The following is a 141676-nucleotide window of genomic DNA, read 5'->3' on the forward strand; positions in this document are numbered from 1 at the left end:
TTTAAAGGTTTATTTATTTTATTCAAAAGGCAGAGTGACAGAGGAGAGAGATCTTCCATCTGCTGGTTTAATCCCGAGATGGCCGCAATGGCCAGGGCCAGGCCAGGCTAAAGCCAGGAGCCTGGAACTCCTTCCTGGCCTCCTATGTGGATCACCTCCCACTGCTTTCCCAGGAGCATTAATGGGGAGTTGGATCAGAAGTAGAGCAGCTGGGACTCGAATCTGTGCTCTGATTTGGGATGCCAGCATCATCAGCAGCGGTTTAACCCAGTGTCCCACAACACGTGTCCCTCAACTATATAGTCCTCAAAAATACTGAATACCGGGGTTGATGCTGTACAATAGCAGGTAAAGCCACAGCCTGCAGTGCCAACATCCCACATGGGTGCCAGTTCGAGTCCTGGCTTCTCTACTTCCAATCCAGCTCTCTGTTACAGCCTGGGAAAGCAGTGAAAGGTGGCCCAAGTCCTTGGGCCCCTGCACCTGCATGGGAGACCCGGAAGAGGCTTCTCTCTCCTGGCTTCAGATCAACACAGCTCTGGCCATTGCGGCCAATTAGAGAGTGAATCAGCGGATGGAAAACCCCTCTCTCTCTGCCTCTCCTCTCTCTGTGTAACTCTTTCAAATAAATAAAAATAAATGTTTAAAAAAATACTGAATACCTATGCACAATTTGAAATAAATGTTGTATTTAAAATATGTAGTTTTTTAAATGTATCTGTAAAGACTGTAAAATCTCTTACTGGGTGATAACATTAAAAGCATAAATTCAAGCCGGCGCCGTGGCTCAATAGGCTAATCCTCCACCTTGCGGCGCCGGCACACCGGGTTCTAGTCCCGGTTGGGGCGCCGGATTCTGTCCCGGTTGCCCCTCTTCCAGGCCAGCTCTCTGCTATGGCCAGGGAGTGCAGTGGAGGATGGCCCAGGTGCTTGGGCCCTGCACCCCATGGGAGACCAGGAAAAGCACCTGGCTCCTGGCTCCTGCCAGGATCAGCGCGGTGCGCCGGCTGCAGCGGCGGCCATTGGAGGGTGAACCAGCGGCAAAGGAAGACCTTTCTCTCTCTGTCTCTCTCTCTCACTGTCCACTCTGCCTGTCAAAAAAAAAAAAAAAAAAAAAAAAAAAATAAAAAAAATAAAACTTACAATCTAAAAAAAAAAAAAAAAAAAAAAAAAAAAAAAAAAAAAAAAAGCATAAATTCATTTTATAATTATGCGATATTCAAAAAAATCATGAAGCACCCCCTAAAAAGGTTTCCATAGTCAAAAAACCTTGGGAAACATTGCATCCTGCCGCACCTCTTGAACACTGGCAGTGTGCACTGGCATATCAAGGTGCCTAGAAGCCCTACAAAGTAGAAGCCTGTTTAATTTTACTTATCATTTCTCAAAAGGAGTAAGTCACTGCATAAGCTTCTGCAAGTATAAAGAAAAGTGGGTCAGACCACATTGCAGGAAGTGTTGCCGTGCATGGACCAGACTCCAGCTCCTTCCTCCTTTCTCGGTCTCTTCAGCCTGCAAGTCACAGCTCCCCAACCTCTTTCCCAAGCTCCTCCATGCCCCCACTGTGGCTTAACTCCAAAACACCACCCAGAAGCTGGCAACGACTGGACCTGTCTTTGGGCTTTGCCATCCGGTGCTGCACATCAGCTCTGAGCGGGAGAGGAGTCCCTGTGTAGCTGGGAGGGAGAACCGCTTTCATTCCAGTGAGTCTTCCACCTGCGTCCCCAGGACATTAGCCTAAGGTGCTGTCCCCTACTGAGATCTCTCTGTATTTTTTTTTTAAGTGGACTCTGAACCAATTAATTTTGCATAAGCTGCCACTGCACCGTTCGATGCTAATCTGGCCCTTCAGAATCACAGGGCATTGTGCTGGGGTCACGTATGTAACTTGTGCTTCCAGCCCTGTGGATTTATTTAGCTCAGCTCCAGTTCCTGCAGCTGTGTCCTTTCAATGACTGCTTTACGGTGGCCAAGAGGGCTGTGGTCGGGTGCCAAGACTCTGGGATCTGGAGGAACACATGGACACATTATTCTTCCACTCTGAAGCTATCCAATTCCTGTTCTGGTTCGATGGGGAGATAGTGAGTAGCACTTACTGGTCATGCTGTTAACTCTCGGCTGCCGAGATGGGCGAGAGCAGGATCCATCCACTCCCAGTGTGGTCCTCCCTAAGCAGTTACCAGTGAAAGTGTAACGCAGAATCCAATCAGGGCTGTAGCTCCTGGCTTTCCTTATGACTATACCTTGGATCCAGCCTGCTTCCAAGGAGAGACGCACCGCAAACACTAGGCTAATTATTAGGCTCATTTCATATTAATAGGATTTTGCTTTTTGTTACAATTTATTTGCCACTTTTTTTTTTTTGGTATTCTAGTAGAGGGAGCATAAAACTACAAATGTATCCAGATTCTAACTTAGCCTGAGTAGCAGGAGGCAAACATCTTGCCACTTTTTCTTTTGTACTTGTAACATTTGCAAAGTGTTCTATTCAGCGCTCTGGAAAAAGCAAAATATCATCAGCGTTATTACTGGCCTTTGTCCCCAGTGGATTTCATCCAAACTCTAACCAGTAATTCTCTAACAATCTGAGTCACTGAGCTTCAGATGTTTCTGTATTTCAACACAATTCCCAGGCTAAAGATTTATTTATTTATCTGTATGTACTTCTTTTCCTGTTTCAGGACTCGGAATCAACTGCCCAACCTAGTGCCCGGGAAAACACGGGTCAAGAGATTAAATTGCCCCTTCAAAGCACGTATGTTGTTGGCTGAAGTCAAAGAATTACCAACACGTCAAAAGATTCGTATGCATTTCCAGGATAAAGGTCTCCATCCAGCCTGGGGGAGAATTTGTTCATGAAAAAATATTTGTGTTTTTCACCATAGAAGTGACGCGAGACATTTTCAAAATTTAAATTTCAGAGAACTTACAACTAAAATAGGGTAAAGCTGAGGGCAGAAAAAAACGCAGTGCCTTTACTATCACTAACTTTGCAAAGATGTGCATCTGTCCTTACAGCTCTGTCAGAGAAAGAATGTCTTCAGAAAATGGACAGTCTGAACTAAAATATCCCTTTTCTGGAAAATTCTACCATTATAACTTTTCTCATTTTTCTCTATCTGTTCTCAACCCGATGCCCCAGATTGTCCGTACACACAACTGTCCTTCACTGGTCACTTTGTCAGTATTAAAATGGGAGTCCCCTGGGGCTGGCCTTGTGGTGCAGTGACCTAAGCTGTAGTGCTGGCTTCCAGGGACAGAAGGCGGGTTCCAGGCCAGGCTGCTCAGCTTCCAATCCAGCTCCCTGCTAATGCGCCAGGAAAGGCAGCAGAGGATGGCCCAAGTGCTTGGGCCCCTGCACCCTCGTGGGAGACCTGGATGGAGGTCTTTGTTGCTGGCTTCTGTCTGGCCCAGCCCCAGCCGATGCAGCCATGTGGGGAGTGAACAAGCAGATGGAAGCTCTCTGTCCTCTCCTTTCTCATTCTGCATTTCAAATACATAAAAATAAATCTTAAAAAAGGAGGAGAGGCCCTGTAATTTCCACATGGAATAATTTACAAACATTTGCTCCCACATTTTCACAGCAAATCAGATGAATAATCCATTACAGCTTTATAGCACTTTTTTCAAAGGAGTATCTTGCATATTGTTTCATGCGAATCACAACATATGCAGGGAAGAAAACGGTTAAAATCCTCTGAATTAAAAAAAAAAAAACTTGGTATAATAATCCAAACCCATCCCACTAGATATGTAACACAAATCTGAGATTCAAAAAGCATTTGGCTTCTAAATCCTCATCCTGCAAGATGAAAAATCAAAGCTGGATTTTAAAAAGAAAAATGCATTGCTGTTCTTGGGTACCAGTCTTTGCAAATACTTTTTGTGATTAAAAAGTGCGACTTTATGTAGTCAGATTGCACAAAATAATTACTGACACATACAAAGAAAATGAACAAAATGAACCTGACTTACACACACACACACACACACACACACACACAACCCTGTCTGTTCCTTGGTCCGGCCTTCATAGAATGTATCTTAATTGTGTTCCAAGGATGCAACATTTGTTTCATCGCGAGCCTGGTGGGGTTTACGCCTCAATGGGCCGCAGACCCGCTCCTTAGCATTTCCAGTCCAGCTCCCCCAGGTGCATGGGCCCAGCGCACAGCCACGTTTTTGAGCCTCCCCGGGGCGGCTGCGGGCCACCGGGGAGCGCCGCGCCCCGCCGTCCAGCCCGTGACCGCCCGGGCGTCTCGCAGACCCAAGACGGCCACGCGGGAGCCCCCACCCCGCGCAGAGGCGAGCGCGGCTCTCTCGGCTTCGAGCGCGCATCCTGCACACCTGGGAGCCGGGGACGCCGCCCGGCGTGATCCCGCCCCGTCCGTGCGCGCCGAGTCCCGCGGGACGCGCCCGGGGGCCCGCGCTCAGGTGCGGCGCGCCGGCTCCGCAGCTGCTCCCGGCCGGCTGGAGCGGCGCCAGCGCCGGCTTTCCCCGCGCCGGAGGGCTCGGGGCGGGGCGGCTGCATCCCCGCCCCCCGACCCTTCCTTCCCGCTCTGCCCGCGAGGAACATGGCCGGGAGCGGCGAGGAGGCGCCAGGCGGCGGGCGCGGCGTCGTGGTAAATGCCGAGTCCCCGCGGCGGGCCGAGCCGGGCGCGCCCCCCGGGGAGCCCTCCGTGGCGCGGCGGGGTGGGTGGAGGAGCGCGGCTCCGCTTTGTTCCTCGCCGCAGCTGGGCTCTCGCTCCCGTGCGCACTCAGCTGCCTGGCGCGGTCTGCAAGGCGCGTTTCTACCGCGGATACCGTGGGGACGTGGGGCGCTGTGCGCCGCCTGTGCCCGTGCTGGGGGTCCCCAGAGCCCAGCCTGCGTAGCCCTGCCCGCCAGCCCTCGACCGTGTCCGCCAGACGCCCCCCACCCCCTGGGTGTCTGGGATCAGGCGCTGGGGTCCAGCTGGAGACCGCCCCCCCCCCCCCGCTGTGCGGCCTCCCCAGGAGCGGTTTAAGCTGGGCTGGCGGCTGTGAGTGGGGGTGAGGGTGGTCGAGGAGGGGCGAGGCCTCGCTGTGACGCACAGCCCATCTGCCCGTGAGCACAAATGGGCAGCGTGGATATTGCTACAGTTCGTGCGGCCGCGCTGAGGTTGGAAATCACCCACGGGTAAGCGGTCTGGTCCCAGGAGAGCTTGGGATCCTTAGATCGCCCTAAGACAGACAAAAGCAGGCAGATGGAGTTCGGAGGGAGTGCACAGTGCCGGTGGGCAGAAGGGCCTGGCAGCCAGGGTCCGGAAGGAGAGAGAACTGGACGCGGTGAATTGTCCGGGAAGACAGCCCTCCAGGATGGGATGCAAAGACCAAATGGGGGATGCAAAGACCAAATGGAAGTTTTGGTACCAGTGAGGAAAGGGGGCAGGTGTTGGTCGCATGCATTTATTGAGTGTTTACTGTGCTTTCGCCGGGTCGTTACTGTCGTCCTCACGAATCTGTAGGTGGGTCGGTTATGCTTTCCAGTTTCCACAGGAGTAAACCGAGACACAGAATAGCAAATACCAGCAAGTGGTAGAGGCAGGATTGAGCCAGCTTCCGGCTCCTCTGCTGCCCAGGAGGCTGGAATCCCTGGAGAGAATTTCAGAGATGGCACCCTTGGGAAGGACCACTGTAGCTGTCCTTGCTGGTGTGAAGCTGCCAATTTGGTCTAGCAGTGGACACACCTGCATCCCCATATTGTGGTATGTGGGTTCAATTGATGGCTCCAGCTCCCAATTCCAGCCTCCCGCAATGAAGAGCCTTCGATGCACCAGGTGATGGCTCCATTGGTTGAGTCCCTGCTTGTAGTCAGGTGGGAGAACCTAGACTAAGTTGCTGGCTCCTGGTTTCGCTTGCAGTCAGGTGGTTGTGGTCGCTGGGGAAGTGAAGCAGCCTATAAGAGCTTTCTCAGTCTAGGTGTCTGTCTCTGTAATACATAAGGAATAGTTTGAGGAGAGGCAGGTGCAGGAGCAACAGGATAGAGTAGTTGGAAGGATCAGCGTAGGTATTGGATAAATTACCCAAGGACGTGTCCAGAAGAAAGTGAGTTGGCAGAGACGTGGTGAAGAAGATGGCTAGGGGAACCGGGCCAAAGGGTGGAGGCAGAGACGAGAGCGTAGATTGTCAGGAGGCAGCGGGAATGAGAGATTCAGGAGACCCCTTGCCTGCAGGTGGCTGCAACTGAGCTGAGGGGACAGCGCCTTAGCACTCATGAACAAGTGGTAGCAGATCCACGTCCCTACCTAGAGTACGTGCTCCAGATGCTGAGAGCAGAGTCGGCCTGTCACTTGATCTGGGGCTGGTGTAGTCACTTCTTAGAGGTGAAGATCTCTGTCCACCTGGCTTTTGGGAGTCATGTTATTGGTTATTTGGTTGGTTTGGTTTTTACCAAAGCATTCTCAAAAGAGCCCTAGTAAGTCCCTGCACGAGCGAGTCTGATTGGAATGAGAAGAATTGGAAACCATGGTTGTGCTTCTGTGAGAGTTGGCTCCCTGCTGCTGTCTCCAGCCCCAGGAAGCTGTGTCAGGTGTAGGTAATCTGCCCAAACCCAGCTTCAACAGGTTGCTGAAAGTATTGCCTCGGTGTGTGTTCAACGCCCCAGCAGAGCAAAACCTTCAAGATGGCAGGTGGTACCTGTGGGTGCACCTCGCTCCTGTGGGTGCAGAACCTAAGGGTCTTCTCTCAGCAAACTGCATAGACCCGGCTGTTCAAACGCGTGTTTCTGAAGCAGCCGCCCACCAGTGTGCACCCTGCTCCCTGGCTCTGGGGCTGGGCTAGTAGTCGTGAACCTGATCCCCAGCAGCCCTGCCTGCAGGAGGAGAGCTGGGCTAAGCTGCCTCTCTGTCTTTCCGAGTGGGGAAAATCTGGAAAAACAATGCAACAGGTATTCTCAGCAAAAAAAAATTTATTTTGAATGACTCAGAAAGGTTTGCAGTAGATCTCGAAATGAGAGAGCTCTGGGATCTGGATGTTGTATAAAATGCCTTGGCGATGTGTTTGTCACTCTCCCAGCTTGGCGTTGCGTTGCTGTTTTGAACAGAGCAAGCATTGTGCGGAATAAACTTAGGACGCATTATCTGTGAAACTGGAACTGTTTAAGGATGTCTTGTTTGGATTTTTTAAAAGCAAGTGAATAACGTAATCATCTAGTTTGTGGCCAGCTCTGTTCCTCCAGGTTTAGCCTAATCCTCAACACGATTTGCCCACATTGGTAAGGATGGCAGAGTGTAAGCCGGAAGATCCTTCCTCGCAACAATAGAAATGCTTTTTTTTTTTTTAAATTTAATTGGAAATAATGGCCAATCTGAATTGCAGAACAGCTTCAGAGCACCACAGCCTTCATTAGGGCGGGAAGGCTGGCAGTGAGTTTGATGCACCTGTTGAAGTGAATAAAGACATGTGCTTTGTAATTCAGTGATCTTGTGCTAACCCATCAAAGCATGAGCATTTATGGCATAATTGCTGTAGACCAGACACAGATATGCATCTGATATCCTTTATCTCCGTTAATCTGCAGAGTGGCCACGGGACTTCGTCTTATTGCTGAGTGCGCTGAGACTTGGAAATAGTCTTGTGCCAGAACCTGGCCCAGGCGTGTCGGGCTCCCGTGTCCCTACCATCCACTGTGGCTCTGTGTGGCCTCTGGGCTGTGGGAGACTGCTGGGGCTTTTATGCTGAGGCCTGTGTTATTTCTTATCTTTGTGCCCTCCAGGCACTCATTTTTGGCATTCTTGTCATCTTTTTTTTGGCATCGTTTGTTAAGTGCTTCTTATATACCAGGTACTAGGTGCTCTAAGTGCACTGTTTAGTCTCCTTGCATTCTCCACCCATAGGTTTCATTTGGGTCTTGTTTAAAAGAAGAAACCGAGTCTCAGATGGGGAAGTAGTGTTGGAGCCAGGCTCTTGAACTTGGGGTGGAGTGGTCGCAGAGATCCGACCAGAGCAGGGGCAGTAAGGACTTGCATGGTGGGAGGAGGGGGCTCAGAGGACCACTAGTTAATGCACCCCCTACCTGCCCCAAGGAGGGGGTCTAGGAAGAGAATGAGGTGTGTGTGTGTGTCTGTGTGTGTGTGTGTGTGTGTGTGAAAACACTGTGACCTTGGAGACGCTCCCTGTAACCCGGTACCTGGTCAGCGTTCTTGGATAGGCTTTGCTGTGAACTGATCATACACAGCTGATAGGCAAGGCTCTGACCAACCCCTGTGGTGCTGGAGGGTGTGGCAAACCTGAGGAATTCTCAGGGTGAGGGCCAGAGCTGCTCTGTGCAAAGTCAAATCTCCCACTCCCCAGTCTGCTGGCTTAGGAGGCAGTAATGGGATCCTTGTCGAGTAGGCTGCTGACATCAGCCCGTTTGGCCATCAGCCTGCCCTTGGGTGTGGTAGATATAGGTATGTCCAGAGGTTTCTACAGTGGTGAGCTTTATCACACGGAGACAAGCCGAGGCTTGAGGCTCGAGATCAGGTAGTTGGGTAGCCTGTGGATGGAGGCTGTGCTATTAATTCGGTGAAGTTTGAGTACGTGTTCTGGGCACTGGGCATTCAACAATGAGTAAGGTAAGGTCTTTGCAGAAAGGCACGGGCAGTGGGAGGAGGCGTGGCGAGGTGTGCATGTACACGCACACACACACATGCAGTGGGAATACATGCTGAGCAGGACAGTCTAGCTGGAGAGAGCCATGCAGAGGTGAGTGGGGAGAGGGGCATTGTTCGGATGTAGCCGGGGAAGGTCTCAGCATAGTGAAGTCTGGGGAGAAGTGAGCCAGCCATGAGGACATTAGGGCAAGAGGATTGTAGGCTCAAAGAAATGGCAGGTGCCAGGCTTGGGAGGCAGGAATAAGGCTGGCAGAATACAGAACCAGCAGGGAGAATGGTGCTGGAGCTGGGAGGGAGAGGGTGCCTGGGCACCAGGTGGGGGAGGTAGACTCTTGTGGGGCCTGGTGATGACCCCCGAGTTTGCTCAGAGTGAAAATGAGAGAGCCTTAAAGTCGGAGGCTGTGCGGATATGGGGTGCGTTTTTACAGAAGCCCTCTGGCCACACCGTGGAAGGGCTGTGAGAGCGGAAGCCAGCATACAAGCCAGCAGCTATGGTGCTCGCCCAGGGAGAATGATGCTGGCATGCACCCGGGTGGGGTGAAGGGGCTGAGAGGTGCGCCTGGTTAAAATATTTTTGGTTATTTATTTATTTAGTGAGAGAGATCATCTATCTGTTGGTTCACTCACCAACTGTCCACAATAACCAGGGCCAAGCTACATCCAGGAGCCAGGAACTCCATCCAGGTCTCCTATGTGGGTGTCAGGGATGTGCATTAGCAGGAAGCAGGAATCGGAAACAGACATGAACTTGAAGCTAGGCACTTGGATATGGGATGCAGGCATCTTTTTTTTTTTTTTTTTTTAATTTACTTGAAAGTCAGAGTTACACAGAGTAAGAGAGGCAGAGAGAGAGAGAGAGAGAGATCTTCCATCTGCTGGTTTACTCCCCATTTGGCCACAGTGGCTGGAGCTGTACTGATCCGAAGCCAGGAGCCTCCTCCAGGTCTCCCACGTGGGTGCAGGGGCCCAAGGACTTGGGCCATCTTCTACTGCCTTCTCGGGCCATATAGAGAGCTGGATCAGAAGTGGAGCAGCCGGGACTCGAACTGGCACCCATATGGGATGCTGACAGTGCAGGCGGCGGCTTTACCCACTATGCCCCAACGCTGGCCCCAGTGCAGGCATCTTAACTACTTTTCTGAACACCCCATACCTCCCACCCCCAACCCCAGGCATAGTGAAATTTTGAAGGAACTGTGGATAGAATCAGCTGATGTATTGCATGAGGGGGTGGAGAGGAGTCCATGGCATCTCCCAGGTTTTGGTTTGAGCAGCTGGATGGATGAGCTGCCCCTCACCGGGAGGGCACAAGTAACACGAGTCAGCATTGGTGGGCATTCCAGCGTCCCCTCGCTGGGAGTGGGTGAGGGCTGGCCCAGGAGCTCCCCTTCCAAAACTCCAGTGAGGGGAACTGAGTCCTGTGTGAGGAGGAGTGTGTGGTGAGCAGGGAGGTGTCCAGCACTCCGTGGAGCAGGGAGCGAGCTCTCGAAGCACAGCAGCAGACAGGGCGGAGAGCGAGAGGCTGCGGAGGTGGGGAGGGGTGGCGTCTTCTCAGGGAGCCTCAACTGTGTTCTCCCCTAGAACAGAGCTGCAAGGACAACCAGGCATATAGGAAACAGGGTTGGGGGGTAGGGTTTGGAGTACAGAGGTGGAGGGAGTGAGGGCAGGGGTGGGGTTAGGATTACAGAGGTGGAGGGAGTGAGTGAGTGCAGGGGTGGGGTAGGGTTAGGATTACAGAGGTGGAGGGAGTGAGTGCAGGAGTGAGGGGTAGGGTTTGGATTAGAGGTGGAGGGAGTGAGTGCAGGGGTGGGGTAGGGTTTGGATTAGAGGTGGAGGGAGCGAGTGCAGGGGTGAAGTAGGGTTTGGATTACAGAGGTGGAGGGAGTGAGTGCAGGGGTGGGGTAGGGTTTGGATTAGAGGTGGAGGGAGTGAGTGCAGGGGTGAAGTAGGGTTTGGATTAGAGGTGGAGGGAGTGAGTGCAGGGGTGGGGTAGGGTTTGGATTAGAGGTGGAGGGAGTGAGTGCAGGGGTGAAGTAGGGTTTGAATTAGAGGTGGAGGGAGTGAGCGCAGGGGTGGGGTAGGGTTTGGATTACAGAGGTGGAGGGAGCGAGGTCAGCGCACCAGACGGAGCAGTGAAGGAAACCCGGATAGCTCCATAGCTCAGAAGGGCCCTGTCCTGTTGTGAGAAAGCACCTGCTGCAGAGGGGATGGTGTGGGGAGTTGTGCTGGAAGGAGCGTGGTCTGCATTAGGAAAGGCCTGGACAACTCAGGGCTGGACAGTCGGGCGCAGGTGTGCAGAGACCTTGAAGAAAGCCAGTTGAGAATATAGCTGGGGTGTGGCTTGCCCTGAGCGTGTGGCCCTTCCGTTGCTCTCTGTGTTCCGTGACCACCCGGCTTCCTTTTCTGCCCTCCTGCTGCCTGTTCTAAGCCTAACCTCACGCCTGGAGTGCCGGGGCAGCGGCTGCCCCCGGTCCGTGCTACAAACAGGTCCGTTTTCTAGGCTAGGCCAGCGCTTCCCCAGTAGCCCTGGCTCAAGTGCCCACATGAACACGCCTTTCAATACCTTCGCTTTAATTACTGGGCCATTCCAGTCTCATTAAGTTATTTTTTTTAAATCAAGTTATTTATTTGAATGGCAGAGAGACAGAGCTCCCATGTGCTGGTTCACTCCCCAGTGCCTACTACAGCTGGGCCTGGGCCAGGCTGAAGCCGGCATCTAGGCGCTCAATCCAGGTCTCCCACAAGCATGGCCGGGGCCCAGCTACTCGAGTCCTCGGCTGCAGCCTCCAAGTGTGCGTTAGCAGAAAGCTGGAATGGAATGCTGGCATCGCAGGTGGCTGCTTAACCCACTGCCACAGTGCTGGCCCTGATAATGCACTTTTGTTTAAAAAAATATTTATTTAATTGAAAGGCAGAGAGAGAGAAAAAAGTCTTCATCCACTGGTTCACTCCCCAGATGGCCGCAACAGCCAGACCTGCGCCGATCCTAAGCCAGGAACCAAGAGCTTCTTCTGGGTCTTCCCACACTGATGCAGGGGCCCAAGGACTTGGGCCATCGTCTACTGCTTTCCCAGGCCACAGCAGAGAGCTGGATCAGAAGTGGAGCATCTGGGACTCGAACCGGTGCCCATATAGGGTGCTGGCACTGCAGATAGGAGCTCTACCCACTATACCACAGCGCTGCCCCAATGATGCACTTTTAATTGATAATCTTTTTCAGGCAGATGAGTTACTTAGAGCCAGCAGAAATGTAATAGCCTATATAAAAATGCATATATTAATGTAACATGATGATCTGCTACATAGTATATAGTTACTCTTTATGGTGGTATATTTGTGACAATTTTATATATAAATCCCATGTTTACTTATATAAATAGTCCTGGCAGGTTTGCCATGAGACTCTGAGTTTATATTCTTAACTACACTGTCAAGACTCAGGAGTGAAGTGCTGTCTTTCCTTCAATGCCAAGTCCTGTATTAGGTCATTGTAAGTATCTGTTGTCATAAACAAATATCAGGCTGTAGCAGACAAGCAGCCTGGCCCCAGGGAGCCCTTCCTTGGGGGAGAGAGAGGGTCTAATTCCCTGTGTTCAGTTGTCTGTGTTCCAAATGATATCCTTTCCGTTGTTTGATTCGAGATGAATTCCCAGTGCAGAACACCCTCACTGAAATGATTCGCTTCTTGCAGATTAAGGACGATTGGCCTGGCTACGACTTGAACTTGTTCACGTACCCGCAGCACTATTCCGGCGACCTGGAGTATGTGCTCATACCGCATGGCATCATCGTGGACAGGTGAGTGAGTGAGCTGGGCTGGCCCGCCCACGTGCGTGAATCGTGTGAGACGCCCGAGTCCCTTTTCACGGTGGCAGAGAGAAGTGGTGTCGGACAGCAAATTGGGGACGGACTGAGTCTGGGCGTGTGCCGAGTGGTTTACCTGCGTGTGTGTTCAGGCGGGATGTTCAAAGGCTATGTGTGTGTGTGTGTCGCTGTTCTGTCACAGTCTGGAGACTACAGGGTCCCCTACAGATGATCATGCCAGGAAAGCGTGGGTTTGTGTCCCAGTTAACCAGGGAGGAACAGGAGGAAATCTTCACTTCCTAGGGTACCCCCTGAACCCCTGGATTTTTCTGCAATGCTGATCTCTCTTGCGCCAAACCATGCATCCCAGGTGGGCTGGTGTGCGGAGAGCGGCGTTTTCTAACCACTGGTGGGAATAGTAGTATTTGCAGCTTAAAATATATACTGAGAACGAGTTCTAGAACAGAATCTTTTTTTTTTCCTGATGTGTCTACATCCCTACCCTCTGGCTTCTTCCTTGCTGATGGCCTGTCCTGAAACCAACATTTTCTCTCCTGTGCTGTGTCACCCCCACTTAGCTCCTCCTGTTCAGTCCTACCACACCAATGATTAATAGGTCAGATCCTTAACAAGCCTGCATCAGCACCAAGAACTTGAGTTGCTTTCTGTGGGCCTCAGATTTCTGGTGCGAAGGTCAAGTACAGAGTCCTGCAGGTTTCTTTATTTCTGAAAGATTTATATAGAGAGGGAGAGATGGAGAAAGAGGTGTTCTGTCCACTGGTTCACTCACCAAATGGCCATAAGAGCCTGAGCTGAGCCAGGCCAAAGCCAGGAGCCCAGAGCTTCATCTGGGTCTCCCACATGGGTGCAGGGGCCCAAGCACTTGGGCCATCTTCTACTGCTTTCCCAGGAGCATTAGCAGGGAGCTGAATTGAAAGTGGAGCAGACGGGACTCGAACCAGCGCCTGTGCTAGCACTGCAGGTGGCAGCTTAACCTGGGAGGCCACGTGCTGGCCGTGACCTGCACATGTCAGTGGTGAACAAGCATCCTGCTTTTCAGGGGAAACTCTCTGGAACCCTGCGGATTCTTCGGGGGACCAGAATTTGGGGTGAAGTCAGCAATAGGGAGAAGTTTGACTTCTCACTGCAACCCTTTGCTTACACCATAGTATCTCTGCTTTTATATATTTTTGATCTGTTAAAAAAATAAAAAAGCTTTCTGAATTCAGCTCTAACTTTAATAAATAGCTCCTCAAAGCCAAAGAAAAGTTAAAAAGCATTCAACGGTCATGGTTCCTAGGATAGGAGGGAGCTTCAGAAAGTTCATGGAAGAGTGGAAGTTGAAAGATTAAATTTATTTTGGTGCAAAAGAATTTTGAATTTCTTGCATAGTTTTTTGTTTACTTGTTGTACTCGAGAGGCAGAAAGACAAAAGGAGAGACAGAGAGGTCTTCCATTCACTGGTTCACTCCCCAAATGGCTGCAGCAGCCAGGGCTGGGCCAGACCGAAGCCAGAGGCCTGGGACTCCATCTGTGTGTGGCAGGGGCCCAAGTGCTTGAGCTCCAGCTGTGCTTCCCGGGGTGCACTTGGCAGGAAGCTGGAATCGGGAGTAGAGCCTGGACTTGAACTCGGGCACTGTGATACATGGGATATGGACATCACGAGTGGGGTCCTAACCACTACACCCAGCGGCCGCCCTGCATAGTTTGTCCGTGTACTTGTGTGTGTGTGTGTGTGTGTGTGTGTGTTTGACAGGCAGAGTGGACAGTGAGAGAGACAGAGAGAAAGGTCTTCCTTCGTCGTTGGTTCACCCTCCAATGGCCGCCGCGCTGATCTGATGGCAGGAGCCAGGTACTTCTCCTGGTCTCCCATGGGGTGCAGGGCCCAAGCACTTGGGCCATCCTCCACTGCACTCCCTGGCCACAGCAGAGAGCTGGCCTGGAAGAGGGGCAACCGGGACAGAATCCGGCACCCCGACCGGGACTAGAACCTGGTGTGCCGGTGCCGCAAGGCGGAGGATTAGCCTAGTGAGCCGCGGCGCTGGCCCGTGTACTTGTGTTAATACCATCCTATCAGTCTGTCGGGAAGCCAAGAGGAATTTCATTCCCCCAAATTCTGAGATTTGCCATTGGATGGAACTTCCACAGGCGTGATGTTTCCTCTCCTGACTTACAGTATAATACACGATAAGCTGTGGTTTGGGGTTTTTCTTGGCCTAGGGTGGTTTCCCATAGATTGCTAAAGCAGGTCTGATCCTCAGAGGGAGAAAAGGTCCCTGACCAAATAAACCTGAGAAACTGTACATTTCCCAAGCTGCCAACTCTCCCCATTGTCAAAACACATGTGAGTGTATCAGAGATACAGAAATTTTGGCAAAAATACGAAACAGAGACACCTGCTTATCTTTGACAATTAAACCAACTTTTTTTTTTTTAAAAAAGTTATTTATTTGAAAGGGAGGGAGGGAGGGACAGGGAGAGAGGTCTTCCATCCGCTGGTCCACTCTCCAAATGGCTCAACAACTGGAGCTGGGCCAATCCAAAGCTAAGAGCTTAGAGCTTCTTCCGGGTCTCGCATGTGGATGCAGGGGCCCAAGCTCTTGGGCCATCTTGCATTGTTTCACTAGGTGCATCAGCAAAGAGCTGGATCAGTAGTAGAGCAGCAGGGACTCAAACCGGTGCCGATATGGAATACAGATGGTGGCTTAACCCACTATGCCACAACGCTGGCCCCTAAACCAATGTTTTGTGTGTGTGGAGGGAGACACATGCAGTTCCCCTCTTCCTAACTCTCAAAAGAGATTCCCCCTAACATTGGTTTGGGAAGCCCCTCATTTAAATAGATCCCTGCCTTTTTAAACATAGATTTTATGACAAATTAATTGCATCTTTTTTTAAAAAAGACTTATTTATTTGAAAGAGTTACATAGAGAAGGAGAGGCAGAGAGAGAGAGACAGAGAGCGAGAGAGAGAGAGGTCTTCCATCCGCTGGTTCACTCCCCAATTGGCCACAACAGCCAGAGCTGCACTGATCTGAAGCCAGGAGCCAGGAGCTTCTTCCAGATCTCCCACACGGGTGCAGGGGTCCAAGGACTTGGGCCATCTTATACTGCCTTCCCAGGCCATAGCAGAGAGCTGGATCAGAAGTGCAGCAGCCAGGACTTGAACTGGCACCCATATGGGATGCTGGCATTGTAGGCAGCGGCTTTACCTACTTCGTCACAGTGCTAGCCCCCAGTTAATTGCATCTTAATCTAGAACGTGATCGGGTCCTGGTAAGTTGACCCAGAGCCTTTTTCCTGCATAGGATTGGACTTAGTCAAATGCATATTTGTGAACTTTATATCTAGAAATTCTTAACAGCATTCGGGGGTGGGACTGAGGAATGCCTGTTAACACCCTTCAAATAAATGTGTTGAGATATAATTTATGGTCTACAGAAACCCACCCATTGTCAGCAAACAATGCAAGGATTTTATTAAATGTTTATGGTTGGGCAACCCTCGCTGGGATTCAAGCCTGTAGCATCTCCATCATCCCAAACAGAAAGTCTGCTTCCAGCTCCGCCCTCAGCCTCAGCGTCGGCCAATCCCTACCCTGCTTGCTCTCTGTCCTTTCTGGACACTTTACGGAAACAAAGACATGAGATCAATAATTACTGAGTCGCCTGTTGGTGGACATTTGGCTTCTGAATCTTGGTTACCGTGAGTCACGCTTCTATGGACACAGACGTGTAAGCCTCTGTGTGCCCTCCTCATCTCTCCTGGATGGATTCCTCCGAGTGGAATTCTGGGTTTTCTGCTAAGATCACGGATGTTTATTTCCTGTCAGCAGTGTATGAGGGTTATGGCTTCTCCACCCACTTGGTGTTGTCTGTCCTTGGGTGAGGGCCCTCCTAGTGGGTAGATAATCATCTCCCTGTGGTTTTACTTTGCACTTTTGACAACAACGCTTGCTATGCTCATTCACTCTGCCCGTGACTTCGTGGGTGAGTGTTTCTCCAAGTCTTTTGCCAGTTGTTTGATTCGGCTGGATTCTTATTGAGTCGTAAGAGTTCTTTAGCTGTTCTGCACACAAGTCCTCTGTCAGGTGTCTGGTTTACAAGGGTTCTCTCCCAGGCTGGGACTTGTCTTCCTGCTGGGGTCTTTGGAGAAGAACCCGTGTTCTGTTGTTGCCTGAGGCATGTAAGTACATGTCAGCTAGGTCCTGCTGGGTGGTGGTATCGCCCTGTGCATCTAGATCCTCACTGAGTCTCTCTGGCTGGGTTTATCAACTACTGACCCAAGGAGGGGGTGTTGGCATCTCCAGATGCCCTGGTGTTAGTTCTGTGATACTGTGTTGTTTGGAGCATACACGTTAGAGTTTGGAGAACTGACCCTTGATTTCTGATGACTTAGCAGACTCTAAGTCTGCTCTATCCAAGCCAACATTGCTGTTCCTTCTTTCTTTTGATTAGTGCTATCCTGGCCATCCCTGTACTTTTAATCTGTGTTTTTAATCTTGTTTATATTTTTATGTTTCTTGTGGAAACAGATAATTGGATCTCTGTAGATTTTTTTAAAGATTTATTTGAAAGGCAGATTGACACAGAGGCCTTTCATCTGCTTGTTCACTTTTATTAAAAAAAAAAACTTTATTGATATATAAACCATATACTGCACCATGACCCCACGTGTACATTGAGCAATTTGGCATATTCATTTACTCAATCATAACAATCTCATTTTTTCCCCAGAAACCTTTTATTTAGGGAATACAAACATTTCATAATTGCAACTTTAGGAACATGGTGATTCTTCCCACCATACCCGTCCTCCCATCCACTCTCCCACCCCTCTTCCTCCTGCCTCTCCTATTCTCATTCTTTTATTTTTTTAACCAAGATCGATTTTCAGTTAATGTTATACACATACGATTAACTCTAGGTTAAGTAAAGAATTCAACAAATAGTATAAAAAAAGAAAAAAAACATTCCTCAACAATCAAAACAAGGGCTGTTCGAAGTCATTGCTTCTCAAAGTGTCAATTTCACTTCTATAGATTACCTTTTAGGTACTCTGTTAATAGTTATCACAGGTCAGAGGGAACATGTGGTATTTGTCCCTTTGGGACTGGCTTATTTCACTAACTGTGGTGTTTTACAGTTTCATTCATTTTGTTGCAACTGACCAGATTTTGTTTTTGTTCTATTTTTTCCACTGTGTAGTATTCTGTGGTGTACATATACCATAATTTCCTTCTTTCTTTCTTTCTTTCTTTCTTTCTTTCTTTCTTTCTTTCTTTCTTTCTTTCTTTCTTTCTTTCTTTTTCTTTCTTTTTCTTTCTTTTTCTTTCTTTTTCTTTCTTTTTCTTTCTTTTTCTTTCTTTTTTATTTTTATTTTTTAACAGGCAGAGTGGACAGTGAGAGAGAAAGACAGAGAGAAAGGTCTTCCTTTGCCATTGGTTCACCCTCCAATGGTCACTGCGGCTGGTGCACCACACTGATCCGAAGGCAGGAGCCAGGTACTTCTGGTCTCCCATGGGGTGCAGGGCCCAAGCACTTGGGCCATCCTCCACTGCCCTCCCGGGCCACAGCAGAGAGCTGGCCTGGAAGAGGGGCAACCAGGACAGAATCTGGTGCCCTGACCAGGACTAGAACCTGGTGTGCCGGCGCCACAAGGTGGAGGATTAGCCTATTGAGCCGCTGCGCTGGCCCACCATAATTTCTTTATCCAGTCTTCAGCTGATGGGCATTTGGGTTGATTCCATGTCTTAGCTATTGTGAGTTGAGCTGCAATAAACATGGGGGTGCAGATAACTCTTTCATATGCTGATTTCATTTCCCTTGGGTACATTCCCAGGAGTGGGATGGCTGGGTCATATATTAGGTCTATATTCAGATTTCTGAGGTATTTCCATACTGTGTTTCATAGTGGCTTTACCAGTTTGCATTCCCACCAACAGTGCGTTAGTGTGCCTTTTCCCTCACATCCTTGCCAGCATCTGTTGTTTGTTGGTTTCTGTATGAAAGTCATTCTAACTGGAGTGAGGTGAAACCTCATTGTGGTTTTCACTTGCATTTCCCTGTGGGCTAGTGATCCTGAGGGTTTTTTCATGTGTCTCTTGGCCATTTGAATTTCCTCTTTTGAAAAATGTCTGTTTAAGTCCTTTGTGCATTGCTTTTTTTTTTTTTTTTTTTAAGATTTATTCATTTATTTCAAAGAGTTACTCGAGGGGTCAGCGCTATGGTGCAATGGGTTAAAGCCCTGGCCTGAAGTGCCAGCATCCCATATGGGCACCGGTTCTAGTCCTGGCTGTTCCTCTTCCGATCTAGCTCTCTGCTATGGCCTGGGAAAGCAGTGAAAGGTGGCCCAAGTCCTTGGGCCCCTGCACCTGTGTGGGAGACCCGGAAGAAACTCCTGGCTCTGGGAGTGAACCAGTGGATGGAAGACCTCTCTCTCTGTCTCTACCTCTCTGTAACTCTGTCTTTGAAATAAATAAAGTAAATCTTAAAGAGTTACACAGAGAGAGTAGGAGAAGCCGAGAGAGAGAGAGAGGGAGAGAGGGAGAGAGGAGAGGCAGAGAGAGATCTTGCATCTGCTGGTTTACTCCCCAGATAGCTGCAATGACTGGAGCTGTGCTGATCCAGAGCCAGGAGCCAGGAGCCTCCTCTGGGTCTCCCATGTAGGTGCAGGGGCCCAAGGACTTGAACCATCCTTCACTGCTTTCCCAGGCCATAGCAGAGAGCTGGATTGGAAGTGGAGCAGCTGGGACCTGAACTGGTACCCACATGGGATGCTGGCACTGCAAGTGATGGCCTTACCCACTACACCACAGCACTGGCCCCTGTGCCCGTTTCTTAGCTGGGTTGTTTGCTTTTCTGTTGTTGAGTTTCTTGATGTTGTTATATGTTCTGGTTATTGATCCTTTCTCTGTTGCATAGTTTGCAAGTAATTTCTCCCATTCTGTCGGTTGCCTCTCCACTTCGCCGAGTGCTTCCTCTGCAGTGCAGAAGCTTCTCAGCTTCTTGATGTAATCCCATTTGTCAATTTTTGGCTTTGACTTCCTGTGCCTCTGGGGTCTTTCCCAAGGAGTCCTTGCCTACGCCAGTGTCTTGCAGACTTTCCCTAATGTTCTCTAATAATTTGATGGCATTGGGCCATAGATTTAGGTCTTTAATCCATGTTGAGTGGGTTTCTGTGTAAGGCGTAGGGTAGGGGTCTTGCTTCATACTTCTGCATGTGGAGTTTCAGTTTTCCCAGGACTATTTGTTGAAGAGACTGTCCCTGCTCCAGGAATTGATTTTAGCTCCTTTGTCAAAGATAAGTTGGTTGTAGATAAATGTGTGGATTGATTTCTGGCATTTCTGTTCTGTTTCATCAGTCTATCCACATGTTTTTGTACCATAACCAGGCTTTTTTGATTATAACTGCCCTGTAGTATGTCTTAAAATCTGGTATTATGATACCTCTGGCTTTGTTTTTGTTATATAAAATTGCATTAGCTATTGGGGTCTCCTGTGTTTCCATCTGAATTTCAGCATCATTTTTTCTAAATCTGAGAAGAATGTTGTTGGTATTTTGATTAGTATCACATTGAATCTGCAAATTGCTTTTGGAAGAATGGACATTTTGATGATATTGATTCTTCCAATTCATGAACATGGAAGGCTTTTTTCAATTTTTTGTATCTTCTTCTATTTCTTTCTTTAATGTTTTGTGTAATTCTCATCATAGAGATCTTTGACATCCTTGGTTAAATTTATTCCAAGGTATTTGATTTTTTTTTTGTAGCTATTGTGAATGGGATTGATCTTAGAAGTTCTTTCTCAGTCGTGGCATTGCCTGTGTATACAGAGGTTGTTGATTTTTGTGTGTTGACTTTATATCCCTCCACTTTACCAAACTGTTATGAGTTCCAGGAGTCTCTCAGTGGAGTCTTTTGGATCCCCTATATATTGAATCATGTTGTCTGGAAAGAGGGATAATTTGACTTCTTCTTCCTGATTTGTATCCCTTTGATTTCTTTTTCTTGCCTAATGGCTCTGGCTAAAAATTCCAGGACTATATTGAATAGCAATGGTGAGAATGGGCATCCTAGTCTGGTTCCAGATCTCAATGGGAATGCTTCCCCATTCAATAGGATGGTGGTTGTGGTTTTGTCATAAATTGCCTTGATTGTGTTCAGGAATGTTCCTTCTGTACCCAATTTGCTTAGAGTTTCCTCATGAAATTGCATTGAATTTTATCAAATGCTTTCTCTGCATCTATTGAGATAATAATATGGTTTTTGTTCTTCGATTTGTTAATGTGGTGTATCACATTGATGTACGAATATTGAACCATCCCTGCATACCAGGGATAAATCCCACTTTGTCTGGGTGAATGATCTTTCTGGTGTGTAGTTGGATTCAATTGGCCGGAATTTTGTTGAGGATTTTTGCATCTATGTTCATCAGGGAAGTTGGTCTGTAGTTTTCTTTCTCTGTTGCATCTTTTCTGGGTTTAGGAATTAAGGTGATGTTGGCATCATAGAAAAAATTTGGGAGGATTCCCTCTCGAGAGGAATTGGAGTTAGTTCTTCTTTAAATGTATGGTAGAATTCCATGGTGAAGCTGTCCAGTCTTGGGTTTTTCTTTGTTGTGAGGGCCTTTATTACTGATTCAATTTCTGACTTGGTTATGGGGCTGTTTAGGTTTTTTTGTGTCTTCATGGCTCAATTTAGGTAGATTGTATGTGTCCAGGAATTTATCCATTTCTACTAGATTTCCCAGTTTGTTGACACACAAGTCTTTGTAGTAATTTCTGATGATTCTTATTACTTTGGTGCCTGTAGTTACATTTTCTTTTTCATCTCTAATTTTATTGATTTTTGGTCTTCTCCCTGCTGTTTTTGGTTAGTTGGGCTAATAGTGTGTCAGTTTATTTATTTTTTCAACATACCAGCTCTTTGTTTTGCTGATCTTTTGTATTTTTTATTTCAATTTGTTTATTCTCTAATTTTAATTATTTCTTTTCTCCTACTGGTTTTGGGTTTGGTTTGCTGTTGGTTTTCTAGATCCTTAAGATGCGTTGATGGCTGATTTATTTGATGCCTTTCAATTTCTTGAGGTAGGCGCCAATTGCTATAAACTTTCCTCTTAATATCACTGCTTTTGCTATATCCCATAGGGTTTGATATTTTGTATTGTCATCTTCACTTGTTCCCAGAAAGTTTTTGATTTCTCTTTTGATTTCTTCTGTGACCCACTGTTCAGTTAACATCATGTTGTTCAGTCTCCATGTGTTTGCATGTGTTCTAGAGATTCCTGAGTTGCTGATTTCTCGCTTTTTTCCATTGTGGTCCATTAAGATGCATGGTTTGTTTCAGTTTTCTTGAATTTTCTGAGACTTGCTTTATGGCCTAGCGTGTGGTCTATCCTATAGAAAGTTCCATGCACTGGTGAGAAGAATTTGTTTTCTACTATAGGATGGAAAGTTCCGTACATATGCATTAGGTCCTCTTGGTCTATAGTGTGATTAAATCTGTTTCCTTGCTGATTTTCTGTCTGGTTGATCTGTCCATTGCTGAAGTGGGGTATTGATGTCCCCCATTATGATTGTATTGGAGTCTGTGTGTCCCTTTAGATTTATTAACATTGCTTTTAAATAGCCAAATGTCCTGTAATTAGGTACATATCCATTTATAATAGTTATATCTTCCTGTTGAATTGATCCCTTAATCATTACATAGTGCACTCCTTTGTCTCTTTTAACAGTTTTTTTTTTTGTTGTTGTTGTTGTTGTTAAAGTCTATTCTGGGGGCTGGCACTGTGGCATAGCAGGAGCCCTGGCCTGAAGCGCTGGCATCCCATATGGGCACTGGTTCTAGTCCTAGCTGCTCCTCTTCCAATCCAGCTCTCTGCTGTAGCCTGGGAAAGCAGTAGAAGATGGCCCAAGTCCTGGGGCCATTGCACCCACATGGGAGACCTGGAAGAAGCTCCTGGCTCCTGATTGGCACAGCTCCAGCCATTGCGGCCCTCTGGGGAGTGAACCAGTGGATGGAAGAACTCTCTCTCTTTGTCTCTGCCTCTCTTTGTAACTCTGTCTTTCAAATAAGTAAAAATAAATCTTTAAAAAAATGAACAAATAAAGTCTATTCTGTCTGATGTTAGGATGGCTATACCAGATCTTTTTTGGTTTCTGTTACATGGAACATCTTTTTTCATTCTTTCACTTTCAGTCTGCATGCATCTTTGTGGAGGTGATGTGTTTCTTGTAGGCAGCAAATAGATGGATTTTGTTTTTTAATCCATTCAGCCAGTCTGCTTTTAACTGGAGAGGTGAGGCCATTTACATTCAAGGTGACTATTGATAAGTAATGACTTTGCCCTGTCATTTTCCCATAAATATTCCTGTTGTTTATTTTGGATTTCATTTGTACTTTTTACTGGGAGATTTTCTTCCTTTAGCTTCTTTTGTAGTGATGACCATGTTTCTGTGTGTAGCACATCCTTATGCATCTTTGGTAAGGCTAGACAGGTGGTGACAACTTTCTTCAATTTGTTTGTTATGGAAGGTTTTTTTTTTTCATCTTCATTAATAAATGAGAGCTTTGCACAGTACAGTATTCTGGGTTGACAGTTTTTTTGTCTTTAGACTTGGACTGTTTCTTGCCATTCTCTCCTAGCCTGTAGGGTTTCTGATGAGAAATCCACTGTGAGTCTAACTGAATATTCTCTTAAAGTAATCTGGCATTTCTCTCATGCACATTTTAGAATAATTTCTTTGTTTCACTGTGGAGAGTTTGATTACAATGTGTTGTGGTGAAGATCTGTTCTGGTCATGTCTATATGAGTTCTAGATACTTCCTGTACTTGGAAGTCCCTTTCTCCAAATTATGGATGTTTTCTATAATTATTTCAATAAAAAGGCCTTCTAATCAATTCTTTTTTCCATGCTTACAGGAACTCATATGACCTGTATGTTGGGTTGTTTGATAGTATCCCATATATTTCCAAAACTGGTTTTCAGTTTTCTAATTTCTTTTTTTGTAACCTGAATGTAAAATTTCCAGTGATTTGTCTTCTAACTTGGATATTCTTTCTTTCACTTTACCGATTCTATTGTTAAGAATTCCCACTGCATTTTTATTTATTGACTTCTTCATTTCCAGGATTTTATTTTAAGATCTCAATTTCGTGGGAGAAATTTTCTTTCATGTCATGTACAGATTTCATCTGTTTGTGGATTTGCTTCTGATTACTTCTAAGTAATTAGCCATCAATTTTTTGAATTGCATGTCTTCAGTCTCTTCATCTTCACATTCTAGTGTTGAGGTGTTGTGTTCTTTGGGGGCATCATGTTGTCTTCCTTATTCTTCTTTCTTGAATTGCTGTGTTTATTATTCAGCATTTGTGGAGATACTGGTTGGTTTCTTTTTTGTTTTGTTTCTTCCCTGTGAGGCTTTTCTCTTCGGAGTATGCCTCTGTGGCTTAGTGGAGTGTCAGCTCTTGCAGTGAATACCTAGAGGCATGTAGTGGGTGTGGCCAGGGAGCTCTGTTCAGTGCTCCAGGGTGAGGGGAGTGTCCAAGCTGACACCCAGGATGGGCGTGGTAAATCTCTCTCTGTTGGGGTAGTCTTTGCCCACTGCCTCTCCACAAAGGAGACCAGTGCCTGGGCAGTAGAGCCAGTGGGTATAATACGTGTCAGTGCTGCCACAAGAACCACACAAAGGATCCATGCTGTCCTCAATCAATCCCGCAGCAATGACCCTCACCAGGGAACTGGGGATCCCCAAGCACGTGGAGCTGCCCACACTGACTGCCCAAAGTCCCAGCCACACCCTGTTACCCTTCCACGCAGCCACAGTGCTTTTACAGAGAGGCTCTCAAGCCTCCCACAGTCAGTTCTCCCAGCCAGACTCGGGTTTCTCCACTTGGCTGGTTGCCTGCCATGCGGACATGAGCTGGCGCAGTTGTTATGTATATCCAAAATGGCACCTGCCCTCTCGCGGCAGGTTACAGGGTGTTGGCACTGGGTAGTGGGGCAGAGACAAATGTGCCCCCCTTTTTTTTTTCTCCTCTAGTTTGGCAGGTACACTGTCCTCCCTTAGGGCCCCAAGCCGGACTCAGGCCAGGCTCCTCCTGCAGCTTTATGGCCAGTGCGTGGGCTGCTGCAGTCTGGTCTCGCCTCTCTCCACAGCTGGTGCTGAGACTCTCGGCTGCTGGAGTCCTGAGTTATGTGCGTCCATACCCTCCACATAGGTCCACAGTGTCCCTCTAATTCATGTGGAGTTTCTTCTGCCATTTTCTCTCTAATTCTTCCTTGAGACTGCACTCTGTGCACTTTTTTTCAACTTTCCCTAGACTCCCTCCCTATCCCACCATCTTCAACATTCTGACTTTTTATTACTATTTGAGAGGCAGTGAGGGAGACAGACATACAGAGATACACAGCTCTTCCATCCACTGGTTCATTCCTCAAATACCTGCAACAGCTGGGGCTGGGTCAGGCCAAAGCCAGGAGCCAGGAACTCAATTCAACTCTCTCACAATGGTAAAAAAAGGACCCTGGTGCCTGGGCTGTCACGTGCCACCGCCTAAGGTGTGCATTGGCAGGAAGCTGGAGCCAGGAGTGGAGCCAGGCCTCACACCCAGTTACTACCGTAAGGCACTGAAGCATCCTATGCGGTGTTTTAACCAGGCCAAATGCCTGGCGTCTCTAGTCCCCGGTGAGGTGGTACGTGGGCTGAATCACTCCCGCTTCCTTTTTCCGTGCCATGAAGTGAGTGCGTGTGAGATCACAGAATACCATCTTTTAGGTCAGTCAAGGTGTCCTTGGATGTGTCAAGCTTGACCTTGACCCTGACCTTTGTGAGTCCCACCTTAATGATTTCTGTGACACAGGAGCGAGGATATACGGTGGGTGACGCGGCCGTCAACATTCTCTGCATGCCCAGCCTTCACTGTGGTTTTCCACCTGTAGGTTTCTCTCTCCCAGGTGTTTCTGCAGCGTCCCCTGAGTAGCCTCGTGTGCAACACACCGCGTGCGCATTCTCACTGAACAGAGGTTGTGCTATAATGTCTCTCCTGCACCTGCTTCTTTCAGAATTGAGAGGCTGGCCAAGGACATTATGAAGGACATAGGCTACTGTGACCTCATGGTCCTGTGTGTGCTGAAAGGGGGCTACAAATTCTGCGCTGACCTGGTCGAGCACCTGAAGAACATCAGCCGGAACTCGGATCAGTTCGTCTCCATGAAGGTCGACTTCATCCGGCTGAAAAGTTACAGGGTGAGTGAGGACGCCTTCCAACCGCCTTGGGCGATCCTCGGAGCTACTGGCGTGGGGTAAAAGAACCCACAGAGGGTCACGGAAAAAACCAACAGCACGGTGTTTAAATATTTAAACGAACACAAAGGGTGTTCATTTCCTGCTTGGGCCAACTCGGAGCAGGTGGTTACCGCCACTGTGCGCATACCCTCAGAAAAGCCACTGTGCCATGACCCACGCGGTCTCTTACGGTGATGACCCGGAGTGGTGATTCCTGGGTGCTCAGCCTCACCCCTGGGCGTGGCAAGAGTTGAGAGACACAGAGCATAGAATGTGTTCCTGCCCTGGGTGTCGCCGTCGGGCCTGGAGCCCTGTGCGAGGGTGTCCAGCCCAGGGAGGAGACGGCTTCCTTGGTTGGCTGCAGCCCTGGCCTGGAGGGGGAGGAGGGATGCCTTGGAGCAGCACAGTGTCCAGGAAGTCTCCAGCACAGGGCCCCGCCCCCACTGGACAGCGTCCTCCTCTCCCTAGGTTCCCTGGCATATTATAAGTCAGTGGAACTGACTTATTACTGGGTGAGGAACTCATGGGATCCGATCTGTAAAATGTTCTCAAGCAGCAGGCCTAGCGGTTTACACCTGCCACCCACATCGGAGTGCCTGGGTTCGATTCCTGGCGCAGCTCCTGCCAGTTCAGATCCTGGGAGGCAGCAGGTGATGACCGGAGTGTCTGGGTCCCTGCCACCCACGTGGGGACCTGCTCCAGCTACTGCTGTCATTAGAGGACCGAACGAGCACCTGGGAGCTTGTTCAATCTGTTTTTTCTTGTCAAATAAATAAAATTTTTAAAATTTTCTCATTGACTAAATTAGCTTGACACATTTTAATGCATTAATCATTCTTTGCATTGGCTGTCTACAGCTGTGTTCCAAAATCGCCACCAACTCAGTGGTTTAAATCAACATATGTTTGTTATGTTACAGTTTATTATTGGTTCAAAGGTTTATTTTGTTTATTTGAAAGGCAGAGTGAGGGAGAGAAGAGAGGAGAGAAAAGAGAGCTTCCATCTGCTGCTTCACTCCCCAAATGGCCTCAGCAGCCCGGGCTGGGCCAGGCTGGAGCCCTGAGGCAGGAGCTCCATCCGGGTCTCCCGTGTGGGGGCAGGAGCTGTACCACACTCTTAAGTGAATCTTTCACGGCCTTTCATTCTGGCAAATTAGTTCTTCATTTATTTGAAAGGCACAGAGGGGGCTGGTGCTGTGACTTAGTGGGTAAAGCTGCCACCTGCAGTGCCGGCATCCCAGATGGGCACCAGTTCGAGTCCTGGCTGCTCCATTTCCAATCCACCTCTCTGCTGTGGCCTGGGAAAGCAGTAGAAGATGGCCGGGGGCCAGGTCTGTGGTGCAGTGGGTTAACGCCCTGGCCTGAAGTGCTGGTATTCCTTATGGGTGCCGGTTCTAGTCCTGGCTGCTCCACTTCTGATCCATCTCTCTGCTCTGGCCTGGGAAAAGCAGTAGAAGATGGCCCAAGTGCTGCACCCATGTGGGAGACCTGGAAGAAGCTCCTGGCTTCCGATTGGTGTAACTCCAACTGTTGCGGCCATCTGGGGAGTGAACCAGTGGATAGAAGACCTCTCTGTCTCTCTCTGCATCTCTGTAACTCTGCCTTTCAAATAAATCTTGGAAAAAAAAAAAAAAAAAGGGAGAGGGGAGGTCTTCCAGGTACTGGAGACCTGTGGGAGGGCATCCAGCCCAGAGAGGAGACTTAGTCCCTACCCAGCTGTAGTCCACAGTGGGCAGGGCTGGGCCAGGCTGAAGCTGGGCGCCCAGAACTCAAACCCGGTCTCCCCCGTGAGTGGCAGGGGCCCCAGGACTTGAGCCAGCCCTGCTTCCTCTAGGTGTGCATCCGCAGGGAGCTGTCCAAGCTGAAGCCAGGAGCCTGGAGCTCCATCCAGGTTTCCCACAGAGGTGACAGGGCCCCAGGCACTCAGACCATGTTCCACTGCTTTCCTGGGCTCATCAGCTGGGGAGCTGGCCGGGAAGTGGAGCCGCGGGAACGCAAGGTGGGGCTCAAGTGGGATGCCAGCGTCCAGCCTGCGGCTCACCCAGCACCACAACAACGGCCCTGCTGTGTGAGTCTTTAAGACTTTTTTATTTATTGGAGAGCGAGCGAGAGCGAGCTTGTATCTGCTGATTCACTCCCCAGATGCCCACAGAGGCTGGGGCTGGGCCAGGTGAGAGCTGGGAACTCAACCCAGGTCTCCCCCGTGGCTCTACCTAACTGGAACATCAGTGCCCCCGAAGTCTCTCCCCAGGACGCTGGCGTCAGCGGTGGAGCTGGGAGGTGAATCCAGGCACTGTGTCTGGGAGGTGGGCTTCCCAGCTGGCAGCTTAAACACCAGGCCAAATGCCAGCCCCATTGCTTTTTTTAAAAAGTTATTTATTTATTTGAAAGAGTTGCACACAGAGAGAAGGAGAGGCAGAGTGAGAGAGAGGTCTTCCATCTGCTGGTTCCCTCCCCAGTTGGCCGCAATAGCCTGAACTGCACCGATCTGAACCCAGGAGCCAGGAGCTTCCTCCAGGTCTCCCACATGGGTGCAGGGCCCCAAGGACTTGGACTATCTTCTCCTGCTCTCCCAGGCCATAGCAGAGAGCCAGATTGGAAGTGGAGGAACCAGGACTTGAACCGGCACCCATATGGGATGCTGGCACTACACCACAGCACCGGCCCCCCCATTGCTTTTTAAATGCAGTGTAAAACATGAGTCAAGATTCTTTTTCTTTGTCTTGTGTGTGTGAAAGTCCGATTATTCCAGATTCTTCACTCTGAGGTTATCTTTTTTCTAGGGTGTTGCCTTTGATTTTTCATTGACCATTTTTTAATTAATTAATTAATTAATTTTGACAGGCAGAGTGGGCAGTGAGAGAGAGAGACAGAGAGAAAGATCTTCCTTTTGCCATTGGTTCACCCTCCAATGGCCACTGCGGCCGGCACGCTGCTGCCAGCGCACCGCGCTGATCCGAAGGCAGAAGCCAGGTACTTCTCCTGGTCTCCCATGGGGTGCAGGTCCCAAGGACTTGGGCCATCCTCCACTGCACTCCCGGGCCACAGCAGAGAGCTGGAAGAGGGGCAACCGGGACAGAATCCGGTGCCCGACCAGGACTAGAACCCAGTGTGTTGGCACCACAGGCGGAGGATTAGCCTAGTGAGCCATGGCGCCGGCCTCATTGACCATTAATGGTGTGTGTGTGTGTGTGTGTGTGTGTGTGTATGAGAGTGAGAGTGAGAGTGAAAGAGAGAGAGAGAGAGAGAGGGAGACAGAGACAGAGACAGACACTGTTTCCAGATACTCCATCAAGTCTATCTGGCTTGTCAACTCCATCATACTTTTTATTTCGGTAGCTTTATAGTAAGCCTGGAAATTAAGTGGTATGTATTGTCCAACTTTGTTTTTGTAACTGCTCTAGCTATTTTTTGCTTTTCCATATAAATTTTATTTATTTAAAGATTTATGTATGTATTTGAAAGGCAGAGTAACAGAGAGAGAGAGATCTTTCATCCATCTTCTGGTTTACTACCAAAATGACTGTGATGGCCAGGCCAAAGCCAGCAGCCAGGAACTCCACATGGGTGCAGGGGCCCAAGCACCTGGGCCATCCTCTGCTGCCTTCCCAGGCGCATTAGCAGGGAACTGGATCAGAGTAGCGCAGCCGGGACCAGAACTGGAGCTCCTACATGAGATGCCAGTGTGGCAGGTGGCGGCCTGGCTTCCTGAGTCACAAATGACATCAGGTCCCTGCATGTAAATCCTAAAAGCCTGTTGATTTCTACAACATGACTTCATAGAATTTTTATTGGAATTGATTTGAATCTACAGATGGATTTGAACGGAATTAACAACTCCATTTAGACTTCCATTCTGTGAACAGGTATCTCTCCCGATTTATGGAGACGGTGTATAATTGCACACTTTTTTTTTTTTTTTGACAGGCAGAGTGGACAGTGAGAGAGAGAGACAGAGAGAAAGGTCTTCCTTTGCCGTTGGTTCACCCTCCAATGGCCGCCGCGGCTGGTGCACCGCGCTGATCCGATGGCAGGAGCCAGGTGCTTTTCCTGGTCTCCCATGGGGTGCAGGGCCCTAGCACCTGGGCCATCCTCCACTGCACTCCCTGGCCACAGCAGAGGGCTGGCTTGGAAGAGGGGCAACTGGGACAGAATCCGGCACCCCAACCGGGACTAGAACCCGGTGTGCCGGCGCCGCTAGGCGGAGGATTAGCCTAGTGAGCCGCGGCGCCAGCCAATTGCACACTTTCTAGTTGTGGAGAGTCAGCTCTTGGGGCTGGTGCAACACTGTGGGTTAAGCTGCCAGCTGTGGCCCCAGCATCCCATGTGGGTGCTGCTGTGAGTCCCGGCTGCTTCACTTCCAGTCCATCTCCCTGCTAATGCACCTGGGAAAGCAGCAGAAGATGGCCCCTGCACCCATGTGGGAGACCCAGATGGAGCTCCTGGCTCCTGGCTTTGGTCTGGCCCAGCACTGGCTGTTGTGGCCATTTTGGGGAGTGAGCCAGTGGATGGACGATCTCTCTCTCTCTCTCTCTCTCTCTCTTTTCCCTTCTCTCTAACTCTGCCTTTTAAATAAATAAATAACTTTTTAAGAGTTAGCTTTTAGTCATATTTGGTTATATTTCTATTTAAATATCTAATGTGTTTTGGTTTTATTGTACACAGTAAATTTTTCTTCAGATTTCAAATCTCAGGTATTTGTGGGTAATATATAGAGAAACACTACTGATTTTGGTGTGTTCTCTGACTTTTTGAAATTTGCTCATTACTTGCAGTAGCTTTTCCGTAGGTGCTTTGGGGTGTTCTAGGAAGACGGTCGTTTTATCTGGGATAGGTAGGGTTTTGCATCTTCCTTTCTGAATTTACCCCTCTGAATGGCCCTGGCCCGAGCCTCCGCACGGTACCGAGTAGGAGGAGCGGCAGAAAACACGCTGGCTTTTTTTTCTCCAACCATGCGATTTGGCTGCATTTTTGAAGATGTTCTTATCAGGTTAAGCAAAGTCCTTCTATTTCTGGTTTCGTAAGAGGATTTTTTCCCTATTTTTTAAAAAAAATCCCGAATGAGTGTTGTGAAACACGTTTTCCAGATGTATTGATATGGTAAATCACGTTGGAGGTTTTTTCTGGTGTGGAATCATCTTTCTGCTTGGTGCCTTGCTGGATTCAGTTTACCGATATTTTCTGAGGATTTTTGCGTTTACATTTATGAAGGCTATCAGACTGTTACTCCATCTTGCAATGAATGTCTTTTTCTGGCTCTGGTGTCAGGCTTCTGTCGGCTTCATGAGATGAATTGGGAAGTATTTCCTCCTCGTGTCTTTGCCAGGAGAGTTTGATGGGACAGGCGCTTGGAGTTCCCAACTCCAGCGACAGTGTCACTCTTGCTGCATCTAAACAGATGTTTGCTAATCAGCAGTTTTCATGGGGTTAGCGATGTGCCTGGGGTTCCTATGCAATGTTCTTTGTTACTGTTGTTCATTTGAAAGGCAGAGAGTACGAGAGAGAGAATGAGTGAGAGAGCGAGCGCTCCCATCCACTGGTTCACTCCCCCAAATTCCCACAACAGTCAGAAGCCAGGGACTGGGTCCCAGTTTCCTGCATGGGTGGCAGGGACCTAAGTACTTGAGCCGTCTCTTGCTGTGCATTAGCAAAAAGCCTGAATTAGGAGTGGAACCAGCCAGACACCCTGAGAAGCGATGCCGAGGTCCTAAGCTGGACCTTCACTGCTACCCCAGACGCCAGATGCCATCCCCCTCCCCGGGCTCTGATGGAGGAGGAAGGCACCAGTCAGTACTAAGTCTTCACCACCTTCGTCCAGTTTCGCACGCTCCTGTCGCAGCTGTTACCCACACCATAAGTCCTTTGGGATCAAATGGCCCTGCTGTCTCCTCTCTCCCTTCTTCCAGAATGTTCTTCCTCTTGTCTCCTCCCTGGAGGACGCTGCACGCAGCAGCCTGCCCGCTCAGCCCAGGGCCAGCCATGCCCCTCCCCTCGTTAAACATCCTCGTAAATGGACGGGAGCCCACAATCTGTCTGGAGCCCGCGCGAGCAGCTCTGTCCCCAGCCCAGAGACAGATCCAGCGCTGTGGCCCGCCAGGCTGGGGCTGACCATCCTCTCACAAACATGAGTCCTCGCCGCATTCCTGAGGGCAGAGACCAATAAAAGAAGCCAGACGTCATAAACACGGCCCAGCCAGGGGAGCAGGCCGGCCTGCTTCCCTCCGAGGGCTTTGGGCTTGCTCATTTCAGGAACATCTCCGTACCAGCAGTGGCCGCTCCCCGGCCCCGGCGGTGCCTTGGCAAGGGGGATGGCAGCCCTGCAGGCTCGGTGCTGGGCGGGAGCACTGGGCAGCTGTGTTCTTTCCTGTCCTGTTGCCTGGTAACGCCTGGAAAATTTCTTTTCGAGGGGAGAAAAGATGACACAAGTTCTATTGCAAGATGACTCATGTCATCTACATCTCATGGCAACCTAGCCAGGCGATTGCTCTCTTTCTTCTACTGATAAGAAACAGAGGTCCAGACAGGTTAATTCTTTACCCCAGCGTCCCCGGACAACAAATAGAAGTGCAATCAGAGCTGTCTCTCAAATCCGCTGGGTCACTCTTCCATTAGTACTGTGGCTGGGCTGAGCCAGACTGAAGCCAGCAGCCCAGAGCTCTACGGGGGCGGGACAACCCCACTACTCGGGCCATCTTCCTCCCTTCCCAGACAGCTGGATCAGAAGTGAAGTGGCCAGGACTTGAACCAGCGCTCCCATGGGATGCCGGTGTCGCCAGTGGTGGCTCACCCTCTGCGCCACAACACTGACCCCAGCAATCAACATTTCTAAGAATGTCGCAGGATTTCCTAGGATTTTCCACAAAGCTTTACAGTTCCATAAGCTACTGATGATTGCTAACATTTATAAAGGAGTCGATGACATTTTCCTCCTAAAATACATGTAGGAGAAATACTAAGTACATACAGATAATTGTTCTCCTTATGCAATACTTTTGCATTAAGGAATGATGACCTTACCTAAGAAAACATGGAAGTTGCGTGGAAGAGAACTTCCCACGTGAACCACAGCCCATCTGTGCACCAGCGGCTATCCTTACAGATGTATAACATCTGAGAGATCTGTGAAGCTATTCAGTGTTTATTTAACAGAATCAAAACTGGTGATTTGTCCTAGGAGTTTGCTCCCCTGAGGGGCTTAGCTTCTGCGCAGCTGTCAGCCACAGATACACTATAAGTCTTGAGCACCTGCTCCCTTACACGTGCAAAGAATATTTTCTCTTCCAGAAACTCCTTGCTAGCACGGTTGAACCCATACAGAGAGAATTTGATTGTGGCGATTTGATGGCATAGTCAACGCCAAAGCCTCCTGCTACAAACATCTGAAAACGTTGGAAATGGGGAGGGGGTCTGAGCCTGGGCCTCCCGAAGCAGGAGTGGAGGGGTGGATATGAGTCTGCATTCTGGCTGTAACCCTCGTGCAAAGACTGATGGCCAGCCCTTCGCCTGAGTTCCCAAAGCAACATTACAAGGCATGCTTGGCAGCCTCCACCCAGGCGAGATAGGTGTGTGACCCATCTGAAAGGCATCAAACAGTGGAGCCTCATGTAGCTAAATTCTTACATGGCGGGATTCTGGCGCATGTGTCTGAGACAGACAAGTAGAAAGAGAAAGCTTCGTGTGTGGATGAAGCTCTTGGCTTTGGCCTGGCCAGGTGCCGTTGTGGCCACCTGGGGAGCGAACCAGTGGATGGGAGATCTCTGTCTCTTAAATCTTTAAAAAAAAAAAAAAAAAAAAAAAAGCAGGAAGGAAGGAAGGAAGTTCTCTCCAGGGGAGGGGGGCCTCGTGGGTGTCTGTCCGTGGGCGGGCACCTTCCTGCTGTCCTGCTCACATACTGTATGTGGTCTGCGAAACCATTTGTCCTGCCCCCGCCAAGGTGGGGCTCGAAACTCCATAAATGGACAGCAGGCTAATTGTTAAGTTGGTCATTTCATATGGCCCGCAAATGATGTCACAAATATGCAAAGGGCCCTTAGCAGAACAGAGGTTCCCCAGGGCTCACAGGGGAGAAACTAGAGGCTTTGAGGGAAGGTGGAGGAGAGCGCCAAGCGACATGACAGCCAGCCCTTTTGTAAGGGGTGGGGGGGGGTGGTGGTGTCTTGTTTGCCGAGGTTTCCCCTTTCTTTATTTCTAAATGTTGATGTATAAGTTCACTGATTCATGTCCAACATGCGGATGAAGGCCAGGTCAGGGGGCCTTATGCTGATTTCATAGTTTCCTACCCATCTGGTCACCTAACCTGGACACGGCGAAGGTCTCTGTTAGTTGAGGGATTTCATTTCCAGCAGGTGGCAGGTGCCGTAGGTGGTCCCCCGTGGCGTAGGAGTCCATACTGCTGTGTATTGAGTAGTAATTCCAGTGTGGGTCAGCGTGGGCCGTCCACGTGTGACCACAGCAGGACACGAGGGATGCGGGCCCCTGGGGAGGCTGGCGCCCGTGTTGCAGAAGTGACAGAGCGCTGAGGGCTGGCTGTGGCCCAGCTGTGCAAGGGGAGGGAGGTGCTAGGAGAGCATGGTTTGCTCTTTCGTTCCGGAATTCAGAACAAAGGGCTAATCAGGCCTTGATTGTTGATGCTAGTGAGAACGGGGACAGGATGCAGCAAGCCAGAGTCAGCATTCTTAGTTTAAAATTTTTTACAAAATCTATTTATTTGAAAGGCAGAGTTGTAGAGAGAGGGGGAGACAGACAGATTAGGTAAGGGGGTGGGATTGTCTGTCTTCTGCTGGCTCACTCCCCAAACGGCTGCAACAGAAGCCGGGGGCCTGGAACTCCATCTGGGTCTCCCGCGTGGGTGGCAAGGGCCGGTCTTCTGCTATCTTTCCTGGGCCATTAGCAAGGAGCTGGATTGGGAGTGGTGCATCCAGGACTCAAACCGGCACCCATACGGGATGCTGGTGTTGCAGGCATTCTATTGAATGCCTCCTTTTTTTTTTTCTTCTTCCTTGGAGACAGGAACTCCTTCCTCAGCACCTTGGCCTTGGTGAGAGCAGAAAAAGAGACTCCAATTTCTCTATTAGTCAAGAAGAGCGCTCTCCAGTTCTAAGAGGGCACTAGATGAGGTCCAAGCTTCTTCCTCCTCATTCCTCAAAGACGTGTACCTCCCAGGTATTGAAATCTGTGACCCTCAAGGCCCTCGTCTAAAATGGCAGTCAGTCAGGGGCTGCATTGTGGTGCAGTAGGTGAAGCCAAGCTTGCAACACTGGAATCCCATACAGAGTGTGGGTTCGAGTCCCGGTTGCTCCACTTCCCATGCAGCTCCCTGCTAACGGGCCTGGGAAGGCAGCAAAAATGGCCCAGGTGCTTGGGTCCCTGCCACCCGTGTCAGGGATTGGGATGGAACGCCTCACTCCTGGCTTTGGCCCGGCTGTTATGGCTGTTTGGGGAGTGAACCAGCGGATGGAAGATCTTTGTCTCTCTGTCTCCCTCTCTGTCAGTTACCCTGCCTTTCAAAATAAAATACTTGGAGGGGGAAAAGCCATAGTGTTTGCATATTACATAGATACTCTGCATATGTTAAATCATCCTTAAGTTACTTGCAGTGCCCGATACAATGTAAATGCTGTTCTACTATCTTGCTTAGGGAAGGACGAGGAAAAGGGTCTGTGCGTCTTCGGTATTGAAGAAAGCGTTGTTACTGATCTCTCCGTCTGAGGTTGGCTGAGCCTTAGGATGTGGAGCCTGCACGTACAGAGCTCCCTGTGTTTTAAGTGAGAACAGAGAGAAAAGCTAAAGGAATTAGAAGGGAAGAAGAATAGGAAGGGGAGATGAGAGACAAGAGAAATTGTAAACCCACATTTCATTAAACTTAAGATGATAAAGTACACAGTTACTGTATATGGAAGGAAACTTGCTTAAAATTAAGCCATGGTGTGACTTGAGTTCTTTTTTTTTTTTTTTTTTTTAATTTATTTGAAAGGCAGAGTTTCAGAGAGGCAGAGAGAGAGAGAGAGATATCTTCCATCCAATGGTTCACTCCCCAGATGGCCACAATGGCCAGAGATGTCCTGATCCAAAGCCAGGAGCTTCTTCCCGGGCTCCCACATGGGTGCAGGTCCCAAGGACTTGGGCCATCTTCTACTGCTTTCCCAGGCCACAGCAGAAAGCTGGATCGGACGTGGAGCTGCTGGGACTCACACCAGTGCCCAAATGAGATGCTGGCACTGCAGGCAGCAGCTTACCCACTACGCCACAGCACTGGCCCCAGTGACTTGAGTTCTAAGATTCATCCTGATCATTTGAGACAGGAAAAAATGTACAACTTAGTACTGGAATATTTTAGCAACATCATTGGCGAGAGGTTTTTTTTTTTTTAATTTTTTTTTTTATTTTTAAACTTGATATATTTGTGAGGGAGGAAGGAAGACAGGGAACTCCTATCTGCTGGTTCTCTCCCCAAAGCCCCCAAATCTGAGGCTGTGCCAGGCCAAACCCGGAAGCCAGGAACTCCGTCCAGGGCTCTGGTGGGGATGGCAGGGACTCAGGGATTTGAGCCGGCACCTGCTGCCTGCCAGGGAGCTCACTGACAAGGAGCTGGAATCAGGACTGGAGCCAGGACCCGCGCTCTGCTAATTCTAACACAGAATGTGTGCGTCCCAGCATGAACCTCCAGACCAGGAATTTGAATAGCTGAAATAGAACAGAGCACGCTCTCTCTTTACCCTTTGGTCTTAAATCTTGTCCTGTAACATCTGGCGGGCCAGGGGGTGGGAGTGGGAGGAAGACACAGTCCAGAGGCTGTAGGTGTTTTTCACCTTAGTATCTAAAATACTTGTAACATCCTCAGAACATTGTTTTCTGCAGACTCCCAAGGGAGAGTTATTTACTAAAGAATACATCGGGGATAGGCAGGGGCGGCTTGAATCAATCCACATAATCCCTGAAAACAATCAGGAGCGTTTATGAAAACTGTCAGGTCATTTCTCTGGACAGACACTTGAAACCTCCCTTGTACTCGATGCGTAGGGAAACAGTGGGTGTTGACACTGCTTTTGGTTCTTAAGATCTGTGACTGCTGGCTTCCCCTTGATTGCAAGAGGCAACCTCACTGGCAGCAAACGACACCTCATCTAGTGCTGCTCTCAAGTTACCTTGGGGATTTCGAATTCCTTCAAGTAAAACTTTTGGTTGCATAATAATGTTAGTATCAACATCTATCATTATCGCTCCTTATTTATATTCAAATTTCATTTGGATAGGGATATTTGTTAGGATTTGTCTTCCCTTAGGAAAAGCAAACACCTGCAGAGCAGATAAGAGAATCCTGCAAAGGTATTGAGGAGCCCAGAGAGACCCCTGAGGGTGGGGTGGGGGTGGGGGGTTGGGAGAGCAGCAGCTGGCCAGTGAGCTGTGCTGACTTAGCACACTGCAGCAGCCTGAGCCTGAACCCAGGACAGGGAACAAAACCCCGTCGTGGGATGGGGCGTGTTAGGGAATGGGCTCACTGGGCTGTGGCAGGTGTGGCAGGTAGCTGACAGACAGACAAAGCCCCGAGCCCCCGGAGCTGCGGGCACTAGGCAGCCAGATGTGTGAGCTGGTTCGGCTGCTCCTGCTGACGTTTAGTCTGGGGACGGCCTCACCCCAGGCCCTCCTCGGGTACCGATTCCTTTGATCCTCATGAGACCCCTCTCTGGTTGGTGCTCCTTAGAGCTCCTTCTCTCAGGTGAGGACTTTGGCCAGGCCAATACCAGGGGTGTGTCCCCAGGGGCACCTGGCCGGCCAGGTTGTGGAGGTTGGTCTAGGGCTTCGAATCAACACCAGAGCTGCCCCTTGGAGCTGAGAGGGAGGAAAAGGACCACAGCCCCCTGGAGGTGGCCACAGGGAGGAGGAGGCTCCCCAGGGCTTTGGGGGTGCGGGGTCGCCTCCCAGGAAGGGACCTGGGCACAGGAAACAGCGCGAGGCCCAAACACAGAGCACGGCATGTCCTGGGCACTGGATCTGAGAACAAGGCAGATGGGGCCACCGCCCACGTGGAAGGCTCCAGACCCAGCATGGGGCTTCCTGCCCAGCCAGCGGTACCCCAGAGCACCCGTCCATCTCAGGTCTGGTGCAGCCCGTGAGGTCCCAGTAGGTGAGGCGGATGGACGTGGGGCTTTGTTGTTCGGAGAGAAGGCTGTGGAGCCTAGGTGCAGGGCCTGACTCGTTGGTGTGGACGTAGGCTGTGCCAGATGACCGAGGGTACCCCCGGGGCATTTTGTGTATCTGCACTGCCTCCGTGTCATCGTCGGAAAGCACCCTGCTCCCATGGAGACTTCAGCCTGCCAGATGAGGGATCTTCAGAAAGTACATGGAAAACGCAGAGTGGAAAACGACACGGGTGATGGGCGTTTGGCACAGTGGCGAGCACGCCCCTTGGAACCCTTGGCTCTGCCTTCCGGCTCACCTTGGGAGGGAGGCAGGGGCGATAGCTCAAGGACGTGGGCTCCTCCCACCCACAAGGGAGACCTTGGTTGAGTACTTGGCTCCTGCTTCAGCCTGGCACAGTCCTCGGCTGTTACAGGCATTTGGGGAGTGATCCAGCAAGGAGAAAATCTTCTCTTGTAGATAAAATACAAATAAAAAAATTAAAAAGAAAACCGATATTATTAGAGCCAGCTTTGTGGCCTATCAGGTAAAGCTGCCACCTGCAATGCCAGCATCCCTTATGGGCACAAGATCAAGTCCCAGCTGCTCCACTTCTGATCAGCACTCTCTATGGCCTGGGAAAGCAAAGAAGATGGCCCAAGTCCTTGGGCCCCTGCACCCACATGGGAGACCCAGAAGAAGCTCCTGGCTTCAGCTTGTCCCAATTCTGGCCGTTGTGGCCAGCTGGGGAGTGAACCAGCAAACAGACAATCTCTTTCTGTCTTTCCCTTTCCCTCTGTAACTTTGACTTTCAAATAAGTAAATCTTAAAAGAATATATAAATCTTAAACACACACAATGTTATTATTAATAGGTAATTTCGGCATATATTAAAAGGCTTGGGATCTGTAGCATTTGAGGATAAGAACGACTTAATTTTCCATTGACCACTTTGGTATTTAGTTGGAGGATAGGTTTGGGAAACCATGTCCCCCCTAGGGAATAGGAATGGTATTGAAACAGACATTGGCAGATTAGACACCAGTGCCGTAGAAGCAGGATGACTGCCCTGAGCACAAGGGCGGAGCAGTGTGTCCAGGACCCAGACCCCAGTGGCAGGGCGGGCCTGCGGTCACACAGGCTGGGTCGCTGTGACTCAGCAAGGCCTTGGCTGACGGTGTTGCAGGTGGGGGAAGTGTGGGTGGCCGTGCGACCCCAGAGTCCAGAGCTGCCCCTTTCTCCCTTCCTCTCTGTGGCCCGGGGGTCCCTGCAGGAACCGCAGGATGCCTGCTGGTGCCCCCCACACCTGCGTGTGTGCGGTGTGGCGAGCCCCCTCCGGGTAGTGGCAGGCAGCGGGAAGGGAGACCCAAGACCAGCCACACCTCCCAAGTCAGAGCACTAAGAAATGAAAACGTGGGGCTGGCGCCGTGGTTCACTAGGCTAGTCCTCTGCCTGCGGCACCGGCACACCTGGTTCTAGTCCCGGTTGGGGCGCCGGATTCTGTCCCAGTTGCCCCTCTTCCAGGCCAGCTCTCTGCTGTGGCCTGGGAGTGCAGTGGAGGATGGCGCAGGTACTTGGGCCCTGCACCTGCATGGGAGACCAGGAGAAGCACCTGGCTCCTGGCTTCGAATCAGCATGGTGCACTGGCCATTGGAGGGTGAACCAACGGAAAAGGAAGACCTTTCTCTCTGTCTCTCTCTCTCACTGTCCACTCTGTCAAAAAAAAAAAAAAAAAAAAATGTGGGATGCATCCCCTCTTCCTCCAGCTAAGGTGAAAACAGGTTTATTTATTTTTTCAAATTTACTTGAAAGGCAGAGTTGTAGAGACCTAGGTTTTCCATTTGCTGGTTCACTCCTCGAAAGCCTGCAACAGCTGGGGCTGGGCCAAGCTGAAGCCAGGAGCCAGAAACTCCATCCAGGTCTCCCATGTGGGTGGCAGGGGCCCAAGCACGTGGGCCATCACCTGCTGCTTTCCCAGATCATTAGCAGGGCGCTGGAACAGAAGTGGAGCAGCCGGGACTTGATCCCGTGCGCATATGGGATGCTGGCTTTGCAGCATCAACCCCGGAAAACAGATTCTAAACACAGCCAGTTCCCAGCCCAGATCACTCAGACGGAATTAATTTCGCCTTTATTGTTGTAATTCTTTGAGTCACTTGTAACTGATGTGTTGCAGGCAGGAAAGATCATGACCTAGTTTTATTTCTGTATTTAAAGCAAAATTTACTTAGTGTGTATCAGTTTGGCCCTGTTTAAAAAAACCAGAATAACATTCTAGATGCTTTTTAGGGAGTGTTCTTCTAAGAATTAAAATTTAGTAATGGTAGAAGGTTGGTGAATGTATTTTATCTTAGAAAACTATTACATAATTTAATATTTGTCTCTCTTATTGGATAAATGTAAACATACATCATATGGATGGATGGATTCATGTGGACTTTGCCAGGGACAGTCATTTTTCTCTGTGATAGTGTTGCACTACGCTTTATATGCAGAATTTGTCTACCAGGACACGTTATACTTAAGACTGCTTCAGCTGTCTTTCCAGAATAAGAGCAGCAGGCACAGGTCTTTTAAAGCTGGGTTTGGGGCTGGCGCCGTGGCTCAACAGGCTAATCCTCTGCCTTGCGGCACCGGCACACCCGGTTCTAGTCCCGGTTGGGGTGCCGGATTCTGTCCCAGTTGCCCCTCTTCCAGGCCAGCTCTCTGCTGTGGCCTGGGAGTGCAGTGGAGGATGGCCCAAGTGCTTGGGCCCTGCACCCCATGGGAGACCAGGAGAAGTACCTGGCTCCTGCCTTCGGATCAGCGTGGTGCGCTGGCTGTGGCGGCCATTGGAGGGTGAACCAACGGCAAAGAAAGACCTTTCTCTCTGTCTCTCTCTCTCTCACTGTCCACTCTGCCTGTTAAAAAAAAAAAAAAAAAAAAAAAAAGCTGGGTTTCGGGTGGGTGTTTGGCACTCCTGCACCCCGTATCAGAGTTCCTGGTTCAAATCCTGCCCCAGCCTCTGACTCCAGCTTCCTACTGCTGCACTCCCTGCAAGACAGCAGGTGATGGGTGCCTGCCACGCATGTGGAAGATGAGGACTGAGCCTAGGTCTGGTGCAGCCCTGGCTGTCCTGGGCTTCTGGGGGAGTGAACCGCTGGATGGAAGTTACCCCTTTCTGTCTGTCTGTGTGTCTCTGTCCATCTCTCTCTCTCTGCCTTTCAATTAAGTAAAAATTTTTTAAAGGTTGAGTTAAGTTTATCCAGAAGAATAATACTAACATTGATTTGTCGACTGCTGTGTGAAAGTAAGCATTGTAGCAGACACCAATTCCTTGGTGTCTGACAGCATGATGGTTTAGGTGAAGTGTGGGAGGAAGGTGGGTTCCAGAGAGTTCCAGAACCTGTCCTGATGTCACAGAACTGACCAGGAAGGATCCCGGGCTGTGAAATGCATCACTGCCCCACCCTGCCCTCTAGAACGAGGCCCCACGGCCACAGGAGCTTTCGAGGTCGACAGGGATCCAGAGGGATCTGAATGCAGGTCACCACTAAGCCCTGGCCTGCGTGTGTAAAGATGACAGCCTGCCCGAATGTATTCGATTCGCATGCCCTGCTCAAATGACAGACTGAACAAGAGACAGGGAGCAGACCCAGTGGCAAGAGCCTTGCGACTCTGCACACTGGCAGTGTCATCGGGAACAGCAGGTGATGTCCTCATGTGCACACTCCACTCCCGGCTCCCACTTCTGTTGCCTCCCCCTCCTCTTCCAGTGTTGCAGGACACTGGAGATTGATCTTCAAGAGGCACCAAAGGGGTGCCAGAGACACAGCTATCAACTCTAGAAGATTCTGGAAGCATCTGCGCCTTCCTTAGCTACAGTAACATCACCCCCTCCATCAGTGGGGTCCTGAGAGTCTCCCTCTACTGTGTTTGGGAATCCCCACTGGGAAGGACACCTCTCCCTGCAGAGCCTGCCGGCGGTCCCTGTTGAGGATTCGTGCCATTTTCCCAGTATGCCCTTGTGGTGTCTTGCATTGAAAGGTGAGAAGATGCAGAGGAGGACACTCGGCGACAGCAACACCACACGAACAGGGCAGAAGCAGGCATGGAAAAGCATAGGAAGGGAAGCCCAAGAACACGGGAACGGAAGAAAACTTCAGAATACCACATTTAACAGTCCGTGGAGATGGAGTAAGACACGGTTCACCCTGAAGCCACAGCAAGGCCCTTGGCCGGAATCGGAGGAGACGGGAAGAGAAGAGAGGTGCCCTGCATCACATAGTGTGTGTTGAAGCTGCCGCTCTCGCTTCCCGCCATGAACCATCCCTGCGTCTGCCACTGAGGATGTGGTCCCAGCGCTCACTGTCCCAGCCTCCCTCGTACTTAATAAGTGCCCCTATGTCACAGCGAGGGGGCCTGCAGAGACTTCCCGGGAGAGAGATGGGTTTCTCTATTTAAAAATAGACCATGGGCCGGCGCCGTGGTGAAGCGGGTTAAGCTGCTGCCTGTAGTGCAGGCATCCCATGTGGGCTCCAGTTCTAGTCCTGGCTCTCCATTTCCAATCCAGCTCTCTGCTGTGGCCTGGGAAAGCAGTAGAAGATGGCCCAAGTCCTTGGACCCCTGCACCTGTGTGGGAGACCCGGAAGAAGCTCCTGGCTTCCCATCAGCTCAGCTCCGGCCGTTGTGGCCATCTGGGGAGTGAACCAGCGGATAGAAGACCTCTCTCTCTGCCTCTCTGTAACTCTGTCTTTCAAATAAATAAATAAATCTTAAATACAAAAAACAGGAGGGCTGGTGCTGTGGCACAGGAGGTGTGGCTGCTGTCTGTGATGTTGCCATCCCATATGGGCCCCAGTTCTGAGTCCCAGCTGCTCCACTTCTCATCCAGCTCCCTGCTATGTCCTGGGAAGGCAGCAGAGGATGGCCCAAGTGCTTGGGCCCCTGCACCCATGTGGGAGACCCAGATGGAGCTAAGGTCAGAGGAGCAGTAACTGGGGGGTGGGGTGGGGGAGACAGTGATGCTTTGCGCCAGGATGCTGGCTGGGGAGCTCGTGGGAAGCATTCGGATTCTGTGCCTATCTCACGTTTGCAGATGACTTGGGTGCTGGCGGCCGGCGCCACGGCTCGAAGGGCTGGGGCCGGAGTATGAACCGAGGGAGCACCCTGTATCGGGGTGTCTGTGTCTGATATCCAGCTCCCGCTGAGGTGGAGCCTGGGTGGCTGTCACGATGGTTCAAGGCCTTGGGTTCCCGCCACCCACGTGGGAGACCTGGGCTGGAGACCTGCTCGGAGACCCAGCTCCCAGTTTCAACCTTGGCCCCGCCTTGATTGATGCAGGCATTTTGTGGAGTGTACCCGCTGATGGCAGCTCTGTCTACCTTTCTGTCTATCCGTCCATCTAGCTACCTGCCTCTCTGTCTCATAAATACAAATATACGTGGCATTAAAGAAAAAGGTTTAGAAGAAGCCGGGAGTCTGGATCTTAGACATCCGGAGAGGATGAACTTGCATGGCCCAGGCTGGAGTTCAGGGGAGAGGACGAAGATGAATTGTCAGTTTAAGGGTGATGGGCGGGGCCGGCGCATGGGTCACTTGGTTAATCTTCCTCCTGCAGAAGGTATGGGCACCAGGTTCTAGTCCCGGTCGGGGCGCCAGATTCTGTCCCTGTTGCTCCTCTTCCAGGCCAGCTCTCTGCTGTGGCCAGGGAGTGCAGTGGAGGATGGCCCAAGTGCTTGGGCCCTGCACACATATAGGAGACCGGGAGGAAGCACCTGGCTCCTGCCTTCGGATGGGTGTAGCTCCGGCCGTAGTGGCCATGTGAGGGGTGAACCAACAGAAGGAAGATCTTTCTGTCTCTCTCACTGTCTATAACTCTACCTGTCAAAAAGAGTGATGGGCGTCCAGGAGGGACTGAGAACCATGATACAGAGCGGGCGGCCCAGGGAGTGAGCACGGTTGGAGAGGAACCCTGAGACCAGAGCTTGGCACATCACCTCCCAAGGTTTCCATAGTGGGCAGGCAAGAAGAAACTGGTACAGGAGGCTGAGGAGACCAGCCAGGGGCCACTTCCTGGGAGCCAAGTGAACCCGGGTGAAGCCTGGCCCCCAGGATTAGCGAGATGCAACCTGCTGGTGACCTTGGAAAGGCCTTGGGAATGAAGAGGAAAGTACAGTTCAAACGCCTCTGAGTCAGGATGAGTGGCCGAGTGAGACAACCAACACAGGATGTGGTGTGAACATTGACCCTGGCTCCTTGCTCAGGGGCCTGTGCCGTTGTAACCTCACCTCGAGGGCGGTGGAAGCCAACTGCAGGAGGGTTTGTTTTCTTTTAGAAATGTATTTAGGCACTGGCACTGTGGCTTGGTGGGTTAAGCTGCTGCCTGTGGTACCGGCATCCCGTATGGGTACTGGTTCGAGTCCTGGTCGTTCCACTTCTGATTCAGCTCTCTGTTGATGCCCTGAGAAAGCAGTGGGAGATGGCCCAAGTGTTTGGGCCCCTGCAGCCATGTGGGAGGCCCCAAAGAAGCTCCTGGCTTTGGACTGGCCCAGCTGCAGCTGTTGCGGCCAATTGGGGAAGGGACCAGTGGATGGAAGACCTCTCTCTCTCTTTCTCTCTCTCTCTCTCTTTCTCTGTGTGTGTGTGTCCGCCTCTCCCTCTGTGTAACTCCACCTTTCAAATTAAATAAATAAATCTTAAATAAGTAATTATTTTTATTTGAAAGGAGGAGTAAGAGCGGGAGATAGAGATGTCTTTCATCTGCTGGTCCACTCCCCAAATGGCCACAATGGCGGGTCATTTCGTAAGCATTCAAACAAATGGCATTATGCCAGGCTCGATTCTGACCTCCTTGTGGTCATGATCATAGTGGGGTGTTGCTCAGCCAGTTCTCTGGGCATGAAGAGTTGGCAGCCTTGAGGCTGTCGTTGGGGGCAGCAATTAACATGTCACTTGGGATATCAGTACCCCTTATCAAGCGCCTGGTTTGACTCTTGGCTCCACTCCCAGTTCCAGCTGCCTGCTAATGCACACCCAGGTATGCAGCAGGTGATGACTCAAGTGCTTGGGTCCCTGCCACCCACCCACGTGGAAGACCCAGATGGAGTTCTGAGCCCCTGGTCCAATCCACTTCCAGTTGTTGTAGGCATTTGGAGAGCAAAACAACAGATAGGATTGATCTCTCTCTCTCTCTCTCTCTCTCTCTCTGCCTTTCAAGTGAAATGAAATAAGTGAATTTTTGAGAAGAGAGTGATCAGCTTGGTCCTGAACTAGGTTAAAGAGGTTAGAGCGGCAGTGACAACATGTCAGTGATAACCGACAGCATCTGGTGATGACCTCCAACAGACCACATCAGTACATTTACAGCTGCACAACTAGTGATCTCATGAACCCAGAGGGTCAGCCCAAGAGGGACAGGGAGAGATTGCCTGCCATTGTTCCTGGTCTGACACCCTCCTCTCCCAGCTAACAGAACTTTGAACCACGAAGGGATGCTGACTGCGGGATTTCATCTGAGCATAGAGTTCGCCCACAGGATGAGTGTGCTTTGAAAGCTGGGCCCCCGGGGGGGGTCGTGGATTTGTGCTGTTTTCCCAGTATGTCCTCATGGTGTCTCGCGTTGAAAGATGAGAGGATGCAGAGGAGGACACTCAGCGACAGCAACACCACACGAACAGGGCAGAGGCAGGCATGCAAAAGCATGGGAAAGGAAGCCCAAGACCACGGGAACGGAAGAAAACTTCAGAATACCACGTTTAACAGTCCGTGGAGACGGAGTAAGACACGGCTCACCCTGAAGCCACAGCAAGGCCCTGGGCCAGAATCGGAGGAGACGGGAAGAGAAGAGAGGTGTCCTGCATCACATAGTGTGTGCTGTAGCCGCTGCTCTCGCTTCCCGCCATGAACCATCCCTGCGCCTGCCACTGAGGATGCGGTGCCAGTGCTCACTGTCCCAGCCTCACTCGCTCTTAATAAGTGTCCCTGTGTCACAGCGAGGGGGCCTGCAGAGACTTCCCGGGAGAGAGATGGGTTTCTCTATTTAAAAATAGACCATGGCTGGCGCCGCTGCTCACTAGGCTAATCCTTCGCCTTGTGGCGCCGGCACACAGGGTTCTAGTCCTGGTCGGGGCGCCGGATTCTGTCCCAGTTGCCCCTCTTCCAGGCCAGCTCTCTGCTGTAGCCCGGGAATGCAGTGGAGGATGGCCCAAGTCCTTGGGCCCTGCACCCCATGGGAGACCAGGAGAAGCACCTGGCTCCTGCTGTCGGATCAGCGCCGTGTGCCGGCAGCAGCCCACCGGCCACAGCAGCCATTGGAGAGTGAACCAACGGCAAAGGAAGACCTGTCTCTCTGTCTCTCTCTCTCACTGTCCACTCTGTCAAAAAAAAAAAAAAAAAAAAATAGACCATGGGCTGGCGCCGTGGTGAAGCAGATAAAGCCACTGCCTGTATTGCAGGCATCCCATGTGGGCTCCAGTTCTAGTCCCGGCTGCTCCACTTCCTATCCAGCTCTCTGCTGTGACCTGGGAAAGCAGTAGAAGATGGCCCAAGTCCTTGGACCCCTGCACCTGTGTGGGAGACCCGGAAGAAGCTCCTGGCTTCCCATTGGCTCAGCTCTGGCTGTTGTGGCCATCTGGGGAATGAACCATCAGATAGAAGACCTCTCTCTCTGCCTCTCTGTAACTCTGTCTTTCAAATAAATAAATAAATCTTAAATACAAAAAACAGAAGGGCTGGTGCTGTGGCACAGGAGGTGTGGCTGCTGTCTATGATGCTGCCATCCCATATGGGCCCCAGTTCTGAGTCCCAGCTGCTCCACTTCCCATCCAGCTCCCTGCTATGTCGTGGGAAGGCAGCAGAAGATGGCCCAAGTGCTTGGGCCCCTGCACCCATGTGGGAGACCCAGATGGAGCTAAGGTCAGAGGAGCAGTAACTGGGCGGGGGGGGGGGGGGAGACAGTGATGCTTTGCTCCAGGATGCTGGCTGGGGAGCTCGTGGGAAGCATTCGGATTCTGTGCCTATCTCACGTTTGCAGATGACTTGGGTGCTGGCGGCCGGCGCCACGGCTCGAAGGGCTGGGGCCGGAGTATGAACCGAGTTACAGTTGCTAAAATGGGGAAATGGGAGCACCCTGTATCGGGGTGTCTGTGTCTGATATCCAGCTCCAGCTGAGGTGGAGCCTGGGTGGCTGTCACGATGGTTCAAGGCCTTGGGTTCCCGCCACCCACGTGGGAGACCTGGGCTGGAGACCTGCTCGGAGACCCAGCTCCCAGTTTCAACCTTGGCCCCGCCTTGATTGATGCAGGCATTTTGGGGAGTGTACCCGCTGATGGCAGCTCTGTCTACCTTTCTGTCTATCCGTCCATCTAGCTACCTGCCTCTCTGTCTCATAAATACAAATATACGTGGCATTAAAGAAAAAGGTTTAGAAGAAGCCGGGAGTCTGGATCTTAGACATCTGGAGAGGATGAACTTGCATGGCCCAGGCTGGAGTTCAGGGGAGAGGACGAAGATGAATTGTCAGTTTAAGGGTGATGGGCGGGGCCGGCGCATGGGTCACTTGGTTAATCTTCCTCCTGCAGAAGGTATGGGCACCAGGTTCTAGTCCCGGTCGGGGCACCAGATTCTGTCCCGGTTGCTCCTCTTCCAGGCCAGCTCTCTGCTGTGGCCAGGGAGTGCAGTGGAGAATGGCCCAAGTGCTTGGGCCCTGCACCCCATGGGAGACCAGGAGAAGCACCTGGCTCCTGCCTTCGGATGGGTGTAGCTCCGGCCGTAGTGGCCATGTGAGGGGTGAACCAACAGAAGGAAGATCTTTCTGTCTCTCTCACTGTCTATAACTCTACCTGTCAAAAAGAGTGATGGGCGTCCAGGAGGGACTGAGAGCCATGATACAGAGCGGGCGGCCCAGGGAGTGAGCACGGTTGGAGAGGAACTCTGAGACCAGAGCTTGGCGCATCACCTCCCAAGGTTTCCATAGTGGGCAGGCAAGAAGAAACTGGTACAGGAGGCTGAGGAGACCAGCCAGGGGCCACTTCCTGGGAGCCAAGTGAACCCGAGTGAAGCCTGGCCCCCAGGATTAGCGAGATGCAACCTGCTGGTGACCTTGGAAAGACCTTGGGAATGAAGAGGAAAGTACAGTTCAAACGCCTCTGAGTCAGGATGAGTGGCCGAGTGAGACAACCAACACAGGATGTGGTGTGAACATTGACCCTGGCTCCTTGCTCAGGGGCCTGTGCCGTTGTAACCTCACCTCGAGGGCGGTGGAAGCCAACTGCAGGAGGGTTTGTTTTCTTTTAGAAATGTATTTAGGCATTGGCACTGTGGCTTGGTGGGTTAAGCTGCTGCCTGTGGCACCGGCATCCCGTATGGGTACTGGTTCGAGTCCTGGTGGTTCCAGTTCTGATTCAGCTCTCTGTTGATGCCCTGAGAAAGCAGTGGGAGATGGCCCAAGTGTTTGGGCCCCTGTAGCCACGTGGGAGGCCCCAAAGAAGCTCCTGGCTTTGGACTGGCCCAGCTCCAGCTGTTGCGGCCAATTGGGGAAGGAACCAGTGGATGGAAGACCCCTCTCTCTCTTTCTCTCTCTCTCTCTCTTTCTCTCTGTGTGTGTGTCTGCCTCTCCCTCTGTGTAACTCCACCTTTCAAATTAAATAAATAAATCTTAAATAAGTAATTTTTTTTTATTTGAAAGGAGGAGTAAGAGCGGGAGATAGAGATGTCTTTCATCCGCTGGTCCACTCCCCAAATGGCCACACTGGCGGGTCATTTCGTAAGCATTCAAACAAATGGCATTATGCCAGGCTCGATTCTGACCTCCTTGTGGTCATGATCATAGTGGGGTGTTGCTCAGCCAGTTCTCTGGGCATGAAGAGTTGGCAGCCTTGAGGCTGTCGTTGGGGGCAGCAGTTAACATGTCACTTGGGATATCAGTACCCCTTATCAAGCGCCTGGTTTGACTCTTGGCTCCACTCCCAGTTCCAGCTGCCTGCTAATGCACACCCAGGTATGCAGCAGGTGATGACTCAAGTGCTTGGGTCCCTGCCACCCACCCACGTGGAAGACCCAGATGGAGTTCTGAGCCCCTGGTCCAATCCACTTCCAGTTGTTGTAGGCATTTGGAGAGCAAAGCAACAGATAGGATTGATCTCTCTCTCTCTCTGCCTTTCAAGTGAAATGAAATAAGTGAATTTTTGAGAAGAGAGTGATCAGCTTGGTCCTGAACTAGATTAAAGAGGTTAGAGCGGCAGTGACAACATGTCAGTGATAACCGACAGCGCACTGGTGATGACCTCCAACAGACCACATCAGTACATTTACAGCTGCACAACTAGTGATCTCATGAACCCAGAGGGTCAGCCCAAGAGGGACAGGGAGAGATTGCCTGCCATTGTTCCTGGTCTGACACCCTCCTCTCCCAGCTAACAGAACTTTGAACCACGAAGGGATGCTGACTGCGGGATTTCATCTGAGCATAGAGTTCGCCCACAAGATGAGTGTGCTTTGAAAGCTGGGCCCCCGGGGGGTCGTTGGCATGTTTCCCATGAAGTGGCTGAGATGTAAGTGCCAAGTGGAATTGAAACTTTGTCGTTGTTGTTAATCCAGAGTCTAGAAGTTACTTACTTGACAAAAGTAACAAATAGAAAAACCAAAGACAAACATGCTGCAGTAATCCACAAAGCCTTCACTCTCACTGTCTCTTTCCCTGGTCTCCGGGGGTCCTCACGTGACACTGTGGCGATAAGAGAACACCACGTGTCTACCCCTGCTTCCTCAAAATGAACCTCTCCACCCCTCCCTTCCCAGTATAGCCACTGAAATTCCCCCTTCCTGGGCAACTGATGATCTCGGTGAGTGGAGAGAGATGTGGGAATTGAAAGTTTTACCTATTAGCACTGGCCATACTGAAAGTCCTTTGTGTTTTACTGAGGGAAAAGATTGTTCGATACTGCATGGTCAAGTATGATCTCCAAAAGAATCGCAGGCAAACCTTCGCTGTGACCGTAGCTTCTGACTTGGTGAGGGGAAGTGACACGGTCTGACGGAGTATTTGACAGGATCGGGCAGGCTCCTGTGTTCATGGTGGAGACGGACGTGGTGCAGTAATTAGTCCCAGTGAGAGCTGAGGGGTCAGGCAGGTGGCCCTGGGGCAGCGGGAAGTGCGATTCTGGAATTTGTTCATAACACAAAGCCAGGAGTGCTGGGCGTAGGTGAGAGAGTTCCAGGGTGACTCAGAAACTGGGGGCATCGATGCCAAAGAGGGGAGAACGTTTGCAAAGCCTGCACCTGGTAGAAGTCTCCTGTGCAGATAATAAACGGCTCTCATACCTCGTGCGCAGACCAACGACCCGTCTTGGAAATAGGCCAAGAATTTGAGGCGGCAAAGGGTTGGGGTAGGCCCTCTTCCAAAAGGATGGAAGCGGGGTGGATGGGAGCTGGTCCCCAAGGAGACGCAGACCAAGACCACAGAGACACTGGCGATGCCTGCAGTGAGAGGCCAGCGGGGACCCCTGCTGGGGAGAAGCGGCCCTTGGAGCCCACACACTCTGCGGCCGGGCATGGAAATAAACGGAACTCTAGGGAAAACGTAAGGTCCAAGCAGAACAGTGTTTGCCAGTGGCTACAGCGGAGGAGAAGGAAGTCATTAAAAGCAGACAAAAGAGGGCTTTTGGGGGCCAGCGCCACAGCTCACTGGGCTAATCCTCCACCTGCCGCGCCGGTACCCCGGTTCTAGTCCCGGTTGAGGTGCTGGATTCTGTCCCGGTTACTCCTCTTCCAGTCCAGCTCTCTGCTGTGGCCCAGGAAGGCAGTGGAGGATGGCCCAAGTGCTTGGGTCCTGCACCCGCATGGGAGACCAGGAGGAAGCACCTAGCTCCTGGCTTCGGATCGGTGCAGCGTGCCAGCCGTAGCGGCCATTTGGGGGATGAATCAACAGAAGGAAGACCTTTCTCTCTGTCTCTCTCTCTCACTGTCTAACTCTGCCTGTCAAAAAAAAAAAAAAAAAAAAAAAAGACTTTAGGGGTGATTGTGGTGATGGGTATGTGACTATCCATTCATTAGAACTCCTTGGTTTATATACTCACCATTAGTTTGTGTAACCTGTACCTCAGAGCTGGTTTTCTTAAAGTAATTCTACATAGTACTTCCTCTTTTATTTTTGAAGTCAGCAGGTTTTAATTGCTTGGGATTCGGGAAGTAATACACAGATGTACAGTGCTTAGGTTATCTTGGTGGGAGGCAGGGGTGGAATAGCGCGGGCGTTTGGTGCATGGTCCAACTGCCATCTTGGATGCCCTCATCCCATGCCTTGTATATATATATATATATATATATATATATATATATATATATATATATATATATATATTTTTTTTTTTTTTTTTTTTGACAGCAGAGTTAGAGAAAGGTCTTCCTTCCATTGGTTCACCCCCCAAATGGCTGCTATGGCTGGCGCTGCGCCATCCTCCACTGGCTTGCACCTCGGTTCGCTACGTTCTCGTCGTGCCGGGTGGGTCTGAAATGAATGCCACACTCCCACACTCCTGGAGGCAGAGAGGCGCTGTGTTCTGGGAGTCGCAGATCCTCAGCTGCTCCACGTGCAACGCTAGTGATGGCGTTTCGTAAGACCCTGCGCCGCCTCTCATGTGCGTTGCAGCATTTGGGGGTGGATGCCATTGTCTCTGTTACTCAGGGTATATGAGAAAAAGTTGGGAGTTATCCGATGACCTGCTTGCAGTCGCCCAGCTCGCGAAGTGAGAATTAAGTCTTCCGTCTCCTGGCTCTGCAAACAGTGCCGTTTCCGCAACCAAAGCAGCCTTGTCCCCCTGGTCCTTAACACGCATTCACGTTGTCAGGATTAAGACTGCCCTGAGTTTGCTGAATTAGTAGCTTTGGCTGCCGTCCCGCTTACCGGAGTTAGAGTGCGTAGGAGCCCATCGGGGTGGGCGTGAGCATGGAGCGGTGCCCTGTTACTGCTCAGCAGGACCCCTGGCTAATATCACTGAGGGGCTCATGGCCCCGTGGACTTTGGGGGAGAGGTGTGAAGTAGCAAAGGGTATAGAGGATAAAACGCGGAATAAGAACATTTGAAATCTGAGTGTCCAGTGTTGCATACTAGCTTCTCACTATTGGAAGAAAGGGACTTTTTTTTTGTCCTGTAAATAGCTATAAAAATTGCATAGAAATATATGTAATATTTTTAAAGACCTTTTTAAAAAAGATTTTAATCATTTATTTGAGAGGTAGAGTTATAGGCAGAGGGAGGGGCAGAACCATCTACTGGTTCACTCCCCCAATGGCTGCAATGGCTGGAGCTGGACTAGTCCGAAGCCAGGAGCCAGGAGTTTCTTTGGGGTTTACATGTGGGTGCAGGGGCCCAAGGACTTGCACCATTTTCTTCTGCTTCCCCAGGCCATAGCAGAGAGCTGGATCAGAAGAGGAGCAGCAGGACTCGAACCAGTGCTCATATGGGATGCAGGCACTGCAGGCAGAGGTTTAACCTGCTGCACCATAGTGTCAGCCCTGAGATATATGCAATATTTTAAAATCTATCCATTTAACCTGCTGAAAGTCTGTATATCAGTGATTCTGCTGGATTCTGTGGATTTGGGGGGAAATGAGCCATACCCTGTCCCTGTCCCTCGTCCCTCAAGGGGCCCAAGCTTAGAACGGGAAGTGAGCGAGCAGACGAGTGAGTGCGGAACCATTTGAGCTGGGATCATGGACATTTCACAAGGAATGACAGCCTGTATCCCAGATGTTTATTAAAGTCCTGCAGTATGTCCCTCTAAGCTTTGAGCGAGATGCTCTTAGCTACACTTTAATTTCTGAGTAAGCAGGACTCAGAAACATCGGACGCCTGGTTTAAGACTGCTCATCCCAGGATGAGAGTTTATGTTTTAAAAAGCTGCCCTGGGTTGTGTGTCTGAGCTACCAGTTAACACGCAGGTTGTTGCCGGGGTCCCACATCAGAATACCTGGGTTGGATTGCTGGCTCTGACTCCTGGCTCCATCTTCCACCTGCTAACGCAGACCCTGGGAGGCGGCAGTGATGGCTCAAGCCTGTTTGGTTCCTGTCACCCACACAGGAGATTCAGATTGGGTTCCTGGATGCTGGCTTTGGTGCCGTGCCTGGCCTGGGTGTGTCATGGTCATCTGGGGAGTGAACCAGTGGAAAGAAGCATGCTCGCTCACTTGGTCTCGCTCTTGCTCTCTTTCTCAGATAAATAGCTTTTTAAAAAACAAAATTTTAACTTCATGATCTATAAGTGTCCTTGGGAAAGTTCACGGTGCATGCATGCTATGAGGGGAAAAAAATGCATGAATTTCAAAAAGCTTTCACACCAAAATAAACTTCTCTTTAAATTCTGTCTTTGCTATGCACTTTTGAAATCCTCTCCTGGTTTCTTCTTGCGCGAGATTGTGGGAGACATTGAGATACACGAGGAGACATTGTTGGGTACAAATACTGCCTTGGAACACACCGTGGTAGTCTCCCGGTTCTGCAGGACGGAGAGCCTGTTCTGTGATGTGCAGTCCAGCCAGAACATGTTGCCAGTGCTCCGTACCACGGTGGAGACGCGAGGGTCTGATGCAGTCCAGCGGCTCTCAGTGAAACTTCATTATAAAGGCCCTATTCAACATTCATCGTAAATGCCTTGGACCGAGTCCTAGAAAGCAGTGTTGCCCTCAAGTAAAATTTTCCCACATTCCATGTTCCCAACCCTCGGCGGCTAGAAAGCCTACAAAGGAGTTTAGCTGAAAATCAAACTCTTGGGGCAAAGGTCGTAGCACTGGGCGTCCCGACTCCAGAATGAAACGGCCTTTTATTCCCTGTGCTCTGTTTAGACTGGGTGAGACTACTTGGAAGTGAATTTGGTTGTCATTTAACATTCAAAAAAGGGCAGAAAGAAAGCGATCTTCTAAGTATCTCTGTTGTTGTCCTTGTTACGTGTCTCCAGTCAAACGATTCGGCGTCTTCGGTGCTGTCGCTGAAGCCACACTGCGCAGTCAGGAGTCAAGGAAGGCGTAATCTCTCCAAGAATGAGTTTGTTGCTATTTTCATGGGAAGATTGTTGTCTGAGAAATTTGGCTTGACTGCTTTGAGTCTCCGGACGTTCTGACTCCCGGAGCTCACTTTCTGTCCGCGTTTCCTGAGTCATTTTCCGCGTTCAGGGGGAGAGAGGGGAGAGGGGAAAGTGGGGAGGGAGGTCTTCCATCCGCTGGTTCACTCCCTAGATGGCTGCAACAGCCAGAGCTGGGCTGATCTGAAGCCAGGAGCCAGGAGCTTCTTCTGGGTCTCCCATATGGCTGCAGGGGCCCAAGCCATCTTTCACTGCTTTCCCAGGTCATAGCAGAGAGCTGGATCAGAAGTGGAGCAGCCAGGACTTGAACCGCCCGAGCACACAGTTCAGTGAATTCTTCACTGAGGGTTTGTGTGGTGAGCAGCAAATGGAGCATCTTCTGTTATTCTTTGTTTGAAAGGCAAAGTGACAGAGCAAGAGAGCGCTTCCGTCTGCTGGTTCACTCCCCAAGTGGCTGCAACAGCCAGGGCTGGGCCAGGCGGAAGCCAGGAGCCTGGATCTCCATTGAGGTCTCCCAGGTGGGTGGCCGGGGCCCAAGGACTTGGGTCGTCTTCCACTGCTTTCCCAGGCCACTTGGCAGGGAACTAGAAAGGAAGCAGAGCCACTGTGGTTCAAACTGCCGCCGACCGCTATAGCCTTGTTGACATCAGCGTATCTTTGTTGGGTAACTGAACGGGTACGCAGCTCAACAGTTATGTCAGCGTAGCAACAGGAGGGAGAAGGAAGTCTAGCTGTACCTGTGCTTGGAGTGTAGACCGCCTAAGGAACATGCAGGAGCCAGCGTCCCCGGAGCACCGTGGAAAATCTCCTTTCCCAACACAGACTGCAGTGGTTCCGAATGTGTGAGCCCCCTATTCCAGTCTCGCTGCTGATGCGCTCACAGACCCCAAGGGCCAGAGCGGAGCGGATCTCTCACCTGCCAAGGATGGCTCCAACAACTGCTGGGCCATCTTGCTCTGAGGCCCCAGGGACACACACGTTTCCAGAACACCTGGCTGTAGCTGCAGGTGCCGTCTGTGGCCATGGAGCAGATAAAAATGGACAGGGTCGGGGAGGTGCTCCCATGGGTTGGGAGTGGTTGGCATCCATCCGCAGCTCTGTGTCGGCCAATCAGGCCCCATGGCATGAATGCCCAACTAGAATGTGGATTGCTGCTTGTACAAGAGCCATTTAAAGATTAAGGGGGGAAAAATTCCTGGGCGATCGCGGCCACGTCCCACCCAGTGAAACTGGCAGCTCTGGTGGGTAAGCCGGTGCGCTGAGCCGCCGGCTCTCTTCTTGCATCCAGGGTTCACTGCCAAAGGCAGCTCCAATCGTGCAGAGAGGGGCTGCAACCAGGCCCACCCCCCCCCACCTTTGCTCCGCGTTGTGTCTCGACAACCTCCCGCTGCATCGAGCAGTAGGGCGCGTACTGCAGTGAGATGCCTGGTGTTTCCAGAGCCCTCGTCCCTGTGGGTGGGCTCCTGTGGGCCACCTGTGTTCCTTTCTCGTCCTGAGCAACTTGCTCTGTGTGGCTCCTGTCATCATCACAGGACTACAGCAAGCCCCCACTCCTCTGCCAACAAAGACACACCCGCCTGGTCTCTTTCTTACCTAGCTGCAGGTTTCTTTTCTCTTAGGGACCTGATGTCACTCCGCTCAGCCATTCAGAAAGCAGACAAGAGCCTGGCATGGCTGCTGGAGACATTCAGGAATTTTCGTCGTGGTCTTGTGAGACACACACACACACACACACACACACACACACGGAAGCACAATCATGTTCTAAGTTGGGTGATGATATGTGAGGATTCTGGAGAAGTTTAGAAGGTCAGACACATTTCCAGTGCTCCAGCATGGCTTCTGGCTTATGGTGACTTTGGGTGTTGACAGTTTAAGGCTTGACGTTCAGACCCCAAATTCCCCAATCTCATCTCAAGCGCTGAGATACAGAGAGAGAGGGAGGTCTTCCACCCACTGGTTCACTCCCCAGATGGCTGCAATGGCCTGGGCAGGCCAAAGCCAGGAGCCAGGAGCTTCTTCCAGGTCTTCCACGTGGGTTCAGGGGCACAAGGATTTGAGCCATTCCCTGCTGCTTTTCCAGGTGCATTAGCAGGGAGCTGGATTGGAAGTGGAGCAGCCGGGACTCGAACTGGTGCTCATATGGAATGTTGGCACTGCACAAAGTAGGCTTAACCTACTACGCCACAGCGCCGGCCCCCAACATGTACAAAATTTAGCAGTTAAAATTTTAATGAAGTAACTGACTTGCAAGTAATATTGTATGGGTTTATTGATTTGGTTTATACGGCATTTTTATTCAATGAATGATTTATTCAGAGAGAGAGAGAAAGAGGGTCTACTCCAGCCCTACCCTGCTGGTTCACTCTCCAAATCCCCTCAATGACTGGAGCTCTGTTGGAGCTGAGCCAGGTCGAAGCTGGGAGCTGGCAACTCGATGCAAGTCTCCCTCATGGGTGGCAGGAGTGCAGCTACTTCAGCTGGCTCCCAAGGGTGCACATTAGCGGGAAGCCAGAGTCAGGAGCCAAAGCTGTCGCAAGCCAGGGACTGCGGTATGGGGTGCAGGTATCGTGACTGGTTTCTTAACCAGGCCGAATACCCCCGTGAGTAATTCTTGTTAATTCAGTGGGTGAATTTGATGAGACTATTTGGATAACGAAGAGCTAGGTATCCCAAAGACCACTTTTTATTTTTAAGCCAGGTTACTTGTTCCCAAAATTAGTCAGCAGTTCTCTCTCTGCCTCCGCTCAGGATCCTAGAAGGGTGTGAGGTGTTGCCTTAGTTAATCGGCTGGAGGAAGAGGGCAGCTTCCTAGAGCCATGAAAGCTATTGGGGAAAACTCAGATGCAAAGCTTGTAAGTTGGGGCTGGCACTGTGGCACAGGTTAAGCCTCTGCCTGAAGCACCGGCATCCTATATGGATGCAGTTCAAATCCTGGCTGCTGCTCTTCTGATCTAGCTCTCTGCTATGGCCTGGGAAAGCAGTAGGCATGGCCTAAGTCCTTGGGTCCCTGCACTCACAACTGGAAGAAGCTCCTGGCTCCTGACTTTGGATCGGCACAGCTCCGGCTGTTGCAGCCACCTGGGGAGTGAACCAGCAGATAGAAGACTGACTCTCTCTCTAACTCTCTGTGACTCTTTCTCTCTCTCAAATACATCTTTAATACACACACACACACACACACACACACACACACTTGTAAGTTACCTGAGGCTGTGGGAAGTACGCGCTCAGAGCCCCCCAGTCTGCAGTCTCTGGCTGTATGGTTCCTGCATCCCTTCAAGCGTTGGCCAGACACAGTGCACAGCCCTCACACCCAGGGCTGGGTGCCTCTGAATGGACACCAGTGGGGTCCTGGTCCTCCCATCTCAGTATCGCTTTGGGTTCTCACAGGCATGTGTGCTTGTGAGGAGATTCTGAAAGGGCAAATACTTACATTATCTCATCCTGATGATATGTGAAACTCCATCCAATAAATGGAGTGGGCTTTTTTTTAAAATTTATTTATTTGAGAGGCAGAGCCAGAGAGAGAGAGGTCTTCCATCCACTGGTTCATTCCCCAAATGGCTACAATGGCTCCGATCAGAAGCCAGGAGCTTCTTCCATGTCTCCTATGTGGGTACAGGGGCCTAGGCACTTGGGCCATCTTCCACTGCTTTCCCAGGTGCGTTAGTAGAGAGTTGGATTTGAAATGGAGCAGCCGAGATACGAACTAGCACCCATATAGGATGCTGGCCCTGCAGGTGGAGGCTTAGCCCACTGCGCCACAGCACCGGAACCTGGAATGCATTTTTGATAAGAAGAGTTAAGTTGCATTGATAAATTAGGCGAGCTGTGGAATTCAGCTTTTGGATGACATTGTAAAAGTTGCTTAAAATTCATTTTTATATATTTGTAAGTCAGAGAGACAGAGACAGAGATATCTTCCATCTGCTACATCGCTCCCCAAATGTACACAACAGCTGGGGTTGAAGCCAGGATCTGGGAACTCAATACCAATCTCCCACATGGGCCATCACCTGCTGCCTCCCGGGGTGTGCATTAGCAGGGAGCTGGATCAGAAGCAGAGCCAGGACCGGAACCCAGGCATTCCCGCTATGGGATGTGGGTCTCCCACATGGTGGCTTCACGGCTGAACGCAACACCTGTCCTGGAGTTACTAGTGGTTTCCTTGTAGTATTCTTGAGTTTCGGAATGTCCCCACTACCACGTGGTTTCCACAAGTCTGCTTCTTTCTTTATAAATGAAACCTGTGAGTTCACTGATTTCCAACCCATCTTCTCCCCAGTACTGGGAGATGTGAGCCCTTCTATATCTGTGCCTGTATAACAGAGAACATCCATGAAAGCATCATTATTAGTTAATTCAGAACTCCTCCTCGCAACCCCGTTTGCTGTACTCTTACTTAGATGATCTCACTGTTGTGTTGGTGACATGTTTAAAACAGCCATCATTTGCCGTGATTGTCCCTTCCTATTGTCTTGAGACTTGGATTTTAAAGAGTCAAGTTGTACATTTTCTTCTCTCTCAGGCATTTGGTTCAAATAGGGTGTCTCTAATAACCGCATCATGGCGTCCACTTTCTGGTAAGTTGAAAAATCAGTATTTTAGAAATGCTCCTTTTGATTTCTCTGCAATGGGTAAATTGCTTTCCAAAACAAGTTCTTGTCCCTTGAGGTTTCTGTTTTTTAAAGATTCATTTACTTATTTGAAAGGCAAAGTTGCAGGGGAAGAGAGAGAAAGAGAAAATCTTCCATCTAGTGGTTCAGTCCCCAAATGGCCATAATGGCCAGGGCTGGGCCAGGCTGAAGCCAGGAGCCGGAACTCCATCTGGGTCTCCCATGTGGGTGGCAGGGGCCCAAACAGTTGGGCCATCTTCTGCTGCTTTCTCTGGCACATTAGCAAGGAGCTGCATCGGAAGAGGGGCATCTAGGACTTGAGGTGGTACCCATGTGGGCTGCTGGTATCTCAGGCAACAGCTCTACCTACTAAAGGTTTTGTTTTTATTTTTCTGCTTTATTTGAAAGGCAAAAAGAGGCTGACAGAGACCCATCTTCCATCTGCAGGTTCACTCCCCGAATGGGTTCACTCCCAGGCTGGTGCAGGCTGAAGCCAGGTGCCAGGAGCTCCAGCTGGGTCTCCCATGTGGGGCACAGGGACTCAAGTACTGTTGCCTCCAGGTTTGAATCAGCAGGAAACTGGATTGCAAGTGGAGGTGGGACTCGAGTTGGGCACTCCAGTATGGGATGCAGGTATCCCAAGGTTGTCCTGACCACTGCGCCCGTTCTGTGGCGGCTAGGAATTCTTAAGTTCATCTGTCTTCTGGCCTCACCCAGTGCTGCCAGGAATAGCCAAGCATAGCTGTAAGACAGCGACTCCTGACCCAGTGCTCTCCCACCCTCCCGGTCACAGAGCCATCCCTTACCTTGCAGTGGACGACAGAGCTGCCCTTCAGTCTCACACTGTCACATCTGACATTAGGGGAGAGACAGTTGGAATGGCTTCCTGGGTACCAGCCATGTCCCCAGGGGCCCTGGCAGTGACATCCACATGGTGCTGTCCCTGGGGGTCCATGCAGGCCCCTGGGTTCCGTAGATGGGGTGCCTTCTGCACAGCAGTTTTCTTTAGGGGCTGGGCCTCTGCAATCAGCGTGCTTTCATGGCGAGCCCCGTGAGAGCTCTTTCCTGGGGCGCAGACAGATGGCTGAGTTGTCCTTGTGTCCTCACGGGACATGCTGACCTCACAGAGACCTTGCGCCTCGTAACACCACCCACCCAGGACAGGTGGGTCTCAGGGGGTGGATGTTGGAAGGTGTGACACATTCGGTACCTGATTCAAGGTAGGCCAAGTGCTCTAGCCCCTGAATACCTGGCCACAGTGATTGGGGGCCAACACATAGATGTGTGATCCAAGCCAGGCTAATCAAGTCTCTGCTGGAATCGGAGATAGACCCCTTCCTGTTAGGTGAGAGGTGAGACCGTGAGCCAAGAGAGGGAGGAGAAGCATGGACAAGAGAGAGTGCCTATCCGTCCCTTTTCTGATTAGTGCACATGGGATACCTGTCACTTCTCAAGAAAATCCTGATCGGAACAAATGTTGAAAAGAGTGCCTGGGCTGGGGCCAGCACTGTGGCGTAGCAGCTAAAGCTGCCACCTGCAGTGCCAGCATCCCATATGGGCACCAGTTCAAGTCCCGGCTGCTCCACTTCCAATCCAGCTCTCTGCTGTGGCCTGGAATGGCAGTAGAAGATAACCCAGGTGCTTGGGCCCCTCTGCACTCATGTGGGAGACCCAGAAGAAGCACCTGACTCCTGGCTTCAGATCGGCGCAGCTCTGGCCATTGTGGCCAATTGGGGAGTGAACCAGCGGATGGAAAACCTCTCTTTCTCTCTGCCTCTACTGCTCTCTCTGTGTGACTCTGACTTTGAAATAAATAAATCTTAAGAAAAAGGGTGCCTGGTGCGGGCACTGTGGTGGAACAGGTTAAGCTTCATATTGGAGTGCGAGGTTCAAGTCCCAGCTACTGTGGGCTTCCTTCCATCCAGCTCCCTGCTGATGCACCTGGGAAGCGGCAGAAGGATGGCCCAAGTGCTTGGGCCCCTGCACCCACGAGGGAGACCAGGATGGAATTCTTGGCTCCTGGCTTCAGCCTGACCCGGCCCTGGCTGTTAGGACCATTTGCGGGGTGAACCAGCAAATGGAAGACCTCTCTGTCATTCTGCCTTTCAAATACATAAATCTTTAAAAAGAAAAAAAAAAAAGGGCAATATCACCTTTAATGGCTACTGAGCATCCCCCTCGCAGGGTCACATCTATGAATTTTTTTAAGCATTCTTCTATGACTGGAGTTTAATACATCATAAATCATGCTGTGATAAAGCCTTAGTCACACAATGCGGTGTGCATTTCTGATTATTTCATTAAACTTGTGCATAAAACCAGGTCACCGTGGAAGCCTTTGCTGCCGTAGCACCAGATTCCCCCACCAAACAGCAGTCTTTAAGGTATACTGCCGACAGCCGTGCATGGAGGCACCCCTGTGTCTTCATGTTGTCACCACCTTCAGATGTGGTCGCTGTCTCTTTAGCATGCGTCTCAGTTTTATGGGCGAAAAGTGCTAACTCATTGTTTTTGTAGTTTGCGCTTCTTGGGAAAAATGGGTCATTCTTCCAAAGAAGCCCTGGATTGCCCTCAAGTTCTAGAGTGTTCCATGCACGCCTGGCTGACTGCTGACCGACTGACGCCGTCAAAATGCTGGCAAGGGGCTCTCGCCATCAAAGGGCCTTATCAGAACATGCACTGCCAGGTTTTTTTCTTAAGGGAATGGTGTTTTCATTTTTAAAAATATTTTCAGTTTATTTGAAAGGCAGAGAGACACACACAGAGATGGAGAGATTGTCCATCTATGGGCTCATCCCCCCAAATTCCCTCAGTAGTTGGGCCAGGCTGATGCCAGGACCCAGCAGCTCCATACAGATCTCCCATGTGGGTGGCAGGGACCCAGCCATTGGAGCCGTCACCTGCCACCCCCCGGGGTGTGCGTTAGCAGGGAGCTGGGTCAGAAGCAGAGGAGCCGGGACTCAGCCCAGCACTGGAGTGTGGAATGCAGGTGTTCCAGAGAGGCTTTGCAGAGAGAGAGGTCTCCCATCCACTGGGTCACTCCCCAGATGGCTGCATTGGCCAGAGCTGTGCTAATCCGAAGCCAAGAGCCAAGAGCTTCTTCTGGGTCTCCCATGTGGGTGCAGGGGCCCAAGCACTTGGGCCATCTTCTGCTGCTTTCCCAGGCCACAACAGAGAGCTGAACTGGAGGTGGAGCAGCTGGGATTCAAACTGGCACCCATATGGGTTGCTGGCACTGCAGACGGCGGCTTTACCCACTGTGCCACAGTGCTGGCCCCAACCCTGGATTTCACAGGGCACTTTAAGAATCTTCCATGATCCACCGCCCAGTGCTCTACAGGACAGACTGAGGGCGCACCTGCTGGCTCTCCTTGGGGGGGGGGGGCTCCACCCAGGTGCCTCGTGCTGGTCGTCCCGCCCCTTCCATTGAGAGCAGACTGATGCCAGCATGGCATGGGCACAGGTAGAGCCCATGGGGTGGGGGGAGGCTTCCAGTGAAGGAAGGTTCTAGAAGCAGCTTCCGGGCCCCTGCTCTCCAGGTCCAGAAGCCCCTCTGCTTGTGCGCGGAGTGAGCGTGGCACAGCCCGAGAGTGACTGAGGCTGGAGCTGTCCCGCTGTGGCAGGGAGTCAAGGAATCAGGGGGAGGGGCTATTCCTCCTTTATTTGGGAGGCAGAGAGCTCCCATTGGCTGGTTCACCACCCAAATGCTGACAGGTGTCACAGGCGGGGGGCCAGAGCTGGAAGCCCAGGACCCGAAGGTCTGCCATCCAGGGTCACCCCGGCAGGAAGCTGGAGTCAGTGGTAGAGCTGGGCGTCAGACCCAGGCACCCTGACGTAGCACACGGGCGTCCCAGCCGGCGACTTGACTGCCCGCCAAAGGCCCAACCTGGGAGTTTGTGTTTCATTTATTGATTTGAAGTTGTTACCGGGCGGCACTGTGGTACTGTGGGCTAAGCCACCCTAGTTCCACTGGTTCATATCCCAGCTGCTCCACTTCTCATCCAGTTTCTGGCTGATGCACCTGGGAAAGCAGTGGATGGTGGCCCACGTCCGTGGACCCCTGCCATCCAGGTGGGAAACCAGGATGGAGTTCCTGGCTCCTGGCTTGAGCTGTTTAGGAGAGTGAACCAGCAGATGGAAGATCTCTCTCTGTCTCTGTCTCCTCCTCTCTCCCTCCTCCCCCTCCCTTTCAAATATGTAATTATTTATTTATTTGAGCGAGAGAGAAAGCTCCCCAAATGGCCCTCGTCGGGCCAGCTTGACGATTTCAGAAGACGCTGGCTGTGGGACACACGTGGGCGCTCTCTTCGCTTCAGCCCGTCTAGGGAGCCAGGCCCCACGTCTGTGGGCCACCGTCTGCCCAGTGTGTGCCTTCTCATTGTGAATCCCAGCCTCATTTCCCTCCAGCTCACCACCCGCTAGCAGTCCAGCCCCCAGTGGCAGTCCCCACCGCTGCCTGATTCCTGCTGTGAGCCGGGCTGTGCCCAGGGCTCTGGAGGGTTCCCCTGCCCGAAGCACACAGCCCACAAGCGGCACAGCCTGGATTTGAACCCAGGCTGTAAGCCCCAAAGCTACCACCTTCTCCCTGTACTGTGCCGTCTCCCCAGAGACAGGTGCTTGCCATTGCTGTGTGCCTGGCTCAGTAGCATCAGGTGCACTCAGATGGTTTTCGTCTTGTAGAATTTGGACAATGAACCTGCCAGACAGCAGCTGCCCACGGCCCCTTCCCCAAAGTGCCTGGAAACCTCCATCCTTACCGTGTCTTCTGTGAGCTTCCCTATCCTAGATAATCCATGGAATCCCACAGGACTCGTCTTTTTGTGACTACCTGTTTCATTCAGCGCCGTGTCCCCAAGACGCACCCATGCTGTAGCTGTGACAGGATTCCTTTTAGAAGGTTGAGTAATATTCCGCCATCTTATGTCGGTACCCACTTCTGTTCATCTGTTCTGAGCGTGAGTGTTTGTGTTACTTCCTCCTTTCGGCTGTTGTGAGCAAGGATCCTGCTTTTTTCCTGTAAAAAAAAAAAAAAGATTATTTATTTATTTGGCAGGCAGACTGATTGTCCATCCATGGTTCACTCCCCAAATGGCCACAACAGCTGGACCTAGTTCAGGCCAGACCTAGGAGCCTGGAACTCCATCCAGGTCTCCCACGTGGGTGTGGGGGCCCAAGCACTTGGGCCATCTTCCGCTGCTTTCCCAGGTGCATTAGCAGGGAGCTGGATGGGAAGTGGAGCAGCCGGGACTCGAACCGGCTCTCCGACATGGAATGGCGACGTCGCCAGCAGCAGCTGTTCTGCTGTACCACAGTGCTGGCCATGTCGAGTCTTTGGGGCAGACATGCAGAAATGGGATCGCCGGACCCCTCGTTTGCTCTGTTTTCAGTTTTTTTGAGGAAGCTGCACTCTGTTTTCCAGGGGCTGTGGGGTCACGGGTGGGTCTTCGTCCATTCCCGGGCTGTGTTTGCGGCACAGTCGGGTCCATGCACGCCGTTTCGTCCTCTCCAGACCTTGCGTCTGAGGCTTGTTAGGTGCTTCCAGAGCCAGCCCCCACTCTAAGATGGGCTGTTCTCCCTGGACCCACAGCCTTCCCAGCATGCCGCTCCGTGCCCTGTCCATCACGACCCCGCAGGGGCTGATGAGAACGGGCACTGTCCTGGGTCCTGACCGTGGTGCACTCTGCACTCTCCAGTCCTTGGCCTCTGAGTTTCCCCCATGGGTCTGTGGCATCCTCCGCAGCCACTCGGCCTCCTCGGCTCCCGCACACAGCACCCCGACCCCCCTCTTCCCAGGCTCCCCACTCTGTCTCCTCCACTCAGAGCCCGCTGCTTCTGCCTGGCTCTGCTCCCCGTGGTCATGGCCTAAACACTCCAGCACAACAGTGGGGTTCCACACAGGCCCCCTCCCCGCTTCTCTGTCTCTCTGGGGGCGCTGCTGAGATCTGCCGTCTGCCATCGCAAAACTATGGTCACATTTCTCCTCTTTGCTTCTCTTCTCCTTAAGGCAACAGAGTCAATCTGATAATCTGATTTTTTTATTCCATCTTGGCAGGTAGCAGAAGTTACGGGAGTTTATCCAAGGTAATATGAAATTTTAAAACTATGACAATAAACATCACTTCCTTCAAACTTTAAAAAAAAAAAAAACCAAGGTGCCATGGTAGGAAATGATTTCATCAACTCTTATGTTAAGGATATCGTGTGTGTGTGTGTGTGTGTGTCTTCTTTGAAGATTGGTTTATTTATTGGAAAGGCAGAGAGACCGAGGTCTTCCATGTGCTGGTTCATTCCCCCAAATGTCCCCAGGCCAGGCTGAAGCCAGGAGCCAGGAACTTACCCTGGTCTCCCGTGTGAGTGGCAGGGACTGAAGTACTTGAGCCGTCACCTGCTGCCTCCCAGGCACAGCAGCAGGAAGCCGGGTCGGAAGTCGAGGCTGGGACTTGATCCCAGACACAGCCATATGGGATGCAGGCGTCCCAGGCAGCAGCTGGGCCTCCACAGCACCCACCCAGATGTCAACGGATTTGACAGCAGATGAGCTTTGCGTAACCAAGCGGAAACGCTGTGAACTCTGGATGCCTGTCTGAGACTCCTCAGCCCACGGCTGCCTTCTGTGTGGGTTTTAGCTACAGCTTTGACAGTCAGTGAATACTGTTGGATCCGTTCGTGAGTGTGCACACAGTACAGTGAATTTGGGTTGAACTTTTCCCACCATCCCAATTCGCCAGTTGTTTCTCAGGGTCCCCAGATGGGTCCTCGCCTGTGTCCCTAAGTGGTTGTCCCATCAGCCACAGCCACCGCTGAGCATCCGGCACCCCCCTCGCCAGCCCCCACAGCAGCCCTGTGTTTCTGCCCGAGAAGTCTCATCCTGGGTCATCGGTGAGGCCATTGCCTGTCATAAGAGCACCCAGGTGTGTGGCAGGGGCCCTGCCCCAGCTGCCAGTCCTGTGGAACCAGGGCAGGCCTGGGTTTCTCGCAGGCACAGGGGTCCTCAACGATCCTGAACTCCTGGCCTCACCATCCTACATCCTCACCTCCTTTGAAAGCTTCACCCAGAGGAGCTGGATGGAGCAGGCATCCCTCTCCGTCTCCATCTTCCTGCTACCCCCATTCCATCAAAGTCTTCCCGCCCCAGCCCCTTCCAGTAGACAAAGCCCAGTGCTCCTCAGCCAGTGGCAAGGGCACACTGTTGGCGGGGGGCAGAGGGAGAGGAGCAGGCGTCCGTGTGCACAAGCAGGACCTGGATGCAGCACAGAACAGCCGAGTGCTCTGTGCCGTGGCACTGTGTGGGCGGGGCTGACCTGCAGAGCACAGAGGTCATGCGTCTGGAGGCTCAGACTCAGATCATCCTGCAAAAGCCAGACCCAGGTGAGTCAAGGGAGCGTCGCTCCCAGCCCTGGCCCCGTGGTCTCACTGCCTCCGGGGTCCCCGAGCGTCCCCTGCGCTGTGATCCTCAGACACACGGATGGCGCGCAGACTTTGCCTGCTGTCTGTGCACAAAAACATGTGCTCGTGGAGGCGTGGCACTGCTGCTGCGGAATTTTCCCAAGACCACCCAACGCATTCACACGCGGGCTGCAGCTTTCCAAGCCCCGGCCTCCAGTGGAGGAGAAAAAAATAATTCAGAGCTCGGCGCCCCACCCAGTTCTGAAGACATGACTTAATCCTGAAGGAATTTGCAAGCTTGCCCTGCCAATCAGCATGCCTCCATCAAATAAGCCAGCTCCTCCTCTGGGAAACAACGCGGCTCGCGGAGCCCTCTGTTCTCTGCGCGTCTTATGTACGTCTTGTTCGAGTCTCGGTTAGAGGCCCGGGGAAGTCCGAGCAGAGCCCGTGCGTGTAAAAAGTAGTCGCAGCAGATGATGATGAAGGCCCTCCGTATGTCTTCCCTTTTCTGTGTCTTTCACATAACTGCATTTCCCCCAGCGCTGTTTTCTACCTAGAGATATTACTAATAATTTCTTGCACATGGAAAACTTGTTCTATGTTTCACAGTGCTTGCATATGTTAGTAGTTCCTTACATTAGCTCTTTAAAAGATTTATTTATTTGAAAGGCAGAGTTAGAGAGAGAGAGGGAGAGCCAGAACCATCCACTGGTTCACTCCCCAAATGGCCACAGCAGCCACGGCCGGACCAGGCTGAAGCCAAGAGCCAGGAGCCCTAGCTGGGTCTCCCAAGTGGGTGCCGGGGCTCCAGCACTTAGACCATCTTTTGCTACTTTCCTAGGCACATCATCAGGGAGCTGGATCAGAACTGGAGCAGCCAGGACTTGAACCGGCGCCTGTATGGGATGCTGGCACCACAAGTGGTGGGTTTACCCACCACGCACAGTGCCAGTGCCCTTTGGTTAACTTTCGGGAGCAGATGTGTACTGCCTTAGTCCCTTCAGACGGCTATCACATAACAGCACAGCCCGGGTGGTTTTCTGGTGGCAGAAGTGTGGGCTGGGGAGCCCAGGCCAGGGTGCCAAGGACACCTGCTCCTTGTGTCCTCACAGCGGGCAGTGGGGGGGGGGGGGAGAGGCGGCTCCCTGGGCCTTTTCTCTAAGGGCCCCAATCCTGTTCATGAGGGCTCCACCCTCTTCACCCCAGGCCCCACCTCCTAGGGTTTCCTAGGAGGCGTTGGAGCCCAGCGACCACTTTCCAGGTGAAGTAGAGGAAGAGTCAGGCACAGGTGTCCAGTGAGTGCTCAAGTCATTATGGGGAGAGGGGTCATCATTCCTTTCCTTGTATGAGCCCATCTAAGCTGGACCTCATTGCGTATTCTTAGGTCAGGTTGTTCTGACTTATGTGGACAGCCCAGTGTGTTAAAGGTGTATACTAGATGTGTTGCGTTGCTTTGCATGGCGGGTTAAACTGCTACTTGGCATGCCCACATCCCACTATTGCAGTGACGGTTTGGATCCCAGCTCCCCCACTTCCATCCAGCTCCCTGCTCATGCACTTCCTGGGGGGTAGCAGGTGATGGCTCTAGTACTTGGGTCCCTGCCACCTGTTGGGGAGACCCAGATGGAATTCCTGACTCCTGGCTTTGGCCTGATTGAGCACTTGGCCATGGAGGGCATCTGGGGAGTAAACCAGTACATGAAAGACGTGTGTGTGTGTGTGTGGGGGGGTGTTCCTCTCCCTCTGAAACTCTCCCTTTCAAATACACAAATCTTTTAGAAGAAAGGGACAGGGGCTGTGGCATAGTGGGTAAAGCTGCCACAAGCAGTGCCGGCATCCATATGGGCACAGGTTCGAGTCCTGGCTGCTCCACTTCTGATCCAGTTCTCTGCTGTGTCCTGGGAAACCAGTAGAAAAAGGCCCGAGTCCTGGGACCCCTGCACCCACATGGGAGACCCAGAGGAAGCTCCTGCCTCCTGGCTTTGGATCGGTGCAGCAGTTGTGGCCATCTGGGGAGTGAACCAGTGGATGGAAGATCTCCCTCCCCCTCCCCCTCCCCCGGGCCTGGCGCTTAGTAAGTGCTCATTTAAGCATCTACACTTTGTGGAGCCTGAGGCTGGAGTACAAATGGAGAGCCACATACCGTTTGCTGAAGTATTTATGATTCTGCACTGTTCCAGTTTTGTCCATGTCTAGGAGACTGAGAGGAGCTGGCCTCGTCCAGGCCACAGACCAGAGCGCGACCATGTGTGTGCTGGGCAGGGCTGGGTGTTAGCTGGAGACCAGGGCTCCCGCGGGGGCACTGGGCCCTGCCTGAACTCCGGGGGTGGGGGTGGGGGTGGGTTCCCTGGGCAGCTCCTTGGGGCGCCGGGACGCAGGGGTTTTTCTCCCACATTTCTCTCCTTTCAGTCTCAGCTGACCCTGACCCTGCCATTTGTGAGCCGAGACGCGGGAGGCAGCACGGTGATCCGGGGAGCCTGGCCTGCAGAGCCCCTGTGCTGGGAGGCTCGGCGTGGCCACTGGGCAGTAGCAGCCCCTCTGTGTCCGGCTGCCCCAGGGAGCTGTTCTCTCTTCTGCCACCAGCCCTGCCCACCACACATTGTGCCCTGCCCTCATGTGTTCCTCTGGCACAGTTCCCTTCAGCACAGGCTGGTACAGAACTTGGGGGGCGGGGAGAGGAGAAAGAGAGAGAAGATTTTATTTATTTATTTATTTGAAAGGTAGAGAGAAAGGTCTTCCACCCACTGGTTCACTCCCCAAATGGCTGCAATGGCCAGAGCTGCGCCGATCCGGAGCCAGGAGCCAGGAGCTCCTTCTGGGTCTTCCATGAGGGTGCAGGGGCCCTAGGACTTGGGCCATCTTCTAATGATTTTTCAGGCCATCAGCAGGGAGCTGCATCAGAAGAGGAGCAGCCAGGACTAGAACCGGCACCCATATGGGACACTGACTCCACAGGTGGAGGCTTTACTCACTAAGCCGCAGCGTCGGCCCCCGCGTGCATCATTTTAAAGACAGGCATTGCTGAAGTCTTCAGGGTCCCCCCGACATGTCCCAGAACTGCTGCTTGTCCCGCTCCATGATTTAAAAGCAGAATTTGAATCAAAACAAGAAGTCATCCCAAGGCTGAAGACAGAAGGCTCTCCTGGCTCAGGCAAAGTCAAGTCCATCCCAGCCTCCTCTCCTTTCTTTCTCTGGGGGCCTCCCTGTGAGCCCCGCTCCCTGCAGCCTCTGGATCCCCTGTGCTTTGTCTGCTGGGCGGGGGCGGGGGCGGGGGCTCCTGGCTCACCTGTCCCCCTGTTGGAGGCTGGGAGGGGTCAGTGAATGCCAGTCACGGTGGGGCAGTATGTCATGGTCATGGCACAGAAAGCTGCTTTGTCTCCAAAGAAACTCACGTCGCGTTTGCAAAGTGCAGCAGGCTGGAGGTGGGAGATGCAGTGCAGATGTGTGTTGTCAGATGAGCTGCGCTGTAGGGAGAACAGGCACTCTGTGTGTGTCTGTGTGTGTGTGTGTGTGTGTATGGTTTATTTTTCCTGGTTTCAATTGTGAACCTGGCTTTAAAAATGCATGCTTCACCATTCATCAAACTCATGACTGATATTAAGACACCAATAATTTGTGTTTTCATATGCTGAAAATGTACTTGGTTTTTTGCAATGACATTTTTAAAAAATTATTGAGAAGGGGCCGTGGTCATGACGTACCAGGTAAAGCAGCCACTTACGATGCTGGCATCCTCTGTGGGCACCAGTTCTGAGTCCCGGCTGCTCCACGTCCGATCCAGCTCCCTGCTGATGGACTTGGAGAAAGCAATGGAAGATGGCCTGAGTGTGTGGGGCCCCTGCCACCCACATGGGAGACCTGGATGAAGCTCCTGGCTCCTGGCTTTGTCATGGCCCAGCGTTTGCCATTGCAGTCATCTGGGGGAAGTGAACCAGCAGATGGAAGATCTCTGTTTCTTTCTCCCTCTCTCTGTAAGTCTGACTTCCAAATTAAATAAATAAATGTAAAAAAAAGTCTTTTCATCTCCCATGTTGTTCAAGGCAGCTTTGTTCCTGTCCCTTGATTTAGCTTTATAGATATTTTCTCATATGTGTTTGCTTATAGTTTTGATTTCTTTTTTAAAAAGGTTTAATTATTTGAAAGGCAAAGTTAGAGATAGGGAGAACGATCTTTTGTCCACTGGTTCACTCCCCAAATGGCTGCCGCAGCCAGGGCTGGGCCAGGCCAAAGCCAGGAGCTTCTTCCAGGTCTCCCACATGGGTGGCAGAGGCCCAAGCACGTGGGCCATCCTCTGCAGCTTTCCCAGGCCATTAGCAGGGAGCCGGGTCAGAAGTGGAGCAGCCGGGACTTGAACCAGCGCCCACAAGGGATGCCAGCGTCACAGGCTGTGGCTTTACCTGCTACAGCACTGGCCTCTGCCTCCTCCTGGCAGCTTGCACCCTCAGGGTCGGGCCGGCGGAGCAAGATCTTAAGACAAAAGCAACTGCTTGTGAGGACTAGGTGTCTCAGGTGGGTGGAGCCACACGCGCCAGCCTCCGGAGCTGAGAGCGCCCGCGCGGCTGGCCAGGGCTGCATTCTCAGAACCTCCCGGGCTGCCTTGCGAACCCCCCGATCCGCAGAGCAGGCTGCTGGGGTGCAGAAGCAGGTGGCATCCGGCGCATGCTCAGAAAGCTTCCTGGAAGAGACGGCGCCTGGTGAGCCTCGGGGAAAGAGTCCGATTCTCCACGTGGAGGAGGACGGCGAGGGGTGGCGTGAGTGGTCACCAGCCAGGACTCGCAGGACACGGCGGCACCCTGTGTGCTCAAGCTCCCTTCTTACGTCCCTTCTTACTTCTCTTACGTCAGCGCGACATCCTCATCGAGGTTTTTTGTTGACAAACAGTGTAAATCTATTTTTATTTCCCTTAATGACAGTGTTGTGACATAGGGGGTTGACCAACTCCTTACGATGCTGGCATCCCAAGTCGAAGTGCCAGTTCTAGTCCCAGCTGCTCTGCTTGGAGCTCTGATCCAGCTCCCTGCTAATGGCCTGGGAAGGCAGCAGAAGATGGCTGAAGTGCTTGGGCTCCTGCACCCATGTGGGAGACCTGGAAGAAGCGCCTGGCTTCGGCCTGGCCCAGCCGCAGCCGTTGTAGCCATCTGGGGAGTGAACCAGCGGATGAAAGAGTGCATTTACTTGCTGTCTCTCCCCTCTCCCCTCTCCACCTTCCAAATAAACCTTTTTTTAAAGATTTATTTATTTATTTATTTGAGAGTTACACAGAGAAGGAGAGTAAGAGAGAGAGAGAGAGAGGTCTTCCATCCGCAGGTTTACCTCCCACTTTGGCTGCAATGGTTGGAGCTGCACCAATCTGAAGCCAGGAGCCAGGAGCTTCTTCCCCATCTCCCACATGGGTGCAGGGGCCCAAGCACTTGGGCCATCTTCTACTGCTTTCCCAGACCACAGCAGAGAGCTGGATGGGAAGTGGAGCAGACAGGACTTGAACTGGTGCCCATATGGGATGCCGGTGCCGCAGGCGATGGCTTTACCTGCTATGCCGCAGTGCCAGCCCCCCAAGTAAATATTTTTAAAAAGTATTCCAAATGTATGAATTCATTTGATCTTTCTAGCAATCCACTAGACAATAAAGTATATAAAAGTCATGGAGAAAATTTTTAAAATGGATCAGAACATGGGACTTGCATGACAAGTTATTAAAAATTATTTAAAAGCAATGATAATTCTAACAGTGTGATTTGGGAGTTGGAATAGACAGGTTAGGTTAATTAACTGGATGTGTGTTAGGTTAATTAATGTTGGAATAGGCAGGTTAGATTGGACAATTATAGAAACTTGTATGGGAGAACGAAGGCCCTGATAAAAATGACATTTCAGACTAACAGGGAAAAATAATAACTCGATAAATGGTGTTGGGACAGTGGACTCTGTCCACACTTGGAAGATACAGATTCCAGATGGGTTCAGGACAAACGCAATATTAAAAAGATGTTTCTAACTCGGTCTCAGCAAAGCCTTCTCAGGAACACTTGCTTGGCAAAACGCTGTGTGGCCTTGAACGTGTTATTTAGCTTTTGAGTGTCTTGCATTTGTTTTTAACAACAACAACCATCGTTGGAATAAACGTTCAACAGAATGCAGATGGTAGCGGTAGAATAATTTGGAAACTTACTTTGATCTGGTAGGGCATGAACCGCAGTGGTTAGCTCAAACTTGGTGCTGGGCAGTGGGACCTAGTTCTGCATGTGATTGGTTTATTCAGTGGGCCAGGGGTTTTGTTTGTTTGCTTGTTCGCTTACTTGCTGTGGGGGTTTGGTTAGGGAAGGGTGATGCACCACACACAAACACAGAGAAAGTGAATGACCTCAAACACGAACGGCATTTGACGAAAAACTCTGAGATGGTAGCAGTTGAGACACCCTCAGCCCACACCGGAGAGCCTGGGTTTCCTGCCCGGGTCTGGCTCCTGACTCCAGGTACCTGCCATGGAGCGCCTGGGAGGCAGCCGCTGACGGCTCGGTGGCCTGCATTCCTGCCGCCCACACGGGAGGCCTGCATCACAGGTGGCTGGGCAGGGGGCCGGCGGGCGGGAAGTCACTGTCCTGTTTCTCCCCTTCTCAAGTCCAAAGCGGGTCTTCTAAGTGTGGTTCTGGGCCTCGTGTTCCCAGAACGGCAGACTCTTCATTGTAGGAGGCCTCAGGGCCTGTTAGACTTCCGTCCACCTCCGGCGAGGGGGCTGAGGCGGCCCCCGGGTCTCAGGGAGCCAGACCCAGATGGCTCTGCACTGCAGGCCTCCAGCTAGGGCTTGGCAGCCAAGCCGATAGATGCCTGCCCCTCTCCTGGGGCTGTCACACCCCCACCCCAGGCCCTGGCTCTGGCTGTCTCTCCATTCAGCCAGGCACTGTCCCCATCATTTTGCTTCCAGATTAGGGTCATTTATCCTGTGTCGCCCCAGGCCTCCCACTCCGCACTCAGGCCCTCCCGCCAGCCAGTCGGGCAGCTTTGCCTCAACTTCAGGTGCAGGAGAGGCTCTCGGTAACCACAGGCAACCGTGGTTCCCTACCCGGCACGCGTGCTATATTTGTAAGGCGCGATCTGGCCTCTCACACTGGGCAGATGGGGAAATGCGCGTGCAAGGTTTTCTTGGGCGGTAAAATATCATCTTGCTTTCTCTCGCCCCTTTTCTGCAGAACGATCAGTCCATGGGCGAGATGCAGATCATCGGAGGAGAGGATCTCTCAACCCTGGCTGGCAAGGTGGGTCCATACGCTCGGTAATCGCGGTGATGTCTGGACAGCCGTGACCTTCGTCTCAGGACAGCACTGGCCCTCCCAGGCCTGCGAAGCCACGCAAATGGATGTGGCAGTCCTTCTAATAACTGTTCCTTTCTTTTTTAAAAGATTTATTTATATATTTGAAAGTCAGAGTCACCGAGGTACAGAGAGAGAGAGACAGAAGAGAGATTTTACATCTGCTGGTTCACTCCCCAGATGGCTGCAACAGCCAGGGCTGGGCCAGGCCGAAACAAGGAGCTTCTTCTGGGTCTCCCACATGGGTGCAGGGGCCCAAGCACTTGGGGCATCCGCTGCTGCTTTCCCAGGTGCATTAGCAGGGAGCTGGATTGGAAGTGGAGCAGCCGGGACTTGAATTGGCATCCATATGTGATGTCAGCACTGCAGGCTGAGGCTTTACCTTGCTACGTCCCAACACCGGCCCTGTGACTGCTCCTTGCTGAATATCTCCTACCAGAAACCTTCCTGGACCTGATGCAGACCAAATCCTGCCTCTCCACATGTCCTTCCCACCCATGTCTGACAACAGCAGCCCTCGGTGTGCCTTGTTTTCTTCCTTATCTGTGCGCCTGCAAAAAAGTGGGCCTCCCTGCCCCTGCATGGGACAGTTCTGCAGGCCCACTGACCTGTGCAGCATTTAGGGAGGGAAGAACACGGAACTTCCCATGAACGTGCTTCTCAGCCCTCGACCTCTTTCCTGTTTCCTGTTAAAAAAAGAATGCAGCCTGCTGGATTATGGGGAGACACTCCCAGTTTTGACTGGGCGTGGCAGGCCTGCCAGTGCCCCCGCAGCTTTGTGGAAGGTCTGTTTGGAGCCTGGCTGTAAGCACTTCTCTCCAAACGGAGAGCTGCTTTGTGAAGCCCGAGATCTCTGTGGAATGGAATTCAAGATGTGCGATTGCCGTGAACAAGAGAGAGCGGGGCACGATGTGTTCACGTCCACCTGTGCTGACCTATTTTGTATTCAGTGTCCCTGCACAGCTTCAGCTTTCTAAGGCAAAGGGATCCGTCCAACGCGCAAACTCAGTCTCTCAGGCCTGGGGTGGTTGCTGTCACAAAATGCCCCGGATGGGGAAACAGGACAGCAGCCGCGTTTGATAAAAACTCGCGTAATAACTTCAGGAGCCACTGGGACTCTTCCAAGTGTTAAGTTGCTCCCCAGTAATGAATTCGTTCCCTAAAATTTGGAATTGACATGTTGATAGGAATGCATCACTAGGCCACCGTTTGATGTGACTACAGCGAGTGCACAGTCACTTCCTGGAGCGTGAAAATACTCACAGGGTCTCCCAGGAGTTTGTAGCTTCGAACAGCCCTGGAGCGCGTGGCCTTTGTAGGAGAGGTCATTTTAGCATGGCGTCGTGTGATGTTACCTTCCGGCTTGGTTTCCCAAGGGAAACACCTTTCCCTGTGCTTCTGCAGCGAGGGCTGATGCAGGCAGGCGTGGCTCTAAGATTCCACAATAAATCCAAGGAGGAAATCGGCCTGGGGGACCGTGGTCCTGCTCTTCTTCCTTACAGACCCAACTTCCATCTCGTTGGAGAGTAAGTGCGCTCAGCACGGCCCCTTTCTTTGAGAGTGGGAGAGCAGCAACGCAAGCTCAAAGCTGCGGGTCAGGGTGCCCGGGCTGTCATCAGAAGAGAGCGCCAGGAGCCAGTGTTCAGCAAGACATCTCTCGGGACGCTGGCATCCCATGGCACAGTGTCTGGGTTCAATTCCCAGCTCTGCGTCTGAGTCCAGCTTCCTGCTTAGGCATGCCCTGGGAGGGAGCAGGTGATGGCCAAGTACTTGGGTCCCTGCCACTGGTGAGGGAGACCAAGATGGAGTTCTTTGCTCCTGTCTTCAGCCTGGCCCAGCCCTGGCGGTTGCGGGCATTTGAGGAGTGAACCAGCAGATGGAACAGTGCAGGCTCACTTGCTTGCTCTCCCTCTCTCTCTCTCTCTCCCCCTCTGGGTTTGCCTTTCAAATAACAAAATAGGCAGAGGGGCTTCTGGGTACAGGGGTCCCAGGAGGACAGGAAGTGAAGGCTGAACCCAGCTGAGCATGGAAGACCAAGAGTAAATTCCACGGAACGCTTGGGCTTGCCTTTCCATGAAACAGATGAGGGCACTTGTGTGGCCTCTCCCAGACAGGCCGTCCCCCGAGAGTCTGAGTGAACTTGAATTTCGGTCAGCGGCCAGGCTGCGTCCATCGTGCAGAATCCACATTCAGAATGTTGCCATCATTCCAAGTCCACTTCTGGAGAAGAGTGGGAGGGAAGAGACTCCCGTCCGTCGGCGGCTGCTTGGTTGGACAGCAGTGGAAGGCGCTCTGAGACCCCAACGCAGACGGTGCTGGGTGGAGGGAGCCTTGCACACCGCCCCCTCCTCCTGCAGTCCACGTCCGTCGCGGCAGTCGCTGGACAGACCTGCATCTGGGTCATGTTCTCGCTGCATGCATGCTCTGACGGCACCCAGGGAAGGGCTCCAGTGGGTTCTCCCAAGGAGGCCTCCTGGGGGCGGCGATGGTCATAGAGAGGACATGAAGCCTCCTGGGGACCAGCAGGTCTGGAAGGAATGCAGAGGAGAGAGAGGAAGAGTGGGATGGAATGGAGGGGAGAGGAGGGGGCAGGTGGTAGATCGGAGGAGAGGAGTGGACCAGAGGAAGTGATAAGAACAACCTGGAAGTGTCCATCGGGTCTGGCTTGGAGAATACCTTGGGTGTGTCCACAACGAGTTAACTGACTCCGAGGCGCCGAGGGGAGCTACAGAAACAGCAGAGGCGAATGCCGTGTGGAGCCACACGTGGGGCCGGTGCATCTCGTGGGAGGATGGGAGTCTGAGAGCGAGGGACAGGAAACGCAGGTGCAGCCCGCATGAGCACTGGACCTAGCCGAGTACCGTCCAAGCAGAAGCCGAGGAGTGGAGAGGCGTCCCAAGGAGCCGCTGCAGTTACAAGAAGGCGGGTGGGCTAGAACGAAGTATATCCAGCATGGGGAAGTCACTCACCCGCATTCCTACCACGCAGCAAAGTAGACAGGACCGGCCCCACAGCCTGTGTAACTTCTGGGAAGCCCCTGCAGTCTGGGAGTGAAATGTTCAGAGCAAGGAGGCTAGACAGCGTCTCTGCGCTGCACCCTCCTCTCCCTCTCTCTTGCTTTTCTTCCTGCGGGCCCAGCTGAGTCATGGCCTTCACTAGGTCACTGCCATAGCATAAAAGGGAGCCCCCGGTGCTGGGGTGGAACGGGCTGCTCAGGGCTCGCTTAGTTAAGAGCGGTCCCTCCGTGCGTCCGCGCTCGGCCTGGTGAGCAGAGTTGATTGAATCCTGGCATCGCCTAAAACGCGTGCATCCAGGATTTTATTCCAGCATCAAGAGGACTCCCCGGGAAGGAGGTGAGCAGGACCGAGCGCGTGGCCACGGCCCCGAGGCTGGCAACGGGAAAGCACCGCAGTGCAGGTTGAGAGCAGGGTTTCGGGAGCCCTGGCCGGCCCCAAACATGCTTCTCATCCAACGGCAGAAGGAGGCATCGGAAGCTACCCGAACGCCCCCACGCTGGCTGCCTCTCCGCCACGCCTGACCAGGCTGGGAACATCCGTGGAAAGTGCCCGCCTCGGGAGTTCTGGCAGCTCTGTGAATTACCCCTCGAAGCAAACACGCTGTGCCTCCCTCCGGCTCCCCCACCTGCAGAAGTGACAGATGCGCACCTGACACGCACTGTGCCAATCACTGTGCCTGCCGAAAGGCTTAAAGCAGGAACTGCTCGTCTCCATTTGCATTGTTCCTTCTTCTTTTCTGGCTGTCTTTTGCGATGGGAAACCCAAGGCTCTGAGATCAGAATCCTGCAAGAGTGAAGGCCGGGCGATTCCCCATAGAACGCCTGCGCGTTTTGCTGATTTCCGGGAGGAAGTGAGCTAGGTGTGATGAGATGACTAGGACAGGAACTGGCAAACGACGCCGACGCGGTGATGAGAGTTATTATCAGATTGAAAGTGTTCGAGAGGCACAGTGTGTTCTGAGAAAAAAAAAAAAAATGTTTCCAAGGCTGCCCACTCCAAAAAAAAAAAAAAGGATTGGAATTTTAGAGGACTGCTTTGTGGGAAGTTGATAGCGGCAGACACTAAGTCTGGCTGGGGGAGGGGATGACAGCTCGGGAAGGGAACTGGGGGAGGATGTTGTAGCACAAGTGTGGGGGGCCACAGGAAGAGAAGAAACGAGATCAGAACCTCGTTCCGCCTGCCCGTGTCTCTCGAACACCTCCCGCCTGCCAGTCTCCATCCTCAGTGCTGATGGTGGAAGAATGAGTGTTGGACCCTTAGCTCTGGGCTCTGGCCTTGGAACATTAAAACAGAAAGAGACCTATTCCCTTGGGCACCAGCTGCGTGCTTCCAGTGTTGGGATACTAACTTCCTCTCCACTCTCAGGCTATCTCTGTTGTTGTTGTTTTAAGATTTATTTATTTGAAAACCGGAGTTACAGAGAGGGAGGGAGAGACAGGGCTGGCTGCTTCCTTCTGCTGGTTCACTCCCCAAATGGCCACGACAGCTGGAGCTGAGCCCTTCAGGAGCCAGGAGCTACTTCCAGGTCTCCCACACGGGCGCAGGGGCCCAAGCACTTGGGCCATCTTCTACTGCTTTCCCAGGTGCATTAGCAGGGAGCTAGATTGGAAGTGGAGTAGCCGGGACTCGAACTGGCGCCCATGTGGGAGCCCAGCTTAGCTGCTGCACCACAGCGCAGGCCCCTACGTTTTGTTTTATGTGGCAGACTCCAGTATCATCCCAGAGGTGCCCAAGACGTTGCTGTTGTTGACGGTGAGCCTTTGCCACTGAGAGGCCAGAGAGTGGCGTGTGTCCCTGGAGACGGGCTCTGTGGCCTGCGGGAGATGAGTGTGTGTGGATGGCCGCTCTGCACAGCTCTGTAGTGCCACAGCTCTCGGCGTGGCTTGCCTTCCCAGCAGACGGTCCACTCAGTGATTCTGCTATTTAACATTTGACGTAACTCAGAAAGGCCCTTGTGTTCTCACAGATATGGATCGACCCATGTAGCCTCCTTAATCCTGCAAAATCTACTGAGCAATAGAGGTGATCTTCATCAGCCAATGTGTTCCTTACGGTAACCCAGGACAGCGGGGCTCGCTAGGAAGAGGAGGGGAAAGAGGGAAGGAGCTTAGTCTTCGTGTATCCCACACGACAGTACACGCGTGACCTCTGAGATTGTTGGACAGGAGCACAGGACGGAGGCTGCATCACACGGGCATTCGGTTCCAATGCGTGGCCTCAGCTATCTGGGCGTGCAGTCAGTCTTGTAGTCCATCGCACAATTATCATTTTTGTTGCATGTGATAGTGTGTTGGGTGTGCATAATGAAAAATGCCTTTCATCTAGTTTAATGTAAACATTTAAAAGACTTGAACACACATCAAAAATCCAGAAAGTCTTTACAGTTTTCTGTTTTCAAACTGTATCATTTTTGTAGTTTTATATTATAGAAAGCATGCGTTTTCTTTCATAAGTATGATGGAACATACATGCTTTCTGTGATAAAAATGGACACACACGTACTCTTGAAAATCTCTTTTGAAAAATAGGCAACCTAAAAATGAATGATTTAAATGTTTTTAAAAATGAATGGGTATGCCGGCGCCGCGGCTCACTAGGTTAATCCTCCGCCTTGCAGCGCCGGCACACCGGGTTCTAGTCCCGGTCGGGGCGCCGGATTCTGTCCCAGTTGCTCCTCTTCCAGGCCAGCTCTCTGCTGTGGCCCGGGAGTGCAGTGGAGGATGGCCCAAGTACTTGGGCCCTGCACCCCATGGGAGACCAGGAGAAGTACCTGGCTCCTGGCTTTGGATCAGCGCAGTGCGCCGGCCACAGCGCACCGGCCATGGCGGCCATTGGAGGGTGAACCAACGGCAAAGGAAGACCTTTCTCTCTCTCTCTCTCTCTCTCTCTCTCTCACTGTCCACTCTGCCTGTCAAAAAATAAATAAATAAAAAAAAATTAAAAAAATTAAAAAAATGAATGGGTATATGAAATGCATTATTCAATATATCTTTTCTAGAAAAATTATTTATTTGAAAGAGGAGGGGGAGACAGATCTTCCATCTGTGGGTCCACTCCCCCAAATGGACACAACGGCCAGGGCTGGGTCTAAGCCAGGACCCAGGAGTTCCATCTGGGTCTCCCACGTGGGCGCCAGGGGCCCAAGCACTCGGGCCACCTTTTGCTGCTTTTCCGGGAACATCAGCAGGGAGCTGGATTAGAGGAGGAGCAGCCAGTTCTTGAGCCGGCGCCCATAGATGCCAGTGCCACGTTGGCCTCTCAGTCTATCTGTTAGAAATACAGCAGTAATGACCAGAAACAGCTAGAAGAGTGCAAAGTGACTGTGTTGGGGGGTGGGGAGTGTGTAAGCTGGGAGTGAGGAGCGATGAAGGGGCTCCAAGGCCCTCTTCCCGCCCTCCTCCATCTCAGAGTGGAGGCTGATCTTCCCAAAGGTCAAGGTTTTGCTTTCTGAGCATCTGAACTGTTAACCCCAAACACATCAGCTTCGCTCCTGTCCAGTGCTCTCTACTTAATTAGGCCACGACGCAGGCTTGCATACGTTAGAAGGATTTTTCTTTGTAAAGTTGAGGCACAAAGAATCAGGAAATTCAGCTAACCACAACATGCTCCAAGTGTTCTAGTTGCTAACCCTCTAATGAAAATCGCACATCCTGGCCGACAGCTGTGGAATGAGGGTTGCGATTACAGGGAAGCATGTCCAACACACCGAGGGGACTCCTCTGCCCACGGACTGGTGGAGCGGAGGATTCCATGGCTTTGAAAATGGACGAGGTTAAGGCCAGCGTGAGGCATAGCCCCCTAGCCACTGCTCAAGAGGCCCCAAACCACATCGGAGTGCCTGGTTCCCCTTCCAAAGCTAACTTCTTTCTGATACACCTTGGGAGGCAGTAGTGATGGCTCAAGCACCAGGGTCTCTGCCACCCACATGGGAGACCCGGATGAAGTTTTAGGCTCCTGACTTCGGCCTAGCCCTGCCTTAGCTCTTGCAGGCATCAGGGGAGTGAACCAGTGGACAGGCAGTCTTTCTTTCCACCTTTCAAATAAAATAGGGGTCTGTGTTGTGGTGCAGTGGCTCAAGCTGCCGCCTGTATCTACAGCATCCTGTGTAAGCCCCGGCTGCTCCAATTCTGATCCAACTCCCTGCTAATGTGCCTGGGAAATCAGCAGACGACGACCCGAGTGCTTGAGCTGGGTTGGAAGTGGAGCAGCAGGGACTCAAACCAGCGTCCATATGGGATGCCGGCGCTTCAGGCCAGAGTGTTAACCCGCTGTGCTACAGCGCCGGGCCCTCATTAAATGTCTTCTGCATTAGGTATCTAGTGTGTAAGATTTGATAGTATTTTTAAATGTGATGTAAATCACAAGAGAACGAAAGGTCACGGAAAGAAAGAAAAACTCGCTTTCACCGAGGGAGGAGTCTCTGCCTTTGGCTAACAGGACTGGTCCATGACACGGTCGGATTCTAACCTGGGGGACGTCATGGATGTGTTACTGCTAATCCGCCTGACCGGCTGATTTAACTCATCAATAAGTTTCATTGGTTGTTATTCCCCCATTCAGCAAGTCCTGTTCTTCCTCTCCCTACCCTTGCCTCGGGTTGAAACTCCCAGAGTGCGTGCTGAGTCCTGGGGGCTCTGGGGGCTGCCGCCGCTGAGCAGGTGACCCACGCAAGCTTTGCATCCCCAAGGAACGCTGGGTGGGGCTGCTGAGCAGGACTGAGGTGGGACCGTCTGAGAAGAGCTCTTCAGAGGGGTGGCGGGGTAGACAAACCTGCCCCTACTCTGCAGAGGGCTCCTAGCAATGGCACATGGAGCTCTTCCCCAGGGACCCGGGCTTCCAGCCAGCCTGGAGCGCCCAGACGCCCTGTCGTCACTGGGATGGGGCGCACCGTAAGTCTCACTGTATGCGAAGCGTGTGTTTATCCCGTGAGCCGTACTTACGGGAGACTGAGACCTGGGTCTTGTTTCTTTCAGAATGTCCTCATTGTTGAGGTAAGCTGGCTCTTTCTATTCCACCCCGGAACTGGAAGAATCCAACAGTGAGTTTTAAAATGCACAACTTGTCATCAATAGGCCAAGGACTTAGCTCCCGCTCTGTGCATGTCTGCCCGGATGTTTTTTTTTTTTTTTTTTTTTTTTTTTTGACAGAGTGGACAGTGAGAGAGAGAGAGACAGAGAGAAAGGTCTTCCTTTGCCATTGGTTCACCCTCCAATGGCCACCGCAGACGGCGCGCTTCGGCCGGCGCACCGCGCTGATCCGATGGCAGGAGCCAGGAGCCAGGTGCCTTTCCTGGTCTCCCATGGGGTACAGGGCCCAAGCACCTGGGCCATCCTCCACTGCACTCCCGGGCCACAGCAGAGAGCTGGCCTGGAAGAGGGGCAACCGGGACAGAATCCGGCGCCCCAACCGGGACTAGAACCCAGTGTGCCGGCGCCGCTAGGCGGAGGATTAGCCTAGTGAGCCGTGGCGCCGGTCCTGCCCGGATGTATTTTTAAAGATTTATTTATTTGAAAGTCAGAGTTACACAGAGAAGCAGAGGCAGAGAGAGAGGTCTTCCATCCGATGGTTCACTCCCCAATTGGCTGCAATAGCCAGAGATGCACCAATCAGGAGCCAGGAGCTTCTTCCAGGTCTCCCACATGGGTGCAGGGGCCCAAGGACTTGGGCCATCTTCTGCTGCTTTCCCAGGCCACAGCAGAGAGCTGGATTGGAAGTGGAACAGCCGGGTCTCGAACCGGCGGCCATATGTGATGCCAGTGCTTCAGGCCAGCGTGTTAACCCACTGTGCCACAGCGCTGGCCCCCAGAATTTTTTTTTTTTTAAAGATTTATTTGAAAGAGAAATCGATCTTCCATCTGCTGATTTACTACCCAAAGAGCCACAAAAGCTGGGGCTGAGCCAGGCCAAAGCTAGGAGCTTCTTCCAGGTCTCCCACGTGGGTACAGGGCCCAAGCACGTGGGCCATCCTCTGCTTTCCAGGCCATTAGCGGGAGCTGGATCAGAAACAGAGCAGTTTGGATTCAAACTGTTCTTGCTTGTGACCCCCAATGACTAAGCTATCCTTGGATACCTTCAGCAATGTGTGTTAGAAGCTGCAGCCTGGGGCTGGCGTTGTGGCACAGTGGGCTAAGACTCCACCTGCAGTGCCAGCAGCCCACATGGACGCTGGTTCATGTCCCGGCTGCTCCACTTCCAATCCAGCTCCCTGCTAATGCACCTGACAAGCAGCAGAAGATGGCCCAAGTGCTTGGGCCCCTGCACCCACGTGGGAGACCCGGAAGAATCTCCTGGCCCCTGGCATTGGGTCGGCTCAGCTCTGGTGGTTGTGACCATTTGGGGAGTGAACAGGGGGATGGAAGACATCTCAAACAAATTAACTTAAAAAAATGTTAAAGAGGCAACCCAGGGAAAAACTGTTAACATTTTTGTTTTTCCATTTAACAAAAAAGAGACAAAGGAGGAACAGGGAGGGAGGGGGAGGAGAAAGGACAAGGCCCTGGCCACAGGGAGGGGTCCAGCGATGGCTGCATGTTGGTTGCTCAGCAACACGCCTGTCTCAGTGGCTGGCACCGCCTGGTTGGGGGGGGGGGCTGTTGGCAGCCTTTGTTCCGTGCTGCCCGGCGTATCCGGAGTGGCTCTGGCTTTAATAGACCCCATCAAGTAGACCCCGCAGCCAAACGCACAGCCGGGCCCTGGTCCCACTCAGACCTGTTGTTCAGATAATCAGCTCCTGGCAGCCGCTTCTCGGCCCGAGGACATTCACGGGCGTTGCCAGCTGCGGCCCGGGCCCCTCCAGTCCCCTATTGAGCGGGGCCGCCGAGGGGGAGGTGCTTATCCACCGGGCGTATTCAGTGGGGCATCCCACGGCCATGAAAATTCATGCGCCTTGTATTGTGTGCCCTAACCTCGGGCCAAACACAGCCTCTGCAGGGGCACACAGGGCCCCAGATGGACTGCGCGCGGAGGCCCAGCTTCAGGCCTTGAGCACAGCTAAGGGGCTCCATGAGAAAACATTCACTCCACCCCCACCCCCCAAACCTCATCTTCCAGAAAGCAGCACTTATCTAAAATATAACTGGGCCACTCTGCCTCCCGCCTGCTCCTCAGTGGGATGGCGTCTAACCAGGGTGCATTCTCAATAAGGCACAGCTCCCCCGTACCCGTAGCTGACTGTGCTGTTCCCTCTGCCAAGGACGTCGTAGGGACCGGGAGGACCATGCGAGCCCTGCTCAGCAGCATTCGGACGTACCGGCCCAACATGATCAAGGTCGCCAGGTGAGGCCTGCGCCCCACCCCGGGGGTTTCTAGAGGGATGCCCAGCCCGTCCACCGGCCCTCTGCAGCCCCAAGCTCTGTCTCCAGGAACAGCCAGGCCAAACCGGTGCAACTGCTTGGGCTTCTGTTTATTTGAAAGGCAGAGAGAGGAAGAGAGTATATGTGCGTATGTGACACAGAGAGATCCATCAATTGTCTTCCATCCGTTATTTCATTCCCCAATGGCTGCAGTAGCCAGCGCAGGGCCAGGCCAAATTCCACCCACCAGAGTTGCTTCCGGGTCTCCCATGGGGGTACAGGGGCCCAAGTCCATGGTTTGTCTTCCTCTGCTTTCCCAGGCCATTAGCTGGATCGGAAGTGGAACAGCTGGGACTTGAACCGGCACTCGTACAGAATGCCAGCGCCCACTGGGGACGCAGGCGTCACAGGCAGTGGCTGAACCCGCTATGCCACAGTGCCACCCCGGCCCTTTCCTCTTGCCTAGAACCTTTGAGGTCGTGCCCCACCCCCACCAGTAGCCAGGGCATGAATTAAAAGGCGGAGGGGTGGGGGTGGGGGGATATAGTCGAATGATGTTCAGTCCTGAGTGCTGTTCCCAGAGATTTTTGGGGGAGCACCAAAGCGTTGTTTCGTTTTGTTGGCAGTTTGTTGGTGAAGAGAACGCCCAGAAGTGACAGCTTCCGGCCCAACTGTGAGTGCCCGGGCGGGGGCTGCCGGCTTGGGTTGGGGTGGAGGTGTTGTGCTCCCTGTTTGAGAATCTCTGGTTTGTGGAATGTGGCTCTGGAGGCCTGACCGTCCCCTCCCCAGCTTCCTCATGCTCTCCCCCAACCCCCTAACGCCAGGTTCCTCAGTGCCCTCACTGGCAGGCGGCATCAGCCCTGTGGACTGCAGCCGTGTGTGTGTGTGCACGCGCGCACACGTGCATACATGCAGCACGTTCCTCTCTCCTCCCTCGGGCTGGGAGGACCTGCCGAGGTTCAGCAGGGAGCCTGCTGGGTTCTCGTCCTAACACTCAAGGTGATTTCTGTTGTATGGGCTTACGCACATTTTAGCCCAACGGTGATAGCTTGTATTTGCTCTGAAAGTCCTGGGATGGTTTGCCCGCGGCTCCCATCGGCAAGCTGAACACACACTGGAAATGGAGAAGCCGGGGTGTGGGTGGGTCCTCGGGCAGGGTCTCTCGATTCTACCAGTGAGGCTCCGTCGTGTGCTGACTGTCAGTTCTGGGCAGGTGGGCCCTAGAGTGTGATGTTTCAGGAATACAACCTGGATGTAGAGATGGGTACATGAGGTTACGAAACAAATTTTCTAAGGAAGTGCTATCAAGTGATTACTGCATGGATAAGAAAACATAGTAAACCTAGCTAATTATGGCTTTTTTTTTAGACTTGTGTATTGGAAAGGCAGAGTTAATAGGGACTGGGAGGGGATCTTTCATTTGCTGGTTTTCTCCCCAAATGGCCACAAGGGCTATGGCTGGGCTGGAACTCCACCCAGGTCTCCTGCTTGGGTGGCAGGGGCCTATGCACACAGGCCAGCACCCCCAGGTGCATTAGCAGGGAGATGGATCAGAAGTGGAACAGCTGGGACTCAAACCAGCACCCATACAGAATGCCAGCACTGCTGTGCCCCAGTGCCAGGTTTCTCTCAATGCTTGCAACAACATGAGTGAAGTAGCAGCAGCTAACAGTAGGAAGAACTTCCTCTTGTGCCACTCTTCTAAGAGCTGTATGGACACAGGCTCATTCAGCCTCCCAGCTGCTCCCTGTTATACCCATTTTACAGATAAGAAAATGGAGTTGGCTTGCTAGTGAAAGATCACGCTGTTCCATGGGCCTCCTCTCCGTCCGTGACATCGCAGGGTTTCTTCCCAACTGCCTTTGGGCTCTCATTCACCCAGCCTGAATTGCCAGGCCTGTCCTTGGGAGTGCACTGCTTCCTCTGAGGTCATTTCTGTTGTTACACCCTGGGATTTACTGGTCTCTTAGCTAGCTTGGAGTCTCCATCTCAGGGCCAGCAGCATACTAAGCTGCCATCTAAGACATCGGCATCCCGTATCAGTGCCAGTTCGAGTCCTAGCCGCTCCACTTCCAATCCGGCTCCCTGCTCATGCATCTCGGAAAGGCAGTGGGAGATGCCCCAAATGCTTGGGCCCCTGTACACACAAGGGAGACCTGGACGGGGTTCCAGGCTCCTGGCTTCAGCCTGGTCCAGCCCCGGCTATTGCAGGCGTTTGGGAAGTGAACCAGTGGATAGAAACTCTCTCTCCTCACTCTGCCTTTCTGGATTTCTGAGGCTTGCTATTCTTTGTTCCTTTCTCGTCCTTGACTGGTCCTCAGATGTCTTTATGTAACCTCCGCCACCTGCTGCTCTTGCTTCTCTGGTCACAGCAGTGGGAATGGTGGTGGAGTAGCTGTGACAGGTGCATTGGCTGTACCGCAGTGCAGTGTCAGGAAAGTAAACAGGTGCATCTCCTCTTTGATGACCGCTGTACACAGACTGGAAGACTGAAAAGGTTTGAGCATCACTGGACCAAGGGACATGTATTGTCTCAAGACCTCTGAAGAGGGGCCAGCGTTGTGGCATAGCAGCGCTGACCTCAGCTCCCCACTGATGACCTTGGGAAGGCAGGGGAAGATGGCCCAAGGTCTTGGGTCCCTGCTACCCACATGGAAGACCAGGATGGAGTTCCTGGTTCCAGGCTAGACCATTGTGGCCATTTGGATGCAATCTGCCTCTCTCCCTTCCAAATAAAGCTAAAAAATAAAAATCTCTGAAGGAATAGATCATAGCTCTCCTTTTAAGAATCCTCTCCACTAAAACTCCCCTCCTTTCAGGAATTCTCCTTTTTGCTTAATCTGCTACCTTGTATTGCATCTAAATCCATCTCAAGGCTTTGTTAATATCCTCTGCACCATGGCCCCAAAGCCCACTATTAAAATAATCCTGAGCATTTCTCAAAAGGCACAATCCCGTTTCCTCTCCCGTTAACTCCTAGGTTTTGCTTTCCTGGGGCCCATGAACCAGCCAAGGACACAAGTGCCCGGGGCAGAGTGCGTCCTGTGCACTTGTTCACGGACTGCAGGGTTCCGGCACCTTCTGGCTGAACTGCCCTTTTTGCTTTTCCAAGTGTTTCCTTTGGTGTTACGTCATCCTGGGGGCCACAGGACGAACTCGTATGTACCTCTTGCTCTCCAGGGGGCCTCCTGAGCTCTTTCTCAGCTCTGAACGCCATTTTTCATTATCCATCGGACGAATGTGCCTGCTGCTTCACCGTGTCTCCGTGGGTCATCTTTTTGGTTCAGGCCTCTCTCGGGCTCGGTCCCTTACAGTATGAGCACCAATGACAGCATGTGGTGACTGTGCCTGGATATACGCTAAATGCTGGTGTTTTTCCCCCCACCCTCTCTCTCTCTGCTAAGATGTTGGCTTCGAGATTCCTAACTTATTTGTGGTGGGATATGCCTTGGATTACAACGAGTACTTCAGAGATCTGAACGTAAGTCTTGCATGCAAATACCTCGGCCGTTGCTCTAAGAGCTTAACAGCGACATCATTTAGCAAGCGATAGAAACAGCAGTAGGGCTGCTGTTTAGGGGGTGTCTTCTGGGCCGGGTACTTTGTGTCCATAAATCCCATCAGTCCCCACCACTGCCAGGCAGGTGTTAGAATGATGGAGGCTCATATCAATTGTCTTGCTTTGAACTAAAGAAACATCACTGGGACTCCATGCTGCTTTTTCCCCTTAGTCATAATAGTAGTTGACATTCTAGAAACTATTTGACATCCATGCTTGAAATCTACAAGGTCCCAGTTAGAGTGACATGCAGCCCATAAGTGCCCCCCCCCTTTTGGGGAAATGGTCTCATAGCATAACCCCGGCCAACACTGCATGAGCTGGAGGTAGAGGTCTCGCCCAGAGCAGACCCACCAATGTCCCAGGCCTGGAGAGGAGAAACTTATGCCAAAGGTCCCAGCGGCCCGAGGGCCACCATCCTAGCAGTGCCCCGACAGCATCCACCGCACCACAGCTGCCGTCTCTGCAGCTGACCCAGCTCTGCCTCGGATTCTGTGAGTGACCCTAGGGCCCTACCAACGACTCCCTTGTTACAGTGAAATGACCCCATTTCTGTTGCTTGTGCAATTGGAATATTGCGAATGCATCACTTGCTACCCAAGAAGGGGCAAGTAAGAGTGCATGTTGTGTCGGCCACTGTTGTCTGTCCCTCTGCCCAAGTGGTGGTCAGTTCACCGGTCGGAAACATCTGTGTCAACCAGGGCTGCACTTAGAGTGCACAGGGCCCTACGGAGTCAGATTCGGGTCAGGGCTCTGCATCAACACATACCCTATGCCAAGCATTTGAACAGTCTCTTTCGAGTTCACACACAGAGATCTAAAGACACACATAGGTATTTAAATGAACAGTAACCATGTACACAGTGGCGTTCTGTTGCTATGGTCTGACCTTTTTCTACACTCAGAGTTTGTGGAGAAACTGATACATTTTAACGCTTCACTGTTTCAGCACATTTGCGTGATCAATGAGCACGGTAAAGAAAAATACCGGGTCTGAGGACGTAAGAACCGTCGGCACAGAACCCCCAGATGACGTCATCCCATCGCACTGACCACTGCTTTTCATGCAGAGTTTGTCTGCTCCAGCGACGTCACTCAGCAGGCTTGGAAAGAGAAGAAAAGTTACAGTGTATTCTCGGCGAAAGTTCTCAAGGAGAGAAAGCCATGCTTCGATTTGACAGGTTCCAAATCAAACACTGCACCCGGGAGACTCAGAACTCCATGCCCCAAGCTCCGTCCACCAGATCTGGCCATCGCCCTCCAAGCCTACTCCCAGGAATGCCTCACCCCCTCCCGCCCCCGCCCCCGCCCCCACTCAGATATTTGAAGCTCCAGCTTCAAGCCCATCTACGAGGTTCTCATGGTCCGAACAGGAGAGAAAGGACCAGTGGGCGGGCCGGATCGGCTTGTGTTTGCATGCGTCTGACAGCACGTTAGTATCTGCTTGGACGGAGCTTTCCCGAAGCGCAGGGCACCGCATATCTTAACGATGTTGTGACAAGCGCTCCGGCAAGGTGATGACAGCCCGTCACGTCTGCATGGACGGGCTCAACCATGGCACATACCCTGAATCTTAATTAGGACAAACACAATGGCAGCAAGGCCCTCGCTTGTAAGCTGCATCTTTTGATTTACTGCAAATGGCAGACGGCGGTTGGGCGTGGTTCCAGTGCTCAGAGCTCAGCAAGGCTAGGTTCTTCCTGTGACATCAGAGCACAGGACAGCGATGGGTCACGTCCTGAACTCGAACACAGGGCCTGGATGGTGGGTGTTTCTAAGTGTCCTTGTCACACTGACCTCGGAATCCAAGGTGCCACAGGAAACAAGCATTTTTTTTTTTTTTAGGGAATAAACATTTTCCCCCATTTTTACGGCTTAATGAGACATGTTCTAATGGATGGGGTTTTAACGGAAAATAAACATGGGTGCCAATACAGCTGTTTTTTTTTCTCACTTCCTCAAAGGAGCAAACGCAGAATAACTAAGAAGCCTTTGTCTTTGAACCATATGTGGGGAATTGTTGTTAGATTCTAGCTTCCTTCACACTAATAAAGACCGAGGGAGCTTGTTATGTTTCATAACTGCTTGCTGTTTGCCTTCCGCCTTCATGTTTTTATGTTCTTTCAACCACTAAGATGCCGGTAGCCAGTAGCCTCAATATCCTACCGCCCATACCTCTCCTGCGGCGTTATTTTTATTAACCTGGATTAAGTCCAATACACGCACGCGTAGAAGCAAACAGGGCTAGGTTAGGTCTGCAGCCTTTTTTTTTTTTTTTTTTTTTTTTTCCTCCTTCCTTAGGCTTGTTGGTAAGATCCAGGAATTTTTGTTGTAAAAGATTTTCTTGCTTATCTTTATTCCACTCAAATAAACCACACCCAAATATCCCAAGGGGAAAATCAGCCACAGGAGTCCCTTCCAGCTTTGTTTCATAAAAGAACTGGTATCCAAGCTAGGGGTGTGTGATTCTCTGTAAATGGCTGACTCCTCAAAATATCCAAACTCATCATTTTCCACTACGCACACTTAGCGCACCTAGCAAACGCTATAAGCACATATTTGATTTGAAATAAGATTATCTGTATTTTTTACATTTTTAAATTTTAGTAACCCTAAGTATTTTTAAAATGTTATCAATTTATTTGAAAGAAGAGCAAGAGATAGGTCTTCCATCTGCTGGTTCACTCCCCAAATTCCCACAACAGGAGGGGCGAAGCCAGGAGCTCCATCCTGGACCCCCAGGTAGGGGCGGGGACACAGGCACTTGAGACATTCCACGCTGGGTCAGAGGCAGAGCCCTTGCCACACCACCACCTGCGTCAGTAGCGTCGAGGGCTGGCTGCTTATTCAAATTAGAATGGAAACTGATCTACCTCACAGGATCCTGAGGGCTGGTATAGAACACTGGAAGAGAAAGGTTCACTAAGTACTCAAGAAGCTGAATCATTCCTGCAATTCTTTGCCGTCAGATGGTATTTTGACAGCGGCATCCAAGAATGTCATCTTGAGACACGTGCTTTTCTGCTGCAAAATTCTGGTGTATTTAATACCACCGAGTGTACTCCCCCTGAACTGAACATGCAAAAGCTTATTACTGGATTAGCAAATACTTTTATTAGTGTTCTAGGGACCTGTGCTGTGGCGTAGTGGGCTAAGCCTCAGCCTGCAGTGCCGGCATCCCATATGGGCACCAGTTCGAGTCCCAGCTGCTTCTCTTCTGATCCCGCTTTCTGCTATGGCCTGGGAAAGCAGTGGAAGATGGCCCAAGTGCTTGGGGCCCTGCACCCATGTGGGAGACCTGGAAGAAGCTCTTGGCTTTGGATTGGTGCAGCTCCAGCCATTGCAACTATTTGGGGAGTGAACCAGTGGATGGAAGAGCTATATATATATATATTTTTTTTTTTTTGAAAGTGCCTGCTGTGCAGAAATAGGCAATAGGGTGTACATGCAGGTCCCAACACACCAAATGGAAGCTTCTGAACCCTGAGAGACAGTGGTGATGGTTCCTGCCATGCACGTAGGAGACCCACAGGAATTCCAAGCTCCTGGCTTTGCCTTGGCCCAGCCTGGGCTGTCGTGGGCACAGAGGAGTAAACCAGCGACTGGCAGATCTGTCTCGCTGTCACTCTGTCTTCCTGCCTTTCATATAAACCAATAAGCAGATAAATACAAGAGTTCGACAGCCTTGTGTGATGTGAAGTTACCATAAAGGACAGTACACAGAACGTTCTGTGGGTGACTCCACCCTGCAGGCCTGTGCCTCCCCATGTGTAGGGGTTGCTGTCGGCTGTCCACTCGAGTCTTGCTCGGGGCTGCCGCACAGGGACAGGGGTCCTTGGGGCTGGCGCTAGGGCATAGCAGGTTAAACCACCACCTGCACTGCTGGCATCGTGTATCAGAATGCCATTTCAAGTCCCCAGTGTTCCACTTCCAATCCAGCTCCCTGCAAATGCACCTGGGAAGGCAGCAAAAGATGGCCCATGTACTTGGGCCCCTGCCACCCATGTGGGAGATCAGGATGGAGTTCCCGGCTCCTGGCTTTGTGGCCTGGTCTAACCGTGGCTGGTGTGGTCGTTTGGGGAGTAAACCCACAGATGGAAGATCTTTTTCTGTCTCTATCTGGCCCTCTGTCACTTTGCCTTTCAAAGAAATACAAATAAACCTTTTTTTTTTTTTTTTTAAGGCCTGGGTTCCAAAGGCAAGGGGAGAGAGGTAGAGAAAGAGGCGGGTGGAAGCCACGCGTCCGGCCAGCTCACCTCTGTCACATTCCCTTGCTGGTCGAGACAGGTGGTGGGGCTTGGGAGAGGCACAGAGCCTGTCCCCGCCTGATGGCAGCAGGGTGACTCCGAAGATCCAGCGCAGCAGCATGCACATGGCTGTGGCCGTCTCCAGACCGCAGAACCCGCCACGCCCTGCACATCTCCTGGTGAGCGGAGGACGTGTCCCCGAGGACACCCCTGGCTGCACGGGCTTCTAGGAACTGCAGAAAACCCCGCCACACGGGGGAAGCAGGGGAGGATGACAAGGAGGCCGGGCAGCTGCCTCTGTGAAGGGTCTGGAAGAGCAGCTGTGGCTCTGTGAAGTCACTTGAGGCTGCCATACAGGAAAACACAGTGAAAGGTTTTGTTTGCCGAGCATCGCATAAATGGCAAATTCACAGTGAAATGTTACAAGTAGCTCTATTTTTTTTTTTTTTTTGGACAGGCAGAGTGGACAGTGAGAGAGACAGAGAAAAAGCTCTTCCTTCCATTGGTTCACCACCCGAATGGCCGCCATGGCCGGCACTGCACCAATCTGAAGCCAGGAGCCAGGTGCTTCTCCTGGTCTCCCATGCGGATGCAGGGCCCAAGCACTTGGGCCATCCTCCACTGCACTCCCAGGCCACAGCAGAGAGCTGGACTGGAAGAGGAGCAACCGGGACAGAATCTGGCACCCCGACCGGGACTAGAACCCGGGGTGCTGGCGCTGCAAGGCGGAGGATTAGCCTAGTGAGCCGCGGCGCCGGCTGTAGTTCTATTTTTATATGAAGAAACTACATAATAATTTGGCCAAGAAACTAATCCAGGGTGGGGCTTTCTTAAAACATAATGAATGTTACTAGGTGAACTGAGCCTTACATATTTATGTACATACATATTACATATCTACATGTATGCATACGATTATATATATTACCTGTTATATATACATATATAAATATAAAATGTATCTGTGTAGTCATATAATTGTACACCTGGAAACAGCCAAGGCAACCAGTAAGCATTTTTGTTCAGGAAGGGATGCAGTGCAGGTTATGGGAGCCGATTGTTGCACCTGTCTCACACCTGTACTGCATTTTCCATTGGGGTAGAATTCATATAACACACGCGTCGCCATCGTACCCATTCTCCAGGGCGTAACTCGGTGGCTTTCATCTGGCATACTGTGCAACAGTCGCTCTGTGTAGTTCCAAAAACACTTTTCACCCCGGAGAGACACGCTACACCTGTTCAGAAGCCCCTCCCCCATGCTACTCCCTCCCCCAGCGCCTGGAAATCACTGATCTGCTTTTCCTATTTAGGAGATGCCTGGTTGGGGTTTTTCCATACAGAAGGAATCATTCAAAAATGAAATGAAATGAAATGTTGTCTTAGAAATGAAAACATTTTTAAGACAACAGATGGTTAACCAACACGGTTTCACAATGAAAACTGCTCTGACTGGGGCTGGTACTGTGGCACAGGAGGCCAGTATCCCATCTGGGCACTTGTTGGAGTCTGAAGCTGCCCTCCTTCCGATCCCGCTCTCTGCTATGACTTAGGAAAGCAGTGGAAGATGGCCCAAGTGCTTGGGTCCCCGTACCCACGTGGAAGACCCAGAAGCAGCTCCTGGCTCTGGATCAGCCCAGCTCTGGCTGTTGTGGCCATTTGAGGAGTGAACCAGTGGATGGAAGATCTTTTTCTCTCTCTCTGCTTCTGTCTGTAACTCTACCTCTCAAAATCCTAAAAAAAGAAAAAGAGCCGCTGATTTCTCTAACCCAATACTGAGTGACAAAATCGGTTGCTAATGAGGTGAGTCAATGAAGCAAGGTAAGCCCTCACTTGGGATCCCCACATCCCAGGCCAGCGTGCCTTGGATAGAGTCCTGCCCCTGACTTCCAATTTAGCTTCCAGCTCATGCTCTGGGAAGCAGCTGTGGAGCTCAAATACTTGGGTGCCTGACACCCATGTGGGAGACCTGGATTGGGCAGGTGACCGGGGATTGACCACAGTGGCCAAGGCGGGACCTGCCCAAAGCCAGGAGCACAGAACTCCTTCAGGTCTCCCATGTGGGTGCAGGGGTCCAAGCACCGGGGCCATCTGCTGCTGCTTCCCCAGGAGCATTGGCAGGGAGCTGGACGGGAAGTGGAGCAGCCGGGACTTGAACTGGCGCTTACATGGGATGCCAGCATCTCAGGTGGGAGCTTAAGCCACTGTGCCACAATGCTGGCCCCCCTTCGTGTTATTTTAAAGAGTTTTGGCTCTAACATAGGAAGGATATTCATCAATGGCCTGAGAAAATGGCTTCCAGCGCATCGCCCCTGGGAACTGCACCTGTCCTTGTAGTTGTAGTTACAAGTGATTTGTCTCGGGCCTCATCGCAGTGCACAGTGTGAACGATTCCAGCCCAAGCCATGCAGCTGGAACTGCTGTGTGTTGTGCAAAAACAGGACAATACATCTTAACCCCACTTAGCACACACATCTGAGATGGCGTAGGCTTCTCTGCTTCAGACATCACAGAGTGTCAGGTTGAGTCATGTCCCCAGAGCCTCCTAGCATAGCTCAAAGCAAGACTGCCGAGTCAGAACTCACTTGGCCACACCAGGGGCCAAGTTCCAGGTATACGGTAAACAGTGCCGGAGTGGCACCAGCAGGTCCAGCCTGTGATGCCAGCGTTCCTTAATGGAGCCCTGCTTGGAATCCCAGCTGCTCTGCTTCCAATCCAGCTCCCTACTAATGTGCCTGGGAAAGCCGCAGGTGATGGCCCAAGTACTTGAGCCCCTACACACACATGGGAGACCCAGATGGAGCTCCAGGCTCCTGGCTTCAGCCTGACCCAGCTCTGGCCTCTGCAGGGTGAGCCAGTGGATGGATGACTCTCTCTGTGTGTCTCTCTTTCTCTCAGTAAATTTTTTTTTTTTTTTGACAGGCAGAGTGGACAGTGAGAGGTAGAGACAGAGAGAAAGGTCTTCCTTTGCCGTTGGTTCACCCTCCAATGGCTGCCGCGGCCGGCGCACTGCGCTGATCCGAAGCCAGGAGCCAGGTACTTCTCCTGGTCTCCCATGGGGTGCAGGGCCCAAGCACTTGGGCCATCCTCCACTGCCCTCCCTGGCCACAGCAGAGAGCTGGCCTGGAAGAGGGGCAACCAGGACAGAATCCGGCGCCCCGACCGGGACTAGAACCCGGGGTGCTGGCGCCGCAGGCGGAGGATTAGCCTAGTGAGCTGCAGTGCCGGCCAGTAAATCTTTTTGAAAAATAAATTTTTTTAAAGTACAAGTTTGTATACAGACAGTCAGATGACAATCGGATGAGGATAGGAAGGATGGCCCGCTGTGAGAATAAATGCATCAGGTCTTCACTCCCAGTTCTTGGCAGACTGCTCCTAAAACTCATGGGATTTTCTGAATGATGGGAGTATCTCTTGTTCCTCTAACAACCACCACCACCCACCCACCCCCCTCCCACCCCACCCACTCCCCCCCCCCCCTGCCAAGCCTGAGTTCATGTCAATGAGGTGACTTAGGGTGGGGTCTCGGGATAGCCTTGGGATGGAGCTGCTCAGAGATTAGAGAGCCTGAACCTTGCTCCTCACCCACGGAGCTCTGAGGAGGTGCAGTCTGGAGAGAGGGAGCCTTATTTTTTTTTTTTTTTTTGGACAGGCAGAGCTAGACAAAGAGAGAGACAGAAAGAAAGGTCTTCCTTTTTCCATTGGTTCACCCCCCGCCAAATGGCTGCTACGGCCGGCGCTGATCCGATGGCAGGAGCCAGGTACTTATCCTGGTCTCCCATGCAGGTGCAGGGCCCAAGCACTTGGGCCATCCTCCACTGCACTCCCTGGCCACAGCAGAGAGCTGGCCTGGAAGAGGGGCAACCGGGACAGAATCTGGCGCCCCGACCGGGACTAGAACCCGGAGTGCCAGCGCCGCAGGCGGAGGATTAGCCTAGTGGAGCCAGGAGCTGGTCACCAGGTTAGCACCTGTGTCCCATGTTGCAGTGCCAGGATTCAATGCCCGGCTCCAGTTCCAGACTCCAGCTTCCTGCTGATGCACACCCTGGGAAGGTAGCAGGTGATGACTCAAGTGCTTGGGTCCCTGCCACCCATGTGGGAGACCCAGACAGAGTTCCTAGCTCCCGCGATTGGCAGGCATTTGATGAGTGGACCAGCAACACGGGAGCTCTCTCTAGCATGCCCTCTAATAATGATACCAAAAGGAACATTAATTATAATTGCTTCAGCCAAGAAATGACACTCATTTTAAAAATAAGACATGAAAAGCAGAGATAAGCAGGAGATACTCAATGGAGGTGGACCCAGACAGGCTACAGCCGTGGTCATTAAGACAGTTAAACTGTGTTCCAGATGCTCAAAAAGTTAAAAGTGGAGACGTCAAAGACATTTTTTAAAAGGCCCAGATCAAGCTCCAAGAGAGGAAAAATCCAAGTGTCCAAGGATGACAAACACAACAGATGGGATGAATCACAGACTGGACTTTGCCAAAGAGTAGACTTATATACTTTAAACAATAGGAGCTATCTAAAAGGAAAGCTAGCGAAAAAGATCATTCTTAAAAGTTCACAAAGTGGGACTGGTGCTGTGGCATAGCGGGTAAAGCTGCCACGTGCAGTGCTGGCATCCCACATGGATTGCTGGTTTGAGTCCGGGCTGCTCCACTTCTGACCCAGCTCTCTGCTATGGCCTGGGAAAGCAGTAGAAGATGGCCCAAGTCCTTGGGCCCTGCACCCATGTGGGAGACCTGGAGGAAGCTCCTGGCTTCAGATGGGCTCAGCTCTGGCCATCGCAGCCAATTGGGGAGTGAACCAGTGAATGGAAGACCACTCTTTCTCTCTGCCTCTCCTTCTCTGTGTAAGTCTGACTTTCAGACAATAAATAAATCTTTAAAAAAAAAGTTCACAAAGTGAGCAGCGGGCTGAGCTCAAGTGGCCTAATACACATGCAATTGAAATCCTCAAAAACAGGAAACATGGGCAGGCGTCCGGCCCAGGGATTGATCCCTGCTTGGGACACCCACATCCCACATGGAAGTGCCTGCTTTGAGTCCCAGCTCCCCCACTTTCAATCCAGCTTCCTGCTAATGCAAATCCTGGGAGGCAGAAGCGATGGCTCAAGTACTTGAGTCCCCGCCACCCATGTGAGAGCCTCAGACGGACTTCCAGGATCCTGGCTTCAGCCTGACCCAGCCCCAGTGGTTGGAGGCATTTGGGGAGTGAACCAGTAGATGGAAGACACCTGTTTGTCTCTCTCACTCTGAGTGCTCTGCCTTCCAAATAAGATGATGAAGGATCTTAAATAAAGTTTAAAAATAACAGGAAAAAGAAAATTTACTTGAAAAAATAAAGCAAATTTTTTCCCCTATTTGATGAAAACTATAATCCCACGTGCAGGGAACCCAAGTATATTATCAGACAGAAAACCTCACTAAGGTACATCGTACTCAAACTGCTTAAAAACCGTGATAAGGAAAAAAAATCCTAACAGCCCAGAAAGTGAGATTTATGATTATACAGATTTCTAGTCATACAGAACAAAAGTAAGAAAAGAATGAGAGTCGCTTCTGTAAGCATTGAAAAGCTGTCAACCTAGAATTCCGTATGAGGGTGACACACAGGTGTTTCCAGGAAAACAAACTAGGATAACTAGCCAGCCAACAGACCCACATCACAGCCACGTTAAAGGCCACTCGGGCTTGGGGTGTGGCACAGCGGGTTAAGCCACCGCCTGCTATGCAGGCGTCCCAGCTAAGCCCAGTCCAAATCCCAGCCGCTCCACTTCCACTCCAGCTCCCTGCAAATGCGCCTGGGAAAGCGGCGGAAGAGCTCAGTGTTTCGACCCCTGCACCCACATGAGAGACCAAGATGGAATTCCAGGCTCTTGACTTCAGCCTAGCCCAGCCCTGGCTGTTGCAGCCATTTGAGGAGGGAACCAGAATTGGGAACATCTTTTATTTTTTCTCTGTCTCTCCCTCTCTCTCTAACTCTGCCTTTCAAAAAAGTCAAAATTTTTTTTTAATTTTTAAGGCAGAGTTACAGAGAGACAAGTGTATGACAGAGCAGCAGAAAGGCAGGAAGGCAAAAGCTGAAGGTGCTGAGCCAGCGCCGTGGTGCGGTCGGTTAAGCCGCTGTCTGCAGTGCCGGCATCCCAGGTGGGCACCTGTTCAAGTCCCAGCTGCTCCACTTCTGATCCAGCTCCCTGCTAATGCACCTGGGAAAGCAGCGGAGGATGTCCAAGTCCTTGGGTCCCTGCACTCCACAAGGGAGACCCTGAAGCAGCTCCTGGCTTTGGCCTGGCCCAGCTCCAGCCATTGCAGCCCTCCAGGGGAGTGAACTGGTGGGTGGAAGATCAATCTCTAACTCTGCCTTTCATTTTCTTTAAAAAACGGAAGCTGTAAGATCCTTACATTACAGATGCAGTGGTTTGACACCACTTGAGGGTGCCCCGTGATGTGTTAAGGATGTGAAAATAACACAACCCAGAGTTGCAGGGAGGAGCCAACAGATGAGACTCAAAAACCCCATTTCCTCCTGAAAAAAGCAGCAGAAGCAAAAAGGAACAAAGATGGCAGAAATTCAAAGCAACACGTGATGATATCCTTGAAGGTAACCATGCCAACGCCACAGTGTATGGAGAGGGTCTAAGGCAGGAGCAGACAAGGCCTTTCTGTAGCAGACACACAGTGAATGTGTCACGGACCCAGTGACCCACCTCCGCTTGGGGACACGAGAGCAGCCACACACAGTGAGAAGGAGCGACCACGGCGTGTTCCAGCACAGCGTCACTTAGGGACCGCAGCTCAGCACCCTCTGGTGGCCACACCCCATTTCAAAATCCAGGCCTGCAAGCACCACCCACTACAACAGCACCCCAGATGAGCACCACTTCCAAGCCAGTTTCCTGCTAATGCACCTGAGAAAACAGTGGGGAATGGCCCCCCAGTACCTGGGCCCCTGCTGCCCGTGTGGGAGAGCAGGACAGAGTTCCAGGCTCCTGGCTTTGACCTGGCCTGGTCCTGACCTTTGTGGCCATTTAGGGGGTGAACCAGCAAGTGGAAGATCTTGATCTCTCTTTCTCCCTCTCTCTCCCTTCCCTCTCTGAAATTTCGCATTTCAAACATAATCTTAAAAAAAAAAAGACTCCCCCCACCCCCCAAAAAAAGGCACAGACTATCAGATTGGATAAAAATCCAAGATCCGTCTATAGATCAATATCATCCATCAAACCAGACTTAATTGACAGGTTTAAGGTCAAAGTTTGAAAAAGGACATACGACACAGATACTCATCAAAGGAATGCTGGAGCGATTCTAGTAATGTCAGACAAGGCAGACTTCAGGCAAAGACTTAGCAGACATCTCATGACGATAGGTATTAAACCATGACAAATGCTGACGCAGACAATACTGCAACCGACTCAAACTGCAAGGAGAAACAGAGATCCGCAGTTAGCATCGCTGGTTTGAACATTCCTCTCTCTCACTGACAGGAGGACAGCAGGGCTAAGATGAGATGGGCGCCACTACAGAGCTCTGTGACCTGACTGGTCGTCACAGCAGGCGCCGACCACCCCTCACGGGACACACATCCCTCCCAGGGCACGGGAAACCTTACCCACCATTTCCCAGGATGCACCATGTTTTACATCAAACAAGGCTCAAAACTTTGAGAGGACGGAAGTGATACAAAACCTGTCCTCTGACCACAGGGGCATAGAAATTGGGCATCGGTAACAGAAAAAAAATGTATCTGGAAAATCAGTGTTTAGAAACTGAAGGACAGAGTTCTAAATAAACTGAATCAAATGACTAAGAGGGAAATAAAGAATTTTGAATTCAATGAAAAACATATCAGAATTTGCGGGATGCAGCTAATACAATAGTTAGAGGGATTTTATAGCATTACAAAAGCAGAAAGGTTTTCAACCAAGAGTTTCAGCTTTCACCGTAAGAAAAATAGGAGCAAATGAATTACAAAGTATGCAAAAATGCAAAAGAAATAATAGAGAGATCAATGACCTAGAAACCAGTTGAGATTACTAATATTGATGAAATCTAGGAACACTGATAAAAAAAGAGAGGAGTGTTAAATAATTAAAACCTATCATTTACTTCATTTTTAAAACAGTTTATTTATTTATTATTTATCTATTTGAAAGGAAGAGCCAGAGAGAGAGGTCTTCCATCCTTTGGCTCACTCCCAAAATAACTGCTACAGCCACTGCTGAGCCAGGTTTAGACCAGACTGAAGCCAGGAGCCCAGAACTCAATCTGGATTTCACACGTGGTTGGTAAGGACTCAGGCTTGAGCCCCACCTTCTACCTCCTGGGGTGTGCATTAGCAGGAGCTGCATCAGAAGCAGAGGTGCGACTTGAACCAGGCACTCTCACGTGGGACGTGTGCATCCTAGGCTCGGCAGCTTAACCCACTGCATCAGTACACCTGCCACATAACCTCATTCCTGATGGCGGAAGGTTGAATGCCTTCCCCCAGAGGTCAGGAAAAAGACAAGGATTCTGCTCTCACCGTAACATGTCCTATGGAGGGATATGGTGGTGGACTGAGTCAGCCAACCAGGCAATGAGAGGTAATAAAAGGCAACCAGAATGGAGAGGAAAATGTAAAACTCACTCTAGGTAGGAATCCTCAATGCAGCAAATCACAGAACTTCACTGAGTTTAACAAAGCTGTACAACCCAAGACCAAGAAACACAAGGATACAAATGGATAGACCGGCAACCATCAATCAAAATTGAAACGTAAATACTTGATTTCTAGTAGCCTCAACAAATCTCAAATACAGGAGAACTCTCAGAACTGATATAAAAGTGATTATTATATACTATAAACCACAGAAAGCTGAAATTCTAAGAAGGTCTAAATGGAGTCAGAAGATACAATATTACTAAAATATAATAGTTCTCTAATTACTGGTGAAGTAACCAGAGATGCTTATGCCAAGAGGTGAACTTGATTCATACAGCACAGCAGATGAGAATAGTTCAAAACATTCACAGAAAATGGAATTAAAAGGTAAGTTTCGGAGCCAACACTGTGACACTGCAGGTTAAGCTACCACTTGGGATGCCCACGTCCCGCAACAGCGTGCCCGTCACAGCCCTGGCTGCTCCACTTCATATCCGGCTTCCTGCCAATGCTCCCGGGAAGCAGCAGAGGAAGGCCGAGTGCTTGTGTGCCTGTCACCCATGAGAGACTCAGATGGAGTTCCAGCAGTTGAAGGCATTTGGGGAGTGAACCACAAAGATCTCTCTCTCTCCCTCTCTCTGTTACTCTGCCTTTCATATCAATTAGACTTTGTTAAAACAGATAAAATTTTGATGCAAAAAATTTAAATTCATGCATAATTTTTTCACAATATATATTTTTTCCTTTAAAGATTTATTTGAAAGGCAGAGAAACACACAGAGAAGGGGAGAGGGAGAGGGGAAGGGGGGGAGGGGGAAGGGGAGGAGAGAGGTCTTGCATTTGCTGGTTCACTCTCCAAATGGCTGAAATGGCCAGGGCTGGGCCAGGCCAAAGCCAGGAGCTTCTTCCGGGTCTCCCACATGGGTGCAGCAGCCCAAGCACTTGTGCCATCCTCTGTTGCTTTCCCAGGAGCATGATCAGGGAGCCGGATCAGAAGTGGAGCAGCCCTGGACCTGAACTGGCACCCACAGGGGATGCTGGCATCACAGGCAGTAGGCCACTGCGCCACAGCTCTGGCCCTCATAACATACATTTATATGAACCTTTTTAAGACACCCTATACACACACATTAACTCTAACTTGATCACAGACTCATATGTAAAATCTGAAACTATAAAACTGCTAAGTCAAGTCCTTCTGACCTTGGCTCAAAGATTTCTTAGGTAATATCCTAATATCCAAAACAGGAAATGTAAAAGGAAAAAAATAGACAAACTGGACTTCATCAAAATTATACATTTTCATTTTCCAAAAAAGAAATGCCATCAGAAGAATACAAGACAAGCCAGAGACTGGCAGAACAAAAAACAACCCGTGTACCATGGCAACCTTCAGCCTAGCGGTTACGATGTCCCTGCCCTACCTCACAGTGCCTGGGATTAGATTGCTGGGTGCAACTCCTGACTCCAGCTTCCTGCTAATGTGCACCTGGGGAGACAGCAGGTAGACGCCCAAGTACCTGGGTCCCTGCCACCCACTCGGGAGACCTGGAGTTTCCCGTTCCTGGCATTGGCCTGGCCCAGCCCCATAGCTACAGGCATTCGGGGGAGTCAATCAGTGGATGGGAAATCTCTCTCTCTCTCTCATATATATATATTCTCATTCTCTCTCCCTCTCTCTCCCTCTCTCCCCCTCCCTCCCTCCCTCCTTCCTTCCCTATCTCTGCCTCATTAAAGAAAACATGGAAGATGGGAGAAAGAATAGTTGCTTTTTTATCTAAAACACAGTACAGCAAGGAAGCAAGGCAAGCAGGTGGTACATACAGCAATGCGCTCACCCTGGTCACAGGGCAGTGGGAGGGCTGGCATCCAGACCCTCGCCTCCTCGAGCAGCCCCCCAGTCACCTGTTTTCTCGCCAGAAACAGCACCTGAAGTGTCACTCACCTGCCAGACAGGGCTGGGCAGTGCAGGTGTCCTGTTGCCTATCCTAAAGCAAGCCCTGAACATCCTTGTCTGGATGGCGCTGTTGTCACACACACACAGATCTCTTCTCCCGGCCATCCCCACCCCTGCACCCCACCCACATCTCAGGGTCAACCAGGAAAGGTGAATTAAAAACACAAAAAAAATCCCTCAATAAAAAGAAAACAAATGACCCAACTTTTGAAACACACTAAGTATTTGCACTGTCCACTCACCAACAACACACGTGCAAGGCCAGGAAGCACATGAAAAGATGCTCAACCCATGAGTCACATGGAAAATGCAACGGAAACCAAAATGAGACAACACTACAGGCCCCATAGCAGGGCTCCCATGGAAAGGACCCACCTACAAGTGTTGGAGTGGATTACAGGGGGTTGGAATTGCATCCCCTGTGGATGGGACGACACAAGCATTTCAGAAACCAATCTGGTTGTTTTTCTTTAAAAATTACATATATGCTTCCCATATGACCTGACCACTCTACTGGTAGGTATTCACCCAAGAGGATTGGAATTATTCATCGGGGTGGGGATCATCTGGCAAATGGGCTGTTATACGGTGAAATCATTTGGTCTGGCCCTGCCAAGGCAACTGCAGGCAGAACTTGAAACTGAATACATCTATAGCAGGCTAATTTGTAACTTGATAATTTCATATGGACCTGCAAATGATGTTACAAATATCCAAATAACCCTTGGCAGAACAAAGGTTCCCCACCCACAAAAGCCTTGCACAGCAGCTTCACTTGTAATAGCACAAACCACAAGTACTTCCAAAAGTCCATCAACACCTGAACAGATAATGTACCTGTGCACAGCCATGCAAGCGAACACGACTTAGCAACAAGAAAAGAATGAAGTATTGCCGTGTGCAAGGATAGGACCGAAACTCCAGGTAATTATGCGGAGTGAAAGCAGCACACCATGAAAGGGACACATCGTGTTTGTAAAGTTTCAAGAGACGCACAACAAGGCCCAGTGAGCAATGTTGCACGGCGGGTACCGGGTGATGGGGGAACAAGGCCGGCAGATCACTCAGGGGCTGGGGCAACTTTTGCCAGAGGTTTTTTTTTTGTTTGTTTGTTTGTTTTTTTTACAGGCAGAGTGGACAGTGAGAAAGAGAGAGAGAAAGGCCTTCCTTTACTGTTGGTTCATCCTCCAATGGCCGCTGCGGCCGGCACACCACGCTGATCCGAAGGCAGGAGCCAGGTGCTTCTCCTGGTCTCCCATGGGGTGCAGGGCCCAAGCACTTGGGCCATCCTCCACTGCACTCCCGGGCTACAGCAGAGAGCTGGACTGGAAGAGGGGCAACCGGGACAGAATCCTGCGCCCCGACCAGGACTAGAACCCGGTGTGCTGATGCCGCAAGGCGGAGGATTAGCCTATTGAGCCATGGTGCCAGCTAGCCAGAGTTCTCTTGATTTCAGTGAGCACACATGGGTGTGCACCTCTTTTCAAACACACCAAATGTCACACTTTAAATATAGGCAGTTTATTGCATTGCGGTGATACCTCAAGAAAGGAGAGGGGAAATAAATCCAGACAATGCAATCCCAAGTCAGTTTAACCACAAACATGTCCGTGTGTAAAGTGCTCACTGAAATGCCACCCTTCAATGTTATACAGTCCTGTTCCTTCATGTGGGCTACTTTAAATATTGTCCCTGGCAGGGGACACGGCACCTGACCAACAGAGACCTTTGGCATATGAAATAAATGCTCTTCAGGTTAGTATTCTTCTCTTTATATAGATTCACTTATTGATTTGAAAGGCAGAATTAGAAGAGAGACAGAGATCTTTCATCTGCTCATTCACTCCCCAAACGGCTACAACAGCAAGGTCTAGGCCAAGTTTGGACTCATCTAGATCTCACACTTGCGCCATCTTCCACTGTTTTCCCAGGTGCATTAGCAGGGAGCTGAACCAGAAGTGGAGCAGCCGGGACTCAAACTGGCACACACATGGGATGCTGGCACTGCAGGCGGTGGCTTTACTTGCTAAACCACAGCACCAGCTCCTTCTCAGTCTCTTTTTAAAAAAGATTTACTTATTTAAAGGCAGAGTTACAGAGAGAGAAATCTCCCATCTGCTGGTTCACTCTCTAAATGGCCATAATGGCCGAAGCTGGGCCATACCAAAGCCAGAAGTCAGGAGCTTAACCTGCTGCACCATGAACCTGGCCACAAGGGGCTGTGTTACTTTTTTTTTTTTTTTTAAGATTTATTTTTATTTGAAAGTCAGAGAGAAAGTTACAGAGAGAGAGGTCTTCCATCCGCTGGTTCACTCCCCAATAGGCTGCAACAGCTGGAGCTGCACTGATCTGAAGCCAGGAGCCAGAAGCTTCTTCCGGATCTCCCACGCAGGTGCAGGGGCCCAAGGACTTGGGCCATCTTCTACTGCTTTCCCAGGCCACAGCAGAGAGCTGGACTGAAAGAGGAGCAACCGGGACTTGAACTGGCACCCACATGGGATGCCGACACTGCAGGCAGTGGCTTTACCCGCCACACCACAGCGCCGACCCCATGTTACTTTTAGATGCAGAACAAGAAGCATAAAAGTACAGTTTTAGTACTTCCTGCCCACTCACGTGAGTCACGCACACCCATACTTGAGACAGGAATATGGACTTGGGAGACACCAGCCTTGAAGGACAGAAAGAGAACCGTGTCGTACCCTCTCAGCAACAGGCGATGACAAACGTTTGCTGACTGAATGCAGTGGAGACGACCGAGCCATGGTCTTCGTGGCCTAAGAGCTGATCTGGCTTTCGGGAACAACCGCTTTGGTTCTGGGAATAACAAGTTTTAAAAAGTAGTGACAGCAGATAAGCTGGGAGCAGACAATTCCAAGAAAGAAAGTTGAAACCAGGCCTTGAAATAGCAGAGAGAGAAACCTGGGGCTAGGGTAGAGGCTTGGGAGGGGGCTTGTGTGGGTTTAGTAGGAGGAGTCAGACGCCAGGACCGGACTTTATTCCCACCTCTGCAGGAAGAGCTCTGCGCGGGATCCTGTGTGCCCAGAGGCTGGGACACCAAACTGCAACATTGTAGCAAGAAGACAGATTTCCCTGGAACCCGCCCTGGAGTGCACAGGACCAGTGTGGGGTCGCTGACGTCATGATCCACATCTCCCAAAGCCTTCCAGTTCCACTAAGCTATAACGATTTTCCACATGGGAACAGGCGTTTGGCACAGCTGTTAAGAGGCCTTTTGAGGGCCTGCTGTGGTGCACTGGCTCAAGCCACCGCCTGCAATGCCACCTTCCCCTATGGGTGCCGGTTCAAGACCCAGCTGCTCCACTTCCCATCCAGCTCACTGCTAACGTGCGTGGGAAAGCAGTGGAAGATGAACCAAGTGCTTGGGCCCCTGCACCCATGTGGGAGACCTGGAAGAAGCTCCTGGCTCCTGGTTTTGGCCTGGCCCAGCACTGGCTGTTGGGGCCTTTGGGGAGTGAGCCAGCTTCCTTTCTTTGTAACTTGTTCAAATAATTTTTTTTTTTAAAAAGACACCTCTTGAGCTGCACATATCCCGTATCAGAGTGCCTGGGTTTCAGTCTCCCTCTGCTTCTGATCCAGCTTCCTGCTCCTGTGCACCCTGGGAGGCAGCAGGTGAGCGCTCAGTGACTTGGACCCCTACCACCCACATGGGAGACTCAGATGGAGTTCTGGTTTCCTGGCTTGGCCTGGCTCATCCCTGTGGGCAGTGAATTTGCAGGTGCAAGGTCTGTGTCCATGTCTGCCTTTCAGGAAAAAAAAAAAAAAAAACATTGAAAAAGATACCAACTGATGGGCTGCCTTGTGCCCATACAAACTTGATAAAGTTATTCTTATGTTATCAAATGCTAAGGGTCTCCCAAGACATTTTAATTTATTGTCCCTAATGCAGTCTTTTTAAAAATCACACACAATGTATGTGACCACTGTTTACCTAAACAGCATTTTATTAATTACTTTTTATTTATTTGAAAAGCAGAGACAGAGAAAGAGACAGAATGACAGAGCTCTTCCACCCACTGGTTCACCTGCAAGATGCCTACAGTCCCCAGGGCTGGGCCAGGCGAAAGCCAGGAGCCAGGGCTCAAACCGGGTCTCATGGGTGACTGGAACCCAAGTCCTTAGGTGCTTACCTGTAGCAGGCAGCTGGATGGGAAGCAGAGCCGGGAGTCACCCAGACACACACATGGCATGCGGCGGGCACCGCAGGCCGCGTCTTAACCACTGTGGCAAACACCTGCCGGCGCTGGCACCCACTTTCAGTATCACTCATGCCTATGGCTTACCCGTATTCTAAATACTTCAGTTCTGCTTGGTGCACAACCTCCTTTTCTCGTGCTGGAACAGTGTGTGCGACACAGACCACAACACGCTTTAATTAAAAGAGCCCTGCTCAGTGTGGTTTCACCCGCTGACTCACACAGCTGCTTCTCGCTCGGCAACAGCTGGTAGCTTATATAAGGAGGAGGCTCTGCTTGGCAACCAGGGCTCCTCTGGACAACAAGTTTCTGCAGCTGGCGGGCCTCCATGCGTCTGAGCTGTCGCTCTAAAACGGCACCAGAAACTTGTACAGGGATTCAGTCCCACATTTCTTCTACTAATTTATTCCGTGTGGATTCCACCTTGAAAGAAAGAATATTACGGGGCCGGCGCTGTGGTGCAGCCCGTGAAGACACCGCCTGTGATGCTGGCATCCCGTATGGGCGCCCGTGCCATACCTGGCTGCTCCACTGCCCATCCAGCTCCCTGCTAATGCGCCTGGGAAAGCAGCAGAGGACGGCTCTGGTCCTTGGGTCCCTGGCTTTGGCCTGGCCTAGCCCCAATCATTGTGCCTCTGTTGCTCTGCCTCTCAAATAACTAAACCAAATCTTAAAAAATAATAAAGGAGTTTGAACTGTGTCCTTGATTTTTAGACTTTCTTGGTGTAGTGTTTTATTACTCTTTGAAATAGGAGTACAGAAGTGGGCCTGTGGCATGAAGAGGAACTGTGTACACTGAGAGCCTTCAAAGTTGTCAACCATTATTTCTGGAGGCAGAAATGGCCGGTTCGAGTCCCGGCTGCTCCACTTCTGATCTAGCTCTCTGCTATGGCCTGGGAAAGCAGTTCAAGTCCTTGGGCCCTTGCACCTGCATGGGAGACCCAGAAGAAGCTCCTGGTTCCTGGCTCCTGGCTTCGGATCAGTGCAGCTCTGACCATTGCAGTCATCTGGGGAGTGAACCAGCGGATACAAGACCTCCCTCTATCTCTGTCTGTCTCTGTCTCTGCCTCTCCTCTCTGTGTGTAATTGCTTTTCAAATAAATAAATAAATCTTAAAAAAGAAATGGACAACATTAGTACTAGCACTATTAACATTATTCTCCATGGGTTGCATTTCCACTTTGTTGGGGGGAGGGGGAGGAGGAAAAAAACCACCACCCAGGAATTTTAAAAAGCGGTGCAAGCAAACTGGACTAGCGATGCGATATTCATTGGTTCCAGACACTCCACAGCGCCCGAACGAAGTTTAGAAAAGAGGGACTGACACCCAGCACAGAAGGGCCGCCCGTTCACTAATAAGTGAATGCTGATCACAAATGAGGTGCTGCCCAAAAGCCACTTCACACTCACATTTGCATGCAACCCTTCCAACTCGCTGCTAAGGGGATGACTCACCGGAACATTTGGTGGCTTGGAAGGTTTTAGTCAATGTATTATTTCTACATCCTCTTTCAATCTCTGCTCAGAAGGTTTCCTTAAAGGCTCAATTCTGTCAGCAAGTCCAAGAAGAAAACAATTTGGCTCAACACAATGTGTTTCAGAGAGAGACTAGTTCATGCACTAGAGGCTTCCAGCAAAATTCTTTGGGGTCTTGGCATAGCTTCAAATGTTGGGGATTTTTTCCAAAAGTCACAGTGTTTCCCTTCCCCTACTTCCACCCCTCACCCAGACCTTGAACGCACTCCTTCTCTGGGAGACACTCAGTCCAGTTTGCAACGTCACTTTGTCCTTGCAGTGGAAACAACCTACCTGGACAAATGGATTTTTACAAGTAGTCTACACCCGCGACAGAGGAGCATGCACACTTAGAAAGGAAGGAAATCCTGTCACCCGCTACAGGAGACATCTCGCTGAGTGAGCTACACCACTCACAGAAAGACAAACGTTGCACAAGTCTACATACAGGAGGCATCTGACGTAGATGGATGCCTGGGAACAGAGGGTAGGTTGGAAGCTGCCAGGGCCAGAGATAGGGGACGCCAGTTCGAGTCCTGGCTGCTCCACTTCTGATCCAGCTCCCTGCTAATGGTTTGGGAAAAGCAGAAGACGGCCCAAGTGTTTGGGCCCCTGCCATCCACATGGGAGACCTGGATGAAGCTCCTAGCTTTGGCCTGGCCCAGCCCTGGCTGTTGCTGCCGTTTGGGGAGTGAACCAGTGGGTGGATGATGAACCTGTCTCGGTCTCTCTCTCTCTCTCTGTGTGTGTGTATGTGGGTCTCCCTGTCTCTCTCCGTCTCCATCTCTCTCCGTCTCCGTCTCTCTCTCTCTCTCTCCGCCTCTCTCTCTCCGTCTCTCTCTCCGTCTCTCTCTCCGTATCTCTCTCTCTCTCCGTCTCTCTCTCTCCGTCTCTCTCCCTCCCTGTCTCTCTCTCCCTCCCTGTCTCTCTCTCTCTCTGTTTCTCTGTCTCTCTCTGTGTCTCTCTCCCTCCCTGTCTCCCTCCCTGTCTCTCTCTCCCTCCCTGTCTCTCTCTCTGTCTCTCTGTTTCTCTGTCTCTCTCTGTGTCTCTGTGTCTCTGTGTGTCTCTGTGTGTCTGTGTGTGTGTGTCTCTCTCTCTCTGTGTCTCTCTGTGTGTGCCTCTCTATCTCTGTGTGTGTGCCTCTCTCTGTCTCTCTCTGTCTCTCTCTCTCTCTCTGTGTGTCTCTTTCTCCCCTCCTTGTAACTCTTTCAAATAAATCATTTTAAAAAGTTTATGGACAAACATGTATGGGAAAAACACTATGCATGGATTTCGACGCTTTTACAATACAATGAACATTTCCACTTTTCCCTGAATTTTCGCAGTCCTGTCATATAAAAAGGCAGGTTTTCAAACATCCCAGCCTCGCTTCTATCCACGATGCTACTTCTCGGAGTACACACAGAGGCACTAGTAGGAGCTTGCTCACAAGGCTGCTACCTGCTCCAGCCTTGAGCACTCAACACCTGTGCACCAGCTCCGGCCCAGGGCTCCCAGGCCCTGGCCCCAACACCCAGGGCTCCACACCGGGGCCTGCTGACCGTAGATGCCTCCGCAGCCTGTGACGTCCTGATTTCTACACGCCCTGCCTCGGCGCCTGGACACCCCTGTCCATTTGCCCGGCTCTGTGCCTGCGCCTCCCTCCCAGTCCCAGGCTCCAGCTACTTGCTCTCCGCAGCCCGGCTCCTGGCTCTGTGCCCTGTCTCCTGAAATCCAGGGCTGCGCAGGCTCAGGCCTGACCACCGTGACTAACAGGGTGCCGGTCTCCCTCTCAGCTCCACCGGAGAGCCCGAGGCCCCACTCCAGCTCCTCTCGAACACATCCCCTCCTCCACTGCCCACCCCAAGCCCCAGGAACCCCAGAGCCCACTAACTGCCTGTTTCCTCCCTAAAGCCCACACGCCAACAGGGAAAAAGCTTCCTATGTTGTCCTGCGATAGCACACGGTCTAGAAGTCTCACCCCAGCCACCAGGTCACCCTTCTGGGACTCGGCCTGGAACCCAAGGCCTTCAACTCACCACCGTCTCCACGCTACCATCCTGGACTGGGAGGCAGGCCTGGGGGTGGGGGGTGGGGACGCAGGTCTCGCACCTCCTGGCTTTGGGTCGTGGGGCTCGCGGAGTCTCCACGCAGCGGAGTGAACGCCTCCGGCATGGAGCCAGCGAGATCCCGCGCCGCCACTCCCTACCACTTAACGTCAATCAACACAAATATACGCCCAATACCCGCAGGTGCGCACAGGCGTGCACTGACCACCGGTGATGTTTGCCTGCCGTGCGCCCTCTCATTCGCTTGTCCGTCCTGGCCGAGACTGGCAGGGAGTTAGGTCGGCAGGGTTGAGCTGAGAGATTTTTGTCATCATGTCTGCCTCTAGACCTGCGTTGAAACTCCACCCCCTTTCCTGTCAATCCATTACGCACACTTACCCATGAGGCACCTGCATCTCACCCAGGACCAGGATCGAGGAGAGGCCGTGATGGCCACGTGGAAGTTGAGCTCCACGTGGAAACCCACGTGGGACCCCAGGAAGAAGCTCTTGGCTTCAGCCTGGCCCAGCCCTGGCCTTTGTGACCATCTGGGGAGTGAAGCAGCAGATGGAAGATCTCTCTATCTAACTCTGACTTTCAAATAAATAATAAATAAATAAATCTTTAATAAATAAACCCTATTCTCATGTGTGCACTGTATTTATGCCCCTGCTTTGAATTCTTATCCTTGTAGGGGCAAGAACTTGGTATAAAGATTGAGATACAGGGGCCAATGTTGTGGCACAGTGGGTAAAGCCACCGCCTGCAGTGCTGGCATCCCATATGATCACTAGTTCAAGGCCTGGTCACTCTGCTTCTGATCCAACTCTCTGCTAATGCACCTGGGAAAGCAGCAAAGGATGACCCAAGTCCTTGGGCCCCTGGAAACCTGAGAGAAGTTCCTGGCTTCTGGCTTTGGCCTGGCCCAGACCCGGCCATTGCAGCCATTTGGAGAGTGAACCAGCAGATGAGAGATTTCTCTTTGTGACTCTGCCTTTCAATAAATAAATAATCTTTTTGAAAATATTGAGACAGGGCTGGTGCTGTGGTTTAGCGGGTAAAGCTGCCACCTGAAGTGCTGGCATCCCATGTAGGTACTTGTTCCAGTCCCGGCTGCTCCACTTCCTATCCAGCTCCCTGCTAATGTACCAGGGAAAGCAGTGGAAGATGCCCAAGTCCTTGGGCCGCTGCACCATGTGGGAGACCCAGAAGAAGCTCCTGGCTCCTGGCTTTGGATCAGCATAGCTCTGGCCATTATGGCCAACTGGGGAGTGAACCATCAGATGGAAGACCTCTCTCTCTCTCTCTCTCTCTCTCTCTCTCTCTGTTTCTCTGCCTCTCTGTGACTGGGCTGTTCAAATAAATAAATAAACTTTTAAAAAATATTGAGATACATATTTCCATAACACTCATGTCTCACAACATATTTTAAATAATGATGAAATACTTCTGTGGCTGGGGAATATTTGCCTGAGCTTTGATTTTGTTATGAAGGTACAGAAGTCTTAGTTTTTGAAGTAAACCTTTTTATTTCAAAATACGGCTGAGATAGTCATGAGACTTTCCTAATTAGAACAGATGGCTTTTTATTTTTAAAGTGCAGCTTCTTTCGCCAACCATCTTTTAAATAATTGCTATTTTTTTTTTGACAGGCAGAGTTAGACAGTGAGAGAGAGAGACAGAGAGAGGTCTTCCTTCCGTTGGTTCACCCCCCAAATGGCCACCACGGCTGGCGCTGCACTGATCCGAAGGCAGGAGCCAGGTGCTTCCTCCTGGTCTCCCATGCCGGTTCAGGGCCCAAGGACTTCGGCCATCCTCCACTGCCTTCCCAGGCCACAGCAGAAAGCTGGACTGGAAGAGAAGCAACCAGGACAGAATCCGGCGCCCCAACTGGGACTAGAACCCGGTGTGCCGGCGCCGTTATCTTTACACTTTTTTTTAAACATTTTTATTTATTTGAAAGGCAGAGTGACAGACAGTGCTTTCCCATCCATTCCACTGCTTCAATCCTCAAATGCCTGCAACAGCCAGGCCAAAGCCAGGAGCCAGGAACTAACTCTAAGTCTGCCACGTGGGTGACAGGGATTCACCCGCTGCCTCCCAGGGTGTGCATTTGCAGGGAGCTCGAATTACAAGAGGACAAAGACTCAAACCCAGGCACTCCAATATGGGACGGGGTATCCCAAGCAGTGTCTCCCCTGCTACACAAAACATAGCCCCACTGCAATCATTTTTTGAGACATTCCAGTTTTTAATCAGGGAGCAAAGGACTTGGTTAGCCATCCCCACGCTGAAAGGTGAAAGCGTGGAAGAGGGCCCGTGACTTGCTCAGTGAGAGTCTCAAGTTCATGACCACTCAGCCAGTGAGGCACCAAGGAGAGTGTCAAGTTCAGCCTGGTGTGGAGTCACTGCTCAACAACTCAGCTCTAAGAGGGCTCCTCTCTGTCCGGATAGAAGCAAAGGAGACACTGTCTGCAGCCCAGGTCCAGAATGCAAGCGGCTCAGAGTTCCAAGACCTAGCTAAGTCTTGCAATCCTTACCTATGTGCCCGGGAGAGAGAAACAGGCCTCCTCATGGGAAACCTGTTGACAACAGCAACTGCAAGATGCTCACAATGAACTTGGCACAGAGAATTCAAGGTCAAGAGACCCTGAGAGGCACACACTGCAGAGTGGCGGTTACCACGCCACTCGGGACGCCTGCATCCCACATAGGAGTGCCTGGTTCCGGACACGGCTCCTCTGCTCCCGCCCGGTCCACCTCCTGCTGATGCACACACCCTGAGAGGCAGCAGGTGACGGCTCAAGCTGTTGAGTCACCTGCACGGAGCTGCTGGCTTTGGCCTGGACCAGCCCTGGCTGTTGCAGTCATTTGGGGAGTGAATCAGCAGACGGGAAATTTCTCCCTTTCTCTGTAACTGCACCTTTCGAATAAATAAACAAATATAAAGAGAGCTGTTTTGGATTTCTGGCTTCCGGGAGAGGATGATGATGCTACATCTGCAGGGACCTTGTTATGGCTGCTATAGGAAACCTGCTCAGACCCAGAGACCTTGGTTTCGCTCCCGGCTTATGCTCAGGTGGGCCAGCTCCGGGGGCAAAGATTCCAGGAGCAGGTGTCCCGGGCTGGAGCCCTCTGGGAGCCGGCGGACCCCGGATGCCCTCACCACACCGTCTTCTCTAGGAAAATTCTCTGTGGTGAAGCGCTCCTCCCTCCTCCGCTCGTGCTGCGGTCCTACCAGACTGGGAGTTCACACACGCCCCAGGAAGTGACGGTTTATACCACCGGGAGCTCCCAGCTGGACACAAGCCCGGCACCTGAACCTGCCACCTCCCTCCGGGATGACAGTGAGAGAGCGCCGAGGCTGAGGGGCGGCCGCTCCACGGCCCTCCAACACCACCCTGCTGGGTGTACCCTTCCACCGCGGGTGGACTCTGTCCCCTTTCCAGCCACGCCTTGGCTTCGCCGTGACACAGCCAAGCCGACTCTGGGAGCAAACGGGGTTAATGAAAAGCTAAGGGACATCAATAAAGAGGAAAAGAACTGAATGCACACAGCCCAGGGCTGGGCACTTGGCCTAGCAATGAAGACATCCGCAGCTCCTGCTCCAACTTCCGGCTGATGCTTGCCCTGGGAGGTGGCGGAGGAATCTGGGGTGCATGGGTCCCCGCCCCTCCCCCATGGATAGAGCGCCCAGCTCCCAGCTATGATCCAGCTCGGCGCTGGTTGTTGGAAGCATTTGGGGATGAGGCAGTGGAGGGGAGAATGTTTCTCTCTCTCACCACATCTCTCAAATATTTATGGAATATACCAGTTTCTAAATATATCCATTCTAAAGTTCACAGTTCTGATGGTAAGAAATACATTTTATGGAAAGAAAAATATTGAGATCCTCCAAAGACATTCTGAGTCAGACACATAGGAAGCACCCAATACATGTTTATTTAACTACGTTGGTTTGTTCGGAAGAAACTGGTTTGATGACCCGGCCTATTCTAATCTATCTGGACATACCTGTCCCCCACGCACCGCCAGCACCCCTCAAGGAGGCGCTCCTGTTCATGGTGTCTTCATCCAAGAGACATGTCCCCCTCCCCCCCCCAAGGGAAACAGCCCTTCCCAGGTCTGTTCCAGCCAGCCAGCCAGACGGAAATTCTTGGGCTCCGACTGACAGAAAGGAGCAGGAGCCAATGAGAAGGAAGCCCCCAGGCATGGGGCGGGGCTGGAGTGGCGGTGAGCAGAGTGTCTGTGAGCTGCCAGTGAGTTCCAGCTGAGCCTGGGGCAGCCAGCAGGAGCCCTGCAACCCCAGAGGGCCCCCGGAGAAGTGAGGGGGAAATGGGATAAAATGGGGCAGGGCAGTGCCTGTTTCTCTGCTTGAGACAGCAAGGGGCAGGATGCAAAGACTTCATCTGCCCTCTTAAACATCCAAGAAACATGTCGGGGGGTCAGCTACTGCTTTGAGAGAGCTAGCGCTCTTACCTGTGGTTCCACTCCCCAAATACCGGGGCAGAGGACTGGAATTCAATCCAGGTCTCCCAGGAACCCAATCGCTGCCTTCCAGGGTCTGCACAAGCAGGTAGCCAGGAGTCAGGAGCTCACTCCAGCAGGAGATCCTGCCCTCTTTCTTTTCAAATAGAGGGCTGATCTCTGCTAGGATAAAATGCACCTGTAAAACCCTATCGGGCTCCAGTTTCCGCAGCTAATGCAGTCCGCTAGGAAGCCCTGCAGGTGATCTCACTGGTAGGGCTGGAACTGGGTTTGTCCCTCAGTCTCCAGCCCAGGCAGACTCTTCCAGGGCCTCAGATGCCTCAAGGCGTGGCAGGAGTGTTTGGAAAGCAGCTCACTGTATGCTGGCTGGATGACACACAGTCCCAGCACACCGGATCTCACCCAGCCCAGCCCAGCCCTGCAGGCAAGCTGTTTCCACCTAACTGCCCCCTCCTTTCTCCCTCACTCCCATCCTAGCCAGATTAGCCCTGGAATCAGGTCCCTGCTGATGTCACCTGCAGGCTGGCCTCACAGGTACCACTGGATGAAGGCCATCAAGTTCTCATTTGCATACAAGGGTGAGTGGGTGGGGGGGAAATCCCAAGCCTTGGTATGGGAGGAATCGCCTAGAAGAGGCTTCAGCTTCCTGCAGTTTTAATAAATGGTTCCTGCTGGGTGTGTTCTTTTGCACAGGTACACACAGCGACCTTGGTTTCTTTCTTATTTTTTTTTATTTTTTGACAGGTAGAGTTATAGACCATGAGAGAGGGAGAGACAGAGAGAAAGGTCTTCCTTCCGTTGGTTCACCCCCCAAATGGCTGCTACGGCTGGCGCTGCGCCAATCCGAAGCCAGGAGCCAGGTGCTTCTCCTGGTCTCCCATGCGGGTGCAGGGGCTCAAGGACTTGGGCCATCCTCCACTGCCTTCCCGGCCACAGCAGAGAGCTGGACTGGAAGAGGAGCAACTAGGACTAGAACCCGGCATCCATATGGGATGGCTGTGCCGCAGGTGAAGGATTAACCAAGTGAGCCATGGCGCCAGCCCCCAGCCCTCAGTCTTAATACAGTCTCTGTCCTGCACCACCCTAGTCCTGGCTGCTGGGCCACCTCACTTCCTGCCCCTCGGCCTCTCGACTGTACAAGGAGGGTTTGTGTGTTCTCTGAGGCCTCTCTCAGCTCCAGCGTCCCTCATCCGACTGCACTTCCGCATTGGTGACGCTACCTCCAGTCTTCCACTGTCACAGCTTGCGTCATCTTGGGGCCCGTTGGATGCTCAGCTCTAGCCGCAGCGCCAGCCCCCGGGTCAGCAGCACCCTGGGTGCCCAAGATATGGCTTTGGAGGTGAGCAGCCTGGTAGAGGTTGCAACTCTGAACGCATTCCCCTCCCAGACCAACAGCCACGAGTGCCAGGTCCACGGGCGGCTCTTTCTCACTCCCCTGCCGTGTCTCCCCCTGCACCCAGCGTGCTGCACCCAGCAGTGCCCCTTGCAGGTGCACCTGTCTCTTGGGGGAGCTTTAAGGGCCATTTGACAACCAATATGGGGTGAGGTGGGTGGCTGAGCTGGGAGGAAGCTGTGTCGCAAAGGGGCTTCAAGGGAATATGTCCCCAGCTCCTTGCAAGCCAGCTTCCTGCCGATGTGCACCCTGGAAGGCAGCAGGTGATGGCTTGAGTTCTTGGCTCCCTCCTCCAATGTGTGAGACCTGAATGGGGTCCCCAGCTTCTGTTTCCTGCTGGGCTCAGCCCCTGGTGGTTGGGGACATTTGGGGAGTGAACTAGTGGCTGGAGAGCTCTCAGTCTCTCTCCCCCATCTCTCAAATAAATAACACTTTTTTTGGGAACAGCATCCACCCATTTCTAAATCTGTCAAGTCTAAATTTTACAGTTCTGATGGCAAGAAATATATTTCAGGGAATGAAAAATAGTAAGATCCTCCAAAGATATTATGAGTCAGACACATGTGAAACACCCAATACATGTTAGTTACCTGAATTGGTTTATTCAGAATGAATTGACTTGCTAAACCTATTCTAATCTAGAGAGAGAATCTGCCTTTCAAATAAAATGAAAATAATTTTTGAAAAAGCTCTGTAGAAAATAGAATTAAAAATTAGTTTCTTTTGGTTCAAAAAAAAAAATTGAACTCCGCACACACAAGGGGTCTTCAAAATGCTCAAAGAAAATGTTTATTATAGAAAAAACTCTGCATGGATTTAAAAAATATTTTTTTGCATCAAAGTAAATGATCTAATTCCACAAACTTTTTAAAGGGCCCTGTTCTTGGAAAGGCTGGATTGCTGTAGCTCCACACCTGGGACCCTCCTGATCTTAGGAGGAGTCAAGCAATGGGGGCTGGGGGCTGGGGGTGGCGCTGGCCATGGTCATTGTACATTCCTGTGACCGGGCAGCCTCCCCACGGGGCCCTCACCTGCAGGAGGTCGGCAGCGGGGGCAGGGTGGGGAGGCAGCTCCCAGTGGGGCAGCCCAGCCATCGCCTGCCGCCTGCGGTATTTTTAGCAGTGCCACTGAATCAGGAGTGTTGAGTGCCAGAGAGACCTAAAGTCGAAATTGCTTCTGACATCGCTACAGTATCCCTGCCACACTGTTTAGATCCAGCCATTAAAAAAAAAAAAATTGAGTTTTTAATTATATCTTGCTCTGCAGGGGACCGTTTTGAAAAGCCCAGCCACCGGCCACCCCTGTCCTGTCCCTATTCATCTTCACTCCTAGGGAGCCTCTGAACCGAGCCCCCGCCCCCCGCCCCTGCCCCGTCAGGTGGAGCCCAGTGTTAGTACAGGAAATGAACGCGCTGTGTTGAGGCTGCGCGCGCTTGCCCCATTGTCTAGCGGCTGTTTGTCCTCCCGCGCACACAGCGGCCTTTGTGCTCCTGCTGCATCCTACACGCAGCTGTGAACCGCGGCGCCCGAGCTGGGAATGCGCCCAGGATGGCAGGCGGCACAGCCAGGTGGGGCTCCGAGCTGCTCCGGGAGCGCGTCCTGGGCTCTCCAACATGCGTTCTCCCACGTGGGGGGGGGGGGGAGCAAGCAGACCCAGGCCCCCACGTGCCATCTCTGGTCACAGCTTTCCGACCCAGGCCAGGGCACGGCGTTCCTCCAGCAACCGAGCCTCATCTGCACAGCACCACGGGCTGGGTTCCCTGGGGCGTCCAAGCCAGGCCTTGTACAGCACGCTCGGTATGACACTCCTGTGCCCTGGGAATCTCTGAGAGCCGTGTGGGCCACGCAAGTGTCACTCGGACCACCTTATGCACCTGCAAACCACCGGAGCATGATGGTTTGGCTCACTGGCCAGAGGGGGGGAAGGGAGGGAGACTGAGGCCATGAGCTCGCGTTCTCTCTCTCTCTCTCTTTCTCATACACCCATACATTTTTTTTACTTTGCAGACCTCAGCCACTGCAGCTGCCACCTCTGAGTGTCCAGCGGTGACCACTGTAGCCTGGGCAGGCAACAAGGACGTCCTGGAAACACGGCTCACTCCCTGTCAGGTGCAGCTGCTGACACCGTGGCAAACATGGCGTCCAAGGCGTGCTTGTGCAGTGACCCAACGTCCCCACTCCACTGGGGTCTTCCTAGGGATGCGGTGGGTGACACCATTTCACACAAGAAGCACAAAGTTAAAATTTGTCCATAAACTAGCAGGTGCACCTGTGCGCCTAAGGCCTTCACATCTGCTAATTCACTCCCCAAAAGCCAGGGCTGGGCCAAGCCAAAGCCAAGAACTTAGAACTCCATCCAGGTCTCCCACATGGGAGGCGGGGACCCACGACCTCGAGTCATCCCCGAGGGTGGAAGATTCACAGAAGTACAAGTAGAGCAGGGACTTGAACCCAGGCCCTCTGATACGGGATATGGTAGCCCAAGCGGGGTCTTAACCTCTGGGCCAGACACCCATCCCAAGGAAGTTATCTTGGACCATGGACCTGAACCAATCAACTTCCCTGCAGTTCCACTGCTGAAGGACACTTCTCTCCAGCTGATACGTGAAGCCTGGGGTGGCTGAATACGTTCCCTCCCCACTCTCCTCCTTGCCAAGGAGCCTCGGGTTTCCTGATCTTTTTCCTTTTCTTTTTTTTTTTAACATTAGACAACAGAGGGAGGAGGAGGAAGCAGCAGGGAAGAACAGAATCGGCTTTGAGACGGAAGCGCCGTGGTGGTTCCTGCAGGATGTGTCCTTGACGCGTCCTTGGCAGCCCGAGAGTCCTTGCTTCCCTGAATGTCTGGGCGCAGTGGACCAAGCAGGCGAGGCGGGGATGCCAACAAGCTCAGGGGGAAGTGGAAGTAAAGGAGAGTTGGCATAGCGCTTGCTTGGGGACTGGGGGGTTGGCGCTGTGGCACAGTAGGTTCAGCCTCCGCCTGCAGTGCCGGCATCCCAGATGGGCGCCGGTTCAAATTCCAGCTGCTCCACTTCCGAGCCAGCTTCTGGCTGCTCATGGCCTGGGAAAGCAGTGGAGGATGGCTCAGGTGCTTGGGCCCCTGCACCCACGTGGGAGACCTGGAAGAAGCTCCTGGCTCCTGGCTTCCGATTGGCACAGCTCCAGCACTGGGACCATCTGGAGAGGGAACCAGCACATGGAAGACCTCTCTCCCTCTCTTCCTCTCTCTGTCCCTAACTCTGCCTCTCAAGGAAATAAATAAATATTTTTAGAAAATAATCACTTTGGATCTCTATGCTCTGTATCGGAGTGCTTGGATTCAGGTCCTGGTCCTGCTCTGGATTCCAGCTAATGCACACCCTGGAGGCAGCAGATGGTGGTCCAAATGTTTGGGGCCCCCGTGACCCACGTGGGAAATCTGGATTGAGTTTGTGGCTCCTGGCTTCAGCCTGGCCCAGCCCTGTCTGTTGCAAGCATTTGGAGAGAGAACCTGCAGATGGAGCATCTCTTGTCTCTGTAAAACTGTACCGCTCTGGCCTGAAGCCTAAGAACATGCCCTGGAGAAGGTAAAGAGACGACACTGTTCCTGTAGGGCGTCACAGACACAGTCCCCAGGAAGCAGCGCGACGTGTCAGTATACGGCAGTGGCTGCAGAACCAGTCGCAGGCGGTGTCAGTGGCAGGCCCATGTGACGGCCCTGGCTGTCTCAGCGTGGTGTTGGCAGGCTCAGCAGTCCCATTGCTACAGTGCCCTGGTGGCTGCCAGTGGCTTCCATAGCCATTGGCAACAGGAGCTCCCAAGGGCAACGTGGACCAAGCGGCAGCACGTTTGCTCAGACGAAAGGCTTCCTGTGACATCCCCTGAAGGATCCCAGCGTGGCAGAGAAACCATAAGGACAGCGAGCCCATGAGAAACACCAACTGGCATCCTTCCAAGACAAGCAGCGGGAACAAGAAATGATCTTCGGCGGCTGGTGCTGTGGCACAGCAGGTTAAGCCTCCACCTGCGAGGCCAGCATGCCATGTCGGAGCACCAGTTCGAGTCCCAGCTGCTCCACTTCTGATTCAGCTCCCTGCTAATGCACCTGGGAAGGCAGTGGAAGACGGCCCAAGGGCTTAGGCCCCAGTGAGAGACCTGGATGGAGCTCCTGGCTCCTGGCTCCTGGCTTTGGCCTGGGCCAGGCCTGATCCTTGTGGTCATTTGGGGAGTGAACCATCAGATTCACAGATCTCTCCCTCTCTCTCCTTTCCTCTCTCACTCTGTAGATCTGCCTTTTGAATAAATAAGTAAATAAATCTTTAAAATAAATGATTTTCAGCTTCAGGCTCCAAATTTCAAAGGGCGTGGGGTCTGTTGAGTCCCTACCATAAAAGATCCAAACCACAAACATCCCTGGTGAATTTCAGAATATTAAAAATAAAGAGAGGGGCCAGTGCTGTGGTGTAGCAGATAAAGGCACCACTTGCAGTGCTGGCATCCCGTATGGGTGCCAGTTTGAGTCCCGGCTGCGCCACTTCTGACCCAGCTCTCTGCTGTGGCCTGGGAAAGCAGTAGAAGATGGCCCAAGTGCTTGGGCCCCTGCACCCACATGGGAGACCTGGAGGAAGCTCCTGGCTCCTGGCTTCAGATGGGCTCAGCTCCGGCTGTTGTGGCTAACTGGGGAGTGAACCAGCGGATGGAAGACTCTCTCTCTCTCTCTCTCTCTCTGCCTCTCCTACTCTCTGTGTAACTCTGACTTTCGAATAAATAAATATCTTTAAAAACAATGAATGAATGGAGAAGTTCAAGGCAGGAGAAAAGAAAAATTAGAAAAATGAACTAGATAAGGTGGAAGCAATAATTTCAAGTGTTGATACAATTTCTACAAGCATTAAATATGCATTAGCATAGAAGGAAAGTGTCAACAAATTTCAAAGGAAACAAAGAAATAACAATAATTAAGATACTGACATCTTGTGATTTGGTTGTTTATAACACTGTCTATTCTTCTGTGGAGAGGAGCATGGAGCCTGTGATTATAAAATAAATTGAGGGGCTGGCGCTGGGCGTAGTGGGTACAGCCTCCGTCTGCAGAGCTAGCACTCCACGTTGGTGCTGGTTCGAGTCCTGGTTGCCCTACTTCCAATCCAGCTCCCTACTAATGAGCCTGGGAAAAGCAGCAGAAGATGGCCCAAGTGCTTGGGCCCCTGTACCCACATGGGAGACCTGGCCCAGCACTGGTCACTGTGGCCTTCTGAGGAGATAGATCTCTCTCTGTCTCTCTGTGTTACTCAGATTTTCAAAGTAAATAAATCTTTTTAAAAATTAAATGAAAAGGAAGAAAGGAAGGAGGGGGTAGGGAAGGAAGGAAGAAAGTATTATATTCTTGGAATTGTATCTATGAAATCTGTTCTCAGTACATTAATAAATTTAAAAATGTAAAAAGTCATCTGACAGTTAAAAAACAGATATTAATTACTTTTTATGGTTTTTTGAGCTCCTCCATATAAGGAAGTCATTGTGGCAAGACCCCTTGGAAATAGAATGAATGACTATACAAATTAAGAAAAAACATCGAGGGGCTGGCGCAATGGCACAGTGGGTTAACACCTTGGCCTGAAGCACTAGCATCCCATTTGGGTGCTGGTTCAAGACCCGGCTGCTCCACTTCTGATCCAGCTCTCTGCTATGACCTGGGAAAGCAGTAGAAGATGCCCCAAGTCCTTGGACCCCTGTACCCACATGGGAGACCTGGAAGAAGCTCCTGGCTCCTGGCTTCAGATCGGCGCAGCTCCGGCTGTTGCAGCCATTGGGGAGTGAACCAGCGGATGGAAGACCTCTCTCTCTCTCTCTCTCTCTCTCTCTCCTCTCTCTGTATAATGATTACTTTCAAATAAATAAACAAATAAATCTTTAAAAAAGAAAGAACAAACACTGAAGAATCAATCACTCTAGGAACATTTCTTGAAATGTAAGAAAAGGAACTTAGTCACGCTATTCCACTTACCTCAACCCTCCAAAAAATTTTGCATAGTCTTAAAAAGATAAAGTCTGAGTTTGGACATACCAGAAATCCTGAAAGAAATCAGGAGACATGGGGAGAATGAACACGGCTGCTCCTCTTCCAATCAAGCTCCCTGCTAACGAGCCTGAGAAGGCTATGGAAGATGGTCCAAGTGCTGGAGTCCCTGTCACCCACATGGGAGACCCAAATGGAGATCCAGGCTCCCATCTTTGGCCTGGCCCAGCCATAGCCATTGCAGCCATTTGGGGAGTGGGAATCAGTGGATGGAAGATCTCTCTCTCTTAGTGTCTCTCTCTCTCTCTAACTCCAACTCCATCTTTTTTTTTTTTTTTTAACAGGCAGAGTGGACAGTGAGAGAGAGAGAGAGAGAGAGAAAGGTCTTCCTTTTGCCATTGGTTCACCCTCCAATGGCCGCCGCGGCTGGCGCACCGCGCTGATCTGAAGGCAGGAGCCAGGTGCTTCTCCTGGTCTCCCATGGGGTACAGGGCCCAAGTACTTGGGCCATCCTCCACTGCACTCCCTGGCCACAGCAGAGAGCTGGCCTGGAAGAGGGGCAACCGGGACGGAATCTGGCGCCCCGACCGGGACTAGAACCCGGTGTGCCGGCGCCACAAGGCGGAGGATTAGCCTATTGAGCCACGGTGCCGGCCTCTAACTCCATCTTTCAAATTAAAAAAAAAAAGAAAAAGAAAAAGAAGGGCAGTATGGACACACTGTGCCTGATTGGAAGTGGTGAGGTCATAGATTTTGCGTGTGCTGTGTCGTGTAGATGGGAAGCAAGTCTCTCGTGGTCACGGCCAGTGGAGGAGTGATGCTAACTACAAGAGAGAGCACAGGAAAATGAAGAAAACCAGAGCTCACAAGGAAGAGAACAGTGGTTCAGGCTTGACATGACTGCTGCGGAGATAATCCTATGTGGGTTTAAGAGGGAAGTTGAGGGGTGGCTCAGATAATTCGCAGAGTTTGTTCTCAACCCATACACCTACATATACAATGACAGCACGGCACAGGTATGTGCGTACACATTTGTAGTAACTTACACATAAGTGTATTTGCACACTTCAAAAGTTCATGGAAGGGCCGGCGCAGCAGCTCACTAGGCTAATCCTCCGCCTAGCGACGCCGGCACACCGGGTTCTAGTCCCGGTAGGGGCACTGGATTCTGTCCTGGTTGCTCCTCTTCCAGGCCAGCTCTCTGCTGTGGCCAGGGAGTGCAGTGGAGGATGGCCCAAGTGCTTGGGCCCTGCACCCCATGGGAGACCAGGAGAAGTACCTGGCTCCTGGCTTCGGATCAGCGCAGTGCGCCGGCCGCAGTAGCCATTGGAGGGTGAATCAACGGCAAAGGAAGACCTTTCTCTCTATCTCTCTCTCTCACTGTCCACTTTGCCTGTCACACACACACACACACACACACACACACACACACAAAGTTCATGGAAAATGGAACTAAAAGATACTTTTGGTGTAAAACAGTCTCCTAAGTATTTATTTGACGCCCAGAGCAACAGAAAGTGAGGGAGAGACGAAGAGGGAGGAAGAGAGCTTCCATCGGCTGGTTCACTCCCCAAGAGGCCCACAGACACCTGCCAGGGCCAGGCCAGAGCCAGGAGCCGGAAATTCAGTCTGGGTCTCCCCCATGGTGGCAGCAGCCCGAGTGCTAGCGCCGTCATCTGCTGTCTCCCAGTAGCATCAGCAAGAAGCGAGATCAGAAGTGGCAGGCACTTTGCTATGGGGTGCAGGCCTCTCGAGTGAGGGCCGGATCCCCTGTGCCCCAACGCCCAGCCTGGGTGCAAAACAGGAAACCATGTGTATAAGGAGTCTGCAAGAAGTTTTTGCAATATGCATATTGCAAACAATTGTGCATGGATTTTGAAACGTTTTGCCCCAAAATAGACTTATCTTTTAATTCCACTTTCCATGAACTTGTTGAGGTCCCCTCATTTGGTATATTGTGAACAGCTGTTGAGACTGGAGTGACACATGTTGGTATCATGAATGGCCTTGGAGTTCATCTCTGCTATCTTTGTAATAATACACAGCTTTCAAATGAGCTCTTTTTATACTGTTTTCTGTTTACTTTTCCTTTTGCATTTATAAATTATAACCTTTAGAATTGGAAGGGACAGGAGATTGGATTAAGATAGTTAACTGAGCACAGATGCCTAAAAATGACAGAAAAGAAATTATGTTTAAAATAATAAGCCCATAATATGACTCAGGGACAGGGAGGAGAACCAAAACTAAGAAGGAATTCTTAAATAAGAGTAGGCAGGCAAGATGGAGTTAATATATGAAGACGTTTTCTTTTAAAGATTTAAGGGCAGGGCCGGAATTGTGGTGTAGCAGGTAAAGCCGCTGCCTGCAGTGTCAGCATCCCATATGGGTGCCAGTTCAAGAGCCGGCTGCTCCACTTCCAATCCAGCTCTCTGCTATGGCCTGGGAAAGCAGTGGGAGATGGCCCAAGTCCTTGGGCCCCAGCACCCACATGGGAGACCCAGAAGAAGCTCCTGGCTCCTGGCTTTGGATCGGTACAGCTCTGGCCATTGCAACCATTTGGAGAGTGAACCAGCAGATGGGAGACCTCTCTCTCTCTCTCTCTCTCTCTCTCTCTCTCTGCATCTCCTCTCCCTCTGTGTAACTCTTTCAAGTAAAATAAATAAATCTTTAAAAAAAGATTTAAAGGCACAGTGTTGGGGTGGGGTGGGGGATCTTCCATCCACTGGTTCACTCCCCAAATGGTTGCAATATCCAGGGCTGGTTCAGGACAAACCGGGAGTCTGGAACTCTATCTGGGTCTCATATGGGAGGCAGTGGCCCCAGCACTCTGCTTCCTTCCCAGGCACATTAGCAGGGAGCTGGACCAAAAGCAGAGCAGCCGGGTTGGGAAGCTGCACCCCCGTGTAGGGTGTAGGATGCTGGCTTCCCAGGTGGCGGCTTAACCAGCTGCTCCACAGCACCCACCCCAGGAAGCTTGTTTTTCAAAAAGTACCAAGAGGTTACAGAAAGATGAAATCAAGTGTAATGCTCAAGCCTGAGGAACCGGCAGAGCCCAGGGGCAGACCTGGGGAACAGGTTTCCCTTGTGCAGTAGGAGTGGTCGAGGGGACAAGCTCTAACCCCTCCTTGCCAACGGCAGGTGTCTGCCTTCGAAGATCGGGAAGTAACAGAGAAAGTCCAAACCCAGAACCCAGCACCTGACAGCAGGTAAGCTGGCGAGCGAGTGCCAGGAGGCAGAGGAAGCCTTCCCAGAGTGGGTGCAAGGGGTGTGGTGGCCGGCATGGGGGCTCACAGCGAGGAACGGTCCATTGCGTGGGAAAAATAATATTCCAAGGATGGACACCACACTGAAGCTGCAGAGGCTTCCCTAATGTCCACAGAGACGCGGGAGAGGATTGCGCGTCCCTGAAATCAGACAGGACATTCCTGGTTTGTATAGGACATCGTTAGAGGCTTAGCAATAAAGCCCTGTGATGGGCACAGTGAGAATGTGTGGGATCTGGTACGTGTTTCCCTACCTGCTTCGACCCTGCTGGGTTGGGGAGCTTACAATTTAACACGTTTCAGAGTTTAACACTTCAGGATTTTATTTAATGGTCTCAAACTTCTTTGTTTCGTTTTTTATTTGAAAGGCAGAGAAATAGTGACAGACAGAGACAGACAGACAGACTGAAGCAGAGAGAGAGAGAGAGGAGAGAGAGAATTTCCGTGTGCTGGTTCACTCCCCCAAATGGCCGCAACAGCCAGGACTGGCCTAAGCCAAAGGCAGGAGTAGGAATTCAATCTGCTTCTTCCACGTGGGTAGCAGGGCCTCAAGTACTTAAGCCATCGGCTGCTGCCTCCCACAACAACCCTGCCTGCACGTTAGCAGGGAGCTGGAACTGGAAGCAGGCTAGCAAGACTGGGACCAGGCACTTAGATATGGGATGCATACGTCTCAAGCAGTATATCTTTTTTTTTTTTTATGACTTATTTATTTGAAAGGCAGAGTGACACAGAGCAAGGGGGAGAGGGAGAGGGAGAGGGAGAGAAAGTCTTTCATCCACTGGCTCACTCCCCAAATAGCCACAATGGCCTGGGGCTGGGCCAGGCTGAAGCCAGGATCCTGGTCTCCCACGTACGTGGTATGGGCCCAGGTGTTAGCATTAGTGGAGCTCTGGTGTGGGTTGCCACTGTTGCAGGTGGTGGCTTAACCCACTGCACCACAATGCCAGTTCCGCTCGTCTCATTGCTTATGACACTGTCTCCCCAAGCACTCTCTCAGCTGCCGTGACACATACCCAACCCTAACAGCTCTTTCTGATCTGGAATCTTGTCTCCTGGCTCTTCAACCCACTGGTGCTGGATCTTCCTTGGGAGCCATACCCCCAAAGTCTCCCTCCTCCTCGTCTTCAGGAAAGCCTTGCAAATACTTGCAAACACTTACAGTGGCCCCTACCTCCTTAGAACTCTCGTCTCCACACCAAAATAGTCAACTCATCCAACTCCTTCCCAGCTGCCAGCTTCCAAATAGTTATTCTTCCAGCAACCTTGTCCTCTGGACTCTTCCTAGATGGTCCCCAAGCCCTAGGACAGAGACCACTCCTGACTGCCCTGGGCTTCCTCGGAGTATGTCCGATGTGGCCTAATTTCTCCACCGTCATCATCACTTCCCCTTGCTACTCAACTGTTATTCATGGCACCAAGGCTGACATGAGGGGGGTGCTTTCCTTGAAGGACTCCTGGAAATGAGTAAGTCCGTTTCTCTAATGTTTAATATGAGCTTAATCTAGTTAGTAAATATTTGTTACCCACAGCTACGCTGCAGGGACTGTAAGAGGTGCTACGGGGCTTCCAAGATGCACGAAGCAGACTTGCTGCCACAAGGAAGTGTGCAGCTTGGAAGGAAACTGAAGACACCAGTCCAGGCAGCCTCCAATGTTGAAAGCGGGACCTAGGGGCTGGCGCTGTGGCATAGCCGGTGAAGCCACTGCCTACAGTGCCGGCATCCCCTATGGGCGTCAGTTCTAGTCCTGGCTGCTCCACTTCCGATTCAGCTCTCTGCTATGGCCTGAGAAAGCAGCAGAAGATGGCCCAAGTCCCTGCACCTGTGTGGGAGACCTGGAAGAAGCTCCTGGCTCCTGGCTTTGGCTCAGTACAGCTCTGGCCATTGAAGCCAACCGGGGAGCCAACCAGCAGATGGAAGATCTCTTTCTCTCTCTCTCTCTCTGCCTCTCCTCTCTGTGTGTAACTCTGACTTTCAAATAGATAAATAAATCTTTAAAAAGATAGAAAGATGAAAGAAAGATAGAAAGATAAGGAAGGAAGGAAGGAAGGAAGGAAGGAAGGAAGGAAGGAAGGAAAGAAAGAAAGAAAGAAAGAAAGAAAGAAAGAAAGAAAGAAAGAAAGAAAGAAAGAAAGAAAGAAAGAAGGAAGGAAGGAAAAAGAAAGCGGCCCCTGTGATAGAATAGTGCAGATGGGGAGCTCTGGGGTCCATGGAAGGTTCCAGATTACAGCAGAACAGGATCTCAGCAGGCTGGGGATGGAATTCCTACTGCCTGATTCCTGGCCTGGACTCCGACTCTGGGTGCCTGACTTTGCCCAGTTCCTCCTCAGTTCCCCAGGCTTGGTGGGCACCTCTGTGTGTCCTTGTCATCCCTTCCTGGACTTGAAGATGAGCTGGGAGGCCTGGCTCTCGCCGGAGGCCCATCTGCGGACCTGCTTCTTAGTATACGCCCTCCCCACAAAGACCGAAAGCAGAGACTTGAACAGATAGGTGCACAGCACGCTCATAGACGGCAGTGATGTCCACTATCGCCGGGGAGTGGAAGCCTCCCCCGTGTTGGCGAGAGTGAAGGGATCAGCAAAACATGATACGTACCAGACCAGGATGGGAGACGGTGCAGCCTGGGCGGCAGTGCCCACATGTGAGACAAGGACATGGTGATCCGGAAAAGCAGCCAGCGGCACAAAGGCAAAGCTTGCAGGGTCCACTTAGAGCTGAGAGCCAGACGGCAGCATTCAAAGAGGCACAGGCAGCAGTAGTGGCCCTCTGGAGATAGGACAATGGAGGAACAGGAAGCTGGTGTTTTCTGGGTATGGAGACTCAGGTGGGAAAATAAGAATGTTCTGGAGAGGGGTGGTGGTGACTGCTGCACAGCAATGGGGGGCCCTCATGAACCCCAGTATGGGTCAGGGAGAGATTTTAAGTTTCTACAACAGCCGGTGCCGCGGCTCACTAGGCTAATCCTCCGCCTGTGGCGCTGGCACACCGGGTTCTAGTCCCGGTTGGGGCGCCGGATTCTGTCCCGGTTGCTCCTCTTCCAGGCCAGCTCTCTGCTGTGGCCCGGGAGTGCAGTGGAGGATGGCCTAAGTGCTTGGGCCCTGCACCCCATGGGAGACCAGGAGAAGCACCTGGCTCCTGGCTCCTGCCATCGGATCAGCGCGGTGCGCCGGCCGTAATGGCCATCTGTGGGGTGAACCAACGGAAAGGAAGACCTTTCTCTCTGTCTCTCTCTCTCTCTCACTGTCTAACACTATCTGCCAAAAAAAAAAAGTTACTAGAACAAGAAAAAGGCACTTTGATTTGCAGAATTCAATCCCTCACCTCTTCCGGCTCAGACCTACAACCTGTGCGCTTCCTTCCAAGTGCTGTGCGGACCGAGAGGGACTCTGGTCGTAGGGCTGCCTCAGGGCTGCTGAGCCGCTGACACAACGTTAGGCAAGGGAGAACCATGCTCCCAGAGCAGGGGCTTGTCTCCAGGGCCACAGCCCTCCAACCTTTGCTAGAACCTTCGGGGGCAGGACTCCTGCTCCACGTTCCGTGAGCCTGGTTGGAGTCAGAAGCATTCACTAACCAGGGATTTCGTTGGGCTCCAGCCTGGACAGTGGGCTGAAATGAAGACTCTTCCTCTCTGTGCTGCGGATCTGAGGTTTCTGATGGAGACTCTTGCCTGGGCCTTGCTCCCTCTTCCACCCACAGCAGGCAGCCCAGCCCCCGGCGTGAGCGTTCTCAAGCTGGCGAGCAAGACTTGAAGCCGCTGCAGCATCAGGGGCGTTCTATTAATTAATTTTGACAAGGGGCTGCTTCGTGTGAATTATTGATGCTGCTGTCGAGCGCACCGGAGACGGCCCACGGCTCCTTCCAGGAGAGGTGCTACGATGTGCAAACCCGAGCCCTTGGCCTGCCTCTCAGCACCCCAATCCCTCCTACGGGGCCGGGCAAGTCTTCCCCAGAAAGAAGACTCGTTCCTTCACCCAACAGACACCTACTGATTTTGACCTGGCAACGGAAGGGTGCCTGCTGATAGGGTTCTGACGATAATCGGCTGTGACGACTGCCACAAAAACTCACTTACAGGCTCACCAATACTCTGCTTTCGTATGAATACTGGTCTGCCCCCTTCGCTTAGACCCCCAAAGCAACTCTTTCTCTAGTGTATTCAAAGAGGCCTGTGTCAGGGAAACCCTGGGTTAGGGGCTCAAGGGCTCCCCTCCCCCAAACTTTCTACGTTCAAGTCCTAACCCCCACCCCCAAGGCTTCACAATATGACTGCATTTAGAGATGGCGTCTTTAATAAATGTATTTATTTGAAAGGCAGAGTTACAGAGAGAGGGAGAGGCAGAATGAGAGGTCTTCCATCCACTGGTTTACTCCCCGGATGACCATAATGGCCAGGGCTGGACTTCAAACCCACGAGCCAGGAGCTTCATCTGGGTCTCCCACGCAGGTACAGGGGTCCAAGGACCTGGGCCATCTTCTGCTGCTTTCCCAGGTGCCTTAGCAGGGAGCTGGATCGGAAGTGGAGCAGCCGGGACTTGAACCAGTGCCCATATGGGATGTCAGTGTCTGGAACAGGAACCCGCATCCGCATGGGATTCTGGCATGTGGGCAGCAGCTTACTCTGCTGTGTCACAATGCAGGCTCTAGAGATAGCGTCTTTAAGGAGGTGACTGCATGTCCTCGGCTACTGGGACTCCTGTGACACATCCCACAGGGCCGGTGGAGGCTGAGAAGTGCCAGACCAAGGCGCTGGCAGATTCGGTTTCCAGGGAGGGCCCTGCCCTGGCTTCTCACGGTGGACGGGGTGAGGGCGCTCTCTAGGGACTTTTAACAAGTGCGCTAACGTGGATGAGGGCTCCACACTCATGACCTCCTTCGTTGGTCCATGCTTTGGTTACTATAACCAAACATCTGCAGGGGGCTTGTGTTGTGGCCTAGTTAAGCCACCACCTGCAACACCAGCATCCCACGTGAGTACCTGTTCATGCCCCAGATACTCCACTTCCTGTGCAGCTCCCTACTAATGGCCTGGGGAAAGCAGTGCAAGATGGCCCAAGTCTTTGGGCCCCTGCACACCCCCATGGGGGACCCGGATGAATCTCCTGGCTTCTGGCTTCAGCCTGTCCCATCCCCAGCTGTTGCAGCCATTTGGGGAGTAAAGCAATGGATGGAAGATTGATCTCTCTCTAACTCTGCATTTCAAATAAATACATCTATTTTTAAAATGCCTGCAGCAGGGTAAGTGTGGAAGTTCAAGGGCACGGTACCAGCTTGGGCTAAGCTCTGGTGAGGCCCTCAGGGGGATGGCACCAGCATGGTGGGAAAGGAACAGGCTGCATCGCTAGACAGGAAGCCCAGGAGGGGGGAAGAGGGCAGGTGTCATCTTTTTGTAACAATGCCCTCTCAAGCACTAACTCAGGGTCCCACAAGAAATACCCAGTGCCCCCAGTGGCCTAAAGACCCCTCAAGCAGGCCCCACCCTGGGGACTACGCTTCCAACCCATGGACCTTGGGTCACACGCCACCACCACACCACAGCACCTCCCAGTCCCGTTATGAGCTGGGTCAGGATGAGCCCCGCAAACTCCCCCACCCCTGCCCAGTCCACTTCTCCAATGACCCGTCAATCAGCCCATCCGGTGGCATAACGCAGAACTCAGAGCTAAGCCATGAGGACGGAGCTATGTGGCTTCATAACACACAGTTAATAAAATCTTCCTAATAACAAAGAAAAAAATAGTATATGGTGAGGCGGGGTGGGGGCAGCAGGCCCCAGCGCCGCAAGCTGTCGACGCTCTGGAGCCACATATTTGGTACTGCTCACGTGTCCTTGCGGTGTGGGAGGGCTCCCCGGAGCTGGCGATGCCGCCATCCTGCTCGGCACCCACCACCCCCCTGCGCACGCGTCACTCGGATGGTGCAGCCTGCATGACCCTGGAATGCTCGCACCGTCATCCCAAGGGAAGGGTGCCATGCGGAGAACGGGGGTGGTTAGCGCCTATTGCCTTGTGCTTTTCCCTCCTCCACCACCCCCACCCCAGCCCCAGGCACGGGAGCCACGGGTCACACCAGCCTGGCCATGCCAAGTTCACTCTGGCCTCTTTGAGGCTGGGAGAACTCTTTGGCCAAGGACGTCTCTGGTGTTGAGGGTCTCTAACTATTGCTCTGATTTCTTGCCAGGATTTGGAGCTGTTCTCCCAGCATTCTTCCTAAGCTCTGTGTCCAACACGCTTCTGGGGCTGTGACTTCCCCTCCGTTCCCATTGGCCCACGGCTGATCCTCCTGGCTGGTGGATTCGGCTGCTCCCCTGGGTAGCACCACCCAAGTTCTCATCTGCTCAGCTGCACCTGGTCCATGGGTTGTCCCAGGTGAGGGTCATGAGCCTGTCCCAGATCTGCTGGCCCAACACAGACACAGCCTTCCAGACCTGCTAACATAGACACAGCCTTCCAGACCTGCTAAGGGATCCCCCAGGCTAAGCAAAGTCTGCTGTGGTCAGATTTCCACTGCCCAAAGTCTGGCCCACTCCTCCCATCTTCCCATCTTGTAGAAGGGATCTTTGCACCCCACTCAAGGGCAAAATAACTTCAGTAACTGTTGAAATCTTGGGAAAAGGTTCCTCTCTAATTTTTTTTTTTTTGACAGGTAGAGTCATAGACAGTGAGAGAGAGAGAGAGAGAAAAGTTCCTTCTGTTGGTTCACTCCCCAAATGGCTGCTATGGCCGGCACTGTGCCGATCCGAAGCCAGGAGCCAGGTGCTTCTTCCTGGTCTCCTATGTGGGTGCAGGGCCCAAGCACTTGTGCCATCCTCCACTGCCTTCCTGGGCCACAGCAGAGAGCTGGCCTGGAAGAGGAGCAACCGGGACTAGGACCTGGTGCCCATATGGGATACCGGCGCTGCAGGTGGAGGATTAACCAAGTGAGCCACGGTGCCAGCCCTCCTCTCTAAGGTTTTTTTGTTTGTTTGTTTGTTTTTATAGGCAGAGTGGACAGTGAGAGAGAGAGAGAGAGAAAGGTCTTCCTTTTTGCCGTTGGTTCACCCCCCAATGGCCGCTACAGCCGGTGCACCGCGCTGATCCGAAGCCAGGAGCCAGGTGCTTCTCCTGGTCTCCCATGAGGTGCAGGGCCCAAGCACTTGGGCCATCCTCCACTGCACTCCCGGGCCACAGCAGAGAGCTGGCCTGGAAGAGGGGCAACCGGGACAGAATCCGCCACCCCAACCGGGACTAGAACCCGATGTGCCGGTGCCGCAGGGGTAGGATTAGCCCATTGAGCTATGGCAGCGCCGGCCTAATGTTTTCTTTCACTGGTATCAGTGCTAGCAAACCTGCCAGGGCCACCTAAGAATGAATCCATTAGGCTATACAAGGGCTCTTGAAAATGCTCCTGGAAAATGCAATTAAAAGGTAAGTTTAGGGGCCGGAGCTGTGGCGCAGTGGGTTAACACCCTGACCTGCGGTGCTGGTTCGAGACCCGGCTGCTCTACTTCCAATCCAGCTCTCTGCTCTGGCCTGGGAAAGCAGAAGATGGCCCAGGTCCTTGGGCCCCTGCACCCACGTGGGAGACCCGGAAGAAACTCCTGGCTCCTGGCTTCAGATTGGCGCAGCTCCGGCCATTGCGGCCAACTGGGGAGTGAACCAGCGGATGGAAGCTCGCTCTCTCGATCTCTCTCCCCTCTCTCTGTGTAATTTTGCCTTTCAAATAAATAAATCTTTTTTAAAAAGTAAGTTTACTCTGGTGCAAAAATTATTGAAATCCAAGCGTAGTTTTTTTCATTATATGTATTTCTCATGAACTTCTCCAAGACTCCTCAGACGCATGGGTTTGGAAAATGTTCTGCACTAAAATTTACCTTTCCATTCCCTCTTCCACGCACTGTTTGAAGGGCATGTGTATGTCAAATGCGTCAGAAAATTTCATTCTCAGGCCGGTGCCGTGGCTCACTTGGTTAATCCTCCACCTGCAGCACCAGCATCCCATATGGGCACCGGGTTCTAGTCCTGGTTGCTCCTCTTCCAGTCCAGCTCTCTGCTGTGACCTGGGAAGGCAGTGGAGGATGGCCCAAGTGCTTGGGCCCCTGCACCCGCATGGGAGACCAGGAAGAAGCACCTGGCTCCTGGCTTTGGATCAGTGCAGCACCAGCTGTAGCAGCCATTTGGGGGGGAGTGAACCAACAGAAGGAAGACCTTTCTCTGTCTCTCTCTCTCACTGTTTAACTATCTGTCAAAAAAAAAAATTTCATTCTTAAAACATAAACCAAGGCTGAAAAGCTGCTGCCCCAACCCCTATGCAATCCCAGTCCATGCCTCAGGGTCTCACCGAGGCTGCCCGGGGACCTCACTTGACACCCCTCAGCAGCTCTCACACAGACAGCAGGCAGGTCGGGGTCCCTCTGGACCCCGTTTCCCCCCTCCTTGTCTGGTTAGCTACGGGCGTGCAGCATCACCCGCAGTCCTGGCTGCCTTTCTTTGCGCTCCCATCCTTCTCTGTGCTCGCTCACCTTGCCATGTCTGCTTGCACAGAACCGGAGCATTGTGTGTGCAGAGCTGTCGGTGCCCAGGGCTGTGCAAGGGATGCTGGGAACGGCGCGGACTCTGCAGCACATGGGATTCCCCTAAGGAATACTAATGGCCTGGCTGACAAATTGAGAAGGGGGGGCGGGGGATGCCTCGGGGACAATGCCAAGCCCGTTCATCTCCAAAAACACCAGTCGTTAGAAGAAAGCAATCTTCCCTCTCCCCCCAGCCCCGAAGTGTTCACACCCTTTGGTTCCATCCTCCTCCCTTCCAGCATCAGCCCTTTCGAGGCCAGAAGAGCCCAAAACAAAACAAAACAAAAAAACCACAGAGGCCAGAAACAAGGTCTCTCGTTGTCAAGTTCAGGATTATCTGAGAAAAAAAAAAACCTGCCTCTTCGGTCTTGCGTTCCTATCCCGGAGCCCAGCTTCCCCAAGACATCCCGTCCTACGTCATCATTCACCAATCAGCGCCCTCAGTGGAGCGATATTTAATTCATGTCTGTCAATCATGGCACAAAGAAAAAGGCCTTCAGCTGGCCACCGGGCAAATCCTTCTCTGATCCAACAAAGGGTCTGCGGGGAGCCGGGTCCCAGCCGCCGGGCTCCCAGGGGCCGGCTCTCCCGCGCTCCCAGGCTCTGTTTGGCTTCCAAATCTTTGTGGCTTGGGAAGCAGCAAGGAAGGAGAAAGAGGTTAAGCGAGCAGAGCATCTCTCCGGCACAGTCAGGGGAGAGGGAGATGGGGACGTCCGTGTTCCAGTTCTCCAGTCCCAGATCAGCATGTTCCTGGCAGGACGCTCCTGCGTCCGATCCAAATATTTGAATTTTAGAGTAAACGGCCGCATCTTCACCCTCGCTGCCTGCCTGCCGCTGTGTTCACTCCGTGGTTTCTGAAATGGACACAGCAGCCGGAAACCAACTCGTTTTGGAGATCACGAATTTGTGCGTGAAAAAGAAAAAAAAAGTCTCCAGTTTGCATTTACCTCTGGGAGCTGGGAGGGGTATGAATAATAAATAAACGCCATGAAACACTTCCGTGGCCATGGTCGCTCACATAAACACAGGATTCAAAGGCAGCAGCTGGACAACAAAGGAACTGTCCCTTCACAGTCAAGTTCAGCTCACCAGGGACTCCCCCCACTCCCCGCCACTCCCAAAAATCAGTCACTGGCAAAGTGCACTGTGCTCTCCCTGCTCCAGGAAGGCCTTTGTAGGTGGACACTTAAGTTAGGCAACTGCCACTTCTCAAGCACCCAGAACCGCAGCCGGCATTGCCGTCCACAAGAGCCCTTCACAACCCCGTGGTTTGCATCTTTCGCTTGCCAAAACTTTTTCCCATTCGCTCACTCCATTGTAAGGGAAATAAGTCCTATTTTACGCATGGAAAAGCAAGGAGGGGGAGAAGCTAGAAATTAAGGAGGGCTGGGGGTGGAGGAATGAAAAGGAAAGCAAGTGGAGGGTGGGGTGAGGAAAGGAAAGACCTGGCTTTGAACCTCAGTGCCCCTTAGCCGGACCCTTTACCTCTTCTGTCATTCCGCTCCGTGAAGCGGTCCAGGTGCGTCAGGACACACTGGTGGGCGCTCCTGGCCCTTATGGGCTCCTAGGAGAGACAGTGTTCTCCTTTGGTCCAGGCAAGGGGCAGGACAGAGCTGGAGCCCAGGTCCAGCCATGGTGGTGCTCCTGCCCCTCTCCCAGCCAGACACCTGGGGCTTCCCTCCTGCTCTCCACAGCAGCACCACCTTGCAGAAACTTAGGAGAAACTGCAGGAAGATGCTAACCCTGTAAAATCTAGGGCCTTTGTGGAACAGCCAGGACTTGAACCAGCACCCACACGGCGACACACGCACCAGCTTAACCTGCTGTGCCACAGTGCTGCTCCCCACATCCCTGGGTTACATCAGTATTAGGGGGAACATTGCATCTTGTGTACCGACTTCGCATTCTTGTCATTGTTCCCTGAATGACACAGTACAACTATTTACAGAGCCGTTGCATTGTGCCAGGTGTGACGAGCAATCTGTAAAGTGCATGGGAGGGTGTGTATAGTTTACAGGCAGATCCTATGGCAATGTGTGCAGGGAACTTGAACGTTGTCAGATCTGGTATCCATGGCCGGTGTGAACCCAGCTCCTTTGGGACAACTGTAGATACTCAGTCTTTAAGGATCACATGTTCTGTGCGTTGGGTGTGTGATACAGTGGTTCAGGTGCTGTTGGGCTGGCCACAGTCCACATCTAAGTGCTGAGTTTGAGTCCCAGTTCTGCTCCTGGCTCCAGCTTCCCGCTAATGTGCACCCAGGGAGGCAACAGGTGAGGGCGCAAGTATCTGTGTCCGGGCCACCGTGTGCAAGACCTGGGTTGAGTTCCTGACTCCCACTGCTCAGGTTAAGGAAGGTCCAGTGCCCAGGGTCTGCCTCCCCCTCAGAGGTCTTGTCTGCTCCCCAGGTCACTGCCAGGAAGTGGCTCGTACTCCCTGGTTCTCAGTGCCTCTCCTGTCCAGTTCCCTGCACACCCTGCAGGACAGCCATGCCAAGGACCACCTGCAGCAGCCAAGGCTGCCATGGCCCCTCGTGGCTTTGTTTTTGCTGCCCCGCCCCCCAGCCCTCCTCCCAACCTACTTCAGGTCTCTTTGCTTCTCATGCTTAAGCTAACCCATGCCCTCTGGCAAGCAGCCTCCCTTCCTGCCGCCTCCAGGCTCCCCCCTCCCTCTGAGTGCTGTCTGCACCGCACCCCGGCATGGTGGCACCCATTCCATCTTATGGGAATGGCCTGGGTGTGTCTCTTCCCCTGTGCACCTGAAAAGCAACCTGGGAGTCCCCCGTGTGTCTGCCGTCAGTGCCGGGCAGAGAGCCAGCGCCCAGCTGTTCACAGCAGTCTTCCCCGAGTCTCACCTAATAATGCATGGAATTCTGTTCTTGCATCCGTGGTAGGGCCAGGCGCATCGAAGTCTTTCAGGGACTGGGGGCCACCAGGTGATTGCAAGTCTGAGTGACTACGACTCCTCTCTCAACCTCCTGACTCCAGGGCCAGGCAGGGAGCCCGATGGTCAGCCAAGCTAACATTTGCTGTTTCGCACAGTTCGGCCCTGCAGGGGGCCGCTTGGTCTCTGCTTTCACAGCTCCACGGGTGTCACAGAAGTGCAGTGGAAAATACTAGCAGGTGGGCCTCGCCCCTGTCGATGAGGACGGGGCTGGGAGACGAGGGCGTCCTGTGTTCCGGGGAGATGTTTTTCCTTTTAGATGGCAGCACCGGTGAACTGGACACTAGACTACCCTGCTCCATTGGGCGGCGTCCTGGGGGCCGGCTTGGGCGGAAACTGCAGGTGAAGTGGCTGGAGCCTGGGTTTGGTGTTCCAGGAGTCTTTGTTATCTCCACAGCAAGTTTTGGACTCTCACAGTTTTTGGAGAAAAAAAAAAAAAAGAGGCAAGGACAGGGACTCTTTGTGTGTCTCAAAGGCAGCACTGTTCCCCCGGGCTGGCATGGCCCACTGGCAACGTGCTACCCTCCATGCTAGACTCCCGCTGCCCCAACACGCGGACGGCACCCAGCCAGCCCTTGCGTAGGAGCGAAACACTGGCCGGCCCCTGCAAAGGGAGCTGACCTTCGGAGGGCGGCCGTCGATCCATCACCGTCCGCTCTTGTCTCTCTGCTCCTGCGTGGCATTGTCAGTCCCCCTGCCTGGGAGCCAACAGCAGTCCGAAGCATCAAGGTGGTGCTTTGCAGAATCTCCCCCATCCCTCTTTGCGGTCATTCTCCAAGGTCAAACGCCAGCCGCGTTTTAATCTGTGTGAAGATTGGTACCACCTGAGCTACTGCTCATTGATGGATACAGTTAGCAAATATTTGGACCACCTGCTGGGCCTGAGGCTGAGGACAAGAGATCAGAGAGTTAGTTGTATCCTCCCTACTGGGATCAGTAGCACACAGTGGTCCTGTGTGCCACGGGAGCCCAGAGGGAGGGTTCATGGAATACGGCCACCAGGAGCCAAGGACGGCTTCGTGGTGTGGGTAGTGACTTGAGTTGTCATGGAGAGCAAGTAGCAGCCAGCCAGGAGTGGACAATGAGCTGCAGGGCGTGCAGCTCCATGAGGCAGTGAGAGAGCTTGGCCTATTTAGAGAGCTCAGATTAATTCAGAATGGATGGAGTGGGGGGGGGGGCGGGTATGTGGAGGGTGATAAGCAGATTTTAAAACAGGCTCTGTGGGGGGCAGCACTGTGCCCTAGTGGGCAAAAGCTACTGCTTGCACAGTGTCAGCATTTCATATGGGCACCAGTTTGAGTCCCAGCTGCTCCACTTCCAACTGAGCTCTGTTATGGCCTGGGAAAGCAGCAGAAGATGGCCCAAGTGCTTGGGCCCCTGCACCCATGTGGGAGACCCGGAAAAAGCTCCTGGCTTCAGATTGGCACAGCTCCAGCCATTGCAGCCATTTGGGAAGTGAACCAGAGGATGGAAGACCTCTCTCTCTCTCTCTCTCTCTCTCTCCCCCCCCCCCTTTTTGCCTCTCTGTAACTCTGTCTTTCAAATAAATATTTTTATAAATTAAATAATAAACAAGCTCTGGGTGCTATTTGCACTTGGTATTTTTATCCCAAAGGAAGTACAAGGGTCTTTGGAAGATATTTACAGGGTGGCGATGCGAACAGACACAGCAAACAGCATCAGGCAGGACATTAGCACAGGGCCAGGTGCAAGGCTACATGCCACGGATGAGCCATGGTGGCCCAGGGCTGCAACGCTGCTGCACCAAGACACAAACTCACGTCCCAGTGAGCCGCTGGGCCTCCATCCCCACCTTAGGGGAGGGACAGGAGCTTGTCCTCTGTGCCTTCAGATCTGGCTTTGCAGACACACAGGAGGCACTCAACAGATGTTCGACGAATGAATGAAACAAATGAATGGCGTGGTCCTGTAGGAAAAGAGGGAACAAGTTAAACTCTCGTTCCGTGGAATTCCCTAGCAGACTTTGTTGCTCAAAAATCTAACACTATTTCACTTTTTAAAAAGATTTATTTATTTATTTGAAAGATGCAGTTACACAGGCAGAGGCAGAGAGAGAGAGCGAGAGAGAGTCTTCTATCCTCTGGTTCACTCCCCAAATGGCTGCAATGGCTGGAGCTGGGCCAATCCAAAGCCAGGAGCCTGGAGCTTCTTCCAGGTCTCCCACGTGGGTGCAGGGGCCCAAGCACTTGAGCCATTTTCTGCTGCTTTCCCAGGCGCATGAGTAGGGAGCTGGATCAGAAGTGGAGCAGCCAGGACTCCAACCAGTGCCCATGTGGGATGCCGGCACTGCAGGCAGCAGCTTTACCTGCTACACCACAGCGCCGGCCACCTTTTTTTTTTTTTAAGATTTATTTTTTTAATTTATTTGAAATTATTTCTGATGCTGCATCTTTAGTCTTAGATTTTCAGGCTCTGCATCCGTAGATCCTGCAACTCCTCCACCGCCCTTATCAAATTGATTCTCATTTGCGATTGCCCTCCCCTCCACCAAGATGCAAACTTCCATGTGAGCCCTGGCCTCAGAGCAGGTGCCCCGGACTCCTCAATGAACTCATTCCAACTCTGCTCTACCCCTGGTCACTCGGGCAAACACCTAGCTCCTAGGGGCTTATACAAATTAAAATCCCTGTTTTAAAATCTGTTTATACTCTGCTTTTAAGTCATATTGCTTTCACAAGAATAAAATAAAATCTGGGGGCTGGTGTTGTGGTGCAGTGGGTTAAGCTGCTGCTTGAAACACTGACATCCCATATGGGCGCTGGTTCAAGTCCTGGCTGCTCCACTTCCGATCCAGCTCTCTGCTGTGGCCTGGGAAAGCAGGAGAAGATGCCCCAAGTGCTTGGACCCCTGCACCCACGTGGGAGACCTGGGTGGAGTTCCTGGCTCTTGGCTTCAGCCTGGCCTAGACCTGGCTTCTGTGGCCATTTGGAGAGTGAACCAGTGGTGGAAGATCTCTTTCTCCCTCTGATACTCTGCCTTTCAAATAAATAAATGTCTTTTAAAAAAACATAGTAAATACAGTAACATGAAAATGAACTGAGTCTCATTATTACAGTTTCAATTTTTGACTTTTTAAAACAAAACTACCATCATTCAGTAATAAGTCTTTTCCATTAAGAAGCATTTTTATTTTTTTACTTTACTTATCTAGTTGATTAATTTATTTGAGAGATAGAGAGAGCTCCCTTTTGCGGGTTCACTGCTCAAATGCTCACAATGGGCACCACCTGGGAGCCAGGACTGGGCCCAGAGACCCCATAAATTAGCACCTGCTGCCTCCCAGGGTGGGCATTTGAGGGAAAGTGGAGCTGGGGGCTGGGGCCAGGACTCCAACCCAGCCCCTCTGCTGAGAAACACAGGCTCCTGAAGCCAGGCCGACCACCCACTCCCAAGGAGAAGTGTTTGGTGAGCCTGTGACCTAGGCAATCCCTGTGTCTCAGGGCTGTGGTCGGTCCCCTGCGCCTCCAGCCCCAGCACAGGCAGCTCAGGTCCACTGCTGTTTCTCAGGCTGCAGTGCTACTAAGATTTAAGGAGGCCGCAAGGGACTCGGGGAGTGCCCGTGGCTTTCCAAAATGAAATGAATGACTACTGACCAATGCCACGCTTCCTAGGAATACTGATGAGAAAACATCCCTGCCTTGCCAAGCGTACAAACAGAAACTACACAGTCGGACCAGGAAAGTTTTGTCTGAAATTTGCATCGGGACTATTTCTCACGGCTACTTGTATCCACCCACCTGACCTACGCAATGCATGTTCTAGATTCTCCGGTCAACGTACTGATTAGCCATACATTTTAAAGTCTTTTTTTTCCCCCCACAGCCAACAAATGCCTTCCAGCACTTTCTGGGGGCTGTCCTTGTGTGAACAGTCCTTGGTCTGCAATAAGTTTTTCTTTGTGACTTGGCGCTTGTGACTGGTTCACAGATACTCCACCCCGCCTTCTTCGGGAGACTTGAGCTTCTTTCTAATGATGTTGACCGTGGCCATGTGACTTGCTTTGGCCAACAAGATCAAACTAAGGGCGATGAGTCTCTTCCAAAGGGCCACAGTTCCTGGCCCAGGCTCACTTCCGCCTCCTACGCTGATTAGGGAAATCCCAGAGCCTACAGTGAGCAAAGCTTCCTTGTAGATGCATGCTGGACACGTAGCCTCATGCAGAATGAGCTTTGTTGGTGCCAGTGTTGGGGCAAGTGGATTAAGCCACTGCCTGCCACACTGGCATCCCATAGGAGCACCAGTTCCAGTCCCGGCTGCTCCACTTCCAATCCAGCTCTCAGCCAATGTGCCTGAGAAAGCAGCAGAGGATGGCCCAAGTACTTGGGCCCCCGCACCCACCTGGGAGACCTGGCCAGAGTTCCAGGCTCTTGGCTTTGGCCTGACCCAGCCCTAACCATTGCGACCATTTGTGGAGTGAACCAGCAGATAGAAGATCTCTCTATCTCCCTCTGCCTTGCCCATAACTCTGGCTCTCAAACAAAATTAATAAATCTTTAAAAAGAAAATGACGTTTTCTTGTCTTAAGCACTCAGCGTTGAGATTTATTTGTAAGTAAAACAATTCCACCCTTACTAATATACGATGTATCACACACTTGTTCTGTGCTTTAAGCCATATTTATACTTTGTTTTAATGTGTGTCCTTGTTTCTATAGTGATACATCTTGATCCTTCTTCTTGCAACTCCATACTGTTTATTGAGTTGTAATAATCCTCGCATATGCGTTCCCAGGGTTTGCTTTTTCGTGAGAAATAGTCACATTGCAGGAATCTTTCTTGAGTGACTATCAAGAGTGGAAGTCAGGCTTTTTTTCATTATATTTGGCAAAGAAAAAAATGCACTTCTTTTTAGAGGCACTCCACCCTTCAGCTGCAACTCATTACTGTCTACCTAAATGCACTCAACAAGCCAGAAAGCAAATGCTTCCCATTACAGCTGACATTTATCAGCTAGTCTCAGGAATAGGTTTCCTTCAAAACCCATCAAGTTTGAAAGTAACGGTGATGACTCACTACTGAATCTCTCTGCTTTCACAGGGAAAAAGTACCTGGGATGACACCATGAACACAGCCCTGTGGCGTCATTTCTACGTGCGCATCCACCACCGCATGTGCTTCACCAGGGAGATATTTTTTGGCTACCTGTAGCAAAATGCCTCCCCACTAGCCTGGTAGCCTTCCATTTGCACCGATGCTTTCACTGTTGGAGTTTTTCATAAAGCATACTCATAATGATAGTTTTAGTCTCTTTTATTTTTGCACTGTTACCCATAAATCAAGTCATATTGTTAAAAAAAAGTTTGTAAATACCGCGTACATTTTCAACCCAATTGAAGTCTAGGAATTCCGGAACTT

General features: G+C 51.7%; 1 protein-coding gene across 10 annotated transcripts; it reads left to right on the top strand.

The window, feature by feature from the left end:
• The first annotated feature begins 4426 nt into the window (after positions 1–4426).
• On the top strand, positions 4427–89138 carry PRTFDC1 (phosphoribosyl transferase domain containing 1). 10 transcript variants are annotated; one of them, XM_051821001.2, is made up of 11 exons: positions 4427–4622; positions 12304–12410; positions 25484–25667; positions 58409–58463; positions 64549–64577; positions 73070–73135; positions 81180–81197; positions 83399–83481; positions 84125–84171; positions 86903–86979; positions 88007–89138. In XM_051821001.2, the coding sequence occupies exons 1-11, from the start codon at positions 4575–4577 to the stop codon at positions 88052–88054; spliced, it is 762 nt and encodes a 253-aa protein (XP_051676961.2). In that variant the 5' UTR covers positions 4427–4574; the 3' UTR covers positions 88055–89138. The 10 variants fall into 10 exon arrangements, 9 of the variants coding, with proteins under 9 accessions (XP_051676961.2, XP_051676967.2, XP_069912221.1 ...); XM_051821000.2 differs by having other exon boundaries at positions 4567–4692; XM_051821005.2 differs by lacking the exon at positions 4427–4622 and adding an exon at positions 5040–5155.
• Positions 89139–141676: the final 52538 nt, after the last annotated feature.

The sequence above is a fragment of the Oryctolagus cuniculus genome, chromosome 13 (assembly GCF_964237555.1).
Source record: "Oryctolagus cuniculus chromosome 13, mOryCun1.1, whole genome shotgun sequence".
Classification (NCBI taxonomy): Eukaryota; Metazoa; Chordata; class Mammalia; order Lagomorpha; family Leporidae; genus Oryctolagus; species Oryctolagus cuniculus.

Bases quoted from the DNA above. Each gene is read 5' to 3' on its own strand.
- PRTFDC1 (XM_051821000.2), top strand. From the start codon at position 4,627: ATGCCGAGTCCCCGCGGCGGGCCGAGCCGGGCGCGCCCCCCGGGGAGC. The intron at 4,693-12,303 runs GTGGGTGGAGGA...CGCTTCTTGCAG, and splicing joins GCCCTCCGTGGCGCGGCGGG to ATTAAGGACGATTGGCCTGG. The intron at 12,411-25,483 runs GTGAGTGAGTGA...TGCTTCTTTCAG, and splicing joins CATGGCATCATCGTGGACAG to AATTGAGAGGCTGGCCAAGG.